The sequence below is a fragment of the Sphaerodactylus townsendi genome, linkage group LG02, assembly GCF_021028975.2.
Source record: "Sphaerodactylus townsendi isolate TG3544 linkage group LG02, MPM_Stown_v2.3, whole genome shotgun sequence".
Taxonomy (NCBI): Eukaryota; Metazoa; Chordata; class Lepidosauria; order Squamata; family Sphaerodactylidae; genus Sphaerodactylus; species Sphaerodactylus townsendi.
The window spans coordinates 91,114,479-91,258,657 of NC_059426.1; the positions used below are offsets into that span (position 1 = coordinate 91,114,479).

General features: G+C 40.7%; 1 protein-coding gene across 7 annotated transcripts; it reads left to right on the forward strand.

Annotated features, from left to right (window-relative positions):
* The first annotated feature begins 15,996 nt into the window (after positions 1–15,996).
* MICAL2 (microtubule associated monooxygenase, calponin and LIM domain containing 2) lies at positions 15,997–118,818 on the forward strand. Of its 7 annotated transcripts, none has more exons than XM_048485051.1 (27): positions 15,997–16,160; positions 40,089–40,449; positions 59,478–59,685; positions 60,874–60,990; positions 66,970–67,071; positions 69,793–69,948; positions 71,060–71,160; positions 72,230–72,487; positions 72,849–72,964; positions 80,601–80,727; positions 82,416–82,506; positions 82,612–82,759; positions 84,076–84,275; positions 85,389–85,501; positions 91,692–91,760; positions 92,600–92,749; positions 96,992–97,081; positions 99,372–99,581; positions 100,454–100,555; positions 100,904–101,032; positions 108,130–108,237; positions 108,641–108,730; positions 111,289–111,475; positions 112,860–112,948; positions 113,633–113,732; positions 116,679–116,731; positions 118,611–118,818. In XM_048485051.1, the coding sequence occupies exons 2-26, from the start codon at positions 40,150–40,152 to the stop codon at positions 116,717–116,719; spliced, it is 3,402 nt and encodes a 1,133-aa protein (XP_048341008.1). In that variant the 5' UTR covers positions 15,997–16,160; positions 40,089–40,149; the 3' UTR covers positions 116,720–116,731; positions 118,611–118,818. The 7 variants fall into 7 exon arrangements, with proteins under 7 accessions (XP_048341008.1, XP_048341009.1, XP_048341010.1 ...); XM_048485052.1 differs by having other exon boundaries at positions 100,457–100,555; XM_048485053.1 differs by lacking the exon at positions 100,904–101,032.
* Positions 118,819–144,179: the final 25,361 nt, after the last annotated feature.

The window sequence follows — 144,179 nt, forward strand, 5'->3', positions numbered from 1 at the left end:
TTTTCCCAAAGGAGTCTCAAAGCATCTTACAAACTCCTTCCCTTCCACTCCCCAAAACAGATACCTTGTGAGGTAGGTGGAGCTGAGAGAGTTCTGAGGGAACTGTGACTAGCCCAAGATCACTCAGCAGGCTTCATGTGCATGAGTGAAGAAATAAACTCAGTTCACCAGATTAGAGTCTACTGCTCATGTGGAACAGGTGAGGAATCAAATCTGGTTCTCCAAATCAAAGTCCACCTGTTCTTAACCACTCCACCATTCCGGCTTCCCATGAGATGGATTGACTAAATCAAGAAAACCATAGCCCTCAGTTTGCAAGACCTGATCAGGGTTGTTAGTGATAAAACATTTTGAAGGTAATGAATTCATAGAGTTGCCATAAACCAGAAGCAATGTAATAGCACTTAACATACACAGTAGATATAGTGAATGTATAAGAATTTAACATATCCCTAAGTCTTCCTTCCTTTACATGTATACTCAACAATGTACAGCAGAAACAATTGGCCCCTAGTTGAAAACTGTGACTACTGTGAATACATGTGAGTCTTCCCTATAGAATTGACAGCCTACTAGGAAAGAGGACATCACTTCTTTGGGAAAGACCCACACAGTTCAACTCACAACAGACTGCACTATATTGAAGTGGTTCCCATACTGTAGAGTGTGAAGAAGCTGAACTCCAATGTTGATCCAGAATAGGGATGAGTTCACATGAAGATACCATAATGTGGTATTTGAAGTCTTGGAGAGAAAACATCACTTCTCAGTTATGAGTCCAAAGGAATTTGCAGTGCTGTAGGTTATAGTGAGCCCTGATCTGAATGGTTCAGGCTAGCCTGATCTTATCAAATCTCAGAAGCTAAACAGGACTAGACCTGGTTAGGACCTGGATGGGAGACCACAAAGGAACTCCCGATGTTTCTAAGCAGACACAGCCAATGGTAAACACCTCTATTAGTTTTTTGCTTTGAAAACCCTACTGCAATGATGGCAAACCTTTTCGAGACTGAGTGCCCAAATTGCAACCCAAAACCCACTTATTTATCGCAAAGTGCCAACACGGCTATTTAACCTGAATACTGAGGTTTTAGTTTAGGAAAAACGGTTGGCTCCGAGGCGTGCGTTACTCAGGTGGGTAGTCGGTAGCTTTGCTTTGAAGCAACCGTGCAACTCTTCCAACGGGTGAATCACGACCCTAGGAGGGTTTACTCAGAAGCAAGCCCCATTGCCAGCAACTGAGCTTACTCCCAGGTAAAGGATCACACTTTAGTTCTTCGCATGAAAATCAGTGGGGTTTAACAGCACTTAACAGGGTTACCTACACTGCTTCCACAAAATTAGGTCTTAGGTTTAATGCTAATAATTGAGCCCATCGGCTCAGGCCAGCCTAGATGTGTGGGGGGTGTGTGTGACTCTGCACGTGCCCACAGAGAGGGCTCTGAGTGCCACCTCTGGCACCCGTGCCATAGGGTCACTACCACTGCCCTACTGGGTTGCCATAAGTTGTCTGTGATTTGATAGCATTTTACAGGCACACACAAGCTGTGGTGAAATGGACAAGGAGCAGCAGCAGGTTTAAATTATGGCACACCTCTACTGTGTAATTCAATTGCTATGATGCCTATTCCTGTAGAAGCTTGAGAATATATGCAGTTTACACACCTTGGGCCCATGACTTACTTCATAAATGCCTTTGTCTATCCCTTGTGCCCAGCTTGCTATAGAAAACAAAACTTTACTTTCCCCCCACAGCCAAATACATTAACTGAGAATTGCAGTGGTTATATCCATGCTTAATGCTTTCAAGGGTTTTTTTAAGCAGATTTTTTTTAAAAAAGCAGAAACAATTTCCAGTTGGAACCCAATATGAACTCTTTATAACTGCTTTTGAGATCTTTGAATAATGGTCAGTGGTATAATTCTCCCTATCTCGACTGGAAAACTTTATATTTATGAGTTTCCTTGGTAAGCATTAGTGAAAAGCTCCATAAGTTAACTCCCAGCTTATAATGTTGGTCTTGAATGCTGAAGTGACTACATGCATGTACAATACTCTGTATTAAATATAGTAATTCAGGTTCAGCTATTGAACTCACCCTAAAAGACCAAATGGAATGAAGCGCCGCTTGGAAATTCAACAGCCAGGTACAAGAGGGGATGAAGGACAACAATTGTATAAAATGATGTAAGAGACAAGAAGGAAGAGAATTCATCCAAATCAAGAAAAGATTTCAGACAACAAACTGCTTAGTGGGATAAGGCATGTAGTTCATAACCATCAATAAGAATTTAATCAAGAGTAAGCTAGCTTTGAATATTTCATCTTCCAACCACTGTGGATGCTGAATCTCTTGTAATATTCCAAACTAGAGAAATGTATAAGGATGCTCAGTTTGTAATATTATTGACCACTATGAGTAGACTCAGTTTCAATATCAAACCATATCATTATGAATATAGGATGGGTATTGAATATGATGGCTACTGCTTTTTGTAAAATTCCTCAAAAGTACCAATGAAATGCATCACATGGTACAGATTTTTAGGAATGTTCATCTTGCAGACTGGGAACCAAAAGAACATTACTTAGATTACTCAAACTCTGACTCATGAATGTTTGTACTATAACTCTTCATCACTCTTTAGCATATCACTCCATTTGAGTGACTACAACTCAAGGCATTTAGATTGGTCATTGGGATAGTGTCTCTCATTGTCTTAAAAAGGGCTTTCTCAGATCCAGAAATGCCACTTCCTTCAAAGGAGAGGTGAAATTGTCTACTTCCTCCAAACTTGGTGAATTCAGGGGAACTTTTACACAGCCAGTTTCCTTTGGGGAAGAGGGGGACTGGAAACATAATCAGGCATTGTAGTAGTCTGAATATACGCAATGTCAGCGTGATACTGGGAAGACAAACAGTTTTTCAGATTTTGCTGCAACCATGCTTAGTTATCACATCAGCACAAGATCTGCAAGGACTACAGTTCTCTTGATGTGCAAACTAAGCTGTTTTGCATGGATTGCAATAAAGTTTCAACAAGATGCTGAGCTCTTTTAAGGTTTGTGTGTGTTTGTTTTTTGCCTCACCAGCATAACATTTTAATGGGGCTTTAAACTATTTCAGGGGAACCACTTGTTCAGGGGACCCACAGCCTGCAGTTTTCCATACCATCCTCAAGGCAGAGTCTGACCTTCTCCTGGATTTCCAACTGATCTTATGACTTACAGAGATTGGTTTTCCTGAGGGAAATGGCAGCTTTAGAGAGCACCATATCCTTCACTAAGCTCCCTCCCAAAACTCTCCCCAGACATTGCCTCCCAAATCTTCAGGCATTTCCCATGTTGAGGTTGGCAACCCTATGTACATACTTGACATAATAAATCATTCAGACAAATGAAAAGTTTCTTCAATCTATATTCTCTGTGTGTGCCTCTGTGTAGAAGAAGAAACTTTTCATTTGTCTGAATGATTTATTAGTTGACATTTTATGTCTAGTTGACATTATTTTAAAGATGCTGATTCTTGCAGATAGTTGTTTTCATTGTCATCCCTGAAGACAGTTTTTACAGTTTTCAGCTGCAAGAATAAAGATTATTTTTTGCAACTACATTGCATGGGAATTTTGAAATTTTTCCTCAGCATCATCTGATCATATGTTAAGACCAGTTTCACCATTCATTTACAACTGATGAGAAACTCTAGGGATGGGGTAAAAATTGCCTTACCGTGGAGCCAGATACAAAGAGTTCTGTCTTGTCACATGATAGCATGCACCCCCACTTCAACACACACCCCAGAAGATGGCAAGTGGTAAACAGCTGTCTGCAGACTTCTCATATAAGCAGATTTTCTGAATCTTTTTTTAAAGTTACATATTTTATTTATATCTTTGTGGGTGTGAATGGCAGAAGGCATTTCTGGAGTCTCATGAAAGGCCTAATTGTTTCCTGATGTGATAACTATACAGTTACAATAGTTTTATAGCACAAGGTAGAAGTTCTTTTGGAACAAAAGTCAACAGAAAATTTCATAAATTTGAAAGTTTATGTACTTGATTGCTTGCCCTGAAATCGATTCTTCTATAATAAATCCTTCTTCTTGCTTCCATCTTGGCATCTCTTGAAGGAATAACCATAATGTTGTTTTCATGCCTCCCTTATATCTCCGAAATTCTGGGGTATGCATTTTTGTCTTGACTTACTTTCTTGACCATCCACAATCTGACCTCCACACTTTACTCTGAAAATGCTCCCGGAAAAAAAACTATTGATGTATCTTCATGCTGCCAAAACTCATTCATTTGCTACTTTTTTCATATATGTCTATCCTTACTCTTTGACTGGTGGTGGTGGAAAGTGCTATCAAGTCACAGCTGATATGGTGACCCTGTAGCGTTTTCAAGACAGTGGACATTCAGAAGCGGCTTGTCATTGCCTGACTTGATGTGAGCTGAGAGAGTTCCAAGAGAGAACAAGCAAAAAACAGGTTTCACGTGGAGGCGTGGGAAATCAAAGCCACTCAACCACTACATCACGCTGAATTATTGTTCAGTGATGGGAAACTCCTCCCTGGCTCCCCTGCCTTCCTTTGGGATTACTCATGTTTCTATTCTGGGTTCTACAGTGCACTATCTCCACATTTCTACCCATATGATACATGATGACTTTATCAGAACTTGTAATTTTCAGATGACTTCCAGCTGTGTCTTTTACTGCAGCTCTTTCCCTTTTTCATTTACTCTCACATCTCTAACTGCTGCTTTGATAAGTCACCTTGAAACCAACTCAAACTCAGTATGTTTGTTTGCTCTTCTAGCTCCTGTCCAAACTGAAATGAAGCCTAAAGATGTGAACCATGACGTTTTTCTCCCCACCTTTTATAATTTCATTTGTAATTGCCTCTGGCTAGGGAGGCTTTTTGTAGTGTTCACTCTTATTGTGTTATGTTCACTCTAACATCACATAACAGATGTTGTGATTGGCATTAGCAGAGATAGGTTTGAAAGGGGATTAAACAGATTAATAGAAGAGAGATTCATCAGTGGCTACCAGCCATGATGATGAAAGGGAACCTTTATACCCTGAGGCAGCAAACTTCTGAATATCAGTGTTGGGAGCAACATCCAGGGGTACCCTTGTCCCTGACGCTGGAGGCCCCTGAGTAGTAGAGAATATTGGTCTACAACATGATCTGGAAGTCTGACCTAGCAGGACATCTCTCATGTTCTTATGCACATTGATTGTACTAAATAATTAACAATCCAGACACATTTGCCATCTTTTAGACATGATAGAAGTAATAAAAAGGATCAAGCAGGTAGATTTTCAAGTATATTTTGCTGTTTGATATCATTACTGTGGGAGATATGGGTATCTTTGTCATATTTATAAATGTAACGTTTAAAGGAAACTCGAACAACTGTTATATACACTGGAAAATTAAAGACAGATGGAAGTTACTCTACATTAATTCTCTTTTATGTGTCACAAAAAATGTATTCCTGAACTACACTGACCTGACGGATTCCTACATGTCACAATATGCATGTGTAGAATTGCACTCTGAAGTTTAATATAAGCATTGTAAGTGACTGTTAGTCAGAAGCATTGTAAGTGTCTGATTGGGTGAATGGAGCCTGTATTGCAAGCAAGCACAAAATGAAATACTATATGATGGGTACTGCTTACATAGCAAGTAAGATAAAGAGGGTACCTAAACTTACAATTGCTGTGAGAGAGCATTAGAGTAGCTTACACCTAAATACAGACATTTGTGTTGCACCAGCATATTTTATGTTCCCCCAGTAAAGAAGATTCAACTGCAGAGAGGAAATAACAATTTTATGATAGTGACTTTCCCCAACCCACCAATCGTGGAACACCATGCCAATGATTCCCTCATGACCACAAGAGGTGGAATTAGACAACCATCATACTCTGATGTGGGTACTCCCATCTGACGTCATGCTTCTGTCATCCACATGCAAAGCACAAGAGAGGGAACAAAGGAAAAACGCACCCCATTGTAGGGTAGACTGTTGTATAACCAGTAGTAGCCCTGGAAAAACATCCTTCAAGGAACTGACAAGATACCAGTTTGCTTCTCTTCCAGCAACTGTGTTTCTTTTGCCAGGTGGACATGGACAAAAGAAGCTAAGACATTCCAACCAAATCACAGGCCATTGCAACTATGGTGGAAGCTCAAGATCCCCAAAGGTGCACATTAAGGACACGAGCCAGGAATTCAGACACTAGACAGCTACACGACAGCACACAAGTGCACATACACAGATGGAGCCAGTCAGCTCAGCTTGCTCAGTTTGATCCTGGCCTCACTGGGGCTTGGGTCGAAGCTTGGCTGCATGTTGTTGTCGAAGGCTTGGGCTGGGAATGGCTTGGTTGTTGACGGACACGACAGCGTGGCCGTGTTCTGGCCGGCATTCTCTCCTGACGTTTCGCCTGCATCTGTGGCTGGCATCTTCAGAGGATCTCTGAAGATGCCAGCCACAGATGCAGGCGAAACGTCAGGAGAGAATGCTGCTAGAACACGGCCATACAGCCCGGAAACCACACAGCACCCAAGTTTCAACTGCATGCTTTAAACCTTTAGTTTAATGTTGGACCACCAGGGTGAGCTGAAGCCAGTATCAAATGGGCCTGTGGAGTTCCCAAGCGTCACGTAGAGTTCAGGGGCAGGGGCAGGGGCAGTCCTGTTGGTTGGCATCCAATTGTGCCCCTGCACTAAACTGCATGTGGAGTTTGAAGTGTGGTACAGTTGGGGGTTGCAACCCTGCAGTGCACCGTCCTCATGACCATAGGGAGTGGCACCTGAGAACCTAGTCCCACATGTCCCCAAGCTATGCCACTGCACCAGTGTATTCACATATGACCAGAGAGAGATATTTCCCCCATTGCCTGAGACAGAGGTATCTGGCATGCAGAATCTCTGGCATCTCCAGTTAAAAGTACCAGGCAGTAGGTGATGAAAGGCATCAGCATGAGACTCTGGAGATCTTCTGCTAGTCTGAGCAGATAATACTGTCCTTGATGGACTGATGGTCTGATTCAGAATAAGGTAGCTGTCTGGGGCATACTGCCCATAGGGATATGGGGTAACCCATGTCCCTGGGTGCACGCCTTCCAGTCATGTGGGGGGCGCCAGGTGACAGCTGGGTCCCCACGCCCAACCTCTCCTGTGGCATGGCAAGCTGGCTGGTGCCCAGTGGCTCCTCCCATTCCAGGGCACTGGTCACCTGCACCAAAAAGCTGGGCCTAGCTTCACAGTGGAGAGGCCTCTCCCCCACCAAGGGATCACACTGGCACCCAAGGCCAGGCCCCACCACGCAGCTAGGAGCCCCCCCTGCAAAGGGAGTGCTCTGGGCTCCCTGCTGATGGGGAGGGCAGGAGCCAACCTGCTCCCATGGCACCCACCTGAGCCGCCTTACAGAGCCACTGCCGTAAGTGGGGCGCAGGGGGAGGGGCGCAGGGAGTGGAATGTGGAGAGCGGGATTTGACCAGTTGTTTCCCCCCCAATATGCCTCTGGCAGCTGTGTATGTGTAGTTAGTGCTTGGAAAAATTTTGCTGCAGGCATAGTTAGTATCCTAAACTAAGCTATGGCCTGAAACTGTGGTGGTGAAGCTGGAGAGGGCAACTGCTTTTTTCATTCTCCACGAGTTTTATGGGAGTGTTTCAAATTAACTGGGGTTGTTGCTAAAATAACAGTATTATAGAGCTTTACTCCCCAACTCCTTCCCCAGAACACTCCTGATGCTGCCCATCTTTATGCCAGTGCAGAAGTTGCATTGGTGTGGCGCCAGCATGCTTTTGCACCACATACCTCCAAATAGGTTAATGCGAATGTCAGCATCAGAGTTAGTTGCCATACTAACAGTAAAATCCTAATCACCTTAGAAGTGTAAAACTTTGTTTGGGATTTCACTCGTTCATTCAGTGATTGAACTATGCTGACCTAAAGTCTTGAATGTAGGTTTTCTAATTGTAGTTAAATAACATGAAAATGTAAATGTGCAAATTGTTTTAATGTTGATTTTCAAATTGATGGGGGGGGGGGAGAACACTAGAGACTACTGTTTGTTTTATGTAACTAAGCTAAGTATCCTTGGTTCTTGAGCACACAAATAGTTACTGATATGTGAAAGTGCAACAGAATACAAATATGTCTAATCTATTTCTGGGAAGAGATAATATGAAACATTCCACAGATGCTTGGGTAATTTTATCACCTGTTTCTCAGCACTGTCTCCAATGAAAGCAAGATATAGATGGTTACAACAAACAACTTTGTTTCAGTTAAAGTTACTGAAAAGAAACAACATCCTTAGATTTCATGCAGTTTACAAAACCCAAGGCCTTCAAAGCAAAATAAAGAAGAAATCAGCTGTAATGGTAACTAGCTCATGGTATGCATGAATACATTTCACAGGACCAGAAAAACAGCCCTAATTCCTCCTCAATGGTATTATATATTTCTGTATATTTTTTAAACTACATCTCCCAAAGTCTGGAAAAATGGATTAATTATGAATCAGGAACTTCTCTCTTGAAAAAATTTGCAAAGATTTTCAGAATAGCTTGAGGAAGGGAGATTTAAGAACATCAAGTAACAGTTATCTTTACAAGACTGCTGCTGACAGTTTATTTGGGTGCTTTTAACTCACTCTTCTCTATTCATCATGAACTCAAAACACCTTACAATATAATCCCCCCCCAAACCCTCCCTATTAATTCCAGAAAAAATACAAGTTACCAAGTGACAGATCTACCTGCCATTCATGGATGAATTTTGAGGGGGCGGGGGGATGAATAGGAAGCAGGTGTGAACAGCTCTGCCATTGATGGAAAGAGTCACTCCCTAGGTACTCCCTTTGCAAAGTTGTGACTTGCAAAGAGCTAAAGTCATGTGGACAAGAAGAGCTTGAAAATTGTAGCTAGGGCTTTGTTGCAATTGACTGGACCACAAAGATTCCGGGGGGGGGGGGGGGGGCTGATCTGAACTGCAAACCTATTACCATGCTATGGCCTATTTATGGCATTTAAAGAATATAATAGATTAATGTTCTTTCATGATTCATTAGATCATAAATATTGAAAATGGTCATGGAGACAAGCTGGTAGGTACTGGGCATAGAGAAATGATGCGTTTGCCTTGTAGGCATGAGGATATAGGATTTTTAATACTTTAAAATATCCTGTTAAAGACTGGAGTGCTGTTTCCTCTTTCAACTGCAGCAACTTATTGATTACTAAGTATCAGGAACACAGAAGCAATATTAACGTGTGCCAAGGAGAAATTAGTTCATATTCATTTGTCTTGATGGGCCACCTTGTGATGTTAGTCGCAGTGCAGATAGAATGCCTTATGTTTTCTCTCCTCCCTCCCTCCCTCTCTCGCACTCTTTCCTTGCCTCCTGTTTCACACATAGACCCATAAATATTATCCACACTCAACAGTGCAGTCCTAATCAAAGTTACACCTTTCTAAGTCCATCAAAGTTAATGGACTTAGACACATGTAAATCTGATCAGGATTTTAGTTTGTACATAGCATAACATAGCAAACAAGCCATGAAACAAGGACAGTGTGATTTCTATGTTCTATATTTCACCCAGTCCACTTGGATAGTAAAGATGGCGGCATTCTATACATCACCCAGTCCACCCTGCCTTGAACATTGTTGGGTGCCTTGGTCCAGTTACACTTTGTCAGGTTAACCTATCTCACAGGGCTGCTGTTTTCATAAAATGGGCAATGAAGAACCAAGTATACAATCCTGAGCTCTGTGTAGAAAGAACAGGATTTTAAAACATGTATTAGGTATGATTATGTGTTAGAAATATTTAAAAATGTATTAGTTAGATATGAGCTCTGATGTAGGGACATGCAACACTGCCAACAAATTCCCCAGTAGCCTCCGCAATGGAGGGGAAATGTTCTGGGACTGGAATGACGATCTTTGCCCTCCGGGTGCTGTAATTCCTACAGCAATCGATCTGTGCCCAGAGACTATCATTCTAAATCCATTTTGCACTCATTGTAACTTTTGTGTGTATCAGTGTAATTCAATGGACCCCATGCAAGTCCATTGGCAGTCCTGGCTCCCAGTGCATTCAATGTGCATTCCAGATTTCCCATTGTTCCCAACAGGCAATCTTATTCATTTTAGTACATTCACTCTTAATACACGGTTGTCCTTGGTTGTCAGCAGCCCCTCCCAGTGCCTTGCAGCTGTTGCTACAGATGCTGCCAACTCCTACATGCCCTGGGAGAATGCATCCCTCTCCCAAGGTAGGTTTCCAACTGCTCCTACTCAGTTGACACCCAGGCCCCCAGCAAGGGATCTGAGTCCCATGCTACAGCATCCAGGATGTGAGTCAGTTGCCTGTTTCACCTACCACTGTGCTCCCCTTCACCCTCTGAAGACTTCAAATCTGCTCACTGCCTTGTCTCCCCTCCAGCCATTGATTCTGGGCACCCACAGTCCCCTGCCCTCTCAGTGATATTCCCCAGTTTCCTTCCCCACAATTGTTAGAGGTCTCCCCTACCTAGAGTAAGCACACATTTATTTGCTTCATGCCCTGGCTATATGGATATCCTACCTTTGTCCCCAATGGGGACCCAAAGTGGCTGCCTGCTCATCCCCCCCCCCCTTCACACAGCAGCATTAAGTGAGTGAAGGGGACACAGGTCAGCCTTGGAGGTGCAGCTGGGCCCCTGCTATGTTTGGCATGTTACTTTGATGAGGAACTACAAGTATCTGTACAGCCTTCCACAACCACCCAAACTACCCAAGAGCCTCCCTCTTGGACAAGGCATCAGGCAGCCTTCAAGGGAATTGCAGATGGGGTGTTGAAGGAGTGGTGCAGGGAGGAGCATGGAACTCCTGTCATGCAGTAAAAACCAAACAAACAAGGCAAAGGCGTGGCATAGGCAAGGCTTTATTGAACGGCAAACCGTGGTGAGGTCTGATGACTCAAACTGCCACTTCCCTGGGGCCATGGGAATATGGACTGAGCCTTTCCTGGCACAGAATGTGAGGTGGACTCAAGGGTGGAACTCAGAAGGGCTAGCTAGATGCAACACTTCACTTCAAGTGGCAGTCTGGGACAGCAATCTGAGCATAATGTGTGTGCTCCAAGATGGCAGCTGAACAGGACTCGACCCCCCTCCTTGAAGGAAGCCTCCAGAGGACTGTGGTCCCAATTCCTGCTGCCTCCTGGGGCAACAACATATCATTCTCTCATCTGGTGAGTTCCAGCAGCAACAGTCAGATGGGAGCTGGACCACAGGAGCACCAAGCCATAGGACAGAACCACTCCACTCTGCAAGCAGTGGGAGCCACAATGGTGAGCCACTCCAGCACAGACAAGCCCCAGACCAGGTGAGGACATTGGCAAGTGCCAACAGAGATGGTCAGAGACAGGGAGAGGCTGACCAGCCCTTGTTGTTGAGTGGGACCAGGGGGGTGGAGTAGTTGTGGGATTCAAATAATTTAACAACCAGTTCCTGTGGTGGGATTCAAATAATTCAACAACTGGTTGTTTACAAGCACCATTTTAACAACTGGTTCTGCCAAAGTGGTGCAAATTCCACCCCTGCTGAATCCCACCCCTGGGGTGGGGTCAGGGATAGGTCCAGGAGGGAGGTGGGAAGAGACCAAGAGTGACAGGAAAGCCAGGCAGTCAGGCAAGGGAGGGACAGCCCTGAGTCCCTTGTTGGAGGGAGCTGGGGGAAGGGGCAAGGCTAGCCCTAACTGAGAAAAGTCAGAAAAGTCAGGTGTAGGGCTGAGGAGGATGCTACTGGTTGCCAATTCCTAGAGCTGGGGAACATGGCATGTCAGGAGAGACAGTCAGCAAGTGAACCTCCTCCCTCCATTCTAAGGCCCAAGCAGCCTCTGTGGAGCCAATAGAAGCGATTGAGCTGCCAGGGGATGCCACAGTGTGTGCGCATGGGGGCGGGGGGGAATGGCAGTAATCATGCTCAGAAGCCTCCCTGTTGAATCCTCACAGTCAGGAAAGCAAAACACAGAGCAGTGACACAGTGCAGCAACAACAAGTAGCTAGGAGTACCTCACTGACCACAATCATGTCTGTCCCATCCTGCCAGGGACTCCACTCTATAGTTCATGGACAGAACTCAACTGCAGCCCCCTTCCCTCAGGCACAGGATGCTGCCATCTGAACCAAGTTCATTTATTTGACATTGAAGTGCGGGGAAGGAGGTCTGGGACCCAGGCCCATGCATGGGAGCCCCTTTGGACAGAGCCTCCAGAGATGGGGTAAAGTTCTAAAATAGGACTGGTCAGCCACAGATTATGAACTTTCTTGTTCCTTTTGGGTGTTAGTGCAACCCAAGTGCTAGTTGCCCTTTCTTGCTTTTCCTGCTACCAAAATACTTTGCTTTTCACACCTTTTCACAGCAAGGAACTGAGAGAAAGTGTTCCCAGCTGTGCACCCTACCACATGAATTATGGAGTGTCATGTACCCCTTTCAACAAAAAAGAACTAAGTAACTTCATCCACCATGTGCTGGACCATCTTTGTTTTAGAATGCTCTGTTTGAGTCCTAGTGCCTACCTAGTTCTGTTAGGTGGGCACTAGGACCCAAGCGGAGCATTCTTAAACAAAGCAGGGCCAGCACTTGTAGGATGAAGTTACAATTCTATTTAGCTGTTTTTGCAGGGCTGGGGGTCCACAATTAGGTGCTAGAGAAGGAGCTTGGCTACTGCAGGGGAGGGAGGTGGTTGGTTGCACACATTGTTGGCATCCTCAGCTGCACAGACTCTTAGGAGTGTGGCCATGGCTGTGGTGGCATTTTATTTTATCACAGAGTCTGTAGTTGCTGCTGGAATTTATTTATTTATTTTATTGATATTCCACTATATCTCCAAAGACTCAAGGTGGCTCACATTAAATCATACAATGTCCTCCAGGAGAAGGCTGAAGATCTCCTGCTATTACAACTGATCTTCAGGTGACAGAGATCAGTTCACCTGGACAAAAAGGCTCTTTGGAAGGTGGAATCTATGGCATTATATCCCACTGAAGTTTCTCCCCTCCCCAAACCCTGCTCTCCTTGGGCTACACCCCCAAAATCTCCAGGTATTTCCCAACCTGGAGCTGGCAAGCCTATTCCACAACCATGCTGGCACAGGGGCCTATGTCTCAGTTGAGCAGATGGGCAGCTGTGGCAGGGCTGTGTTGGCACTCAAGAATGGCAGAGCAGCACTGGGTGCTTGTGATAGAGTAATTGGCCCTTATGCTGGTGTAACTTTGCAATATGCTAGTATAAGGATTAGTCGGCTCCCTGAGCACATTCCGCCTCTCACCCCGCCTCCTCAAGTTTGTACTGCTATTTGTTAATCCAAGTAAATATCACTTTTAAAACTCTTTACTTGTTGGCAGGCCTGTAAACTCATGAATGTATTTAGATGGCAGTATAAGCTCAAAAGTCTAGCCTACACAGTGTTTTGCCACGTTATTAAGAAATAAAAATAGGAAGACAAAACATCAAAATAACAAAATTGAGTATTTGGGATGCCGCAGTTCTAGTTGATAATTGCATCAGCAGTGAAATCTAGGAATATGACAGGAGGCAAAATTCCCCCAGGAAGAAATTGCTTGTTCAGCACTGGTTAAAACGTGTCAGACTTCAGAATCTGGATTTTAAGTTATAAATTCTGAGATTCACGTGTTTAATTTTCTTTGTAAATAAGGCACAAAAATACTGCTATGTCAAATTTGATGAGATTTTGTTGGATTCAATTGAATTCTGTTAAACACACCCCAACCAATTTGATGCTGCTGTAATTTAGTTATGATAAGACCTACTTTTAGGATTAGTTGTTATATAACAAATTAGCTCAGCTTAATGTTATCCATTTTGCTACTTTAAATGTGCATGTATTTAACTTAATTGACAAATAAATAATGCTGTGCCACACTTTCATGTACTTCTGTCAGGTTTTGTGGGACATCTTCAGAATTGCTAATAGCATAACCAGCAAAGCCCTTTCTTAATTAACTTTAGAAGGTCCACGTTAAAGCAAATCAGTTATAGCTTGCAGCAGCTTGTGATATAGAAGTTATATGTTAGTGTTCCAACCATAATGGTAAATAACCGATTCACATTTAATTATCCAAAACTAGGCAGAATTGTAAAAAACTCTATACTTAGATCATTCTTGGTGTTGTGTTTCAGGTACAACTGAAATTATAGATCATCTTATTTCATTTTGTAATCAATGGATTTTATTTTGAGATCTCTGGACTGTACTTATTCGTGAATAAATATCAACTTCTTGTTGAACCTAGTGTGATCTCTCTTTTTGTTCATACATTAATAATTCATTCTATTGCCATTTTTAATTAACATTGGTTTCTTTAAGGTATTCTTACTATGGGTGTTAATTTATTTGATCCTTGGTAAAATAAGTTTATTGTAATATTTAATCTTGTTAAATATTAAAGGAGCAGTGGCATAGTGGTTAAGAGCAGGTGCATTCTAATCTGGAGGAACCGGATTTGATTCCCCGCTCTGCCACCTGAGCTGTGGAGGCTTATCTGGGGAATTCAGATTAGCCTGTACACTCCCACACACGCCAGTTGGGTGACCTTGGGCTAGTCACACCTTTTCGGAGCTCAGCCCCACCTACCTCACAGGGTGTTTGTTGTGAGGGGGGAAGGGCAAGGAGATTGTAAGCCCTTTTGAGTCTCCTACAGGAGAGAAAGGGGGATATAAATCCAAACTCTTCTTCTTGTTGTTATAGTATTTTATTTATTGACTTTTTTCAGGACTTTTGGTTAAAGAGGCTTATTAGAAAAGAAAGTATTGAATGCACACATAAATGGAAACAAGCATTCAGTGGGACATTTCTGGATTTTAAAAAATCAGAGGTTCAACCTACATGAAGGCAATCTGAGGGGCAGTAAGCCACTACAGAGTAAGCAGAATCGGATAGAGCTGTATTTAAAACCCCTTCACAGCCTGGGCCCACATATTTGAAGGACTGTCTCTTCCTTTATGTTCTCATTGCTCAGACACTTTGGAGTGAATTCTGTGAAGAAGGGAGGGGAGACTGCCCTAAATTGAACACTGGGTCAGTAGGTCCCCTCACTGATTCTTAGGAGGTGTTGCAAAGCTTGCTTATTTGCCAAAGATTTTTTAAATAAATAATACCTAGCTAGCATTACTGTAATACTTCCAGTCCACAGCCTGTTTCACATGCAGAAAACCAAAATCCATGTACTTCCTTTTATTCAAGCCAATAATTGTCACAAAATAGTGTGTTAGTTTTCAAGTTCTCCAGAATTCCTTATATGGCGGGCTACTAAATATTTTGGAAATGACTTAGTATTTTACATGAATTTTGCTTTGGACCTACATAGCTGCTTAGAGCTTCATTCTCTTGGAGTCTTTGCACAGTCTCATAATGTAGGTCAGTAGTACAACTCCGGTATCCCGCACCTGACCGGCTTGCCTAAGGCTATTCAGAGAGTTCCTGGCAGGTCCAAAATCTGAACCGGATCCCACAAAGAGCACAGCTCTTTCTCTCAAGCATTATACCCCAGCAGCACTCGGGGGCCTTCACCTCTCGCACCAGCTCGATCTGCACCACGAAAAGTTTTCCATCTTGATTCTGTTGGGAGTACAAACTAACCCCAGATCTCACCGAAGTCAAGGTAAGGGGAGGGGTCGCTTCCAAGACGGACTCGCGGCGAACTGAAGAAATGCAGAACCGCTGACCAGAGGTCGAGTGCGTGCGATCCCATTCGCTTCCCGGGCAATGGAAGGGAGGCCGCCTCGGCAGCGTTCGCTTCTTAGCGCCCACGTGCAGTTCCGCACTGACAGGACTCCCTTCTGCCTGGGCCTGATTGGCTGACAGCGTTCCCCCAGAGCCCCGCCCAGTCCCCCAGCTCTTGGCTCAGGCCGGCAGCCAGCCAACCAGTTGCTGCCGCCAGAGCCGCTCCCGCCGCCTCGCGCAACGTCGCGCGCGGGCGGTTTCGCTGAGTCCCGAAGAGGCGGTCAAAGAGACTAGGCACAAAAGCAGCGGCGCGTCCACCCCCGCCCCCTCCCCCGGCGCCCCCCGCCCGGCTATGCGGCTGCCGCCTTCTCCAACCTGCTGAGCGGCGCCTTCGGTAAGTCCCCGCGGCTCGGGTTTGTTTTCGTGCTGCGTCCTGGGACACCCTGGCAGAGGGACGGGCGCCTGGGGACTCTTGTGTAACAAGGGCGACAACCGCGTTCCGAGGCAGCCCGGCTTGCCCAGGCGCTTCTGCCCGGGACGCTGCGTGCTCGTGGCGACGCAGGTGGTATTTGGCCGGGAGGCGCCTCTTCCCCATCCATCTCACGCAGCTGGCGGTCCTTGAAGTTTCTACCCGAATCTCTCTGAACTTTGTCTGAGTTGATGCTGCCTGGCAATGCGCGCCTGGGCTGGGGAGGTTTTGAAAATCATCAAGAGGTGATAAGAGCCGCTATTCCAAAAGCCTCATCTATGACAGAGGCGGAAATGAAGGGTGGGGGAGCGGGCATGTTTGCTGTTCATATGCACGAGAGAAAAGACAGCGCTTCTGTAATGGTTTCTCCCTCTCCCCCATTGGATCTTTCTTCAATTAGCTTACTTAAAACAGGTGGATTTCTCAGGTAGTCCTTTCCGCAGCCTGTATTTTTCTGCCTTTTTACTAGGAAATGTAAATTGTAACTGAAGATCAACAATAATTGTGCATTACAGGATCATAATAATTCTTTTCCTGTAGTTTCCAGTCCAAACAGAAAAATCTAGGAGGTGGATGATTATGAATAGAAGGGGGGGGGGGGACTATAATGTAATATTCAATCTTAATTCTTGCTCTGATACTCCGGTAAGAGCCTTCATTTATACAGCAGTCTGTTACCTTCCACCCCAATTATGTAGAGAAGCACAGAAATGTCAGTCGTTTTTGTCTCATGGGTTGTTTACCTTGGATTGTGATCCTTTTGTGCAGCCTAAAGTTAACTTACATTGTGCTAATCCTTGGAATGAAGGAACGTTTCCTTGAAATGCAGACAGTGTACTTCTTAGTGGTCTGAAAGTGATGCTGCCCTTTTTGAACTTTTACATTAATAAACTCATAAAGTTTTACTACTGCTGCTGATAGCAAAAGAGGTTGTCACTGGTGAAACTTAAAGGGAAAATGAGGTGTGGGAGATGAAGAATGTAGATAGAAAATATCTGGGTGTGGAAGGGAAGTCAGAGGTTGTTTACTGGCAGTTGTGAGCATTCTGTTCTCTTTATTATGGGTGATGGAGAGAAGCTTATATAGTATAGCAATGCAATTCTAAACAAAGTTACACCCTTCTAAGTTCACCAAAGTAAATGGATTTAGACTGGCTTAAGTCTGCTTAGAAGTGCATAGTAAACCACAGAAGCAGAAAATCCCAACAATAAAGCCTGTGCCAAGGTGTGTAGATGGGTTAACTCTTGTTCTGTATCAAGCACAGTGCATAATGTACAATTTGTAATGATTATCTAATAGATGAAATAGTGGCCTTCAAGCCTGAAGCATTTGCAATGTGGAACATGAACTCCATGTCTTATGGCATTTGCTGAAATATTCTGTTAGTCTTCTCTATCATCGTATCTCTTTGCCACAAGTGTGCTTCACATAGTGTGAAATTAAGGGAAGTGAGTGCTTGGCTAGTTTCATAAAGGGAGAGGGAATTGACGAGTTCTTCTGACCCATCTGAATTCCTGATTCTCCTGTCTTGAAAGTGTAGGGAAGTGTAATTAGTGGTAGGTTTCTTTTTATATGCTTTGTGTGAGAAATGTTGACAAAAATGTGTCATGTCACATTTTGCTTTTTGGGCATTGCTTTTGCTGTCTGACTTCAGAGCTTGTACAGGGTCCTCCCTTGCCAACTGAGCTTAAAATGGGTTGTGGTGGTGGTCAGCAGGCACATAGTTAAAATTAATGACCTTTGTCACCTATCATGATGTTTACCATCTGTAATACTGTTGAATCATTTAGAAATGTTGCTATTAGATCATTTCAATAAACTCTGGCTTTACACATCAGCACTACCCTTTACCTATACCTTTAAAGGAAGTCGCCTTTAAGATTCTAAGACAAAATGTTGCAGCAGCTGGTATTTCCCTTATACAACCTAGTTACTTAAAAAAGGATCTGTTGACAGTGTTTTCCAAATGAATAAAGTTAACGGCATACATTTGAGTAGGTGACCTTTTTCGTATAGGAAAACCTACCACCTTCTATGGCCTGAGGGGGGTGGGGGAGTGAAATGGTATGAATTCTAAAAATAAGCCTTGATTTATTTTAAAAGGTGCTGTTTGGTCCCAGAGACTTTGGTGATGGGTGGGAAATAAATAAATAAATAAATAACTTACATACATACATGCATGCATGCATGCATGCATGCATGCATGCATACATACATAAATGTATTCGCAGCACACTGCACCTCTTTTCTTCCTCAGTGTTCATAGAAAGATTTACAAAGCAAACTTTTAACCAAAACATAGGCTTATAAATATTTTGTAGGTAGAGGGGGTATGAAATGATGCTATCATGGTTCTTGTTTGAATTATTTATGGCTGCATTCTCACCTCCCAAGGGAAGCTCTAGTTGTGTTTCCTGAATTGTGGGTCGGGAATCAGGACCTGAAAGTGGGCTGTGAAACTCTGAAAGCAGGTCATGGTCTAGTCCAGGGGTAGGGAACCTGCGGCTCTCCAGATGTTCAGGAACTACAATTCCCATCAGCCCCTTTCAGCATGGCCAATTGGCCATGCTGAAAGGGGCTGATGGGAATTGTAGTTCCTGAACATCTGGAGAGCCGCAGGTTCCCTACCCCTGGTCTAGTCCTCCCCTGTCCTCTCCATTGCTGTGTTTTATATTTTGGAAACCAAGATCTGACACTTCCATGTCATATATTAATTACATATACATGTTATATGTACATGCTAATTAGATAAAACATGCTGTGATGGTTACTAGAATAAGTTTCTTAGAGTCTTGGGGTGGATGGGTTAGAGCAGGGCTCTGTAACCTGCGGCTCTCCAGATGTTCATGGACTACAAATCCCATCAGCCCAATTGGCCAGGCTGGCAGGGGCTGATGGGAATTGTAGTCCATGAACATCTGGAGAGCCGCAGGTTGCAGACCCCTGGGTTAGAGGGAGTAATAAAGAAGGGTAGAGTAGTCAAAGGCTGGCATGGAAATTTCTACATGCAATGACTGTGTATGTCAGAATGGCACTTGCGTGGGCTTCATAGTAGGGGCAGCTAAGCCTGCTGTGCAGTGTTTGTTGGTTTCACAAAAGCACCTGTTAGCCACTACAGAAAACGAGAGCCAGCATGGCATAGTGGTTAACAGCAGCAGACTGTAATCTGGGGAACTGGGTTTGATTCCCTACTCCTTCACATTAAGCCTGCTTGGGGCAGTCACAGTTCTTTCTCACAAGGTCTCTGTCACAGGAAGGGAAAGGGAAGGAATTTGTAAACTGTTCTGAAGCCTCTTATGGTTGAGAAAAGCAGGGTACAAATCTAGAGTTTTCTTCTTTTGCTAGATGAGTGCCAAGGTCATAGTTTGTCTAGGGCAAAACAAAACAACAGCAAATAATAACAAAAAGCCCCAGCTGAAACAGCAGTATGAAGATTTAACCCTGAAATTCCTAATGGTACTAAGCATGTCATTTTAGGTTGTCATCTCACAGATATTTAGTAATAAGGTTCTAAACTGATGAGATATAGTTGAAAGTAAATGCATTTATGTTAAGGACACTGGTCCTAAAAGCACACATGTAGGAGAAATAAGCCCCATTGTTTTTGATGGAATCTGTTTGAGTTTCATTAAGCTGTGGACTGAGTTTCTGTGACGGCTGACTTTCTGGTGACTTATGGAAAGCTATTTAATGTCTTAGGACTGTGTTTCCATAATGGATGCAATCCTGCCAAAGCTTGAAAGGTCTGATTGCTTTCAGTAGAGAGAAATATAACTCTGATCTATAACTCTGATTATGGCTTTTTAATTACCCCCCCCCCTTACTAAATATGCCTTATGCCATTCACCTATATAAGCTACAAAACCAACAAGTATGCTTCATACAAGTACCCTAACTGGTGGACCATGACTGGCTAGGGTTACCTTCTGTCTATATACTTAATGGCAATTATGTAAAATGGCAGTTCTTAAATGCAGTTACTAGGCAGGAAGATGGACTGGTACTTGAGATTTTGTATGTAGGATTGTATAGTTGATCTCGATGTCTGTGGCAGCATTGTCTGTGATTTTTTTTGTTCTTTGCATATTTTTTTTGTTCTTTGCATATTGCAGCTATAGCTATCATTATGCTCATGAGCCACATACATGCTGGTACAGCAAGTTAGAGACTTGAGTTGATAGTATGTAAACTCTTTACAATTGGCAGCCAGACTAATAATCACAGCCAAGAAGCAATTTGAGAATGGAATCTGAATGACGTTCTCACCACTAGAAATGGTCATATCAGGTCAGAGTTGAAACATATTCAGGGGAGCAGAAACTTTCCTGTTCCCATTTGCTATTTATTCCATACATTAAAGAAAGTAGCATGATATAAAAAAGGAATTGTGGAGGACAGAAGTGTTTCTGCTTCATTTCCTACCAGTTTTCTGTGGTTCTTGCACAAGTTCCCTAACCAGTCTGACTTGGTTCCCTTTTTTAAACATATGGAAAGTAGAACTTCGCAGTGTTTGCTTTTCGGGAGTGCAAAACTCTAATTAACATTACAAAGTTTTGTTATCTTGATAGTGGAGGCTGTAGAGGTATCCTATTGCCCTTAGAGGTAGAACCTTTTGGTAATTGCTGTGGAAAAATATATCTTTATGTCTTAAGTATAAGTAATATTTATTCAAATTTATAAAAGCATAGCTATAGGCATCTGTCACGAAACCCTGAAACACATTTGTTCTGTGCGATTAAAAACTGCACTTCCCTTTATTTTAAAGAATAAAAACTAGATTTGGCAGCAACAAAATTAGAAATTCTACAAATTCAATTTAGAACACAATTATTCCTGCTTATGTACAGTTGTAAGTGTGGAGTGATCATTTTAGATTCCAGTGGGTTCACTTCACTTTGGAACCACAAGTGCCTGATCCTAACTAATGTGTACATACCAAGCTAAGTGAGTTTGATTCTGAAATCTTTGGAGTGCGTTGGCTATTTTAATTTATAATGATGCAGTCCTTGTGAACAGTTATTCTTCTATGTTTATTTAGCTTTTTGTTGTGGTTTCATTTGTGTTGTGGTTTCATGATTGCTGTTAGCTGCCTCAGTGATCTTTAAATCAAAAGATAGGATACAAATATTCTAAGGAAACACACACACCCCCCATCAAGACTTAGGAAGAAGACTATAATGGGCCAGGTGTCCATATAGGCATACACTTCACTTTAGAAATGAAGATCAGAATGTGAGGCGGTGACATTGTGGCAGAATGTCTGCTGAATTAGGCTGTTAAGGTTCTTGAAAAGTGTAGGGATAGCCTAAACTTTTGTGACCCCACTTTTGGTCACAAATTGGAACTAGGCACCCAAGTTGCCCAAAAACTCTTCTACAAGGTATTCTCAGTAACTATAATTAGAGGCTGGTTTTGGATGTCTAATCTTGTGAATGATGGGTTCTTAATTTAAATAATATTTTTACAACTCTTCATTGGAACACCTAAGTTCTCCTCTTGCCTCCCCCCCATAAGAATGAATATTGCCACTGTGTAGGGAAAATGCATGAGTGTTGTATAAGTTTTGTCACAACTTATGTGCCTCACAAATAATAATGAACACCCACTTTTATACATAATGGTGTTTCTGCAGGGAAAATATTTTGTTTGTTGCAGCTGAGATCAGCTTTTTTCCTAGCATCTAACTTCTGTTTATCTTGCTGTTTGAAAGTATAATTTATGCGTAAATGCAGGTGTGCAATATTATGTAACAATTGAAAACTTTAACTATGGGGTGCTGTGTGGTTTCTGGGCTGTATGGCCGTGTTCTAGAACACAGCCGTACAGCCCGGAAACCACACAGCACCCCAGTGATTCCAGCCTTGAAAGCCTTCGACAACTTTTAACTCTGTTAAAATATTAAAATATTTTAATTAAAATATTAAAATATTAAATTTCAACCATTTCACTGGTGAACTTAACAATGAGTGTTGATAGAAACTAAGGGGAATGCTGAGCTAGACCATAGGGCTGTGAAGTGAACATGACAGTTTTTAAAAATCAAGTTATAGATATGCATTTGAAAGAAAAGCAAATTCCTGCATTGAAAACCCTATGGCGTTTTCTGGATTTATTGTCTGAAAATAACCCACCTTCAGACACCTTAAACCTGCAGGTTATAGTTTGGCTGTGCTGGTGTAATGTGTACAGGTGCTTTGGTTAGTTGACTTTGGTCAAATCCCCACTGAGAAATTAAGCCGGATACATCCCGGTTCCAAAAGGAACAGCACCTTTTTCATCATGGTTTCTCCCTCTCCACTGCAGCATGTATCTAGTGAAGACCTCAATGTCTGTTGTGGTTTCAAACAAAATAACACTCCTCACAAACACGTGATCTGCTCGGCGGGTCTGTTCTGACTTGTTGCGTTTGTCTGTTGTGTTGTGTTGGGACAGAACCTTTTTTTAAACCTTTTTTTTTGCATGCAGCTACGTAAATGCCTAGGCAGAATTTCCCCACCTCTGCATTTGAGCAGGTTTCTTCTGATGGGCTATTGTGTTGGAGCGGGAACACTACTCCACCCCGATTGAAAATTCATCTTATTCGTTTTCTCGTTTTAACATTCTAACGTAGCCATGCATAAACAATTTATCAAAATCATTGTCCCGTAGCTTCGTATTTACGTTTATTTGTAGCCACGCCCAGCGCACACACACACAAAAAGGCTGCTGCAGTCTGATTGGCTGGAAGGTTCAGAGGGCGGGAACAGTAAGCCACGTCTGTCCTCTGTTTCTCCCCACCGAACTGGCTTCAGAGCGTGATTGAAAAAAAGGTGCACTTCAATGCAGGTTTGGAAAAAAAACCGTGATAAGGGGGGGAGTCTGTGCCAGAACTGGGATGAAGCTGTGTTCGGCACTTAAGCCGTGGGGAGTCCTTGCCCAAACTGTGATTTTTGCCATGAGTATCACAGGATAATTTGCCTGAGGGGAATTTTGAGAACTTGTTGTGTGTCAAATATGATCATTTCTGGAAAAGATAATGTTTATGAGCCTCTTCTGAAACTGGTTGGGGTTTTTTTTACGAGGGGTGGTGGTTGGGAGGGCTCCCAACATAATATTTGATAATCCATTCAAGTCTACGTTTTCTTAATGAAAGCATCCTTTTTTTTGGAGTCATTGCAAATGTTATATTTTGACTACAGACTCCTAACCCCCCCCCCCAACTTTGCATAATGTTTAGTCATGATTGTTTAAGCAGTCAGCTACTAAGCCCTTGAAAACTGTTAAATTAGAACAGTATAAAAGCAGGTGATGGAAAACACTTCTGTTGTTCCCTTAGAAATATCTATATAGGTTGGATGAAACTCTTCATTGGCATATAACCAATTGAGACACCTTGATAATCCTGATTAATGTCTGAGCAGGTCCATCTGTTAGGAGAGCAATGTGTTCCCTCAGCACCAACATGACTGTTCCCACTGTGCATGTACATAAGGCAGAACAGATGTGTAAGGATAGGGATAAGAGGAAGATACATAGCAGCGACAGATGACTAAACAGTCTTGATTGGCTGATGAACTCATCCCCTTAATCTTTATCCTTCAATATTATGCTAAGTATCCTTGAGATCCATAGATCTGCAGTGTAAGATGTGTGGAAGGAAGCAAAGAAGTATTCCCAGTTGTTCTTTGCCAGGACTTTCTGCTTATCTTTGCTAATTGCTGTGGACTGAGTTCATACAAACAATCGCTAGATGTATCTGTAAGCCTTGTTTGGTGGCAAAATCCAGACAGGACTGGATTTTTCCAAAGAAAGAGAAATGAATGACTCCACCCCCACCCCCAGTTTTGAAGAGCTGTGTGCTATGGTGGCTGACACCCAGTCTGAAGATCACAGATTCTTGAGACTGTGGTTCCTTATACTTTTTTTTTTGGTTAAAACATTATATGCACTACAACTGTGCTTTGAAGGAGGAGACAGACCAGGCAGAAGGGGAAAGGGCCTATCTAAGTTTTTTCAGCAAGAGTAAAAACAATTTGGGCTAGTGGTTTTCTGTGGGAAAATGGATTGTTGGTATAAGGTTAAATAATTCCTGTTCTTTGTGTCAGACTTTCCTTTCAAATTATGTTAAATAAAAAAGTGTGGGTGGTAGAAAAAATTGTGGTGGTGCGGGTGGAAAGTGCCGTCAAGTCACAGCTGACTTAGGGTGACTCTGTACAGTTTTCAAGACAGGAGATGATCAGAAGTGGTTTGCCATTGCTTGCCTCCATGTAGGCTGAGAGAGTTCTGAGAGAACTATAACTGGCCCAAGGTCAACCAGCAGGTTTCATGTGAAAAAGTGTGAATCTGGTTCTTCAGGTTAGACTCTGCCACTTGTAACCATTACATCACATGGCTCTCCAAAAACAATTGTGGGCTTGTATAATTCTGCCTTCAACACAAGCAACAATAGTATAGGTGTATTTTTAAAGGAAAAAATGCAAGGCCTCAGGGCCCTGCTCAATTTAACTTTTGGGTTTTAAATGCTAAGGTAAATTTAAAACGTTTTCTGGAGGTAGGGAAGCAGGTGGTTAAGTAAAACCATCTTTCCAAAAATACCATCCACAATCTTGAATCTTGTAATGATGGGCTCTGTATTTTCGGAGAAAAGGAAATGGGAACCCAGAGGTCACTAAAGAATTACAAGGTAGCTTTTTAAATTTATCCAGACATGGCCATGATGATTCTTCTATGGCCTGTTTGTTGTGCGAACATCTGATTTAGCAGAATTTCTAATACTGATTTATTTCATAACCTGTGAACAAACTTGCATGGTATGGACATATGAATTTAAATACTATATATAGTTTGCCTGATTACTTCTGTACTTCATTGCCTCTGTGCTGATATAATTGCGAACATCCAACAAAAAATCTTGTCCCTGGAGGCAGAGATATAGCTCCAAGGGGACGGTGGCGGGGGGAGGGGTGCGCGACGCGCTGGATGCGCACCCCTGTGGGGTTTGGTGGGGGTGTGATATGGCAGGACAGGGACATTCTGGGGTGGGACGGGGTGGAGGATGCACCAGTGCTCCGGGTGCTTTCTCCCTTGCTATGCCTTTGCCTGGAGGCTTAAGGGGACATTATTTATTTCCATGTCAATTCCCTCTGCCAATTTCCGCACATTAAGCTTCTATTAAAGGGACAGGTCATTTTTCTCCAGGTCTTTTAGCAGCCCTATGTCCCACCTATCTTATTTCTGCTACAGTGCCTAAAGCACAATTCATTTCATTGAACTTGTTCTAAACAGCATTTTAAGGGTTGGGCTTCCTGTCTCCTAAGACTAATTGTCTCAATAATTTTACAAAAGGGTGTTCCAAAAGATACTAGAGAAGATGCTAAAGATGGCATGGAGGCTTTGAACCTTCTGTACTAAAAATGGTGTAACATGGAGGACTCAATTAATGTTAACCTGTTTAATATGAAGGATGGGTATGCTGCAGGAGGTGAGGGAAGAATTTGATGTTGTGTGGTGTGGGGTAGTTGGGCAAGGGACTGGTTTTATCACCTAAACAAGGGACAGGATAAGAGATGGCTAAATTTTCATTCTCTGTGACCAGCTTCCAGGAAAGGATGGGCTGTACAGAAAAGAAGGCTCTCTTTACATAAAGTTTTTATCATTTGGAAACAGATTAGTTGCTAGTTCTGTGAGCACTGGAGCATTGGGATCTTCTGAGGAAGCTTGTGTTACACCAAGATGTACATTGTAATTGTTGGCAGGCTCTCCAAATGGATCTAGAAGCACAGTGCTCTATAGTCAGATGGGAAAATTCTGCTATAATTCATAGAGTTGGAAGAGACCCCAAGAGCTATCAAGTCCAACCCCCTGCAATGTAGGAACTCACAATCAAAGCACTCCTGACAGATTTACTTGTATTTTCTCTCTTCGTTGTAGTAGAAAATGGGATTTTCATGTTGGAAGTTTTGCTTAGCTATTATCTGAGACTTACGGAATAGAGAAAACTCAAGCCATATGTGCATAGCTATTTGCTTTTGCATGACCAGTGAGTGTTAAGGATTAGCTTCAGACATTCCAAACAAGTTAAAACTACTCATTCTTCACTTGTGAACAATAAGAAAACACACAAATGAAGTTAACATTATTTGCTTTCCTTGAATTCTTTTTAAGTCATATTGGTTACTTGGTCTAGCGGGAAGGGGCAAACCATTGCTAGATGAGCTTAAAGATATTTTTAGGAGCTGTTTCAACTGAGTTCCTGGGTTTATTCTTTTTAAGGTTATAGCTGTGTAAAAATATGTGCTTTGATGGATTTAGGGTAACTATCAAAACCTCCTCCAGGCTTGTAGAGACTCTTCCATAGAATGGGTTTTGAGAAAACTTTCTATCAGGACTACTCCCTAGTGAGCTTGGCTGAATCATAAGTAGTAGGCTAGGTAGGGCTGAAAGGCTAAACAGCTGGTTATTCTGAATAGAGACAACATTCCTTGACATCTATTAAATATGTTAGAACAAGGTGGGACAGTTGCTAAGTTCTCAGAGGCCGATATGTTCAAATCATTAAGCAGCTATCATTTGGATTATTAATGCGTCTTAATCACTTTTCTTTTTCTTATGAGAGAAACCAAGCTCACTGTTTAAAAGCTCCTTTAGTAACTGCGAGAACTGGATGCAATCATTTTGTGGGTCAAAAATAGCCTGCCTGTCACACCTGGCTTAAAGACTTACATTGCTGGAGATGGGACTGGCAGTATTACACACAGATAAAAGAAACTGAAACTTTGGTATTACTGAAGCCCAGGGTATGTTTCTCCAAAGAGATGTATTGGAAGAAAATTGCCATAAATATACTGACTTCTGCGGTCTATGACATGTGATCTCTTGACTTCAGGAGATAATGAAGTCTCCTATCATGACCACCAGTCCTTCACCAGTTGTGCAGCAAATAATTTATATTGATTTAATATTACTTTTGGACTTGTTAAAGACTCTATTTTAGTCTGCCCACACTGAAGGATGATTATATTTTCTACCTTGATCTTCAAAGTATCTGTGTATTTTGTAAAACCAGCTTCTTAACTGGAGGAGCAAGTATAGCTCAGCTATTTCAAGCATGGCAGAAATGTTTATTCAAAATTCATTATCATTTCAAAGCATAGCATGACATGAGATAAAATAAAATTTGTGGTTCTATTTAGACAGTCTATTTTTAGTTCTATGTTGTAATGGACTCTTAAATTTATGTATGTGTTCAAACAAAATTAAAATAATACTTTAATTTGCTGAGAGCAGCAAATTTCTATTTTGTGTGATGTCAATATATCTAATTCTCAATATGGCTAGATCTGTGGATACTTAAATCTGGAGACTGGAGCCATGAATACACAAGATAGAAAATCTGAAAAAAAGCTCAACATTTGCAGAAAAATATCATATTTAAAAAACATTTTGAGGAAGACATTTGAAGTTCACCTGTAACGTTAAGAAATGAATGTCCTTCTGCTGTTGCAGCCACAACAGTGTTGCCAGCCTTCAAGCCTTATTTTTTGTCAGTAAAAAGTAGAAAGTGGAGGCAGAGCCCTTTCTGGGGGTGTTTGGCTTTTGAGGAAGGATTCCTCAAGGCAAGGCCTCCCAGCAGCCACCAGATGAATTGCTGCTGCTAGGCTTGCATGACTTGCCCAGGTCTAGCTGCTTGCTGCTGTTCAACAATGCAAATCAATGGTGTAGTGGTTGTAGTTTAATAGGATCTGGGCGAGACAAGATTGAATTTGCACTTTGCTGCTGAAGGTCACTGAGTAACTTTAGGCTGCAGCATGTGGCTAGCCAACCTACTACATAGAATAATTGTGAAGATAAACTGGAAGAGAGGAGAATAATGTAAGTTACTTTAGGTTCCAATTGTGGAGAAAGATGGGACATAAATGTAATAAATAAATATCAGTATATTCAAAGATGTGGGACAGATGACAGGTACGGTATATTGATCAGTAGGCTGGAAGGACAGAAGGGAACAGAGAGGTGAAAATATGGGGGTTACCAGAGGAGGGAAAGAGAAATAGCATAGGGAGGGGGATATGGGGAAACCCCCTGCAAGTTCTTGTGGCTTCCCCACTGGGCAGTAGGCCCATAATATTCCTGGGCAGAAAGGGGAGACACTATGGTGCTGTTAGGGAAGGGAAATGGAGAGACTTAGAGATGCTGCATGTTTTATAATAATTAAGAGTAAGACCATTGTTTACTATTCTCCCAGTTGTAGAAACCACCCAGCTGTGGTTTGAGAAACGTGCTATCACATGTTTTCTCACTTGTTTTCTCATGATTTAGCCAGTGGAGGGCTCTATCTGATAGACATTATTAGTCGACATCCCATAGTCTGTGGGGTGTCACAGGGGGTGATCCTCTCCCCAGTACTTTTTGACATCTACATGCACCCCCTGGCAAGGTTGGGCCGGAGTTTTGGGCTTCGGTGTCATCAGTATGCAGATGATACACAGCTCGTGTTCACGATTGAGGGCCACCCGTCTTCAGCCCCTGAGGCTCTTCAGCATTGTTTGGATGCTGTTGCTGGTTGGTTGAGAGCAAGTCGGCTGAAGTTAAATCCTACAAAGATGGAAGTTCTGTGGCTGGGTCGAGGGAGTGTCCGGTGTCCTTTGGCCTTCCTACGCTGCATGGTGAGGCTTTATGGTTAGCCTCATCCGCCAAAATCCTAGGGGTGATTCTGGATCCACCATTATCACTGGAGGCCCAGGTCATTCGAATAGCTCAGACGGCTTTTTACCATCTGTGGCAGGCACAGCAATTGGCCCCATATCTCTCCCATCCTGATCTGGCCTCTGTGATTCATGCAATGGACACCTCCAGGTTAGACTACTGTAACTCACTCTATGCGGGCTTGCCTTTAGCCATGATCCGGAAACTGAAACTCGTACAGAATGCGGCAGCCAGGCTTCTTATGGGAACATCGAGCAGGGACCGGATTACGCCGGTCCTATACCATCTACACTGGCTGCCGATCGAGTACTGTTTCATGTTTAAAGTATTGGTCTTGACCTTCAAAGCCATTCGCGGCTTTGGACCTGCATACCTGTGGGTGTGCCTCTCCCCATATCGCTCCGTTCTTCGGAGGAGGACCTATTGGTGATCCCAGGCCCTAAAGCAATCAGGCTGGCCTCTACAAGGGCCAGGGCTTTTACAGCCCTGGCCCCCACCTGGTGGAACAGGCTTCCAAGAGACATCAGGGCCCTGTGGGACCTGCAGAGTTTCCACAGGGCCTGTAAGACGTACCTGTTTCGCCAGGCATTTGGCCAGCCTGGTTAAGAACATCGCTACCGTTCCATCTGGCCTCCCGTGGGCACAAGGGTGGGGAGGAGGGAGAGATATGACGCCATCAAATGCTATATGGTTCCTGGTTTTATTAAGTGATATTTAGTTCTCTTATACTGTGTTTTAAAGCTGTATTTTATATTATGGTTGTTCACCGCCCTGAGCCACTTGGGGGAGGGTCATCAGTCAGTCAGTCAGTCAGTCAGTCAGTCAGTCAGTCAGTCAAATTCAAAGTTACTGGTCAAATCTGTAGAAATTTGCCCATATGAAAGCCTAAACTTTGCATATGTAACCTCAGCTTGTGGGTTCTGTGGGGCAGAACTTGGAATGAGTTTGCAACAACAAATTTTAAAAACAAAATGCTTTACTTTCTTAACATATTAACATCAATCATCAACATTTAACATCACATTTCAAGGTCCTGTTCAGGTTGCATTTTCAAGTCCTTATATTTACAGTCTACTGATACTGCCAAGTCCAATTCTTCTTTGCAGGTGGGTTGGCTCCTGAAGACTCCAAGGGCTTGATGAACAGGATTCGACATGATGAAGGTTTCCAGGAGAATTCTCACCCATTACAACCACAAAAAGAAACCAAGGTCCGAGTCTGGTAGCCTTGTCTCCAAACTATGAGCTCTGCAGCCTTCTGCTGCTTTGAGTCTCCACCCCTTTCTGGGTCAACCCATTCTGAGCATGGGGGTTACACATACACTGAAAAATATATTCACATGTAAAGGCATATAAAAACTCTATCTAGTCAGATATTCTTGGGGAAGATTTATGTAGAAAATAAGAGGCATCCACTAGCACTTTCTAAGATTAATTTAAAATTGGCCTGGAGACACTCCTTTATTATTGTAAGACTCCATGGAAGATGGATGTAATGGGGAGGGGAGATCTCCCTGGGTTATAATACTTATGATTTTTCAGTTGCCAACAGATATAATTGTCTCAAATAGAACAGTGTTGTTCAACTAGCTAAAGCCCTTGTCATTGGACAATGTGTGTGTGCCATGAAGTTGCTTCTGAATCATGGTGACCCTACAAATCAGAGTCCTCCAAAATGTCCTGTCATTACAGCCTTGTTCAGGTCTTGTTATCTGAAGGCCGTGGCTTTCTTTATATAGTCAGTCCACCTTATGTTGGGTCTTCCTCTTTTCCTGCTGATTTCCACTTTTCCCAGCATTGTAATCTTTTCCAGTCACTTTAGTCTTCTCATAAATGTGACCAAAGTACAACAGCCTCAGTTTAGTCATTTTAGCTTCTAGGGAGAATTCAGGTTTGATTTGATTTAGAACCCACTTATTTGTCTTTTTGGCAGTCTGTGAAATCTGTAACATTCTCCTCCACCACCACATTTCAAATGAATCTACTTCCTTTTTGTCGGCTTTCTTCATGTCCAACTATCAGTATAACTTGACCAATTTTAAGGTAAACTGGATAAGTGTAGAATCCAAGAGTTTGGGGAGGTGTAAATTGAACAAGGTGGATCACAGTCTCATGACACATTTTTAGTCCAGCTACCTGTCACTGCCTTTTTACATGAGCAAAATTGTAAGGACAGACAAGGTGTAGAACATTAGAATAGGACGTAGAAAAGCTGATGCCTGTGCAGGCAAGGCCACTGATTGCGAGAATCAAACTCTGCAGTATTTAATTGTTGTGGGTTTTCTGGGCTTTGTGGCCGTGGTCTGGTAGATCTTGTTCCTAATATTTCACCTACATCTGTGGCTGGCATCTTCAGAGTATTTGCAGTATTCAGAGTATCTGCAATATTTACTTTTCTATTTTCAAGGGTCAGCAGCAAGGTGGAAAGTTTCAATATTACCGCCTCTATTTCCAGATGCAACAGAGGACAGAATAAAATGCTTAAATCTGTTTTGACAGCCAATTTTTAATCCAGCAGGTTTTTTTGATGTAGCACACTTGATAGCTTGAACATGACAGATGTTGTTTCAGATTAATTTCCCCAGTAACATGATGCAAGTTTGGACAGTGGATTGTGTACACTACAAGAGAAAAAAGTGAGTAGATATGTCTAATTTATCAGGATTTTTATAAACATGTACAAGTAGCTAATGGTGCAGTTGTTAAAAGGGTCAGAAGCTTTTATACAATAGCAATCTTTTTAGTAGACAAAATAGCCTCTTTTGTTATTCTATTAGTTTGCAACATCCTATGGAAGACTGACATTTTTAAAGGGAGATTTGAATTTCTCTCCTTTAATGGCATGGTCAGAATTTCAAAGGGAACAATAAGGGACTGCAATAAGAGCAGGCAGTGAAACTTTTAGTGAGAATGTTTTGGTATTTTGGATAGGGCAAACCTGTTGAAATCATTTCCAGAAGGCGGAGTCTACTTTTGCTTAGCCATTTAATTAGAGTGGCATTTTTGAAAGGCAGCATTTGTGCCAGTGGAATTAATACACATCTTGCTGTATGTGTCTGTTCAGTGGTGTAGCGTAAACCTACAAGTATGTAAAATATATGTAATAGATAGTATTAAGTATTCCATACTCAATATTCATGTATGTCAGACATACCAGGATGCAGGACCCTGGCTCATGAGCTTATTAGCTCCTGTAATCTAGAAGCATGCTTTTACTATTTCAGTCAGTGTTTTGCTAAATATTTTTCTTGTAACACTGTAAATTGTACTTATTTAGAATGATAAAACCTAATGTTAGCAAAGTAAATGCAAGGAAGCAGGAAAATTTGAAAACATTGCATAGTGTCCAAAGGTTGTTCTATGCAACATTTTTACTAAATTACAACTTCCTTTTACTAAATTGCTGCATCATTTTACAGTCTTAATTTAGAAAAATTTGCACAAGCCTCTTCTGTAAAACAAGCTATTTCTTTTTATTTAGATTTTCCAACCTCCAGGTGGGGCTTGGAGATTTCCCAGTATTACACCCAATGCAGGGTGGAGTTGTAGACTGTCCTGTGTGAAGCTGGTATCTTGATGCAATAATGTTAACCATCCAAGTGTCCATTTGGGCATGATGTTCATTCCATTATGTTTGCTTGGCATACTGCACTTACATAGCCATTAATTATCTGACACATCTTGTCCAGTTGCATACTCATTGGTTGCACTAATCTACTCTATTTCCAAGGGGAGAAAATGTTGACACACTCAACTTCCTTGATAGCTTGTCAAAACAGCTCTTACAAAAAAAAGAGGCTTAGCCATTATGCAGGTTGTAATTAGACAGTGACCTGGTTTAGATAGCAACCTTGTCTCTGAGGCATTCTCATTTGCTAGTTCATTAGGTCCAGCCTTTTAACCTGCCATAACTCGTGTTTGGCATGCAGCAGTGAAGGCTGTGTCAGCATAGACAAAGGTGAACAGCATTAGGACATTCTGTAGGAGTTGTTCTGAAGCTTCACATGATGTTTACAGGATTTATTCTCCTCATTTATCTGAGAGTTATCCTGCTCTGTATTCTAAATGGTGGTAAGTTTACTGTGCTGCATAGAAACATGGTGGAAAGAATGAGAAAAGAGTTTTGTGTTCCTTCTATCTGCCCGGGAATGTCAAATTCCTGTTTTACAGATTCACAAAAACTTGTCTAAAACCTGCTATTTTGTGTATGTTCATGTGAACCAGGTTTCAATTTATCAACAGTTTTTAAAATTGGGTTGGGTATCCATCTGGGTATCCATCATGGACTTGCTGGTTTATCAGAGTTTGCTGCTGACAGATGTGTTGCACAACCAGCTGTTACTTAGTTTAGGTTTTATTTGTGCATAGTATTAACACAGTTTGGACAAACCTGGAAGCATCAAGTAAATCTGGTTCAGAAAAGAGTTAAAGCATGTTAAGGCCTTGAAGTCAGCAGCTGATGTGAAGGGGGTCCTTTAGTACCCTTTTCTTCTTGACAGCTGCACTGGTTGCCCAACTGCTAAAGGCATAGAATCTGTCAAGAAAATAGCAGCTCTAAATCATCATACAAAATTAACTAAGGATGGAAAAAGTGATGACAACTCACTTCGAGCCACACATTCTGTCCTGGTGTTCCAGTCCCCCACACGTCCCCCCCCCCCGCAAAGAACAAGTAGCGCCTGATGGGGCAGAAACGCCAAAGCGCTCTCCTTCCTGGCTTGGCACTATCCCTCACAGTAACATGCCAACCCTCCTCCCCCCCAGCCTAAAACCAAGCCAGGCCTGGCAGGGCAGTGGTGGCAAGCCACCCTTCCACCCAGCCTGGCACGAACCCTCCCAGTCCCTTGCCAACCCCTTCCCCGCCCCAGACACCCAAACTGGGTCCAGCAGGGCAGTAGTGGGAAACCACCCTCCAGCCTGGCCCAGCACCAGCCTCCCCATTCCCTCCCTCCAAACATCAAGCTGGACCCAGCAGGGCAGCAGGGGCAAGTTGCCCTTCCACCTGGCCTGGCACCAGCCTCCCCATTCCCCCTCATTGTTGGGTTTTTTCTTTGCAAAGTGATATACTTAGCAGAATTAGGAGAACAAGAAGCTGAGATGCATGAGTTGCAAAATCCAACTAAGGAAGTTTATATGTAAATAGGAAAGAAAATTTTGAAAAAAATGCTAATTAGCCATATTACATTAACACGACATTTTTCTTCATCCGTTCCTTGGCAGGAACAGAACAGAAAAGGGGAACATGGATTTATTTTTAACCACTTAGGACATGTGACCTGTTGCATATAAGCAATGGAGATTTAACTTACAAATAGCTCATCAACAGCTCAACCCATCACAATGTGACATCAGCAAGTAGTTTACATAAAAACAATATTTATCTCCTTTAGGACTGTGGTGACATACACTTGTAATACACTTGACAACACTCATCCCTCCCCAAAACACAAAGCCAGGTCCAGCAGAGCAGCAAGGGCAAGCTGCTTTCCTGCTTGGCTTCTCCATTCCCTCTTTCCTCACCCCAAACATCAAGCCAAGCCCAGTGGGTCAGTGGGAAAAAGTCGCCTTCCCACCTGGCCTTGAGCCAGCCTCTCCATTCCCCCTCCCACTTCTCCCCACCTGAAACACCAAGCCGGACCCAGCAGGGCAGTGGCAGAAAGTCATCAGCCTCCCCTTTCCCACCCCAAACATCAAGCTGAGCTCAATGAGGCAGTGGGGGCAAAGTCACCCTCCTGCCTGACCCCGCATCTTCCTCCCCATTCCTCCTCCCACATCCCACATCCCCTGCCCCAAACACCATGCTGGGCCTGACAGTGTAGCGGGGCAAAGTTCATTCATTCATTCATTCATTCATTCATTCATTCATTCATTCATTCATTCATTCATTCATTCATTCGACTTAATAAACCGTTCTCCCCCGGAGGGCTTAGAGCGGTGTACAGATCAGAAAATAACAAAAAACAAATAAAAAATAAAAAATATAGGCTAACCCAGAGGAAGTCATGATAATTAGAACTCTGCTTTTATTAGAGGTGGGGAAGATGCACAGAGCTTCGGAGTGCTCTCTCACTTCCCCGGCCTTGCTTCTGTCCAGCTCCTGCCTTCACCTCCCCTGGTCCACCAAAGCCAGCTGCTGCCCTGGACCCCGAGTTGCCCTCCTGCCTGGCCTGCCACCAGTATCCCCATTCCCCCTCCAGCCCTCCCCCACACCAACACCAAGGCGGGGCAGTGGGGGCATCTGGCTTGGCACCAGCCTCTCCATTTCCCTGTTCGCCTTCCCACCTTCACAGAACAGCCTACAATGCTTCTTCTCAGGAATCAGGAAACATTAAATCTTCTGTGGTGATCTTGTGTGTCCTGGGACCAACATTTCTTTGAGATTGCCTCTCTTTATATCTCTTGTCCAATTTATATTGCTTTTGTAATGTTAGGAATTCATAAAGAACAACTTGGCTGGTGGACAAACAGCAAAGCAGTATAGCAAAATACAACTGAAACTTCAAATACTTTCTGATAGGTAGCCTATCTCAAAGAAGAATAGAATTTAAGTGGTGGAAAAAACCTCTGCCTAAAGGAAGAAGGTAGCAAGATGTGCAGTTGTAATCTGAGAGTCAATAATAACAGTAGGTGAATGCAAATCACTAATTTAAAAAAATGAAATGTAGTTAAGAAGCCAGCACGGATGCAGGTTTTTCAGTTTTCAGTTGAATTACCTTCCTGCTCACTGACTCAGATTCTGACATCTTTCCTCTTCCCATGTAGATGTTTACCTTGAAAGACAGTCTTTTTCAAATACAGTACCGACTTGCGGATCTTGTTCTTTGGGTATATTTTGTTCAGCAATCTGTACTCTATTCTCCTTAATAGTTGAGAGACCCAAAACAGCTAAGAGTGGTGTCTTCCTAACAGGGCTGGAATGTTGTGGCTTCTATGTTGATGGTGCAGCTGCAGATAAAGCCCAGTAGCAATAGGCTTCTGTTTGGCAATTTTCCCCACAGTTTCCCTGTCCCAAGCCCTCAGAAGTGGTCACCTCCTCCTTTGAGCCACCAGGACTTTTGCAATTTAAAAAATCAGCACTCAAATATTATTATATTACTATTCCATTGTAACAAGAAGTGTAACAGATTCTCTTAATTCTTAGCTTTCATTAAAAAAATTCTCTAGTCCATTTATGAAGACACACCGATTTCCTTACATCTTTCCAAGGGAAGAATCCAGAGACTTAATTTTTAATAAAAGCTGAGACTTCATAGATGCTACTATACCATTGGTGCAGTGTTATGGCAATATTCTAGTGTTGATTTTTTAGAAATAAAAAAGCCCTATGCCATGGGGACAGAGTCTGGGGAGCCAGAAAATCCAGATTTCCCCACCCACATGACAGCCATGAAGGCTTTATTGCAGTCTTTCCCAAAGCTCTGGAGCAAAGCAGGTTTGAGAAAGATCAGGGAACATTTGGGTACTGTTCTCCCCCCCCCCCCCACCCTGAGGTTCATAAATATACCACAATGCTGTGGGGGAACAGGAAAAAAACACTTCTGCAGGGAAGAAATTGACAACTGCATTAGTTTGCACTTCAATTGCGTTGTGCTCAGAGTATATCTGGATTGACTCTTTCTAGATTCATGTCAAATGAGAACTAATATTGGTGCACCTTCAAGAGAAGCTTTTTTAGCTATTATATGGCTTGGGGTGAATCCTAAGCGGAAGTCTTGTAACCGAGCTTTACCATCTCTCTCATTTCACAGTAGCTCACTGTGTTTGCCGATATCTTTGTTTTGCAGGTTGGTTGTTACTAATTCAAAGATTTTTAGAGTGAAATATGGAATAAGTTGAGCTGAATAGTCCAGGATAGCCCAATGTGGTCAGGTCTTGGAAGCTAAGTAAGATTGGCCCTGGTTAGTGTTTGAATGGGAGAGCACTAGAAAGAAGAAGAGTTGGTCTTCTTTTCTCCACCAAAAGGAGTCTCATATCGGCTTGCAATCACCTTTCCTCCCCTCCCCCATCAGCAGTCACCTTGTGAGGTAGGTGGGGCTGACAGAATTCTGAGAAAACTGTGACTTCCCCAAGGCTTCATGTGGGAAGTGGAGAATCGAACTTGGTTCTCCAGATTAGAATCTACTGCTCTTAATCACTACACCACACTGGCACTACATAGAGGCAGGCAGTAGCAAACTACTTATGAACATATCTTGCCTTGAAAACCTTATAAATAAATGATGTAAGTAAATGAACAAATTCTGCTCTACATCACAGGAATCATTAGGAGAGTTTACCCACTGCCTTCTTAATTTTCCAGAAGTCTACTACATTGTCAGGCTTTGTTACCCATAATAAAATGCTACGGAATGGAATGGCCCAGTGAGGAACCCTCCACCAATGGGGGAGCACAACTCACAAAGTGAGTCCTGCTTCTCCATTGGTGGTGGACATTCCATCCCTTTCCCAGAGGGGGCCACAGAAGCCCTCCTGCCTCTTCCCAACAACCAGCCTGGCCCGTTCTGACTCATCTAAGGATTTGCCAAGCTTTGGCACAAGCTGTTCCCACCCTCCCTGCTGAACCTTGTCAACACGCTACACTCGGCCCACAGATCAGCTACTATGAGGGCCACACAAGTTTTCTTGCCTTCCCCCCACCCCAACAAACACCCTGGCCTGCAGATAATCTGATCCGCAGGCTGCACAAGCCCTCCCATCTCCCCCACCCCTACAAACAGCTTGGCCCATGGATCAGATGATCTGTGGGCCACACAACCTCTCCCATCTCCCCCAACCATCCCAATTCTACTCTTCTCCCACTCAAGCCTCATCTTCTAACCTTCCCCACCCCCTTGCCACTCTCCCCCATCTCAATACTCACCTTCCAATCCTCTCCCCACCCAAGCCACATCTTCCAACCCCCTCCCCTAGCCACACCTTCCAACCCTCTCTCCATCCCAGCCACATCTTCCAACCCTCCCCCACCCCAGCCACAACATCCAATCCTCCCCCACCCCATCCTCACCCCTAACCGCACCTTCCAACCCTCTTCCACCCAAGCCTCACATTTCAACCCTCCCCCCACCCAAGCCTCACATTTCAACCCTACCCCTACCCCAAGTCTCACCTTGCCCTTTCCCCCAGCAAAGCCACTCCTCATCCTGTACTCACCTTACCACTCACCCCAAGCCACACCTCTCCAACCTCTCCCATTTCCAAGCTACAGACCCAGAATCAGGTAAGAGGCATGGGAGTTTAGTCAAGGGCCCACTACACCCCCAGCAAAGCCCATTGCAGGGGGAGACACTTCCTCTTCCACCCTTTGCTAAGGCCCATTGCATCTCCCTCACAATGGGCTTTTCTGCTTGTCTTAAAATAAGTTTGCAGTGTTGGGCCTACCATTTTAACAGAATGGGTGGTGAAATATCTCTCATGTGTAGGCATTCGGAAGTAAAATATCAATTCCTTAAACACATACAGAGATTTGCATCTGGCTTAGGTTCTACCTATGTTTGTTCTGATGTTTTAAAGTGACTTCAATAAAAATTATCCTACAGAAATGTGCATGTCCCAGGAGACACTTAAAATCTGTTTTAAATAGGTGGTGCTTGAGACAAATTTTATGGTAATATCCTCAAAGTACCATTATATGAAACCTTTTTTTGTCTGTGTGCCAGAAAAGTCTCTTCTGTGTTACTGTCAACCTGATTTATAGTAGCATGTCATCTGTAAACTTGATGTTAAATGACAGACTTTGTGAAACATAAGTCGTTGACCTTTGATACACTAAAGAAAATACATAAGCTGTGAGTAAATGCCTGTCTGGTATGACTCAAACTGTACTTTGCCCTTGTTTGAACAGTATTCTAAGTTATTAAACTGAGTTCAAGTGCTGAGCTTTCATACAGCACTAATTGGATTGGAGAAAAACAAAGCAGTGATATGATTGTAATTACTGCTTTGTTGATATGTGATTTTAAAGTTTGTATTTTTATGATGTTTCTTGATGGCATCTTAGCTTCTTTGTATATTAGATGATTTTTAGGTTTCTGATATATCAGTGTGTGGGAAGGAGAGACAATCATCAGGAACGGAAAATTTACTTTCTTACTTGAATGTGTTTTCCCTTTAATATGAAACCTCTAAGGCCATCTTATATATTTAACAAAAATTATTGGGAAAAATAATGGCACAACTTCATATCAGCCACAATTTAAATCCTAGCTAGCGGTGGGTGATGCAAGGATCTAATGCTGGTATGGTCATTTGCAAGTTTTAAAGGACATGGCACAGTGTGGCTAGATGTCACAATCACCCCCCCCCATTCATAAGCCCCCATGAAAGCCTACCCACATACTGTGTGTAGGTGGGAGACCTGTCACCAGAGGTGTACCGACCTTGGAACATGGGGATACCCATGTCCCCGGGCGCATGCCTTTCTGTCACGTGGGGCGCACCATAGGCAGGCTGCGCACCCCCCCCCCTCCCGGCCTCCCTGCAGGCCAGCCGGCTTCTGCAGGAGCCGGCCTCCAGGGATGTGTGGGCGGAGCTCAGTATGCTCTTCTCCCAAAGGTGACGAGTATTGAATGTCACTAGGAGTTGGGGTGATGGGAGGGCTTGTAGGGTTAATGGGTGTGTGCTGCTGGGTCCTGGACCTCAGCAGCTGCCCCACCTTGGAGGATACTGATACTGGCCATATTTACTGGGAAATTTGGCATATATTTTGTGGAATCTGTTTGGGCGACTGATATAATATTGACAGTCCTAATCTGAATGATTTTTATTCCTTTCTTTTGGTTCAAGTAGAGATCTACAAGATGACAAATAAAATGTTAAAATATCAATAATGTGGTTCATCTACATATTCAAATCCACATTTTTGATAAGAAGAGTAAAACAGTATTAGGACTGGGAAGGGTTTACACTCCTCATAATAGTCTTGCAACATTAGCTGTATTATGGAGAACCAAACTGATACTCCAGCCCCCATGATCTTGTTTAACTTCAGTTGGTTCAGTGGGTCTTGTGTAATGTACTTCTGAGGACTTCAGCTGTATTGCATCCAGTATTCATGTGTTTTCACCCTTGCTATGTGATTTGCATTCAACTGGCTTCTTAATATATCGTCAATAAGCTTTTGAATTTTATTGTCCTGCCATGGTACTAACTTGACTTATTTGGTTTCTTCCAGATGCAACATGTTTGAGAAAACTTGATGATAGTATCTTTCAAATGAAACACCATCTAAGAGTATGCCTTTAGAATATTCCGCTCTTTATTCTTGGAAGATGGGAGAAAAAGATGATGACAAATGTAGTCAAGCTGGCCATTTATTTGAAAACTTTGTGCAAGCCTCAACCTGCAAAGGTACCATTCAGGCTTTTAATATCCTCATTCGTCAACTTGAGCTGGATCCTTTGGACAACAGGAGCTTTTATACAAAACTTAAATCAAAAGTGACTAGTTGGAAGGCCAAAGCTTTATGGAACAAAATAGATAAAAGAGCAAATCATAAGGAATATAAGCGTGGAAAATCTTGTATAGGCACTAAGGTAAGGCAAAAGGATTCTGATGCATTACTTTGAAATTTAGATCCTTGTTTCTTTTCTTTCCTAAAATAACAACCTGTATGAGTTGTCTTCTTGTATGACTAATAGGTGCATTCATTGATAAGGAAGTAAATGCAGCATTCATTGAACTTAGCTACTTGAACAAATATATCTAGTGACTAAAGAATTAGCTGCTATACACTGCTAACATACTACATATAGTGTAATGAGTTGTCAACCTGTTCTTTGAGAGATAGCATGGAGTAGTGCTTAAGACTCTAAACTGGAGAACTAGACTTGTTTCCCTGCTTCCTCAAATGAGTAGCATGCTCTAATTTTGAGAACCAACTTTGATTCCCCACTCCTTTACATGAAGCCTTCTGGATGACCTTGGGCCAGCCACGTTCTCTCAGAGTTCTCTCAGCCCCACCTACCTCACAAGGTGCTTGTTTTTTTTGGGGGGGGGAAGGGAAGGCAATGTTAAGCCACTTTGAGAGTGCCTATGGTAGAGCAAAAGGGGCATAAAAACCAAATGTTCTTCTTAGTTATCGTACTTTTCTCCTGGTTTTTTCCCCAATGGGGACCGAAAGAAACTTATTTTTTTTAAAAAAGACTTCCAAACCAGTTTTATATAAAACAATTAAAAAAAATAACAGGACATCCTTGGCTGACATCTATTAGAATTCCATGGTCAAGGCCACAAACTTTAATCAAGGGGTCCTCAGTCTTTTTGAGTATGCAGTCACCTTTAGAATTCTGACACAGGGTTGTTAGCACAACCACAAAATGGCTACCAAAGGAGATTATGCAGAACTCTTATCCTAAGATTTCCTAATTTAAAGAAGAAGCTCTGCTCAACAGGATTCCCTATAAAATCAGCATTTTGTTTAAAGCTATTTTCTGGCATACACACAGCTTGACCTTATTCATACAGTGAATATCTTTGTGCTGTGGTGGAAGCTGCTGCCAAAACAGTTTTTTTTTTTAAAAAAAACTGCATGGCTAGTCAGAAATCCTACTAAACAAAAGTGTTGGTTGGCCCTGCCCACTTTCTCAAAACACTTGGGCAACAGGAAATGTTTCATTGGATACTTGGTGTCCATGGGGACCATATTGGGGACACCTGGCGTAATATGTAAACTCTTAGCTTTTGACTCCTATCTACATTATAAATGCTTACAGCAGGAGAGGGGAGAAAAACTTGCTGTGCTTGGATGTTTCCAGTGGGCAGCCATTCTCACGTAATTCCCTTTCCTGCTGAAAGGACCCCTGGTTTATTAATTCTTCATTTTCTCTCTCCCCCCCCCACACACCCCTTGTGAATGCTTATCAGAAATCCACTTAGCACTTCCTAGTATTTATTCAAACAGTAATCCATATATATTTAATAATGAATGTTGCGTGACTCACTCTTCCATGATCAGAAACTTATTTGTATTTTTGTATGGACTCAGGTATTTTAATGTTTACAGTATGGAGAAAGCTGTAACCATTTGATTTTGAAATGTTAAATTTCATACAATGTGTCAATGTGCCTATTATTCCTCATCACCCTTTTTGTAAAGTTTATCAACATTTTATTTAGAATCATTAAAATGAAATCAAAGGCAGGAAAGGAATGAGTGTAAACAAATATTTTTGATTTGTCAGAAGCCCAAGCAGCTGTGCAGTTCCCATGGTCAGACTGAACAGGAAATGATTGGTGCCTAAAACAAAACTGGTAGAAGGGGAAAAGATGGTTTTTGTTTCTCATGCGAGCATAGTATTAACGATGTTAGGACAGTTTAAAACATACATATCCTAAGCTTGAACCATACATAGACTTGAAAAATAACATTTCTTAGGCTTTAAAAAAGATATTTTCTCCTCCAAGCAATGCCTCTAAGCAATGCCCTTTTGTAATTAGGAGAATGTAGTTATTACATTGTATACCTCAGAAATTCTTGACAGTGTATGTAGGGTTGATCCATTCCCTCCCATCTCTTTATCAATAAAAACCAAGGTTTATAGACAGGGTTTATGATGTATTTTATTTATTATCACTTTTGAATATCTCAAAGTTGGTTTTACTACTGTAGGTGTAAGCAATTTTTCTGTGAGAAAATACTTAGTCTGGACAATGCAAATGAAAACATTGACTCTGGACTGCAGCCTTACTGTGGCTATCTCTGGCACATTCCTTATGACTTGTTGTCTGCTGTAAAAATATAATTATGGCATATGGGTGATAGGAAACACATCTAGACAAGAACAGTCTCTACTTTGAGGTCATGCTGGTACTAGGAGGTAAAACACAAGAGATTGTTATCTGACATCCTAGTATGTGTATAGTACACAGCCAGTGCAGGAAAGGTGCTGTGCTCAAAAGGAAGAAAACTTGTGCTTTTGACAGGGAAGGATTTCAAGCTCCTGAGGATTTCAAGCTCCAGAATGCTTGTACTTTGGGGGGCAATTGGAAGAGGCACCTTTAAATAATGTGAGGACCAGTGACTGTGGGGCACACATTCAAATCCTTGAGCAGCCATGAAGTCAGATTATTTTCTTTTATTCTTAGTCAGGTTTTATATTCATTTAACCTCTCTGCTGTCCTTATTTACTTTTCCTGCCTTTTATTGTGAAGTAAAATATGGTTTACAGTCATCTTTGAAAGATTAAAACTGGATAAGATGACAACTTTAGTGCATTAAATCTAACTGAGGTTAATATGTACTTTGGTGCAGAAAATGGTTAGCCGCTGAAAATAAGACAGAATCTGTTGTGAAGCTGAAGACTGACTTATTAAATAACAAGTATGAAAATAAAATATATAAAACTACAAAGAAGGATAGTTAAGAGAAAAGTAATTCTATGCCTGTAATCTTTATATATTAGTTTATAGAGTTCAATTTCCTAAACCCATCACTAGACACCAAACTTGCTAACTTACTACCTTTTTAGGATTTCTTTTTAGATGTTTGTCAGAAGGCTGGAGATGATTCAAGTCTTATAATGTGATGAGTTTCTAAAATAACTTCTAAAATGTTTGGTGTGGTTTTAATGGTGCTTATGCTACTCTGATAATATGGTATTGTCTTTGTGGAGAGATAATAGAGACTGCTCAGGTTTTGTCTTAAATTATTTTGTGAATGGGAAGTCTGAGCAAAAACTATGAGATGGATTTATTTATTTTTCTTTATTTTATCAGACTTATACCCCACCCATCCCTGGCCACAACTGGGCTTTGGGAGACTTACAGTCCATAAAACGATACATAGAAAACATTAAAATAGAATTAAAACCAAATCAAATTCTCATCAATGACCCGAGAGACAAGATACAATCAGAAAGGAGAGGCAGGCAATAGACATATATAGCAAAATGTGCTTGCTGAAATTCAGATCAATGGTCCACTTAATAATTGATGATACATGGTAGTCCAACATATGAGCCTGAGCCTTCGGGGAGGGCGGTATACAAATATAATAAATAAATAAATAAATAAATAAATAAATAAATAAATAAATAAATAAATAAATAAATAAATAAATAAATAAATAAATAAATAAATAAATAACCAGAAGACAGACTGAACAACAAGACTTTATCCTCAAAAAAGCTCGCAATGGCCTCACAGCTAATACCTAATTCCCTATTTTTAGATCCCACTGGTAGGGATATCAATGTTGGAATTACTCTAAATAATTGCACTGGGCATGAGCTAGCTGATGCAAAAGAGGAGGCAAGGAAAAGTTTTCTTTGTCTTCTTAGTTGCCATCTCAAAGGATTTCATGAACATTCTTTAAATGTTCTTGCAGCTTTGTCATGCGTTCACTGCCACACTCGCTGAAGCTGCCTTAGCCCCCATTTCATCAGCTGTAGTTCTTCAGTATACCAAGGTGCTAGGCTGGTATGGGAATGAAGGGGGCTTTGGGGTACAATGGATTCAATGGTTTCAGAGAGCCAGGTGTTTCAGTCCTTCACCAGCTCACCAAGGGAAGTGCCAGTAGGCTTTGGATCCCGAAGGAATTTTAAAAACCAAGTGGATCCATAAATCTCCATGGGTGAGCATAAATAAGCCTGTTGCCTAAACTGGGTGCGGTGGCACAGTGACACTCACTTGGGCCTTCAGGGTTACGGCCACATCCATGCCCATCCCAAAGATCAAATCCAATGTGTGACCTTCTTGGTGTGTGGGTTCCATCTATTTATATAAAAAGCTAACAGTGTTTTTGTTAGTGGTAGTATAACTCAGTAACTGCTGGGCCAATTCCTCTGAAAATTCCCAGCCACTATAGTCAGCCAGGTGAGAGGGTTTTTAGGTGTTCACATACCTGAAATTTCACACCTGGCCCAGGTAAAACGCCTTTTTTCTGGCACTCCATGGTGAAGGACATGCAGCTGCCTGTGTGTAACTGTCACCCTTAGAATGTTCGTGCAGCTTAGAATGTTCACTCAGATGGCCAGATATGAGCAGTGAAAACAGTACATAGGCAGTAACTTGAGTGGAATTGAAACACATACACACACATACACACGAGGGAGAGGGAGAGGGAGGGGTGACATGCAAGGGAAGAGGGGGAGGGAGAGGAAAGGGACGGAGGCATGCAAGGGAAGAGAAATGAGAGAGGGGAGAGAGTGAGGGGTGGCATGCAAGGGAGGGGAGGCAAGGGGTCCAGCATCTTGATATGACCCACCCACCCTAGCGGAGGGGAAGGGAAGGGAAGGAGGGGGAGGGGTGGCATGCAAGGGAAGAGAAGTGAGGGAGGGAAGAGAGTGAGGGGCGACATGCAAGGGATGGGAGGGAGGGGCCAGGCACCCTAGATTCCCTGAATACTGCGGTTACAGTTAAGAAAACCAGGCACGCATTACTCAGGAGTAAGCTCAGTACAGCAGTACAGCAACCATGACATATTTTGAATGGCTGCATCGTGCCCCTCAGAAGCGACACCCATTGCCACCAACCAAACTTACTCCCAGGTAAAGGATCATGACTAGATGTGTTTGATGGGTGCCTTTCCATTCCCCCCCCCCAAGGAATGCAGGCGCACACATCACTGACATCGCACAGTATCAGGCTGCATGTTTGCATGAGCATGTACTGCTGGCCTCTGCAATTGATTTGCTGCTACTGTTCCTTTCCCATTTCACCACAATAAGCCTCAGCAATGCGTGGCCAGGCCCCGCTAGTACTAATTAGGAAGAGTCCCAGTGTTGCCATAGATAACACCACTTGTATGGATGTTGAAGTCTCCCAGGACAAGGAGCCTGGGATACCTCAAGGCACACTCTGACACAGCCTCTAGCAGTTTCGGCAGACTATCTGCCTGTGTTTTAGGTGGCTGGTACATCAGCAGAATCGCCACACTCTCCATGGATTTCCACACTCCATGTACGTAATTAATGCTGGCTATCACTGGGGCAGGGATTGCCCTGAAGGAAAAAGCCTCCCAGATAAGTTTCTCCACCTTTCCTTTGGCCCTTTGTCCGAATCTGGTGGAGGACTGAGAAGCATGGTGGGGTGAGCTTTTCCAGGGTGACAGTCACCCTCCCTAACCCAGGTCTTGGTCATGCATGCCAGGTCCACTTCTTGCACCACAAGAAAATCCTGTAATGTAGCAGTTTTATTATTTATGGACTTGATGTTACTCAACACCAGTGTCAGAGAGGGATATAATCTCCTGACCCTACCAAATTCATGTCTCTGGATGGAACAAAGGCCAGGAAGGGGGGGCATATCTACATTTCACGCTCATCTCAACCTATGTTCCCCCATTGCTATACTTTCCCCACCTGATAATCATTGGAATCCCCAGCCCTCTACTGGCCTCCCTAGGATAGACGTATGCTGCTAAAGTGGCATTCAATGTATTACCCTCTTATATTTCTAATCTTACAATACATGAAATACAAGTGCAACAATGCTTATAATATTACTATTCCAAGTGGACTTCCTTAAAAGGGGAGCTACACTTTTGGCTTAAAGGATTTTTTTAGCGTGCTTAAAACAGTTCACTCTCAGTTTAAATTGCATTCAAAACAGTCCACTCTCAACTTTTCAGTAAAACCAACGATATCCTGCTTTTCATATATTTGTATCAAAAACTATAGTCATAGGATATTATCCTGACATTTGCAAAGTATATTCTTCAAGAGTATGATGTTATTCTGGATGCATTGGCCGAAACCTACTGATCCCCTTCAGGAGTCCATTTAAGCATTCAGCCTTTAAGGTTGCAATGAGAAGTATTCAGTAAGGTTAAAAAAGTGCAAGCAAAAGTTCAGCAAGCAGAAGTTAGTCGTAACGTAAAGCTTTTCGACATGCCTCAGTGCTCCCGCCTCTCTCATCAATAAAAGCAATATAATAAACCAGTTCTATAAATATACATTCTCATAAAACTGTATGTATAAATAATTTTTAAAACAATTTTTAATAAACACGCAGCCATAAAATACTTTTACTCCAAAGGGTCCGTGGTATGTTAAATATATAAAGTGTACATTCATTTTCATTCTATTTTATAATAAATAATTAAATATTAATGGATACCATGCACGACATCGCATTATCCTGCTATCATTTCCTAAAAGCTGTTGTTCTCTTTAATGGATGTCATTCAAGCATGGTATGTGGTTCCATATATCTATTTCCTATGTGATTTGCTGCAGCTGCTTTTCTATCTTAGTGTTTTAAAGGGACCATTACATCCAGCTAGCACTTCATCAAAGTCCATTATAGGTAACAAGAAAAATCTAATTTTTCTATTTAGACCCTGTTTGATATGATTTTGTAGAACAGCGGGTTAATCATTTGAAATTTCTTGTTGGAGGAGAGCACTCTCTTTATATCTATATTGCTCTCAGATCGTTGACGATGGTACAAAACTACAAATTGGAAATCCTGGGCTGCATGTTGCTTCGTTAAATAAAATGCTCAACTAGGTTCTGCCTTTTTTGTTCTTGAGTTATGTGCCTGCGTGTTCTTGCATTTCGTGAGCCTACCAAGAGACGACGTCAAGCCAAGTCAGGACGATATACACTAAGGGCAAATAATCATGTGGCATCACATTCCTTTGTTCCACATGTTGAGAAATGATTTATTTCCATGTTCTGTTTGTCAAGGATCCTTAATTCTTTAGTGTTTAAATGATTGTGATCGATGGTTTGGCAGCAAAATCCCACATCGATGGTAAGTCCTTTAATTCTAGATCTAGTGTACTCGTCTATTTTTAATATCTGCTCTTATTGAAGGTTGTCTTAAGCTAGTTGCATGTCAAGTAAACCCAATTAAGGGGCTGCACGACCATCCTGGAATTTGGACGGGACAAAAGCAGCCAATGCTTTTCCACTATGTCTTTTATACCAGTGGTCTCTTTAAAATCAGTTTAATGCCCATGTTATTCTAGACTGTGTATTCCCATTGGTATTGGAGCAATTGTTGGCGTGGGGCTCATCCTATTATTTCAGGCTCTACTAGAACAGATTTTGGATAACCCTTCGAAGAGCATTTCTTTGCATTATTATTTTTTTTACTTCTTCCGCTAAATGTAGTTTCACCTGGTAGAGTCTCTGTTTGCTCCCCGACTAATTGACTATATGGTAAGTTATTTTTAGGTGTATTGGAGAGAAAGGGCATATTGGCATCTTATTTTTCATTCAATGGACTTAAGAAATGGAGTTAAAGGTGATTTGTTGACTATCATCTATAGTTACACCAAGTGTCCAAAAAAGCTAATTATCCGAGAATTTTGTTCCCCTGTAGAATTGAAGGATGTAAAGTCATTTAGCCAGTGTAGTTCCCCACATCACAATTGGGTCAGGCTGCATTTGACATGATGAATAGCAAGTTAAAAGTATATATCTGAGTAATATGAATTTTAGAAAAAATGGATTTGATTACTTGCATGATATAGTGGTTCTCAAATTGGACATGAACAAATTTAAGACTGGTTCACTTGGACCTAGGGGGTGACCCCATGCTCAGGCAGTCCCTGTTCTTAATTGAGATATAATAAATTGTCTTTGAATCTGAAATATGTGTATTCAAATATTATTTCAAATAAGGAGATCAAAAAATGTGTGGGGGGTTGTTTGAATTCTCTAGTGTCTAATTTGTTTAGAAGTATCAATCTAGCTTCTTCATTAGGTACATTAGTGTACAATATTACAAAATATGCCTTCCTATATTAAGGACACTACACACTTAATTAACAAACTGGAGGGCAGAAAATATCCAAAAGGGTCTACTCTAGTGACTATAGATGTGGTATCATTGTACACTAATGTACCTAATGAAGAAGCTAGATTGATACTTCTAAACAAATTAGACACTAGAGAATTCAAACAACCCCCCACACATTTTTTGATCTCCTTATTTGATATAATGTTGAATAGTCACTACATATTTCAGATTCAAAGAGACAATTATTATATTCAAAATCCGCCTGAGCAGCTGGGGTCACCCCTAGGTCCCAAGTGTCGCAAATTTGTTCATGTCCAATTTTGAGAACCAATATATCATGCAAGAATCAAATCCAGCATTTTTCTTCAAAATTCTATATTACTGCAGATATATAGATGACTTGCTATTCATCATCATGCAGCCCAATTGGATGATGTGGGTAGGAACTATTACACTGGCAAAATCGACTTACATCCTTCTAAATTTAAGTTCACAGGGGAACAAAATTCTCGGACTATTAGCTTTTTTGGACACTTGGATAACTATAGATGATAGTCAACAAATCACCTTTTGCTCCATTTCCCTCATAGAAGTCCATTAGAAAGAAATAAGATACTTAAATACTCTTCTTGTCATCCAATACACCTTAAAAATAATAACTTACCATATAGTCAATTAGTCAGGGCAAAGCGGAACTCTACCAGGTGAAACTACTTAATTTTAGGGAAGAAACAAAAAAAAAATAATGCAAAAAATACTCTTCAAGGGCTATATCCAAAAATCTGTTCTAAGGCGAGGAGGCCCTTTAATAGGATCAAAGGAGCCCCACGCCAACAACTGCTCCAGAATACAAAAGTAAGAATACACAGTCTAGAATAACATGGGCATTAAACTATGATTTTAAAGCCACTTTCAGTATAAAAGACATAGTGGAAAAAACATTGGCACATACTGTCCGAACTTCCAGGATGGTCATTGTCACCCCTTTTAATAGTGGAGTTTTAGACATGCAACTAGCTTTAAGACACAACAACTAATAAGAGCAGTGATAGCTAAAAAATAGACAGTACACTAGATCTAGAATTAAAGGACATTCCATAGATTTGTGGACACTGCACCATGTGTCCACAATCATTTAAACACTAAAGAAATTAAGGATCCACGCACAAACAGAACATGGAAATAAAATCATTTCTCAACATGTGGAACAAAGGAATGTGTCTACAATGATTATTTGACCCCTTGTGACTTAGGTAATGCATTCGGAATGACAACATCGATGTCTTGAGAGTTAGAATGCAAGAACACTTGAAGTAATATAAGAACAAAAAAAGAAGACTTTAACCACCCTAGTTGAGCATTTTATTTTGAAGCAACATACGGCTCCAGGATTTTAATTTGTAGTTTTGTACCATCACTTCAGCGATCTGAGAGCAATGATATAGATATAAAGAGGAGATTAACTCCTCCAACAAGAAACTAAATGGTCTTTATACCATTACTAAAAAATCATATCAAATATGAGTCTGGAAATAGACGAATTAGATTTTTCTTGATTACCTATAATGGACTTTGATGAAGTAAAGCTGGATGTATGGTCCCTTTAAAACACTAAGATAGAAAGAAGCAGCTGCAGCAAATCACAATAGGATGAATAGACATATGGAACCACATCACCATAGCTTCAAATGACATCCATTAAGAGAACAACAGCTTTTAGAATGATAAGGATAATGGCTGGAAATGTAAGTGCATGCGTATTTATTAATATTTAATTATTTATTATAAAATAAGAATGAGAATGAATGTACACATATATATTTAACATACCAATCACCGTTTAGGCTAAATATTTATTAAACATCGCATGTTATTAAAATTGTTTAAAAAATTGACACATACAGTTTTATGAGAATGTATATATATTTATAGAATTTTAATTTATGCTATATTGCTTATTGAAGACGGAGCACTGGAAGAAGGCATCGAAAAGCTTTAGTTACGCCACTAGCTTCTGCTTGTTGAACTTTTTTGTTTGCTGAATACTTCTCCGCATGTGCAACAAGGGGCTCCTTTAAATGGACTCCTGGAAGGGGGATCAGTGAGATTTCAGCCACGCATTATCCAGAATAAATAACATCATACTCTTGAAGAATATACTTTGCAAAATGTCAGGATAATATCCTATGACTACTAGTTTTTGATACAAATATATGAAAAGCAGGATTAATACGTTGGACTGTATTTTGAATGTGTGCACTAAACTGTGAGAGTGAAACTGTTTTAAGCATCGTGCCAAAAAATCCTTTACAGCTCCTTTTAAGGAAGTCCATAATTTTGGAATAGTAATATTATAGCGTTGTTGCACTTGTATTTCATGTATTGATAAGATTCTACAAGAAATATAAAGAGGGTAATACATTGAATGCCACTTTGCTTGGCAGCATACCGCAGTGTCTTGTATTATATTTTCCAGTCCGTTTTTTGACACGTTCTTTGAGACGCACGTTTCCATTCATAAATCTCCCTAGGATAGACCCTATGTTCCATTCCCTTATGGTTGGTACCTGTAGAGGAACCAGTTGGTGGGAAGGACTTAAATTTGGTAAAATGGCATATGGGAAAGAGTTAAATTCCCAACGCTCTGCACCTTGGCCTGATTCATCAAGCCTCTGAAGAGATTTTAAGACGGAAAAAGTTTTAAGATGTTTTGGTGTTTTGCTGCTTAAAGTTTCAACTGGTGTGGTTATTGTACTATTTATTATTGATTTTTTATGCTCCATGGCGCCATGCTGCCCTTGGAGCCTCGATTGGGAAGCGACAGTGATATAACCCAAAAATAAATACATAAATAAAAGGATATTTGATCACTCCTAGTTTGTTTTTATTCTCATGGTTTTTATAAGATTTGTCTCTTTTGAGTGATTCATATCCTGGACACTGGGAACTGGCAATAATTTTGTGTCTCCCACACTGTGTGTGAGTAACTTCCATGTGGTGAAAACATTCTCTGTTATAAAAATATACAAAGTGGTAAATGATGTGTGAAACTTATTGATAACTGCTGTGTGCAGTGCTTAAGTCTGTGCTGATCTCATAACACTTTTTTGTCAAGTATTGCTGTCCCATTTGTGGCATTGAGTGAACAGAAGAGTTGCCCTAGAGAAAAATAATTACATTGTTTTATATTATTTCATCGTAGTTAATGCTAATATATTAATGTATTCATATAATTGGTATAATATTTAAAAAGTGTTGAGCCAAAATCTTTAAAACAATGAGCAGGGGTCTGTGTGTTGTGGTTTGGGTTGGCATTTAATGACCATGTTTTTGTATTCTTTTCTGGATGTTTGAGTATGAGAGCAAAGAACCTCTTAATGAAGAAGTGCTAGTCTGTCTTGAACTGGGTTATTATATTTTGCTTAGATTAGGGGCATGCTGAGGAACAAGAGCTTTTTCTGTGCTATCACCAATACTTGCAGATTTAGTGTTTTAATTGAATGCCTCACCAAGACAAAATGAACAACAGTAGGGTAATATTTTTATTTGGACCAGCTAAAGTATGCCAAGTAGTGAGTAAGCTTCGATCCCCAATGTGGTGCCTGTGGGGGCCATGGGCCCAACTAAGTGTGTTTAGAAAGTGACTGGAGCCAGGTTGGGTTCCAATTGGCCTTTGGACATTTGATTGACTGTACAGATTTTTAGAGCTCATAGGTCTTCACTTCTTAAATATGATGAAATAAAAGTAAACCACAGCAGCGATATTGTGACTGGCTTGACCTTCTCTGGCAGCCATTTTGTGGCTGTGCCCACTGCACTGAATCAGAATTCCAAAGGAGTCTGCAGATTCCAACAGTTTGGTGACTCCCAAAGTGAGCATTCACATTCACTGGGGCTCTTTCAGTGACTGGACATTCTTTCATTATATATTTTTCTCATAAACGAATCAGTATGGATATGTATTTTTTCATCAAGGTAGATGAAAGGCACTTAACAGTCAATGTTTAATGGCATCTAGAAGTGGTGCTGTTGCTGACTTCTATTATTTGATACCAGGGGATTATCATTATTTGTCTCTGCATTACAGGTGACACTATTTCTGAGAGAGTGATTAGGACAAAGCTGTGGCTTTACTGTCTCTGCACTTCCTGCGAAATTGGCTTCAGATAGCATTGAATAGTAGGCTTTGTAATATCAACTCAGCTTGTCTAAAACAACACTGAGTATTAGGATGATGAAGGTGGTGTAGCTGTTCTGGGAATAAAACTGATACTAGCTGGCTGTTTTTCTTGAAAGCTGATGACACTATACTAGACCTATATTATTGCCTTTTCCATTTGGTTTTTAAGCCTTTTGATGTTAGTGTCTATCTGAGAATTTCTGTTGGTATGCCAAAAGGGGCGCCCGCATCCCCCATTGTTTCCAATGGGAGATAATAGGAGATGGGGGCTGCACTTTTGAGGGTCCATAACTTTGGACCTCCTGAACCAAACTTCACCAAACCTGGGGGGTATCATCAGGAGAGTCTCCTAAAAATAATTCTGAAATGTTGGTGCTGTTGAAGCTTAACAATTGCACCCTTGACAGCAGGCACCCTCCAAATTTCCCCAGATTCTCCTTTTAAATCCACCCCCTTTGGCATGAACTTAAAGGGATAATGTGAGGTCCCCAGTTAATCATTGAAAGTGATGTTGTTTGGGGATGGATTCCACTGGAGGTGTTTTGTGAGAGATGATGTTGATATGTGTTTGGTAAACGTTTTGCTGGGGGTGATTTGTGAGAGATTTACATGCTTAATACCCACTTGCACTGGCTTGGAGCTGTTTCTCAGGCTAATAACCTACCTCATATAGGGTTGGTGTGAGGACAAAATTAGGAAAAGAGAATTAGTGGGGAGAGAGCCACAGAGGCGTAACTAGACCAGAGTGGGTCCAGTGCACACTCTGCTTTTGCTCGCGGATGCCTCTTTAATCTCCTCACTGCACCATCGCTCCCTCTTCCACTCCACTTACATTTAGGAAAGGAGCAGGCTGGAGAAGAAGGCCGGAAGCCAGCCTAGGCAGCAGCGCCCAGCCTGTGAAAGGAACTACATTTCCCAGGAGCCCCGGAATGGAGCTCCCACCAGGCCCAGGGCTGTGCAGGCAGGCTTCCGGCCTGCTCCATTACTAAAAGTGCAGTGGCGCGAAAATGCGCCCTTAAGGGGGGAGGGCTGCCGCAGCGTAATGACCACAGACGGGGAGGATGCAAGGGCTGGGGACCTGCAGGGGAGGGGGGATTTTTCTGCCCCCACGCGACACAAGAAATGCGTGGTGTGCCTATGTATCGCAGTCCCCCCCCCCCCTTCCCCTGGTAAAGCTTCAAGCACTGGAGAGCCATATGTTTTGGCTGGGGGTGTGAGGTGTTTTGTGAGCTGTAGTGCAAAAAAATCATTGTTTGGTTGTGGAGGGGAGGTGGTCACCAGTATTGGGGCCAGCCAAACTCAGGTGTTGTCCCCGGGCTCCAGTTTGCCTAGATACGCCTCTGATAGGAGGTAATTGGATAACCTTATCTGGAGTCAAAGAATGTTGCCAGTACTGTTGCCAGTACTGGAAGTGTCAGACTTCTCTGATTAAAACCTGTCTGATCTGCACCTGAAATGCTATTTTTCACAAAACTTTCTTGTTTCTACATACTTGTCTGATGTAAGAGTTTCAGTGTTTGCTTCCAAATAGATTTTAAATATCACTGTGAACAAACCAATTGCAATGCAGATTTGTTTCTGTATTAGAAATAATAAAAAAGTATTGAGGTATTAGGGCATTCATCTGAACTCATAAGTTGTTACCCTGTGGTGCTGGGACTTTCAGGTGGATCACAGTCCCATCTGTTGGCTTATGAGTCCTAGGTATCATTTTTATTGGTTTTTGGAAGGACTTGTACTTTTATTTTTAATGCAAAGAGTGCCGTCATCCTTCTTCTTTGCATTCATACTGAGAGGAGCATAGCTGAGATCTTCAGTTGAGGTCACCCAGTGGTGGAAATGATTTCTCCATGACTCTGACCTTTGGCTTCTTCCTCACTTCACTACACCATTTTTGTTTGGCTTATGTTTCTTGTCCCTGTCTTGCTGGTTCTCCTGCCCATGGTACCAGTGAGGTAATAACTTCTGCTCCCTCTCTTCTTGACATGTGATAGTCAGATCATGTGTTTGTATTTCAGTGGATCCCAGGTCTAAAATGGCTTAAGCATTAGAACACTGGTGTATTTTCATTTGCCAATAATGTATCCCTTCTCTTCAATTTGCTGTCTATTGAGGGGTTTTTATTGCACTAGAGGAGCAGAGGAGTCCTACAGAGACCCATTGAAACTGAGCACTTCCTTATAGGAAAAAGCAAATCTTAGCTCCCAAAAGTTTGTTCTATTCAATAAAACTTTGTGTAAAGCCCATACAGTAAAAGCCATCAATTGGTTAGACTTCAAGTCTGCTTGCTCACATGAAAAAGAGAGTTGCACTCAAATGCTATTTTCCACATCTTACTCACTGCACAGAATGTGTTGCTGTTTGTAACATTTTCCCTCCACAATTAACCTTTCTCCTACCTGTCTGAAAGCTGTAAGGAAGCCTGAATAAAACTATATAGAAACTGAATAAAGCCTGAATAAAACTATATAGAAACTGCTAAGGAAACTGCTACCAGGGAAACCAGAAGCTCTGTAAAGCTGCAAACAACAGATACTACCATTTTGCTCCAGTTAGTCTCTCTCTCCACTTGGTGAAGATTTAATTCACTGCATTAATATTTTGATGCTTATACTGTGAACTAGTTGGACAGTAAATATGTGCAGCACTTGAAGTTCTGCTCTTACAGATGGGATGTCAACCAGATAGTGCCTGATCCAACAAGGTGATGTCACTTCTGATTGAGTTGAAGCAGGGCCAGTTGTCCCTTGTCCCTCTATGGGTCAGATCACTTGTCCCAAAAATGACTCATTTTGCCTGGTAGTTGATAGGTACAATATATGCTTAAAATCTGTGGTAGTCCTGTGAAACCAAGGTCAGATGGAAGGTTTGCTGAAACATTCAGGTGCCAGAGATGTTAAATCTAGTCTTGTTTGTTTTTCTCTCCAGCAAAATTGCAAGTCCAAAGAGCTTAAGGTCTATGCGCAGTTCCTAATCTGGCAAATAGCTACATTTGCATAAATGATCTCATTTATTTTGAAAGGGATTATTTATTTAAATACTTTGTGGATCAACTCTATAATGAAGTCTCAGACACTTACTAGTTGATCTACATAGATAGATTGGATTGGATTTTATAGTAATTTAAGAAAAATGTGACCTACTTTTTACTGTGAATAAAAACTGGATTCTCATGTCAACCAGCCACACTTTATTTTTAATTGTAAAAAACCCCCCACAATGCATGCTTGGTTTATGACTGAAAGGAAAGCATCAGCTGAGAATGAGCCAGTAAAAGTATACTGAATTCTTTTAATTCGTTTTTCTGAGGATATATCACTTTTGCTGAAATTGTTTATTGAGTATCAGGTTGAATGAAATAATTTCTTTTTCTGGTGACTGTACTGTTATAATATAGTATCTTTCTACCCAGAAAATATTTTGATTAAATTTATGTAAAGTATAATGTTCTTCCATAATAATCAGGCACGTTCACAATGTTTCATAACAGGCTAACATAATGTACATTTCTAAATGCATATGTTAATATTGCTTAATAACTTATACATCTGTAGCATAACATAGGAGTGTCTTGTTCTGAATAAATAAGCATCTTGTTTTCGCAATTTTGGAAAAGAAAATGTAAATCAGTATACATCCAAAGATATATTTTTCTTTGGATATTGTCTGAAAGGAAAGGTAACTCATGTATTTTTGCAAAAGTCGAATGACTGGGGAGGATCATACAACACTGTGAGTGCAGTGAGTTTGCCATGGAGTTTTTACCACCTGTCTATGATCTTCCATGTCCTCCCACATTAAAAAATGTATGACAAGAATTTAACAACCCAATTCAACCAGGGTTGGTGAACTGGAATGGTCCATTCTGGCACTGCCCTGCTCACTCCATAGGGCTTTCCCACAGTACAGAAAGCCCAAAAAAGTAAAAAAAAAAAACCCTTACTGAAGAATCCCCCAAAGGGGAGAATAGAACTATGTCATGAAAATCATGGCATATCTCCACCAGTGGCTCCACCAGTGCACAGGGACTGAAAGGCACTGGAGGTTGGCCCACTCCCTGGAACACCCCAGCAACATTGGTGCAACATTTTGCACTGGCAGGTCTGGGCAACAGAGGCAGCTTCTGCACAGTCCCCAACCACCCGGATAATGTATTTAGTCTCAAAGTGACATTTGGAATGACTTAATGACAAACCTTATGACCTCTGAACAAAAATTGTAAAAATTTTCTTTTACTCCATAGCCAAAGGTTGTAAAAGCGTGTGTGTGGGGGGGGATGGTGCCCAGAGACAAGCCTTCTCCGGGTTCCCCCCCCCCCGTGCCTGGAGGTGGGGCTTGTCCCCTTCCTGCAGTGCATGTTCTGCCCTCCCCAGAGTCTAGGGACCGTGGTAGGGAACTTCCATGGCTCAGATGTTCAGAGACTACATACTCCCATCAAGGCTCCACCACCACCAGCATGGCCAATTGGCCATGCTGACAGAGGCTGATGGGAATTGTAGTTCCTGAACATCTGGAGAGCCGCAGGTTCCCTACCCCTGGTCTAGGGAGAGCAGAAGCCACTGCCAGTCTCTGGATATGTGTTTTTATAAGCATGGCCATGCCCCCAAACCCTGCTCCTGGCCTCCATGCTTATAAAAGCACGTCTCCGGAGGGCAGAAGCCAGGCTGCAGGTAGGAGGTGGGGCCCTGATCCCCACCTGGAGACCCAAATATACTCCCCTCCCCAAAGACGGTTATTTTTCATATATATATTTTGCTCAGCTATATCAGACTGTGCATCCCTAATCTAGCCTGAGAGCCAGCATGGTGTAGCAGGGGCATATCTGCCAGAGGTACATGGGGTATCACATGTCCCAGGACTCACACTATCTAATCACATTGGGGGGCGCCGGGCCCAGGCCGTACTTGCTGGCTCTGGGCGGTAGACCTGGGTGCCTTTCCAGCACTGGGCAGTTGACCTGGGCGCCGGGGAAGGGGAGGCGGAAAATTCAGATTTTGCTCCCAGGTTCCATTTTCCTAGATATGCCTCTGACAAACACGCTGGTGGGTAGATACTGCAGCACTCCTATGCTGCTGCTGGCCCTTCAGTTCAGCAGTCTTTGATTATTTTTTTAGGGGGAAAACCCACTCCTTGATAACGAGATATTTCTAAAAGATGTACTTTTATTCAGAGTTTGTAAGCCCCTTTGAGTCTCCTTACAGGAGAGAAAGGGGGGATATAAATCCAACTCTTCTTCTTCTACAAACACAGTGGAAAGCTAGACACGTCATGCCCTTCCTCATTCCAGTTGTACTGGTTTTCTCCATCTAATATCAGAGTTGTTTTTCTACACAAGTGCTGTTTGAATAAGATTTTGAATAGTGTTTTTCTACCACTTACAAAAAACAACAACACTCAGGTCTCTTGTACATACCTATTTCATTTAATTCATTCATTCCAGCATTGTAGCCTGTCCTATATAGAAAGGATGGGATATGTGTTTGTCTGCAATGCAAGTTTGCTCCAACTGATCATTGAGGCCAGAATGAGTAGATGTGTATAACCAGACAGCATTCTACTGGCAGAATTACCTGATTCTACATGAGATGAAAGCCTCAGAATACACCCTTGTGACCATTTGCCGAGTTTGTGTTGTAGTTCTGCAGACCATTTCAAGAAGTAAGGTGCTTGGGTGCTGTTGCCAGACCCCCCAGTTAACTTTTAAAGTGAGTTACAAAAAATGCTTTGATCCTGTACTTAGGTTATTGAGAAATTCAGGAGTGCTGTCTAAAGTTGTAACACTTTTAAAGGCATGTTTTGGGTACTTGCATCAAGTCTCAGTAGAAACAGTTGTGTGATGGAAAAGTGGGAAGTAAATTCACACCAGGAGGAAAACTTACTACTGGGCACAGGGAAATTGAATTATTAACCAGCATGAGGGGCTGCTGCTAATCATTCCTCTTTTAAAAATGATTATGAGATTCTTTACTTGATGACCTGCCTTAGACCTTGGAAAAGCAAGAGTAGGTGAGGCAGAGGGTTAAAGGAACTGGCTGGTAGCTAAATGTTATAAACAACATCAATAAAATCAGTACTCCTATCACTTCAGAGTACATGCTGGTGCTCAGAACTATATTCTTCTTTATAAGACAGAAACCAAACTTCTCTGCATTCCCCATGTTGAAAATTTCAGCTCTTCATTAACATACTTGATTGATAAAGGCCAACTCAAATAGAGAAGGGTTTCAATGTTTCCCAAAGTTTATCAGGCTTGGACTTCTGACAAATCCACACTGGAAGACAATTCCATTATAGGAGATGCTGCTGCTAAGAACATCTCTCTTGGCTTCCTTGATATCTGGACCTGGCAGGATAATGTAAAAGTAAGTGTAGTCAAATCAGCCTATAATATAATCTTGTCTTGGTTTTCATAAATAGGAAAAAGAAAGTAGACCAAGAAAAGTTCCACTGAATGGTCCAGAAGTTCTTTGTCATCCATTTTAAAGCCTATTCCAAAGTCCCTATTTGTGGTGTAGTGTGTATGTCTCTTTAAGAAACTGGTATTTAAGGATACTAGGGGATGAGAGCGCATGCAGCTTTTGGAATGTGTTTTACATTGTTGGCTGAACTTGAACAAAGAGGTTGGATATAAGACTTGGAGGGCTTATTGCTAAGATATAATACTATTATAATAGCTTTTTTCTATCCCCTCAGTGCTTGATTGTTGGAGGTGGCCCCTGTGGCTTGCGGACTGCCATAGAACTTGCCTTCCTAGGAGTCAAAGTTGTTGTTGTGGAGAAGCGAGACACTTTTTCAAGAAACAATGTGCTTCATCTTTGGCCTTTTACTATTCATGACCTTCGAAGTCTGGGAGCCAAAAAGTTTTACGGAAAGTTTTGTGCAGGATCCATAGATCATATTAGTAAGTATGCCATGAGACCATGAGAAATGGCAGCAGGTTTGCTGTGCTTGTTAAAAGATACACATATTCTGCACAGATGTGAACTAAATACTTTTCTATGTCTTCCTGTCAGATATAGTTGGTGCAGTTAATTGCCAGGTAAATGCAGATAAGTTTTGGTTAATCCTGTTGAGTCTGTTAAGGATTGTCCTGGTTTACCTTGTATGGAGTATATCTGTATCAGACCATGAACACCAAATAGTCCATGCCCAGTACTTCTGCAAGAACAAGGAATTTGTCCATTGTACTGCTGCATCTCATTCACCTTGTAGTCTTTTTCTCCTTTGAGCATTTTTAGTATAATTACTGTACAAGTTTAATTCTGAAATTTTTTTCAAACTTTCACCAAGATTTAGAAGGTTCTTCTTTATTCTTATAGATAAGAAGCCTTTCAAACTGGTAGGCTTTTGACATGTATTTACTTGTAAATAATATGCTTCATATTTTGAAAGAATCTTTATCCTCCCTAAACATTTATTTTAGCTCTACTGGTAATGTGAAGGCCATTTTACATTACTTCTAATAACAATTCACAAGTGGAATTCTGCTTGTGGAACCACACCTACCTTCTGGTTCAACCCATTGTGTCCTTAAAACATTGCCCCCGGGGTTCAGATGATCTGAGAGGACACCCTCCCCCCCCTGCAATGATAGCTGTGTATAACCCAAACTACATGAAATCTTGAAAAGAGGGTGGTCATACCTTATGAATGTGATAGTTTGATCAGTGCAGTTTAGATAATAAACAATACCACCAAATTATTATTATTTAATTGTTACTGTAGTTCAGTTGGGTTTCTTTTAGCTTGAACATATTGCATCTCTGAAGGTATCTCTATGGTTTATTAATTGCATCTTTTCAGTATGTTGGTGAAACACGCTGTTGCGGGAAAAACAACCCTTTAAAGGGTTGTTTTTTAGGGCGGCCTGATGCCGCCCTGGGGGAGGGGGAGTGCAGTCAGGTCGGCGCTGCTGCGTTGCAGCAGCGCCGCCTGTGCGAACGGCGGCCTGGGGGCGGCAGCCTGGGGGCGGCCTGGGGGCAGCGTTTTTACTGCCCCCAGGCCGTCGTTTTTGGCCCATGCGGAAAGATAGAATAATGTTTACTCATGTGTAACCTAAAATAACAGCTATATTGTTTCTGTTTTATAGGTATTAGACAGCTTCAGCTCATTCTTTTCAAAGTTGCACTGATGTTGGGAGTGGAAATTCATGTGAATTTAGAATTTGTGAAAGTTCTGGAACCTCCTGAAGATCAAGAAAATCAAAGTACTACAAACATTTATTTGTGCAATTCCTGTTTAATAACCCTATCAAATTAATTTTATTTATTTAAAACAGCATTTTCCTATATGTAGACACTTCTGTCCTGTTGAGTAAAATAATTATACATTATTTTGGAAACATTTCAGCTAACCATTGAGGAGTAGTCAAAATCTGAAAAAAGTTAACTTCTGTTCTATCCTCGTGCTGACTTCCTTGGGCCATTTTTGCTGTAAAAAAACCTTTAACCATAAGCAGTGAAAAGTGGGACTGAAGTTTATTACCATTTGGGATTACTGTTTTCCAACATGAGCAACACAGCAAGTTATAGACATTTTGTTACACTTATTGGGGTAGCCAATTTGCTTCAGGTGTGAAAATCATAGTGTACATATAAAGTGCTACATATAAACTCCATAATCATTGAAATGTGAGGACTCTACCTAGGTAGATTTATTTTTTCAGCAGAACAATGTAAAATAATTACCTCATAATGGCAAGAACTGAAATATTTTCAGTGGAAGATTTCACTTGTAGTCAACTTTTGGCTTATTTAAGACAAATGTTAAAAGTTAGGCTTAAATGTTACTAGAATAACTTCATTCCCCCCCCCCCCCCCCAAAGAAGCAAATACCTAGCTTTTTGTATAATTTGGTCAAATAATTATGGCACTTACAAGAGCTATTTGAGTAGAAAGCAGTTATTAGTCACAAAACTGGACTTTTAAATTCCTTAGGGGTGTTTTTTGCCAAATAAATGTATCCTTAATAAAATATCAAACTCCCCACAAGTATTAAAATCATAATATTTCATAATTATTTGAAAAATTACATGGTATGACCTGCCAAAGTTTTTTCTACAACTACCTTTTGACTTTACAGAGATTTCAGAAAATATTTTTGCTCTAAGAGAGACAGTACAAAAATCTGCTTTATATTCTGTTGTACCAATGGTGAAGTAATACAGTAAACTTCTGTAATCTCAATTCAAGCCTAGACTATTGCAATGTGCTTGATGTAGAACTATTCTTGAAGACTTTCTGGGAAAGTTGGTGCATAATAAGGTGACTCACCTACTGGTCAGAGTTTGCTAGTAGAATCATTTAACTACCATTTTGAAACAGCTGTTTAAATTACCAGTATGCTTCTGGGTCCATTACAAGGTTCTGCTTTTCATATTTAAAGCCCTCTGAAGGACACTCTCCTATTATGAACCTGTGGCTAACCTTAGATAACTCCCAGGATTTCCTTCTGGATGAGCTGCCCATTTGGCCATACAATGGATCCACTATGTTTTGGTGATAGTTCCAGTGTTATAGAATATCTGTAAGATCCTTATCCACAATTCATGAGAAATATAAGGCTATTTGTGTTGGGTAGGAATTTTGCAATTAACTTTATAATGTGGGTGTTACCTTTAGAGAACATTGTATAGCTCCCCCCTCCCTTTAAGAACATAGAAAAGTCATGCTGGATTAGACCAAGGGCCATCATGCTGGATTAGACCAAGGGCCATCAAGCAGTCTGTTCACAGTGGCCAACCAGGTGCTTCCAAGAAGCTCACAAACAAAATGATGACAGCAGCAGCAGCAGCATCCTGCCTGTGTTCCACAGCACCTTATATGATAGGAATGCTCCTCTTATACTAGAGAGAATAGGTAAGCATCATGACTAGCATCAGTTTGAACTAGTAGCCATGGATAGCCCTATCCTCCATGAATATGTCCACTCCCCTTTTAAAGCCTTACAAATTTGCAGCCATCACCACATTCTGGGACAGGGAGTTCCACAATTAAACTAAGCATTGTGTAAAGAAACGCTTCCTTTTGTCTGTTTTGCATCTCTCACTTTTCAGTTTCAGCAGATGACCCTATGTTCTGATCTTATCTGAGAGGGAGAAAAGCTTCTTCCAGTTCACTCTTTCCACACCATGCATAATTTTTAGACCTCTATTATGTTTCCCATTACCTGCTGTTTTCTGTTAAAACAGTCCTAAGTATTTTAACAATTCCTCATAGGGATAGTTGCTCTACCCCTCTGATCATTTTGGTTGCTCTCTTCTGCATCATCTTAAGCTCTGCAATATCTTTTTTTAGATGTGGTGGCCAGAACAATACACAATATTCCAAGTATGGTTTCACCATAGATTTGCATATAGGCAGTATGATATAGGCAGTTTTACTTTTATTCCTTGTCTAATTATGGCCAGCATGGAATATTAGATCCTGTAGATCCAGTTTTTTTAAGTTGTCATGGTTTGTGAGAAAGATGGCATATAAACATTTCAATAAAAATACAACCCCCCCATTTGAGAATATACAGAACAGATGTTTTTGAACTTGTTGCTGAAAAATAGGCAGCATTGGTCATACTTTCAGAAAATATTTTTAAAATTAGAAGAAAGAGAACATAATAATCATCTGAATCATGGCTTTTAATTCTAGCATTTGCAAAAGTGATGACTCCATTACTTTGACTTTGATGTTGCAAATTACAGCTTGTATTTTTGCAGCTAAACACTATTTGTACATGATCTAAAATATTATTACATATATTTTTGGGTCTTCCGTCATACCTTTACTGTTTCCAGCACTGTTTTATTTGTTCTGCTGTTTGCTATTTCATTGTTATAACCAAACTAATAAACTAAACTGAAACTAATAAAATGAAACTAAATTATATGTAAAAAGTAGACAAATGACAAGAAAAGGCAGGTAGGCTGGCACAAGTATCTTTTGTTGGGGAAATCTAACCCTGTTAAATTATGGCATGAAAACTTGGTTTTAAAATCTCAGGGACTTTCCACATGAGAGTCGCCTTGCAGAGTAATGGGAGCAGCAGTAGCGTAGTGGCTAAGAGCAGGTGCACTCTGGTCTGGAGGAACCGGGTTTGATTCCCAGCTCTGCCGCTTGAGTTGTGGAGGCTTATCTGGGGAATTCAGATTAGCCTGTGCACTCCCACACACGCCAGCTGAGTGACCTTGGGCTAGTCACAGTTTTTCGGAGCTCTCTCAGCCCCACCCACCTCACAGGGTGTTTGTTGTGAGGGGGAAAGGGCAAGGAGATTGTAAGCCCCTTTGAGTCTCCTATATGAGAGAAAGGGGAATATAAATCCAAACTCTTCCTCTTCTTCTTCTTACTCTTCTGTACTACTTGAAAATATTGCTCTATGAATAATTTGATCTAATGCTGTACAATCCCTGGAAATCTGGCAATATTAGCTCCTAAGGGCAAGATCCTACAGAGTGTCCACTCAGAAGTGAACTCCTGGTTAGTAAACTTGCTAACTCCTGGTTGGGGAATTCCTGGAGATTTGATGGTGGATCCTGGGGAGGGAAGGACTTCAGTGGAGTATAATGCCATTGATTCTTATGTCCAAAGAAGTCATTTTCTCCAGGGGAACTGAACTCTGTAGTCTGGAAAAGATACATTTGTATAATCATCAATATATCTAATTTTTAACATGTCTTGAAAGCTAATTCATGGAGATTTTGATGATGGAGTCTGGAGAGAGTGAGATTTGAGGAAGAAGAAAGAGCTTAGCAGGACATGATGCTATGGAGTTCACCCTCCAAAGAAGTCATTTTCTCCAGAGGGAACTGATCTCTGTAGTCTGGAGATCAGTTTTAATTTCAGGACTTCTTTTTGCCCCACTTGGAGGTCAGCAACCCTATTAAAAGTAAATGACCTGTAGCTGAGTTCCTCCTGATTTCACATTTGTTGCTGTTGTCCTTTATTTTAAACTCAATTTACTATTTGTTGTATCCAAGCTGACTGTTTCATTCAGGACACTCACAAAAATAACTAATTATCACCTGAATGAATGTTATTTAGATATTTATACCCCAGTGGGTAACAAAATGACTTACATCACTATGTGATATTCCCTTTTATTTTTCACAACCACAACTCCTTTGAAGTATGTTAGGCTGAAAGGGTGTCTGGCCAAAGATCATCCAGCATAGCAGAGAGGGAATTTGATTCTGAGTCTCTGGATTTTAATATAGCCACTATACTATGCTTTAGTCTTGCAAGATAAATGCCCATCTGAGAGAGACCAGAAAATAATTCATTGTGGAGGAAGGGATAGGGAAGTCTCCACAGTGCTAACTCTCCACATGAGATAGTCAGGTGCTGTGATTGTGTTTTAAGTAACACAGATATTTTAGGAATTATCTGTGACATCTTGGTTGTCTGTAAAAGAGAGAATTAACCAACTATAAACACTCAGGATAATTCTGTTTCAATTCAAACATTGCATGAGACAAATCCCAATTATAGTCATTTATAGTTCTTTGAGGAGTGAAATCACTCTGTCAAACTGTCATGACCCCAGAGAAGCTCTTACTATTTTCTTATTAAGTCTGAATTGTCCCTATAGCTAGAACGGGTTTAGTTCCTTTTGAATAGTGTTCTAAGGGAGAGAACTGTAGTTAGACCCTGTCCCTTTAAGAAGCCCCCTAGACAGAGGCAGTCTTCCTTTTATCACCCAGTAGTGCTCCTGTTCAGTTAATTTAATCTAAGGAGCCAGTGGAGCTGGAAGGCTGCAATATCTTTTACGTATGAAAGTCTAAGGAGTATGAAAGTCTAAGGTGTGTAAAGTATAGAGCATTAAGTTAAGGTGTTACAGAAAGTAGAGTCCAGATAAAGGACACTGAAGGAACCAAGAGAAAGCACAGACAAAGTGGACTTTCTGGGAAGAAGTCAAGAAAGAATCAAAGTCTCAAGCTTCAAGTTGTTCCAGTCAAGCAAGTGCTTTATTTTAGTCAGACTCTGGGAGGAGTTAGAGTCGCAATTCGTCTATGCAATAAAGCCTCTTTTTAAAAAACTGTTACACCTTGCTTGTGAGTCTCCCACTCTGTGAGTCTCCTACTCTGTTCTAGCCGAGTACAGGGCACCTAAGACTATTTTATTTCAGGAACACAAAACAAACTATCGTATAAGCAATATTTTGGGAACACAAAACAAACTATTGTATAAGAACGATTTCCAATATTTCCTGTAGTACTCTCCACCATCCTAGGATTCACATTTTTGACAAGGTTTAGTTTTGTTTCATTTTGAGAATACCATTTCATACCCCCTGTGCAACTATTGAAATATTGAATTTTTGAAAGTTGAATATGAAAGTTGTGTAGTTAAAGATTCAGCTCCTTAAAACCTGTGGTCCTTGTTTTTGGGATACAAACCATAATCACTTACCTTAGCTCTCGACCCTAGCCTGCCTTTTCTTCATATGCTAGCTTGCATCACTATGTGATATTCCGTTCTATTTTCACAATCACAATTGTCAGCCAGTCATTTTTTGTTTTAATTTGTACATTTAGTTCCTCTGATGGAAATGTGAAAGACAAATTAGACAAAGCATTCTGTCAGGACTGCAGCATCGCAATGTTTCTATTATTTTACAAAGGTGGATGTAACTATCTTGCATAATTCCTCCATGTAGTAAAACTTCTGTTGACCAGGTTGAATAATTCTGTGATCTTGGTGAATTTATTAGTCTTTTTATTTTAAGAGTTTCAGCCACACAGACTTTATTGTCAATGGTAATGCCATTGATTATAATTCTATTTTTGCTGTCTTTCTAAATATTCTGTAACACATTTGTGTACTTTGGCTTGTTCAAGTTCTAAAGAAGAGTGTGAATGGGTTTTACCAGCTAAAATACTAGTTGTCAATTCTCAGACCTTCAGTTGTTAAAACTTTCGCATGAGAATACCTTGATTAGGCCTATTCTCAACTGTTAATGTTATTTACCACAGTATTGAATGTTATTTACCACAGTATTGACTGTGATCTTGAGTGTGACAAATGTATTAGCTACCAAGAGCAGTTTCTATACCCATGACAACCTTTAAACAAAAATGTCTCTTGATTTAATGTGCTGCTCAGACCTCATTCCTACAAAATGGAGTAATGTTTAATCCAGACTGTAATGACTACTTGTTAAGTTGTATGCTGGCTAACAGACCTGTTTGTTTCAGAAATAGGCTGGCGGGCTGAATTTCTTCCAATGGATCATCCTTTGTCAGAATGTGAATTCGATGTCATTATTGGTGCTGATGGCCGCAGAAACACTTTGGGAGGTGTGTTGTATGCATACTAAAACTAATTTGGCAGGTCACCTGACATCAAAGATTTGTTTATTGTTAGCTGTCAGAGTAAATACGTTTAAAAATTATAATCTTCAAATCATGAAGAAAATATGTTAACTTATATCTTTTAAAGTTATTTCACTGCTGATTTTAGAAGGATCTTCATTGTCAAACATGATTGGTGGTGGTGGTGGAAAATACTATCAAGTCACAGCCTACTTATGGCAGCCCTACGGGTTTTCAAGACAAGAGATGTTCAGAGGTGGCTTGCCAGAGGTGGCTTGCCACTGCCTGCCTCCACATAGCCACCCTGGAACCAGCAGACAAAAACCCTAGCAGGAAAGAAGAGGCCAACTTGTAGCTATCAGATGTGGGGCCAGGACCGCGTTTCTGGTCCTACACAGCTGAATTAGTTTTAAGAAAAACTTAGTTAGAAATAAAAGCAAAAGACATCTGACATTAGAAACAAACAGACAGTTTTTACTTAGCAGAATATAGATAAGATTACTGAAGGTGACCTCTCCCGAGGGAGAGACACGCCCCAGTGCTCTCAATTGAGAGACACAGAATTTAGAATGTTACAGGAGGTTGCCCCTCCCAGGTGGCTCTCGAAAGAGACACACCCTGTAGAGGAAGAACCTTAATTTTTATAGATGCAAAGACGTCACACGGTCCATCCCCTTACTCACGTATTAACCCATACTCCTTTCACGTGCTACAAGCATGTATGGTCAAACCTGATTGGACAGAATCTGTCTCCTGGTCACATGAAGACAGCCTGTATTCTAAGTCAAACGCTGCATGCTGTTAGCTTATGCCCTCTACCCATATGCAAAGGACAGCCATAAAGCTAGCTTGTTGTCTTCAAGAAAAATCCGTTTTGCTAAGTTTCTCCCAGAGAGAGAACTATCACCTTCAAGCAATGCAGGCTTGAATCTACATACTTTTAGATCATAAAACTTCCCTTTCCCAGCATGAAATGTTAAAACATAATTCTAACAGATTTTACATACACTGATTCTAACAACAATTATACCTTTGATTCTAAGACAATAGAATTATGATCAAATACAAGTAAATGTGAATCACTCATTATCATTTCTGTGTTATTTTACTATATAGAAAAACACTTTGTAATTTAACTAATCACATTCATTTCTAACCCAAAAACCAAAGTTATAAAATGCATTTGTCTTCTGTCACGTAGTAGCCTGTAGTTACAAGATCCCAAAGATGCTATCTTGCTTGCCTGCATAGTCACTGACAAGCTGGTGACATTCCTTTGACCTGCTGCAAAAATGCAGGCTTTTGGTCACTTACACAGAAGCTCCCATTTTGATTCTTAGCTTCTTTGGTTCATTTGGATTTTCCATATTTCTTGATTAAATACAAATTTTTATACACATTCTGGCCTGTCTCCACACAGAAGTCAGGTCCCAGCAGATTGTGGATCATCTGACTTGTGATCGTCTGCTGAGGAAATGTGCCTAAGCAAAAATAATAATAATAATGGGGGAGGGGGTGTCAGGAGCTGACTCCCATCTGATTATTGGGATCACCAAAGAGTCATGTTCTTCTAATCTTCCATCCTGGAAATAACTGTGGCCCAGTTTGGCCGAGTTGCCACAAATTTATCAGGAGAGAGGGTGATCAGATGGCCAGCTCATTCCCATTCTCTATTTCCCAATGGGAATGGAAAATGTCCACTTGGGACACAGCTAAAATAAAACAAACTGACTCCTTCTCCCTCCCCACTTGCCATTAGGAGTTCAGAAGCCAGCAGTTTATCTCCAACTTCACTGTGCAACAGTTTTTCTAAAGCGGGATGGATGGAACAGAAGCCTCTTAGATGTGAGATGACTTCTGCCCCCACTCCCGCCAACTTTTCCTGGGCCCTAGCACAAGGCTAGGTTGCAGGGGAATACCAGGATATCAGAACTGGACTGGTATTTGGACCCTCAAGCAGCTTTAAATCAGTTTAAGAACACTGGTTCTGGTGGGTTTTCCGGGCTGTGTGGCCATGGTCTGGTGGATCTTGTTCCTAACGTTTCGCCTGCATCTGTGGCTGGCATCTTCAGAGGTGTATCACAGAGGGAAGTCTGTTACACACTGTGTCCCCTTTAAGTTTAAGTTAAGTTTAAGAACAGCTGCTACAAACTGGATTGGTAGCTGTTTTAGTTACTTAATGCAAGGTGAACATATTCTGGCTAAGCTCATTAACTGATTTTGACTGTCCAAGAAGATATGTTTGACTGCTGAACAGGTTCATTGTGAAATTTGTGGTATCCTTACTCCATTTCAGTGTCTCACTATGGAACAAAGAGCAGAGATTTCTACTCTGGTCTATCAATCTGTCTTCACCCTCACATCTATCCAAAAGCCATAAAGTAAGCAAAAGGGGTGAACTTGTGGGAAGCAGCACAGGAGAGTTTAAACAGGCCCCTGTTTAAACAAACCCCTCATATTATCAGTGCTTCCTTCTTTTCTTTGCACAGATGCATAAAGTTGGATGTATGACATACTCCAGTTTTCTCTTTAGGCAGCATGGTAAGGTTTGGTAATCGAAGACAGAAGAAAAGTCAGTAGGCATGGGCTTCAACTGGAAACCTTTTAAGCAAATGTTGTCTGAAGTTGCCAGCTAAAAATTTAATCTTTAAATGCATCAAGAAAAAACTTTTATGGTGATTCCTGGGGTGCTTTTTTCTGTGCAAGGCTTTAGGAGGAAAGAATTCCGTGGGAAACTGGCTATTGCTATTACTGCCAACTTTATAAACAGAAATACAACTGCGGAAGCTAAGGTGGAAGAGATCAGTGGAGTTGCTTTCATCTTTAATCAAAAATTCTTCCAAGATCTGAAAGAAGAAACAGGTGGGTTACTTGTTCTCCTTTTAAGCAGGGCAAAGCACAGCATAAATCCCTGCACTTAACCCTGTAATAGCTACTTGTAAGGTACCAGTTAAGTGATGGCAAAGTGATGGCTTCAAACAGGTAGAAAGGTAGAGTTAATCTCATTCAGCTGTGCATTTAGCATAGATGTTTGCACTGTGAATTATTTTTTAAACTTCTAAAAATATTTTCATCTGATTTTCTTTTCTTTTTTTACTCCTACAGTGATCTTTTATTAGTTTGCTTTATCCTGCTGTCAGTCAAACTATGGAAACAGTTCACATTGCATGATTTTAAACCAAGCTGGTTTATTTTTAATACCTCTTTGTCTATGCTATGGATTTCGAGCCAAGGTTTATACTATGCTATGGGAATAGTGTTTTTTAAAATTACTGTAAATATGAAATGTGAAGAAAAACAAGACATAGAATCAATATTTATAAATATAGAGGATTTTTAAAAATTTCCCCGTGTGTCCATTAAATTAAAGGAAAGAAGATATATCAAATATGTCTTAACTTGAACCGTAAATATTTATAGAGTTTCTATTATAAAAGAAAAATAGTCAAATCTCACCATTTCAAATGAATGGACTGAACCATTTTGAATGCAAAAAAACAAAGCAAAACAAAAAAACCCCACAGTTTGAGTCTGTTAATATATGCTTTCACTGCAATGAAAGCTCACTAAGTAGAATTTCTACAGTACCAGTACAGATTTTCATTTTATGGCTACCGGTATTAGTTCACAAAACTTGTTTTATAAACCAAATTTTATAAACCAAATGTCTACTCCCATGTCTTTAATCTTTTATTTCTTTTGACTGGTATTGATAAGGGAATCTGATTCTCTGGAGTTTTATTCTTTCTGTTCTTAAAGTTGGGAGGTTGTAGGTATTATCTAAATCTGGGGATTAATTTTTCAGCATTTAATAATTTAGGGCTTTTTTTTGCTCATATATTTGTCACGTAGGTGCTTGAATTTCTGAACAGGAACAGTATAGGACATTTGGCCAACTGATGAGAGAATTATTTACATTGACAAGAGTTTCTGTGAATCTCACCTCCCTCAAATGCTTTTCTTTCCTCCCTAGGAATTGATTTGGAGAATATTGTCTACTACAAGGACAACACTCACTATTTTGTGATGACTGCAAAAAAACAGAGTCTTCTTGAAAAGGGAGTGATTATTAATGTATGTACCTGCACTTGTGAAAATGTTTTATCTTTCTTCTGCAGAATGTGTAAAGGCAATGACATATTTAACCGCTATATAAAAATTTTATTTTGGTGTCATATTTCTTTTATACAGCCCCTATTGGCTTGAAAGAGCAAAATCCCTGGGTGCTTTTGGACCAATCAACTATTTTTAGACTAACCTATCTCACAGGGCTGTTGTGCAGATAAAAAGGAGAGGAGACTAATGTAAGCTTCTTTAGTTCCTACTGTGGAGAAAGGTGGAATATAAATGAAGTAAATACATAATTAATGTAGCTGAAGATGGGAAGTAGACAAAAGCTAGGTGAGCGAATGTCTGAGAAGGGGAGAATGAGGCAGGGCAAAGGGAGAGAATATGGAGATTGCTAGGAGGTGGAAAGAGGAAATCGTGTAGGGAAGGGGGATGAAGGGGAAAATGAGGTGCCACTCTAAAAGTAATTGAAGGTTCCCTTGCCCAGTGGCCACACAACTATGTGTGCCACAGTTTTCCTAGGCATAGGGGTGGGAGAGAGAAAGCTGAAGACAGAGAGCATATAAAAGTATGTTGGCTGCTAGCTGGGAAGGATATAGGGTTGCCAATTTCAGGTTACAAAATACCTGGAGATTTGGGATATAGAGCCTGGGGAGGGTGGAGTTTGAGGAATGGAGGGACCTAGAGATATAACACCATAGAATCCACCCTCCAAAGCAGCCATTTCTTTCATGGGAACCATGATTACCAACCTCCTGGTGAGGGCTGGAGATCACCTGCAATTATATCTGCTGTCTGGATGACAGAGATCAATTCCTTTGAAGAAAATGACTCCTTTGAAGAGTTGACTCTATGGCACAATACCCTATTGAGGCTGCTTCCCTTCCCAAACCTTGCCCTTCCAAGGTAGCACCCCCAAATCTCCAGTAATGTCACAAGACAGAGCAGAACCTGCAGCAACTTGTAACCCCAAGCTGGATTGTTTCCTGTGTAGAATGATATAGTTTAGTTTTGAGTAAGAATCATGGAAAGATATGTGGATCATTTTTATAACACATTTTGCTTACCCATTTAGGATTACATTGATACTGAAATGCTTCTGTGTGTGGAAAATGTAAACCAAGATAATCTGCTGTCCTATGCAAGAGAAGCTGCTGATTTTGCCACTGATTACCAACTGCCTGCCTTGGATTTTGCAATTAATCATTACGGACAACCAGATGTGGCGATGTTTGATTTTACTTCCATGTATGCCTCTGAAAATGCTGCATTAATACGAGAGAGGCACAGACATCAACTGCTGGTTGCTCTTGTTGGAGACAGTTTACTAGAGGTAATGTGTGCATTTGTCTTTTCTACAACATAAATGAGCAATTTAAGGATTTTTAACCATCATTGTATTCAAAACTAATCTCTGCAACCATGAGGACTGGAAAATTGTGACTTAATTCAAAGTTAGGAACATTACTATCTGAGGTTGATGGACAGTGTGAAAAAGTGCTGGATGTTGAACATCATTTGACTAAAAACAGGGCTGTTAATAGCTGTGTAATTCATATAACCAACAAAATGAGAAATATAATATGTAATATCTGGTATATGAGACAGGTATCTGCAGTTGTGAAAGAAGGGAGCAAACTTCTTTAATAGTAATGGTATTAAATATCTAAAATGTAAACATTACTACTTAACAGCCATTCTGGCCAATGGGTACTGGCTGTGCAAGAGGGTTCCTGGCTGCATTTGACACGGCGTGGATGGTGAGAAGTTGGGCACAAGGAAAGCTCCCACTTGACATCCTTGCAGAAAGGTAGGCCTCCTACCCCTTCTTGACTTCAAATAAAATATCTCAAACCATACTCTTCCTGAGCCAAAATCCCTCTATCTGTTTTGGTCACCATCTTAACTATGCAAGATAGACATAGCAAGTCTGGACCTATGATTTTTATATTGCTTGAAAGCCAGTCTGCTTAATGACTTCAGAGAAAGTTTGGATGTCCTCAAAGTATCCATAGGAGTTTCTTATCACAAATGTTAGAACTACATATTAGTGAAAATATCCACTGGTAAGTGGTGCAGGTGGGATCCCTGGAAAGACAGAATTTTATCTTTATGCTAATCATAAAACCACTTCAAGCTATAAAAATTCCATACTTCTATGCAGGAGAGAATGGCCAATTATACACAAGGTGTTTGTTGTGTGGCAGAGGTGAATGTTCACCGCAACAAGATTTCTTGTACGGACATATTTCCACTAGACATGCTTTCACTTTCCACTCTCTCTATGGCAAGCAAATTCACTTATAGCACAACTTTAATTTTGCTTCACTGCGAGAGTGGGACAGATCTGCCAGTGGGTATAGCTTTGCCCCGATCTCTTCCCTCTTCCCACAGCAAGCCCACCTAGTCTTACTCCCCCACTCCTTGGCATTAAGAACATAAGAACATAAGAACAAGCCAGCTGGATCAGACCAGAGTCCATCTAGTCCAGCTCTCTGCTACTCGCAGTGGCCCACCAGGTGCCTTTGGAAGCTCACATGTAGGATGTGAACGCAATGGCCTTCTGCGGCTGTTGCTCCCGATCACCTGGTCTGTTAAGGCATTTGCAATCTCAGATCAAAGAGGATCAAGATTAGTAGCCATAAATCGACTTCTCCTCCATAAATCTGTCCAAGCCCCTTTTAAAGCTATCCAGGTTAGTGGCCATCACCACCTCCTGTGGCAGCATATTCCAAACATCAATCACACGTTGCGTGAAGAAGTGTTTCCTTTTATTAGTCCTAATTCTTCCCCCCAGCATTTTCAATGAATGCCCCCTGGTTCTAGTATTGTGAGAAAGAGAGAAAAATTTCTCTCTGTCAACATTTTCTACCCCATGCATAATTTTGTAGACTTCAATCATATCCCCCCTCAGCCGCCTCCTCTCCAAACTAAAGAGTCCCAAACGCTGCAGCCTCTCCTCATAGGGAAGGTGCTCCAGTCCCTCAATCATCCTTGTTGCCCTTCTCTCGCACTTCTCTTTTTTTTCTATCTCCTCAATATCGCTTTTTTTTTGAGATGCGGCGACCTCAGAACTGGACACGAGTATACTCCAAGTCGCGGTGCAGCATCTCCTTTTTCTGCTTATATATAAGGGCACTTGAGCAATCTTTGCAGCCTTTTATTATCAATTCCTTTTCTAACGATCCCCAGCACAGAGTTTGCCTTTTTCACAGCTGCCATGCATTGAGTTGACATTCCCATGGAACCTATCAACTAAGACTTAAATCCACTTTCCTGGTCTGTGACTGATAGCACTGACCTCTGTGTAGCGTGTATATGTATGAAGTTTGGATTTTTTGCCCCTATGTGCATCACTTTACATTTTGCTACCATTGAACTGCATTTGCCATTTCCTAGCCTGCTCTGCCCCTGAATTTATCAAGGTCCGCTGGAGCTCTTAGCAATCCTTTGTGGTTTCTCCACCACCCTACATACATTTGGTATGCATCACGCGTGACAAACTTGGCCACCACGCTACCCACCCCTACTTCCAGGTCATTTATGAATAGGTTAAAGAGCACTGGTCCCAAAACGGATCCTTGGGGTGACACCTTCACTCCCGACATCTCTCCATTGTGAGAACTTCCCATTTACACCCACTCTTTGTTTCCTGTTTCTCAACCAGTTTTTAATCCATAGGAGGACTTCCCCTCTTATTCCTTTCCATTGCTGAGTTTTTCTCAACAGTCTCTGGTGAGGGAACTTTTGTCAAAAGCCTTTTGGAAATCCAAGTAGACAATGTCCACTGGTTCACCCCTGTCCACATGCCTGTTTACACCCTCAAAGAACTCTAGTAAGTTTGTAAGACAGATTTGCCTCTGCAAAAGTTTTCATGCTGACTCCTTCTCAGCAGGTCTTGCTTTTCTACATGTTTTATAATTTTATCTTTAATGATAGATTCTACTAATTTGCCAGGAACAGATGTCAAACTGACTGGCCTTGTAATTTCGGGTCCCCTAGATCCTTTCTTCTAAAGATTGGGTGTGACATTGGCCATCTTCCAGTCTTCAAGGGATGGAGCCTGAGGATTTCAGGGATAAGTTGGGGCATATTAAAGTGAGAAGATCAGCCAATTTCATGCTTGAGCTCTTTAAGAACTCTTAGATTGCTTGAATGCAATCTGGAGCCAGGGGATTTGGTAACATTTAGTTTATCAATGACCAAGCTGCCAGAACTTCTTCCCTTGTCTTACCACTATCTTCGCTAGTTCCTCGGATTAGCACTCCCTAAGAAGCTTGGTTCAGAGTGCAGGAATGTTCCTGCGCCTCCTCTTAGGTGAAGATAGATGCAAAAGAATTCATTCAGCTTCTCCTGCGAAATCTCCCTGCCATCTTTTAGCACACCCTTTGTTCCTTTGTCAATCTAACGGGCCTACCGCTTTCCCTTTGCTGGCTTCCTGCTTTTGATGTACTTGAAGAACTGTTTGTTGCTGGTCTTGATGTTCGCAGCCATGCGTTCCTCATAATCCTTTTTTTGCCTCTCCCTTACAGCTAACTTGCTTCTCTTTTGCGCCACCATTTGGCTGTTCCCTCTCATATTCTTCATCAGCCAAACTGGACTTCCATTTTTCTTAAAAGACATTTTCTTTTTTCTGATAATTTCCTCAACCTCTCTTATTGTTAACCATGGTGGCTTTCTTTTGGACTGGGTGCTGCTGCTTTTCTAACCTGTGGAACACATTCCAGCTGAGCTTTTATTACTGTGTTTTTTAAATAACCTCCAAGCACATCCTGGACAAAGTTTTGACTCTCTTGATTTTCTCCTTTCAGCTTCCTGCGCGACCTATCCCCTCTCTATCTTTGAGAAATTTCCCTTTCTGAAGGCGTAGATGTAACTTCACACTGAAGTAGTTGCCCACTTGTTCACATGCTGAGATACTGAATCTGACAGCATTGTGGTCGCTGTTCCCTATCGGCTCAACAACACTGACTTCCTGCACCAGGTCCTAGGTCCCACATAGAATTAGATCTAGGATCACCTCCCCTGGTTGGTTCCACAACCATCTGCTCTAAGCCACAGTCATTTAGCATATCCAGGAATGCTCGCTCCTTACTATGACCTGAACATGCATTTTTCCAGTTTATATGGGGATAGTTAAAATCACCCATTACCACTACATTTTTGTTTTTGTTGGCCTCTCTAATTTCTTTTTCCATCTCAGAATCCTCTTGTGCACTTTGGTCAGGGGGACAATAATATTTGCTTTGTATACATTGCTTTGTATGCTTCCCCCTCACCCTCCTCCGTGTTGCCAACTACTTCTTGCTTCTTGTCCTGCCATATAATTTCTGTTGGCCATAGCCTCCCTGCTCCTGCATTTCTTTAGATCTTTAAAAATAAATAAATAATCATATTGATAGCTTGATAAATCAATACTAATACTAAAAAATGTCAAAATAATAAGAGTAGTCAATCAATCCAAACACCTGATTTGCCCCTGCGTTTACAAACTGTGACATCTTCAGCCTTGTAGTTTTATATACAAGCAATCAGTGATTCCAGACCACACTGGGAAAGTCCATTGGCCTTGATGCTTGGGTTTACAGTACTTCAGGAGATGGATGATTGTGAATCTGGGGATCTTAGCAAATGGTAGTACACTTTGTTCTTTTGTGGTTTTGCAGTCTGCATGCAGCCATTAGTCCCTGCCCCATTTCTTGCCATAAAAAAACAATCAGACAGTGTACAGACAGTGTACAGATGCTGTATTCAGGACTTTGCTTTAATATTTATTTATTTATTACTTTAGATTTCTTAGACTGCCTCATTCCCGAAGGGCTTTAGGCGGTTCACAATAACAGTATACAGTAATAAATACTTAAAACACATCTAAAATCCATAAAATTAAGTAAGCAGCAAAACAATTCCAACAATTTATGTCAATCTGTCGATCTATATCAATCTATTGATAAGATTAAAGATAAAAATTAAAGATTATATTAAAAATTATAGCTCATATGAATGATAGGGAACCAATGAAATATGGCTACCTCCTCCCCGACGCAAGCAAAAAAGCCAGCTGATGGGTAATGCCTGCCCCCCTGCAAACAGGGCATTGGTTAATAATACCAAACATTCCCCCAAACAAAGACTCTATGGCCAATTCTCTTTGAAGTCATGGGAATTTTGCTGTGCATAATCAGCCAATGTAATATTTTCTGATAATCCCTGTCTTTGTACAGCTTGTGTGAACTATTGAAATTGTGAGAACAGGTAGTGAGCTCAGAAGTCATTGGAGCTCAGGATTTAGGGGTCCCCTGCAGACAGAGTAGTGATTTCTCCTGAGACTTTCTGAAGCATTCCCTTTTCTATTGAGGATTTGCTGGTTGATTTGGAGAACAAGGACATGGCCGCTATGGTCCCATTAAGTGCTCTTGTACTCTTGCATCTGATGATGATAGCCATGTAGGGTTTTTTTACTCTGTGCAAGAGCTACTGAGAATGTGCATGTATACAGAGTATATTTCTGGGTGTTCTCTTACACTTTCTTACAAATTGCAAGTATGCATAAAACCCTTTGTGTCGAACTTTTTATGAGAGAAAAAGGGGGGGACCATTTTGCATTCAAGGTTGTCTTCCTTTTTGGGTACATACTGTGTTACACTGATGCTTGGCTGCCTCATTGTCAAACTTCAGAGTTTATGAATGTTAGAAAGAAGGGGAGTAAGGCAGTAAATAGGTAATTGGCAGGGATATTAATCAATGAACAAAGTTACCATCAAACAAAATTATACTGATTAGTCTGTTTTCCTCATTCTGTGCAGACTCACTGGATTGGGGAAAGATTTGCTTCTTTATAAACAATAGTTCCTGTTTGCACAGACCATTCTGTTCTCTGGTGCTGCATCTGCTAATACGGGGCCAAGGTTTTGCTTGAACACCCTAGAAAATAAGCAATTCTCCAGACTTGGGGTGAGGTAGTCAACACTAGGTGGTAGTGGTAGTCAACACTTGTAGTCGTCAACACTAGGGCTGTTCATCTGACTAAAGCTGACCGAAAATAAACCTGAAAAGGCCATATTGGGGGTTGGGGGGGTATTTTTGGCTGCAAAACAGATGCCACTTGAACCTCAGATGTGGGGGAGGCACAGAGCTGAATGTTTCTGGATCAAGTTTGAAAAACCTAAAACATTTCAAAAAAGCCAAAAAAGTTGGGGGAAATTCCTATACTAGTGTGTGTGTATGGGGTCGGGGGGTAGCTTTGTTTGACTTTTTCAAAAGTTGCTGTGTCGTACAAACTCAAAAAATCCAGAAAAATGGTGCACATTCTTAGCCAACACTCTCAGTGGCAGTGATTCCATGTATATATTTGATTCCATATACTTGGCAGCAAATACTAGTCTTCCCCTTCCTCTCCCTGACCTCAAAGCCTTTATTTCAGTGTGTGTGCACTTTAATGAGAATGAAGCAGTCCAAAATATGTGGCTCTATTTGGTTAAAATAAAGAAAAATATTGGAAATAAAGTTCACATCCATAACATACCAGGATGATGCATTGGTTAATGACTGTGAGTTGTATCCTGGTTTGATCTTCTTTCCTTGCCTTCACACCACATTCCTACTAATTATAATTAACCAATGGCTTTTTATTATTTATTTCAAAGGTCTGTGTGCCTTTCCCATAGCCAAATGACACACTGATGAAGATACATTTGTATATTATCATCAATAAATCTAATTTTTAACATGGTTCCAAAGTAGGGCTGCCAGCTTTTGGCTGGGAAATGCCTGGAGATTTTGATGGTAGAACCTGGGGAGAGTGGGATTTGAGGAGGAAGAGAGAAAGCAGGGCATGATGCAATAGAGTTTACCCTCCAAAACAGCCATTGTCCTTCAGGGGAACTGATTATCAGTTAAAATTCTGGGAAATATCCATGCCCTAACTGGAAATTGGTCACCATACCCAAGAGACTGGGCTCATGGACTGAAACGACTGGGCTACCTACAAACCTCTGAAAACAGGGGTGTGGGTAAGGGGGGGCTCATGAGTTCAACCCCCCATTACATCTTCACATATTTCTTAAAGGTGCAATTCTCCAAAGATTGCTTAAAGGGAAAAGGACTTCAAAATGAGTTTCAGTGCTTTCCCCTTTAAGCAATCTTTGGGGAATTCAAACGGACCCAAATTTTTCGGATTTGCCCAAAAATTTGGGCATATCCGAATTTGTTACGTGTCTTATTTGGGCATACAGATAATGTTATGCCCAAATAAATCCGAATCTGAATTTCACCGAATTTTTACAGCATTTACCAACCCTAGTAGCAAGTTAATTAAAATCCACTTTACAGTAACCTTCTAAATGCAACAGAAAAGAGAACAAAGAGCCCCCCCTTTAAAGAAAGCCTTTGAAGGCAGAAAGAGGATGGGCAGAGATGCAGTCAGTTCTTTTCAGCTGCTTGATAAGAGCTTTGATTTCCTTAGAAAGTTCAGGCACAGCTTTGGGAAATCTGATGCAAAATTATTTTGGCTTAAATTTCATAAGAGTTTGGAGCGATTCCCTCCAGCTTGGGGGTGGGGGCGGAGCTTGGGGAGGCATGGCCACACGCCAGGGGCTGGGGTCCGCTCCCTGACCCCACCCCATAAAATTTTTATACCTACGTCACTGTCTGAAAACCTCTAGGTTTGCAACAAAATCTGAAATCTAAAAGAAATAAAAAGAATGGGGTGTTAAGCCCCCAAAATGATTGAACCAACACTTTAAAGAAACATATGCCCCTGAGTGGCTGTTACTAAGCAACCAGAACAGCATCATCAGCCTTCAAGCCGTGATTTCTGTCAGAAAAAAAAGCAAGGGAAAGGTAAGGCCCTTTCCGGAGCTGTTCCGGCATTTATAATTTTTAACTGTAATTATAAAATTATCATTTTTGGAAAAGCTGTGAGGCCTCTTAAAGTTCTCATAGTTTATAGTCTCAGCATTTCTTAATCCTGCCTTTGTCCCTCCCAGGGAGAAGGATACAGCTGTTGATTTATTTGGGGATAGTATTGCCTATGGTAGTGTGGAAAGTCTGAACTTCCAGAAAGGTCATAGAAGGGCTGAGAAAGCACATGTTTGTGGATGACAAAAATGCAATATAGTTGCAAATGGAAAGACAAACTGACTAATGATGACTGGTAACTCTGTCAACTGCTGTCTTGTGGTTAGAGAGGAGTTTGTCCTTGTGTGAAGGGAAAATCAAAACCAGATAATTTCCAAAGAGGTAACCTCATTTTTTCCTAGCTGTTTTCCTGCCTCAGTGAGACATACTTGTGTCTGTATCTGTTGTTTTTCCCACCCCAAACATTTATCATTCTCAGACAATATATTCAGTTGCCCAACATCTAAATATAGCCAGGAACACAACAGGTAAAAAATTAAAATAAACCTGTATGCCTCTTGAAAACAACCCCTCCTTTTTCCTTTTAGAGAAAGCATTTATAGACTTTTACCTCAGACAACACCAGAAAATCTCACTAAGAATTTTGACCAGTACACCATTGATCCTGCAACACGTTACCCAAACTTGAATTCAAGCTGTGTTCGACCTCTTCAGGTAAGCAAGAATGTGCAGAATTGGGAATTATAAAATACACACTAAGTGATATGAAAAAGATGCATTGGCTTATAGAAGTTCTTGTATCCAAATTACTGTGTTGTATTCCCAGGAAACAAATGTCTAAATATCTATTACCGGTCTTTTGTTATAAATAAATCACAGTTTAAAATATGTAGACTCCCCATTAAAAGCCCTAGCAAATAAAATGGCCTTGCAATATCTCCTAAAAACTTCTAGAAACAGGGCCCTAGATCACCTCTTCAGAGAGCCCATTCCACAGAATGAAAGCTATTAATAGAAAAAGCAAGGTCTCTAATTGATTTTAGGTGAGTTGCTGAAGATCATAGTGGGCACATGGGGTTCATGTACATAAGGTCATAACCAGCCCCATGAATTGAACTCAGAAAGCAACAGGCAGATCAAGTAGATGTTTTAGACTAGGTGAAACATATTCTTGTCAGCTAGTCCTTTACAATAATCAGGCTGCCTCATTTGGAATGAGTTGCAGTTCCTGGGTCATCTTCGAGGGCAGCCCAGTGTAGAATGTTTTAAGTAATCTAGCTATGATGTTCCAAGATAGTGGATTATATCATGGCCAGAATGGGTAAGAGTTTCATCCAGAGGGGAGGGGGTAATTCCACCAATGGGAGTAGTGTGCGGCTGTGTGCGGATATGTCCTTCCCAGGGCACTTATCCCATCAGAGGGGCAGTTCTGCCAGTATGCAGCTACTGCAGCCCTCCCCGGCACTGGGATGCGACACTGGACACGGCATAAGCGTTCCAAGCACCCCTGCCGCCGCTGGTGTAGCAGAGGCGGGCTGGGGGTGGGGCCAGGGGAGGACCCAACATTAGTCAGCTTCCTCCCAACCATTCGCCACATTACCCCAGCGGATGGGGCCTTGGACTTAATCCACCAAAGAATGTGGTGTGAGTCTATTAAGCCCAATGGGGGCTTCTCGGCAGCAAGGAGGCCTTTTCACTTTTCCAGCACTGCTTTCCTGCACTGCTGGGAAGTCTCTATGGGAGCTGTGGGACATGACAGCTGCAGCTGCCTGCCTGGCCCCTTGGTTGGGGGTGTAAGAAAGTAGCAAATTCACTCTTCACCTCCTATACACCAAACTATTTTTCAAGCAGCAAGGCTGGCTCTTAATCTGCAAATGCCAGCTCCACTGCATCCTCAAGTGGGGCCAGTCCCTCTAGAACATCAGCCTTTCTAACCAACATTACCTCTTTCTTATATGGATTTGGCTTCAGCTTGTTCTGCCTTAGCTGCTTGGGTGCAGTCTCAAAGTACTGTTTTAGACCTGAAATGGATGTGTCTGGAAACTTTAATGATGAAATATGGAGCTGAGTGTTATCTACACATTGAGGGCATTAAACCCCAAAGCTCTGAGCAAACTGATCCAGCAACCTCAGTTGAAGAGGATGACTAACAGAATAAAGCCCTAAGGCAGTACGTAGGGGAAATGCCAGCATGTTGATTCTTTTTGTGAATGATGAAAACTGGAGACTACTACGGAAAATGCAGTTAATATCCCTGTCTTGGGTGGTTTCGGGTATTTCCTTGGGCTGCATTATCATGGGGCAATGTATTAATAATTTAGAGACATGAGAATTCAGGTTTGAATACTGAAAGTTGGTCAGCTGCACTGATTACTATTGCATTGCGTACCTTTTTTCTTTAGGTGAAGCACTTATATATTACAAATGAGCTACAGCAGTGTCCTCTTGAAAGAGCGAGCTCCATTAGAAGATCAGTTGGTTTTTCCAGACATGGTATGAAATATGTTCTGTTTGGTGTAATTTTTGTATTTTATAAAGGGGTGGAAGCTTAGAGTTTATAGAACTGGTGGCTAAACTTTGTTTAATTTATAATTTCAGAATCTGACATTAGACCAAACAAACTTTTAACCTGGTGTCAGAAACAGACAGAAGGATATAGGAATGTTAGTGTCACAGATCTCTCTACTTCATGGAGAAGTGGCCTTGCTTTGTGTGCAATTATGCATCGCTTCAAACCTGACCTCATGTAAGTTTTCATATGTGTGTAATGCTTTCTAATTGTAGGCTTTGCCAGGTTGATCGTAAAAATATAGACTTGGGCAAGGCCAGTCAAAACAGAAGATGGGTTTGTTTCTCTTTTTAACATCTGCTCTGCAACTCTATGCATGTTTTTGCTCAGTTTTTCCCCCTTAGATGTCCTTGGCCCAGAACTGAAAATGTAAGGTATACAGTTTCAAAGACTATTTGAGATTTTAGTGGCATGGTTTTTGTATACTTTAGTAGAAGTCCAAGTTGTTTGGCAGTTTTCTTTTTTAAGAAGGAAATTGCTATATGGCCTGGAAAATATACATGGGAAGTGCATGTTCGTAGGAAAATACTATTATAGCACTAAGATTTCTCTTCCAGAAGCATTCAATGTAATATCAAACTTCTAGAATATTTGTATTGCAGTTTCTGGAATTAGAGTTCCGTCCTACCAATGTGGTATTTGCTTCTATTTAACAGTGCACAGGCTTTCATTTTGAGATTGCTGCAATCAAAGCAACCTATCCTACTTGTATTGTCGAAGGCTTTCATGGCCAGATTCAACCAGCCAGATATCCCTTAAGCCAAGGATCACTAGAAGGTTCCCCTCCAATGAGTGTCTTGTAGGGCAATATAGGGAGATGCAGTCCCATAGATATGCAGGTCCAGAGGCAAGAAGTGAGCCGGCCACTAGAGCACCCAGTCCTGCCTTCCCCAGCTGGGGAGGGAAGAACTGAGAGCCCCTGCAGCCCCAGTGGCTGGCTCAGCTTCTCACCTCCAGCCAGAGGCAAGAAGCTGAGCCGGCCACTGGAGCGCCCAGTCCTGTCTTCCCCAGCTGTAGAAAGATGGACTGAGAGCCCCTGCAGCCCTGGCGGCTGGCTCAGCTTCTTGCCTCTGGTCTTCCCCAGCTCGGGAGGGAAGGACTGGGAGCCCCTGTAGCCCCGGCAGCTGGCTCAACTTCTTAAAGCTGAGCCAGCTGCTGGGGCTTCCAGTCCTGCCTTCCCCGGCAGGGAGGTGGGGAAGGGGCTCTGATGGGCGGAGGGGGAGCACAGAGGGGGAGGGTGCCCGGAGCAAGTGTTGTGTCTGGGCACCATTCCCCCCCAATATGCCTCTGCCTGTGACCCCGATCACTGATTTGTCACTGACATTTCCTGAACAAAACTTTCTAGAAAATTACAACAGCTTTTCTGAGGTTTATTTAAAACTATGTTTCAAAAGGAGGAAAACAAATTGAGTGGGAAGTTTCCAGAAGTGCTGGAAAGGAGCTCTTCTTCATTTATATGGTTTGCTTCTATTGTTGTTTCTTTTAATCCCCAGTGACTTTGATTCTCTGAATGAAGAAGATGCTATCAAAAATAACCAGTTGGCATTTGACACTGCTGAACGCGAGTTTGGAATTCCTCCCATCACTACTGGGAAAGAGATAGTGTCTGCTGGAGAACCTGATAAACTTACTATGGTTATGTACCTCTCAAAATTCTATGAACTATTTAGGGGAACACCTTTGAGAACAGTTGGTAAGCCATTCTAGGTTGTTTTGGCTTGTAGGAGAAGTTGGATTATTATTTTTTACGGCCTTCCTGATTTGCTGCTGTAGTTGAGTCAAAGTTTTTCTTGCAGTGCCAATGTAATGTCTTTGGAATGCTTAATTGTATTTAGCTGTGCACTGTATCTACCTCAGCATTTAAAAGGAAATGGGGGGAATATTTAATGTTATGTGTTATGTTTCCTTACATATGTATAGAGAACAAGATGAAATGGCAATTATATAGTTGTTGATCATTTTGTACTTAGGCTAACACAAAGGAAAATACAAACTGACACAAAAACGGACTTATGTAGACAGCATATATACATATATTTCTAACGGTGCTCAGTCTTAGACTTTGGCAAAAGCCCAAAGAAAGGGAACTTCATATTTCTAGAGCAGCTGTCAAGAATAACCAGTGGTTTATTGTTGTTATAGAAGTGCATTCCTCTTCATGTCTGTTCAGGAGTTAGTCTCAGCATTTAGCGGGGTTTACTCCCAAGTTCATATGCTTATCGAATCACAGCCAAGGGTGCATAGATTAGTTATCTAATGGGTTCTCCTTTGGTCAGGGTTATTGAGAGAACAGCAGCAGACCAATTCCAGGTCTTTTTGGTCTCCTTTGGATCCTTTTCAGTCTTGTTTCAGGCCAGGCTGTGGGATGGAAATGGCTCTGGTAGCCTTAGCTAATTATTTCCATCTGAAGGTAGACAAAGGCCATGCTTTTTTGTTGCTTCTACTGGGTTTATCTACTGCTTTTGATACAGAAGACCACACTATCTTGTTGAATAATTCTGAGAAAGAAGTAGGTATCAGAGAATGTGCTTTCAATTAGTTTAAATGGTTTTTCATGGACTGGACTCAAAGGGTTGCTGTTGGAGATCAGTGATCACTTCTCCTGCAAGGTTCCACAGGGTGCAGTCTTATCCAACTCACTATTCAACCTCTGTGTAGAGGTTTTAGGAGCAATCATATGTAGCTTTTGAATTACATGTCATATGCTGACAGCACCCACTCTGTATCTCTCTATCCAAATCTCCTAGTGATGCTTTAGTTGTTGAATCAGTGCCCTGCTGCAATGATTTATTGTGTGTTTGAACAGATGCTGCTGACAAACAGAATGGAGAAAAAAGTGATCTTTGTTCAGCAAAATCATCAAAGTTCATCTCTAATAATTACAACAATCTAACATTTCCAAGGAAGAGAATACCTAAAGTAAGAAACTTGCTTATTCTTTAACAGAGTTTAAGGGAGAATTGTAAGGGGAAAACTGTTGTTTTTGTAGTGGTGTTTTGAAATCTCAGACTCACTAGATGATTATTTAAATGATTTCTTGTGATTCAAAACACTGAGATGTGCAGTACTTAATAAAATTTGACAGTGGCTTAAATCCAAAGAAGGCACATTCATACTGTAATTTTCCATTCCATGTTGTTCTCAAGGATCCTTGACCTCAGAAGCAGCTTTTCAGGGAAGCTAAGAAAAATCCATACATGGTTTGTTAGATTCATTACAGTATAGTAGATTTTAACAATTAAAAGAGGACTCAGCAACAGGTTACAAAATCACTATGCAAATTAATGTAGGCTAGTCTTTCATTGGCTATTATCTATGAGAGCTAAAAATGGAGGTATTATGTCTCAGTATATAAGATACTGATATTGAACAGAGGCTGTTGTCTCCATTATCCCTTGCTGTGAACTGTCTTGAGGCTTTGATGGCCAGTGCAAAAGTAGATCAGTATTTACAAAAACGTCTTGCTTGTCCAGTGACTAGTAATAACTTCTCCAAAGTTACAAGAGGGAGAGGAACTTTCAGAGAATGTAACGTAAGTTGCCTCTAATACTTGCAGTATTTCAACAATGAATTTCTTGGTTTAAGTAGCAGGTAGAGGAAGAAATCAGAGAATGAATGTATGCTTGCATTTACACATAAAGCTAAATGAGCATGAGAGTCAATAGATCTGAACAGCATCCATCCCATTAGATCAGGAAGATGAACAAGTGTGGGGGTAGTGATAGTTAAAATATCATTTGTGAACTCACTATCAAATTATTGTAACTAATAATTTAATAAGGTCCTAACAATCTGATTCCCAGCTCTGGGATTCCCCCTTTGAGTCTCCTGCAGGAAAGGGGGGATATAAATCCAAACTCTTCTTCTTCTTCTTCTTCTTCTATCTACAAGGCAGTTTACAAAAGTACAACACACTGTTTTAATATTTATATACAGTCTTTAAGAGTTTTGTTTTACTTTTTAGGTTCCAGTCTTCTCTAAAAACAGTTTTATTGAATTTTGAAGTAACAAAACATACTTTGAAGTAACAAAACCACTTAGTATTAGTAGTGCAAAATAGAGCTTTAAATTCTGACCCCATTTACATTTTACATACATGTTTGTTTTTTAACACTAGTAGTGGCTATTGTGGCTGTTTTGATATTACTGACATATGTTTTAGCCATTCCCAAACATTTAGCTCTAGCTCTGCATACATGTAACCGGTTTTTGGGGGGTTAACTTTGAAACTTCCTGAAGATACCTTTATTGGTGGGGGAAAAAATCTGTAACTGTGTTTTGACTTGTTTGGGTATATATTTGTGTTGAAAATGATTTTACACTTTAATTAATTTAATTAATTTGATCGGTGTTCAGATTTCATTACTTACTGTGTAATAAAATATTCCAGAAGGTAGTTCCAGATTCAGTGAATCATAAAAATCAAAACTATGGTAGAATAAATATATGTTAAATAGGTCACAGTCTAGCAGAAAAGATGAAAAAATGTGTCTGGCCATCACTGGAAGTGAGCATATAAAAACAGTGAAATAATATTGAGCAAACCCCTCCTAACACAAAGTATAAGATCATTACACATTCCTATGTTGCCTATTCTATAAATAACATCTTCAAATCATATGAATGCACAGCTACCAACCAGTAATCTGATGCCCTTTTTAGGAAGCATTTCTTCACTGAGCTGAACAAACAAAACAGAGCTGGCACATATATCCGACAGAAGTCAGACTGTCAAAAATCAAACTGACCAAAAAAACCCTTTAACCCTTCCTAGAGCAAGACTGTTAAATTGTTTAACAATGTTAGATTGTTAAAAAATATTAGAGAGTTTCAGGTGTCACTTGTAACTTTAGTTTACAGTATGAATATCAGCTCTGAGGTGCTCTTATTAGGTCTTGAACAGATTGTTACAATGCTGAGTACTTCATAAACCAGAATACTAGATGCAACAAAGGCATGCACTACAGTAGCCAGATCTTTTCTTCCAAAAAAATTCCCCAAAACTGACTAACCAGTCAAAGCTTGTAAAAGGCCATTCTGGTCCCAACTACTCCCTGCTTATTCAGCAGCAGGCCTGTGGCCAAGAGTACCCCCAAACCACAGACCTTCCTCCCTTCAAAGGGGGTGCAACCCCATCTGGAATGGCTGCCACATTAAATATTGGCTCAGACTTTCCATTCACCAGTAGCACTTCTGGGATTAAGCTTCAGTTTATAGGCCATATACACTCAAAAATTGCCTCCAAACACTGGTTCAAGGTTTCTACAACCTCCCTGGAATTGGCCAGAAGTACAGGATATAATTAAGTATCATCTACATATTGATGACAAATGTTTGGACAACCTCACCCAGCAGTTTCATGCAAATGTAGCAAAGCATAGGGGCAAAACACAAACTTGTAAGACCCCATTGGCCAAAGAGCTGAGCAGCAGCAGCACCTTCTGAAAAACGAAGGACCAGAATGACCAACAAAATGGTGCCTCCTAGTATCAGCCTGGAAAGGCGGTCCATAAAAGGGTACCATCATACCATGGTAACAAAAGTCACTGAGAAGTCCAGGAAAATCAATAGTGTTGGGCTCCCTCTGTCCATATCTCCAGCACAGGAAATGGAAAAGGTGACTGCAGTGACCCTACACTTTCTGACACAGTGAGGAAATTTCTTCTCCAAAAGATAATCAGTCTGTCTTCTCAGACTGAGAAACTCTTACTTTTGTCAGTACAGCATGTGAGTGATGTTATTAAGGTATACAAATCTTGTTCCACCCTTAAATTAAAATATATTTATTCAATAAATTAAACTTATTCCTCTCAGTCTCATGCCTCTTCCCTGAAAACTGTGGAGTGTCATTTAATTTCCACACTATATTCCTTGTCAGAAAGATTTGGCATCAGAGGCCTTTGAACAGTTAAAAATAAATTACAAAAATTTACTAAAATCAACTAAGTTGTTTGGCATTGTCACAAAGAGTAAATAAGTAAGATTCAACATCAAGTCCAACACAACCTGTTGCTAAAGATGTTCTGAGTGTCCCTCTTATGTCAGTAATATGCATCCGGAACTGAGGATTCTTGCACTGTAAATTAAGTGGGTTTAGAGCATACTTCATAAAGTCATGAAAACATATTTCATGGTCAAAATTCAAATGCAATGCATTATGATTTGTATTTGGACCGGGAGGACATTTATTTGCCAAAAATTACCGTTGTGTAATATTTTGGATTGTTGCATTCTGTTGTTCTGTGAGCAGGAAATGTCCAAACTCCAGCTGAACATATTGTGCCACCACAGTGTTTAGTTTCGCTGGGAAGAGTAATGCTTATAAAGGATATGATACTATGTTAGTGAGAGCTGGTGCTTGGAAGACCTAACTTTTAGCATACCGTCATCTGTTTCTTTTGAGATCAGCCCAGAAGTCAGGGTTGGGTAATTCCTGTTCCCTCTGTGATGAGTTATTATAAGCAGTGAAATATAAAAGGGAGGCCAGTTTCTTTGTTCTTGGTCTAGGTTTTGGTTGCTGGCACGGCATACTGCAGAGCCGTAATCTGTGGTTGATCTTGATACCTAAATGGAAGAAGCACATAAGTTGATATCTTCCAGGGGAAAAGGATGAAATACTCTTTAAAGAAAAAATGTCTTCCAGTTATGGTAAACTGAATCAGAGCCCCAAATGAGTTATTAATGGCTGTGCTAATGTTTAAATCACTAATTGATAGATCAGATAATTTTTCATATTCCTTTCTCGTTAATTTAAACCTGTTGATTTATGTTGGCCCTAATATTTAGTGGTTCTGAACTATATGACTGTACTTAAAATAATCTGTACTTGAAGAGTTGTTTGCCACAGTACTTTATGGAATCAGGAATTTAAGGCAACACTTTCCCAGATGTCATACCATGTTTTCCCAAAAATAAGATAGGGTCTTATATTAATTTTTGCTCCAAAAGTTGTTTTAGGGTTTATTTTCAGGGGATGTCTTATTTTTTTCCATGATTTTGCGCCCCCCACGTGACCAGATGAGCTGCGCTAGGGAATCTGTAACTAGGGCTTATTTTTGGAGTAGGGCTTATATTTCAAGCATCCTCCAAAAATTCTTATTTTCGGGGTAAGTCTTATTTTTGGGGAAACAGGAACCTTTTTGAAAGCTGAAAAGTCAAGATTTCCTAAAGCATTAATCATTAATTATTTTGAAAATATTCATTTTTTTAATGATCTTTGCTCAGTTTTGAATTCTCTGAATGGCCATGGACAGTTGATTTGCTACCTGAGCAGGGGATAAGGAGGTCAAGATTGCAGAATCTCAAGACACAGACAACAAATTAGGTGGAATAAAATTTGGCCATAGCCTGTTTATTGGTGTGCTGGCTAAAGGAAGCAGAGGCGCTGCATAGAGGATGAATCCGGCACTAGGCAGCCCGTCTGCTGTCCCCCAGTGACCACTGGCAGCATGTCTGTTGTCCCTCAGTAATAACCTTGCCCCAAGCTCAATGCTGGAGAAAACAGCAACACCCATAGCGGCAAGATAGTGAGAGCCATCTGGGCACTAGCCTCTGGATGAACTCCCCTTGCTGCCAAGGAGCACGAGCCACCAGCATGTGGGCATGTGGTCCACAGGCTTGCTCTATCCCTCCAAACCTCTTATGGAGGCCCCCACCAAAAGGGGTGACCTGGCATGCAGACTCTTCCTCCCCTGAATAGATCAGTCCCCATGCGCAACCCACCAAAGAGCCCCACCTCGGTTCCGCCAAAGCTTCCTAATCCAATAGCCAGTTGCACAATGCAGATCTGATGCTTTTCAGCCAGAGGTCCATACCCCATTCTGATAGATGGATGATTTCATTCCAATACAGAGCTGGAATGCAAAATGAAGTGTCTGGGTAGGTGACACACCTGCTTCCCAGTAATTGCACAAATTGTGTCCCAGACTCACAGGACCTGCATCCACTTTTTCCAGGGCCTATGCCCAATGCTCCAATGCTGCTCCAATAACTTTGATCAGAAAATGGTCATTCCGCAACCAGCTAATCATGAACTCCAAGTACAATACCATATGACAAGCCAGCAGCATGCTGTTTTCTGCAGGCAGATCGTTCTCTCCCAGCTGAATGATCAAGGTGTGGGGTAGTCCAACCCTCACAACCCCTCCATCCAGCATTTATAGCATTTATCCCAGAACATCCCTCTCTGTCCCATCCAAAACACAGTCATGCGGCTGGCTAGGCCGAGGTCACTACCCCAGCTGGAAGACAATGCATACTTGGCTGCCCAGTGGACAATGCTGTGACTGACAATCCAGATAGTCCTGCAATGGCCTAAAAGGACTGAGATATGAGGAACATCAGCTTTTGAGCCACGGGTGAACATATCCCTTGTATGCTGGGAAGCACCAGTTCTCAGTGGCACAGATCTGTTCCTCGGGCAAACCTAGGTATGGCCCTGATCCAGAAGGACTGGGGGCTGAACTCGAATGTTGGTAGCCCCAGGTGACCCAAACAAGTCCAAAGGATGCTGGTGAATTGGAGGCATGATAGGGACTGCCATCAGAGTGTATAAGGAAGGAGCTCTGGATCAGTGGCTGAACTGAAAGATAGTCAGCTGTGTCTCTGAATGGATAGCACAATCTAAAGGGAGAAGCCCTGAGGACCACCCTGGTCTTGGGCTGGCAGAGTCAGATGTGCACCTCAGGACCACCCACCCATAGGCCTGTCAGCATGAGTGCCCTTTCACTACAGTTGTCCCAGACACCAATTCACTGCAGCAAAAAGCTCCAAAGAAGGTCAAGGAAAAGGTCACCAGGTATAGCTTTAACTCAAACTAGGAGGAGCAGATGCCAGGCAGCTAATGTCAACAGTGACTGAAAGTGTTTTTCAGTTCTACAGAAGCTTTGAGTGGGAATTGTTTATAGGGTTGGTTAGTTATGGCATTTAAGCACCAACTTTACCACAGTCCATTCTAAAAAAGAATTTCAACTCCTGTTCTTCTTTAAACTGATAAGTTGGCTAAGGATAGTATGTCTTCATTGTAGCTGCTCTGTTAATATGTACAGAATTCTGGATGCACATGCAATTGTGGATGAAATATGCATTTACTTGATTACATTGTTTCTAGGCTGAAAGAAATGCAGACGAAAATGAAATGAATAAAAAGAGGCGTAAAAGTCTCATCAATTTTGAAGAGGTTGGTACTGAATTTATTCTTGTGAGGCTTCTCCTTCCCTCCGCGCATACAAAAGGGAGAGATTAATGTGAGAATCCACATTCAGGCTCTTGACCAATCAACTGTGCAAACATTCCTGTGTACTTATGCATGTAGCCTTCTTCCTTGCAAAATAGTTTAATTTATGTTTAATTGAAAATAAAACTTTAAGTGGCAAAAAAAAATTATTTTGGTTCAAGACAATTTTTCCTAAAAACTAAAACAGCACTCAGTTCTCGCAACTCTTTTGGATTATCTGCTGTTCCTGTTTTTGGGCCATTCATAGACAGTGTTTCTCCAAGTCACGCTGGTTCTTTCTCTGAAAGGAGACCAATACATTCATAAAATATGAATAATGAATTCTGCATTTAAACAGAAACATTCTTTAAATTTTTGTTGATTGCATTGTTGATTGTGTCTGGGAATTATGCATATATATTTTTTACTAACTTATTGTTTTCTATTCCCCCCTGAAAATGCTTTAGGCCCCATGTGTTTAATTTCAAACATATTCAGTTCATTCAGTTTCAGAGACATAAAATCCTATTTATGTTTCTAATTTGGTTTTACTAACCTATGTTCAATGGTCTTTCTGACTCCAGGAATATATTGAACAATAACTAAAATAAACAGTAGAAATAAGAGGTGATTCCATGGAAGTGCTGGCACAGCCTTTATGCTGCATGGTCTAGCTTTAAAATATACAAAAATAGCTGGTGTTGATTTACTAGTCAGGATGCCCTGAGAAAATGTCCCAAGTCCTGCATTTTGCTTAGAATATAAACTTTTTGTCATCCCCCCCTCCCTCTTGTGGGTTGAAGTCTTCAAGTTTTTTGAACCAGAGAATAAATCCAGAGAACCAACTTGGGGATGCGAAAGAAATAGTTAATCGAAACAAAGTGAAGTCCATGGCATCTCAGCTCTTAGCCAAGTTTGAGGAAAACGCTCCCAGTGTGTCACTACGGAGGCAGGTAAGTTAAAAAAAAACCCCTACAAAATTTACTTTTGGATTGACATGTAAATCAGGGTGTCTGGAAACCCAATGCCAAAAATGTTTCCATTGAAAACTGCTAGTTGAGTTTCTCAGAATACTTTGCATATGTTATATCTGCATGGCTTTTAGATGCTCCAAATGCACATGTATATCAGCATGTACATGTACATCAGCAATATGTATTGAGTCATACAAAGAATAGCTCTTGTGTCAAGGACATTCTGTGAAAGTTACCATGTGCATATCAAATTGTTGGATGGGGGCCAGAAGGCTGTTGTTATTGCAACATGCAGGTGAGAAGAAGTACAGTTTACTGTTTCTGTTGTACTTATTGTGTATTATTTCACTCCAAGGAAGATGTTTGAGTCTATAAGGTGCAGACTTGATCATTTCCCCCCAAGTGAAATGTATTCCCTCTCGAAATGCTACAAAGTGTGAGATGCTTATGCTCCCTTCCATGTTGCTTGAAACATTTGCAAAGTCTGATAAGCTGCTGTTAACCTGGCTTTGTATCTGACATGGTTTAATAGCATAACTTTATAGTAGTTTGTGACTATCATACTAGTTACTGTGGTAAATTCAATTCATTATAAGTCAATAAAAGTTCTGCTACATGATTTCATGGCTGCTAACAGTAAGCTTTTCCTAGGCAATTTCATTCCAATGCAGTTGTGAAAGAACTATTTCTGTAATCCAGCACAGTCTGACTGACTTGCTGTTTGGTTGCAGCCCCTTAAGGCTCCTGGGAGCAGACCTAAGTGAAAACTGTGCCCCTCACAAATGACCTGGCTGTTGAATGCTCATCCATTCAGTCAGGTTCTGCACACTGCTCCCACAAGCCACCATCAAAGAGGCCCCTTTTTCTCTTTTTCACTTTCAAGCCCCTGGCCACAAAAGAGCCCCAGGTGAGTCACTTCATATAAATTCAACTTGATGACCCTTGTGGTCTCTTCCAACTCTATGATGCTATAATTATGTAGGGTTTAATCATGCATAGTGAATACATGGAGAGTCAGCATGGTTTAGTGGTTATGGTGCTGGACTAGAAACCCAGGCTCTAATTCCCAGGTTCTAATCCCCACTTTGCCATGGAAACTAGCTGGGTGACCTTGAGCCAGTCACACACTCTCAGCCCTGACCCTGGCAAGAATTTGGATGGAAGACCTTCAAGGAATAGCAGGGTTGTAATGTGAAGGTATGCAATAGCAAACCACCTCCCAAGGTCTCTTGCCTTGAAACCCCTACGGGGTCACAATAAGTCAGCTGTTACTTGATAGTCAAAAAAAGTGAATTCATGTGACAAATACAACAAAATTAGGACTTATATGGATCTTTTAAAGGAAGGATCCAGTAGCTAATAGCATCCTGTTTGTGAGATTTTATAATTATAGTTTTATTTTCTAGTGCAGTCAATTACAAAACAACTCATTAACATACATTAATATACCATTTTTAACTGCTCATTGACATTTATCAATGTTAGATCTCTGTGTGGGAGAAATATTGCTTATGAAACACTACCCTTTTTAAAAAAAATTAAAAAATATTACTCATGAGAAAAAATAGAAAATACTTTATAGTATTTTAAATACTATATTTAGTATTTTAACTAAAACTGTCTGTAGACAAATTAGTTTATTACAACAGCATCTATAGTTGTTTTCTTGGGAGCTGTGGCTATCAGGTGTATTTAGCATCAAATTATGGCTTTGTTGCAAGATCTTAGGACAATTTCTTTCTTTTTTTCAAAATGTGTGTGTGTGTGTGTGTGTGTGTGTGTGTGTGTGTGTGTGTGTGTGTCGCTGTGAACGTAAACCTGAGAACACCAGTGTCTTTAGGTGTCATGACAATGTGTATATTTCTGGTTGTGACTCAAGAAAACTCCTGTACAAGCAGAGGGTAAGGCTTTTAAGGGCTCTGGCATAGTTTTTGCTTCTGTTCTCCAACACTGGCATGTATCATGAGAAACAGTCTTTGAAGACCTGAGAAAGGAGGCATCATCAGGTCAATCTTAAAAGGTGTCTTTAGCATTATAAGTTGTACTAGAAGTTCTCAGTTTGTAGATGTTTGGTGGTCTTGCATTGAATGTAAAATAAATTAAGAGTGTTTTCAAGCAGTGGAAACATACTAGATGTAGTCAGTATGTACAAACTGCTGTTATTGCTCTCATATAGCCCTACTGCCACACAGGGGTTATAATGTGTAAGCTACACTCCTTCCTGGCATGTAGTGAGATCAGTTTACTTGGTAAGCAGCTTTTTAAACATTACAGGTCCCTGAGGAAGCGGGATCAGTGTGGAAGCCTCAGCATTTCATTTGGCTCAAGGTCAGGTTGCCCATTCAGCAGTCTGGATCTGTTTAAGCCCTTGTTAACTTTAAGGGACACTGCTGTGTGAAGTCTGGGCTACATACTAAATTTTTATTATCCAGTTATTTTTGGTGAACTTTAACTCACCTGCAAATAAAGGCTGCAGTGCTTTCTAGCTTATAAAAATCTTTAATAGCCCACCTATGCATGTAAGTATTATGCATGTATACATGTAAGTAATAGAAGTTCTTCTGAGTTGCACAGTGATGATTCGTGCTTATTGCAGGTAATTAAGCTAGAAAGAATTCAAGAAGCGAACTCTTCTCAAAAACTGACAATCTTTTTCAGGCTCCTTAAATATTTCAAATTGTTTTTTCAAAAACTCCTGGCACCTGGATTTGGAATAATAGAACTGTGGTTTTATGCACTGTAGTTGACTCTAGTGATGGTTGGCGCCACTTAGCTCAGGAAACGGCTTCCTACTTTGACTTAGCTGACTTGTCTAGACTACTTTACTGCCCTTTACATGGGTCTGCCTTTAGAGATTGCTTGGGAACTCCACTTAGTATTATGGTCCATCTACTCTTGGGCGCTAAGCAGAATCTTTGTACCATCATCGTCATCATCGTCATCCTCATCATCCTCATCATCCTCATCATCATCATCATCATCATCATCATCATCATCATCATCATCATCATCATCATCATCAATCAAATTATTATCATTAATAATAATAATAATTTGGGGTGAGATTTTTATCCCACTCACCCCCACTGCAGCAGGTTCATAGCAGGTCACAACAATATCAATAGTACACTAAAACATATAAAACATATAAAGATGGCATTTGGTCCAATCAAGGATGAAATGGCTTGGAAAATTCACAACCCTATATCCTAAAACAAATTCTCTATAACTAAACAAAGGAAAGGAAAGAAATAAAGTAGGATTACTGATCAGTTGCTAGGTTCAATTCAAGATTCTAGCTGTTACATTCAAAGCCCTTAAGGCATTGGACCTCGCATATCTGTAGCATGGCTTTTCCTCTGCTGTGACTGCTTCTCTTATCGGAGTGAGGCTTTTTGAAGGTACCACCTTGCACACAGATAAAATTGGCAACCCCCTCATCACAGGTTTCCTCTGTGGTGGCTCCTACATTATGGAATGGTCTTCCTGAAGGTATTAGGAAGCCTGAATGCCTCTACGTTTCACATCTTTGTAAAACAGAATGGTTCAGGAGTGTATTCTTGTAGAGGCAGAAAGGATGCAATGTAACTGATTAGCTCACCAGCTGACTGACCTGCTGTTTGGTGGCAACCCCTTAAGGCTCCTGCTTAGGGATGTTTTTCCTGTATTGATTGTCTTTTTACATTGTTTGCATTGTTGTGTTTTTCCCTTGTTCTGCAATCTCAGACCAACTGCAGTATTTTGTTTTACTAGGAATATTTGCTTTGTTTTACTGGGAATGTTTGCTTTTTACTGGGAATATTTGCTTTGTTTTACTAGGAATATGAGGTTCAAATTTTAAAATTTTCTTACTGGTAGACTGATATTTTTTGCAGTCCATTTACTGAAAAGTTTTTCTTAATCATACATAATTCGCTTTGAGTCCCAGTGAGAAAATTGGTCTATAAATTAAAATAATAACTATCATTGTATTATTGCAGAATAAGTTGCTGCTTAATTTATAGCATTTTTGTATTCAAAATGTTAGCATTTTTAAGGTAAAATATACAAAATTCAATTAAATTGTAAACTCCAGATCAGTTATCTAGAAGGTCTGGCAAAACACCTTTTGAAAATGTTTCTTCCTATTTTCTGACCAATAATACTGTGTGATATTGTTCTACTCTTTATAAAATATCCCTCCTTCTGCTTTGGACTCCTCAAACTATGTTTCTGTTTAAGGAGCTAGTAGATAAACCAGCTTCTGACCCTGCTGTAAATCCTCGCTTTGCTAAACCAACGTGTAGCCCTCCATCTCCACCAAAAAGGCAGGTACGAATTCATGAGAGAATATCCTCTTACAAAGTACATTGTGATCTTTTTTATTGTGAAGCATGATGGCTGATACAGCTGATAAATATCTTGTTTCAGCAGATGTTGAAATGATGATTAAAATACCATACACTCATGTTAGCATGCTGGCATGTGACTGATTTGATCTCTGTTGTACCTCTCTTGTTGCTCTTGTTACCTGGATGCTTGACTGGACCCTGTAGGTGTTCAATATTTATTCCCCAGGTTTCCTTACCATTTAGTATTCCATGCTAAAAGGCTTATTTAGATTTGACCCTTATATAATAGCATTTAAAAAGTAAAGTGTTTTAGTACACAAATCTGTAAGAAATTCCAAACAAATTAATTCAGTGCTTGGGTTGCAATAGCTGTAAATTGTATTTTGGGAAAGCAACGATGTAATGAGAACTTTGTGGTCCAAGGGCAGCTTTTAATATGGTTGGCTGACTTGAAAGCCAGTAAAACGTCTTCTTAGAGTGCATCTTTTTGGGAAATGCCCAGTAGGAGACAAGGGTCTCCAGTTTTTTTCTAAATCTGTTAAGCAGAGTTCTGTGGTTATAGTTGCCTGTGTAGCTTCTCGTGTATTTCACCTCCTCACATTGGATTGCCCCCTGAAGAGGGAGAAGGAGCTTGGGGATGCGGAAAGCCAACACAGACAACCACCTTGTGAGGAATAAAATTTGCCCCAAGCCTGTGTGTTGGTATGCTGGCTGAAGAAAGCAGAGGTGCAGCATAGGGGACAGATCTGGCACCGGGCAGCACGTCTGCTGTCCACCAGTGACCACTGAGCAGCACATCTACTGTCCCCCAGTAATAACCTTCCCCCAGCCCGATACATGGGGTGGAAACAAACACCCAGAGCAGCAAGATAGTGGGAGTAATCTGGGTGCTGGCCTCTGGATGAACTCCCCTTGCTGCCTGAGGGAACAAGCCACCTGCAGCCCCCACCTGAGCATGCAGTGCACATGCTCGCTACCCCCCATCAGGCCTCTTATGGAGGCCCCCACCAAAAGGGAAGGCCTGGCATGCAGGCTCTTCCTCCCCTAAACAGATCAGTCCCCATGCGCAACCTGCTAGGTTGTGACGGATGAATGTAAACAACAACAAAGCCCAACAAAAAATAGGGCAACACTAAAGGTCAAAAAAATGAGGGTGGGTGGGTGAGAGAAATTGTCATAGCTCGATTGGAAGAGAGGCATGGGAAGGCCCGGACTGCTCTTATAAGACCACGATCCCGCCCCCTCCATCTACATCATTTACTCGCACCAGCAGCAGAATGACCCCGCCTGCTGGGTCAGACATCGGTGCCAAGCCTGCCCCTCTCCCTGCCCACTCCCAGGCAGCAATGGTGGCCAAGGTAATTCTCAGCTGCACTTTCTCCTGTTGTCTTGACATGCCAAATAAACCAAGATAGTCAGCTGGAAAATGTGAGCTTAACTGTCCCCCTTCTACAAGAGAAAAGGTGGTAAATTTGTTTGAACCATTCCAGCAGTAATTACAGTTGTGCTTATGATCCTGTACAGTGGGAATCTCTTTGACTCTTGGAATGGGAGAGGAATCCATAGTAATCTTGTCCTAAGGCAAGTTACCCTTTGGAATCTAACGTATTTCTAATGGAGTTCAATTTTTCTTGAAAATATCCAGATGGAAATACCATAATTGGAGTATTTATATTTAAATAAATAAGTACAGTCTGTTGTATATTTATTACAGGGGTATATATACAGCATGACCTATACTATGTGAAAAGCCTCTTCTTTTCATGAAGATACCCAACATATTGAGGCTGCCAATAAAATATAACAATAATAAGTTTTTGTGGTCAAAGCATTTTCATATGTTAGCTCAACAGTCCTTTCTACATCTCTGAGGTAGATCTCTATTAGAACATCTGCATCGTAGATGGGGGAGGGGAGGAAGAAGTTGGATTAAAAGGCTGTCTTACGGCTACTTAAGGTATGATAGTTGTGGTGAGATTCTAATCAGTGATTTACTGATTCTTAGCTCATTAGCTATAATATAGGCCGCTGGACTCCTAAGTTGTGAGTATTTGCATGCTGTTATTTTATAAGCTCCGCTATCTACATGAGTTGTATACAGTACTGCATATTACCTTCTTGAAGTTCTTTAAAATCTGTAAAGAGAAGTAGTCACTGAAGTGCCTGTGTATATAGGGGCACTCTGATAATGGCTTATTCCAGCCTGTTTCAATGTAGAATGTGCTTTGATGGAATAGAAAACATTTTTTCTCATGTTAAGTGTTTCCCAGTTTCAGGCAGTAGCTAGGGCTGAACATACCATCAGGGATCCCACACAATCTTTGTCTGGAGCTGGGCCAGTGCCTAGGCATTCGAGATATATAGAACAAACTGCTTTGAAGTCCAGCCTTTCTGACTCCCTTGCATCTTCCTGTCCCGCTGCATTTGCACTGTCTGGTGTGCTTCAACGCCTTCAACATGTGGAGGAAAAATTTAATCAGGTGACAATCTTTTCCTCTATTTCCTTTCCTCTTTCTCTCTCTGTTTTTTAGGGGTATATTCAAATTGCCAAAACTATCCCAAAGTGGGTCTGTTCACTATGTAGCATATTTTGGCTGTCACACTTCCTATCTTGTCATCTATTTGTCCATTTTTGTAGGGCGAAAACCAATGTGATGTGTAGAATAATAAGGTTGGTTTGGATGTTTTCTCACTGTTTTGAACTCAAACTATCTCCAGGGTTGAGTTCCAGGTGAGAAAAAGTAGCTACTTGAAAATTAGCTAATTGAAAATTAGTTGTGAAAATTACTAATTATTTTTAGAAAACCACAACTGATTGTATTAATTGTATGATATTGTTAAAGCTGTAAAATTACTCTTGAAATGCACTTGTGGCATTGAGATATACATGCCCTATCCTCAGAGATGTTTTGTTAGTTTTTAAATGTTGCCTGAAGGAAGAATGAACACGCAAACATAAAACTGTTTAAACATTTCAAAAAATCTTGTGGGTAGCCTGTCTGAAACCTGGGAAGGGGATAAGACCGTTGGCCAATCCAATATTGACTTCATAGAATGTGTATCTGTTTTGTATGCTGCATAGCTAGAAGGGAATTAAGATTATGCTGCAAACAAAGACCCAGCTATGACTTCTAATTAAATATTACATCTGGCTTCACTCATACATTTACAGAATACTCCTGGATGAAAGTTGCCAACTCCTACTTTCCCTATTAGTGTTGGTTTCCTATGCTGATTTTCTGTTCACTAATTAGAGAACTCTTCACTATACTGAATTTCTGAACTGTACTGTATCTACCTTTCTTCAATAACTGAATTTTTTCTGTGTCCTTTCTCTTACTTATTGCTGCAGAAGAAAGCTCAATCCATAGCAAATAGAGAGTTTCATAAAAAGAACATTAAAGAAAAAGCAGCTCATCTTGCATCCATGTTTGGATATGTCGACATCCCCAAGGTGAATACTGTGTTTGCTGTGCAGATGCAGAAAAATAAATAGGGGGAAATGTTGCTATCCATTTTCATCTCAAATAATAAAAGTGCTTATTCATGACTAATAAGTATTTCATTAATATTTGAATAGAAAATTGAGGGGCCAGTTGGAAGTTAGGCCTCAACCTGGCATAAGAGTTATCCAGGCTTTAGCTGACTGAAATCAGAGGGCTGAAGTCCACTTTAGCTCTCAGGGTTGTGGCCTTTATCCTTTTTTCAGGAACTGAAGTGCATGATTGTGCAGTGCCATTGCTTTAACACTCATTAATCTGACAATCATCTGGGATAATTTTCCTCTTTCTGCTCTGTACAGAATAAACTTCCTACTAAAGGTCTCTCCCATTCTCAGCCCCCACCTCCCTCTTGCCTTTCATCTCATGACTCAACTGCTTCCTCTTCATCATCTATTGACTCAGGTTCCCCAGCTGTTCATTCTAAAAAGGTATTCCGTTAACAGATTCCATGTCAAATTCAGATTGTCACTAAAAAACCCCAACCTAACTGCACCTGGTTGACTTTGACTCTTAAGGCTTAACTCTGCATGGAAAATGCATGTGGGTTTATAATGCACGTTTCTCAAAAAAGTGAACTTGTTAATTTGCGTGATAGCCAAAATAGAAGTGAAAATGATTTGTGAGCAACACAGAGCTATTACCATTTCCTTCTTCTGAAATAGCATCAGAACTATAACTCTTTCCATTTTTATAAATCACATTAAAGAAGCTGATAATTTATCTCACTATGGGCGTTTCAGCACAATTATACCGGGTTACAATCGGTATCTTACAATCCAGGTCTATTTTATCCCGGTTTCTCCCTTTGCATGGATGCCCATTTCTGTGAAGTTGAGTTAAGACCAGGAGGAAATACTCCAATTTCTTTCAGATGAGCCTGACTTTTTTTGTTTTTACAACATAGATGCAGCACACATGCTCGAACATCCCTGGTGTGCTGCATTCTGATTGGCTCTTCCCCCCCTTCAAAGGCAATGCTTCTGATTGATGGATCCACAGCAAATGCAGGAAAACCAAGCAGGACACACACACACACCTTTTCTCTAGCTTTGGAAAGGAGCCAGTGCAGCGAGCAACATGGCAAGCATGTTGTGCTGTACTTTTGACCAATACTCGGCTGAGCACTATGTCTCATCCATATTTAAAGGTGTGCAGGAAACCACAGCATCACACACACACACACACACACACACACACACACACCCATACCCATATACCAAATAACATTTGACTGGTCTTTGGGGCTGTTACAGAATGAGAGCCCTGCCCCACCCCTCCCCTTCCCTCCCAGGATCCCATTGGGAACATGAGCCAGGACCTGCAGGACTGGGCTGGCTGCAAATCCTTTTGTGTAAATGATGGCTCTTCAAAGCATACTTGAAAAAAACTGGAATATATATTAATTAAGAGCTCTGGTAAATGAGAACACTAGCTGCAGAGCCTGAGATAAATCTTTAGTTATTTGAAGTAAAAGTACAATGCCCTTAGACTTGCAGCTAAGTCTGTATCATTTGTATAGGCTTCTTACATGCTTTTTGTAAATATATAACTCCTTGTGAAAAACTGCCAGAATTGCTTCCTTCAGCTTTCTTTTTCAGATACAGAAAGGGCCAAGTCATCTAGTGCTGTAATATAGTCAGTTTGCGTCAGTTTCTGTCTGTTGGTGGTAGTAACAATTGTGTCTTCTAACACAGTAACCTCCTCATCAGATGAGTAAATATAATACAGTACAGGACTTGTTTCACAGGGCTTATCTTAATGCCCTTGCAGTCTCTTTTTCTGGTTTAGGATGGAAATATGAAAATGTTTTCAAGAATAGCCATTAGAGAGCAAGGAACCCTTCAGTTGTGAAGCAATTTCATGAAGGCATCAAAGCTCAGAAATGAAGCCGTGAGAATAAGACTTTCTGCTGAAGAGTAAATGTCTAAGTCCTAAATCCTGTTGTGGCATGCATTCAGCTATTTTCCCATTTTTCTTCTGCTTTTTATACTATTTGTGCAAATTTGATGGGTCATGAAACCATTGTGATATTCTTGCCAAAAATGATTGAGAATGGAGCACAGAATGAAGGAGGAAAATAACACCTTGATGATGAGTGATTTTGTGTTCAGAGATGTTCTGAACTATGTGAAGACAGGAGAGATGGCAACGGTATAAATTACATTGCCAGAACACCGTCAGAAAGTTTAGAAGCGGACAATGGGTCTTAGAAATTCTGAGGAATTAGCCTATTTTATAGGAAGAGAAGAGTAATAAGATACTAGTGTTGCCCACAGTGAATGAAAATCAAAGGGAGAGTTCTCCGTGTTTGTGACAAAACTTGAAGCAGTGTTAGCATGCTATTATTTTAATAACAGTAACTTAAATTTTTGCTCCCATCCAATGGTGGAAAAGTCAAATAACAGGGCTAAAAAATCCTAATGCAGCTTCATATCCAAAAACAAACAAACAAACAAAAGTCATGCCTTCAGGTAGTGGGATTTATTTGTGTATTATGTTGCCCTGACTCTTAAACCAATGGTCCATTCTGCCCTCTTAATGGGCGAGCACATTTCCAGAAAGGGCTGCTCGATCCCTTCCCCCCGCAGAGTCACTCTGCCATCGGGCAAGTCCTCTACAAAGCATTTTTGGGCAGCAAAACTCAACACGCCTACAAAATGGCCGCTGCTAATACGGGGAAGTACAGTTTGGCACTGGAAATCCAAACACGCCAAAAACAAAAGGGGAAGAAAAAATTTCACCACAGAAAAATCACGTAACCAAGGAAGTTGACAAGAAATCCTGATCACAGGATAAATACAAGTGGGATAGGAAATATTAAATTAACAAAGCTTTAATACGATGATGATGATGATGATGATGATGATGATGATGATGATGATGATGATGATGATGATGATGATGATGATGATGATGATGATGATAAACCCAAGATAAATCAACCATCAAAACCAAAGTGGAAAATTAGACTGGAACAGAAGATCAGAAAGCTAAGATCAGATGCCAGTAGCCTGAAAAATATGAAAGAACAAGGATTAAAGAATGGCAAGATCATGACAGAATTAATTAGAAGGTACTGGCTAGACACTAGAACAATTGAAGAAGCACTGGAGATCACCAAACAACAAATAACAGCCACAGCAAGAAAAATTGAAATATATGAAGCAAGAAACATCCAGTACAGACAAAATCAGCAATTTTGTTCAGACCAAAAGCATTTCTACCAAAGCCTCAACACAAAAATCAATGTTGAAAGCAAAAAAAACAGAGAAAAATGCAACACTTCAGTTTTGGAAAGATCTGTGGGAAAATGAGAAAGATTACAACAGGAAGACGCAGTGGATAAAAGATTTTGAGAAAGATGTTGGCCAAAAACAAATGCAAGAGCTGGAAATCACAACTGATATGATAACAAATCGAAGCAAGAAAGTGAAAAATTGGACTGCACCAGGACATGATCAATTGCATGGCTTCTGGCTCAAATACCTAACCAGTTTGCACCCAGCAATGGCCAAGCAGTTCAATGAAGCCATTCAAAATGATGAAATCGATCAATGGCTAACAACTGGGAAGACATTATTGATTCAGAAAGATCCAGCCAAAGGAGCAACACCTGGAAACTACAGGGCAATAACATGTTTACCCACGATGCTCAAACTGCTCACTGGCATAATAGCAGATAACATCCCATGGACTACTTTGCCCAGAGCAAAATAGCATCCTGCCAGTGGAGCACAAAAGGGAACAAAAAGAAGGAGCAGGGGTACAAAAGATCAAGCTCCTGATGAGATAAAATGATGATGGAGAACTGCAAGAATTGAAGAACGAATTTGCATATGGTCTGGATCGATTACAAGAAGGCATTTGACTCACTGCCTCATAGTTGGATCATGAAATGCTTGGAAATATTTGGCATCAGCAAAAACATTCGAGTGTTCACTGAAAAAGCGATGAGACAGTGAAAAACTGAACTGACTGTCGAAAATGAAAACTTTGGAACAGCAGTCAACAATTAAGCGAGGAATTTTCCAAGGTGATTCACTATCACCTTTACTGTTTATCATTGCCATGATCCCACTAACAGTAATTTTAAAGAAAACAAAGTTGGGCTATCAAATGGCCAAAGATTCAGAAAAAATCTCACATTTGCTGTACATGGATGATTTGAGGCTGTATGGGAAATCAGACACAGAAATCCAGTCACTGGTAAACACAGTCCGAATATTCAGCACAGACATTTCGATTGAGTTTGGCCTGGTAAAGTGCGCTACTGTGGCAATAAAGAGGGGCAAGATCACCGAGAGTGATGGGATTGAATTGCCTGATGGCCAACTCATCAAGTGCAACCAAGAAGCAGCTTATAAATACCTGGGCATTTTGCAGCTGGATAACATCAAGCACGGGCAAATGAAGACTGTTGTCAGCAGAAAGTACACCCAGAGGGTCAGGAAAATTTTGAAATCTAAGTTAAACGGTGAGAATACTATCAAGGCCATCAACACCTGGTCCATACCCATCATCAGGTACACTGTGGGAATCATCAACTGGACACAGGCTGAGTTGGAAGCATTGGATAGAAAAACTTGGAAGCTTATGACAATGCACCATGCCTTACACCCACGCAGTGATACTGATAGATTATACCTTCCCCAGAGATCTGGAGGCAGGGGCTTACTTCAAGAACAGCAAACAGTGGAAGAGGAGAAGCATGCACTGGCCGATTATGTGAAGGAAAGTCAAGAACAGGCATTGATTGAAGTGAAGAACAGACATTTGCTGCAAACCCAGAAAACCAAACAAGAATACAGAAAAAATGCGATTAAAATGAGGACTGAAAACTGGCACAACAAAGCACTGCACGGCCAATTTCTGGAGAAAATCCAAAGCACAAAGGTGGATAGCGATTTAAAGACCTGGCTGTGGTTTAACAAACTGGAACTCTGAAAAAAGGAAAACTGAATCCCTAGGGATTTTAGCCGTAGCGCAAGCCGCTAAAGCCATTAGAACAAATTCAATCAAGGCCAAAATCGAAAAATTTTCAGATGATGCAAAATGCAGATTGTGCAAAGAAGCTGATGAAACTGTAGATCATGTCTTCAGCTGCTTCAAAAAGGTTGTCCAGACTGAGTACAAACAGAGACACAACTTAGTGGCCAAGATGATCCACTGGAATTTATGCAAGAATTACAACATAAGAACAGCTAAGAACTGGTGGAAACATTGTCTAGAGAAAGTAATGGAAAATGAGAAGGTCAAGATCTTGTGGGACTTTCAAATCCAAATGGACAACGTGTTGAAACACAATACACCAGACATCACCGTGATCGAGGATAAGAAAGTGACCATCATTGACATAGCAGTCCCCGGTGACAGCAGGGTCATTGAAAAAGAACACAAGAAGGTCACTAGATACCTCGATTTGAAAATCGAGCTTCTGTGTCTATGGCACAAACCAGCTGAGGTCATCCCAGTGGTAATCGGCATGCTGGGCGCCATCCCCAAAACACTAGGGCAGCACTTGAAACATCTTCAAATTGACAAAATTAACATCTGTCAAATTTAGAAGGCAGCCCTGCTGGGATCCGCACGAATACTACGCTGATACATTACAACTTCCTAGGCCTCTGGGTGAGGCTCGAATTGTAATGAAGGCCAACAACCAGCTAAAGATCTGGCAGCTGTGAAATCTACAATAATAAATGTCATTAAAACAACACTAGTTTCTCTCACAAGGCCTTCCCTCAGTGGTACAAATTATTAAAATACACTTTTTAAAGTAAAATTGTTCAAAAGATGTTTCTGACCTAAAACACACACCCAAGAATAAAGCCAGTTCATTAATTGGATAAGTCCCACTTCATTATTGGAATAAATTAGGACCATCAAAAAAATCATTTTTGGACATGGTCCAAATATCTCTGTAAGCAAAGTCAGAAAGAGTTGTGTGTATATACAAATTCTGGAAGCTAAATACCATCGCAGATGCCACCAACAAGAGCAGACACATTAACCTCTGTCCATGCTGTGAAGTTTGCATCTTAGGGAGTCTCTCGGCTTACTTGTTTTTCTGGTAGTGGTTTTTCCAGAGTGGGAATTAACTGCCAACCACAAGCCCCACCAGGCAAGGGTCTTGACTACTTTCCTGAAACTTGGGGCCAGTGCCATATTGGGAACAGTGCTTGGAAGAGCCTGAGGCCGAATCCCCACTGCTGATTAATCCCAGAATACTCACCTGAAATATCCAGGTTTCACGAAGAACTCCCCACAGCTGAACTGCAGAACACAGATTCTTCAAGGTTCTGGCCCTTATCCCATGTTTTTCCCAAACCCACTTGAATGTAAACCTTTTAGAAAAACATGTCTCCAATCCAGATCAATGGGGAGGTTTTGGGGTCTAATGTGGTTTCAAATTTCCCACCGTAAGGAGTGATGCAAATGCCTTCCAGCCAATCAGAGCGATGATGGGCTGTGTCGCGATCTTGGCGCTGCAATCCACTTTTTGTTTAGTTTCCTTCTCAGCCATGGCTAAAGTCCTATCATCATTGTAACATGAGCCGCGAGATAACATTACCTGAAGCATTTAAACGCGGTGTGCATGAAAAGAACCGGTGACTACCGCTTCAACTTTAGCACAGTTTTTTTGCACAAAAACCCAAGTTCCCAAACCAACACGGCATAACAGCCAATCAGGGCGAGGAAGGAAGAGTCACTGAGCAGATCGCGTGTTGGATTGCGTGGTAGTGAGGATTGCTGCACTGTTTGAAAGCGTATTTGAGATGGATGTCCTTATCACACACGTGTTGTGGTGGGGAGGATGAAACCTTGCTGAAAAGGTGCCATTTCTTTTGAAACCTGGTTGTATCTGTATTTATTTTTCAGTGGGAATTCAGCTACAGTCAAAGAGCTTATGTGGCTCCTGAGCCACATTTATCCCAAGGGAATGTAGTACAATATACCATAGTCACCAGATGCTTAATTTCCAGAAAGAGGCACCTGAAAAACAGTGAATGAATTCAAGCAACATGTCCAAATGATTCATGAAACAGGCCAATTTAGAAGTAATTAGTGTACTAGTGTCTTTTGTGCTAATACCATACTCTGACAGCAACATGCTGTATAATTTAGGGGTGAAAATAGTGACTGCTGAACAGCTATGGGAGTAGAAATGTCTGTGAATAGTGAACATTCCCATTTCCTTCCTGCTCTTCTCTGAAATCATACAAGATGACATTTATTTTTGCAAGTCTTCTTTAAGAGGGGTATGTAGGGCTGTACTACGTCTACAGTTTTAGAACATAGTTTATTTGACTTCAGAGCAATGGTCGAAGCATGGAGACTTGGGCTTTTCAATGCATGAAATAGCACAGTACTCATCTAGATATGCTTGTGTTTTTCTGACTTATTGCTTTGGCACATGGTGTGTTCTGGTATCTTTTTCTTCGCTCATGTTCTCATTCTTTCCATTATGCACTTCTTCCCCCCCCCCACCCCCACCCCTCTCTCCTGCTCTTTCTTTGCTGGTCAGATGACTGTAGGGAAGGTTTCGAGTGGAATAGGTGCTGTGGCAGAAGTTCTTGTCAATCTGTACATGAACGATCACAGACCCAAACCTCTGCCTGTCTGTTTGCAAATGGTAAGGCTTAATCCACAATTAATGGAATAAGCACACTAAATTTAAGAGCAGCCTGTTGTTCTTCTGTTGTAGTTTTTAAGATGTCAGAGATTAAGAGTTTGTATCTTCAGTTTTTAACTCTCTGTGTGATTTAGGTTGTGTTTAAAACACTCATAAAGATAAGTATATTTTTTTAAAATCAGCTTGTAGTGCTGGGTAAATGGGGACTACTGTGCAGAACAAAAAGGAATGAGCAGCTCTAAGCATGTTTAAGCCCTTTAGACAATGTGTGAAGGATATTCCTGAATACTAGCCAGTATGCATATACTTTGCAGTGCCAGCTTATTCCAAGCTGTGAAAAATTATTGAACATTTCATTGGAATTAAATCTTTTTTAATACTGTTAACATTGTGTTGACTTCAGAACCAACCGGCGGATGAAGCTGATGCTGTTTCTTTTCCTGATTCTTCTTCTACTTCTCAAGTTTTTCCTTCCATTGCACAGAGCTGTCAGGTATTAAACCAAAAGAAGAAGGATGCTGATCACACATGGCAAGGAATTTTGTTCTGAGTTCTTGATTAGAATTGCTAAATAGTGTGAACTCTATTACAGTGAACAGATCAGTTATGGAAAATAATGTGCACTACAGAATTACATAAAATGACAACCTATTATGGGTCTCTGTACACAGTATGCCAAATGTGAGTTGAATCTCATTTCATGTCTTAAGAGCAGTGATTATGGGGCCAAATCACATGGGGCACAGAAAAAAGGGCTTTGGCCTTCCCTCCATTTCATGCTAGGCTATTTTCACCAAGAAAAAAAATGGCCATGGATGGCAGTTTATCTTGCTCCTCTGGTCTGCCCAGGACATATGGGGAGACATATGGAGTATGAAACACACATGAAACACACACCCCTAGTGGCTTTTTATGAATAAAGCAGTGCAGGGTATAAGGGAGGGTTGGTTGAAGCCCCTCCCACTGCCATGCTGTGCTCATGCTCATACACATTGTTTTTAAGGTAAGTTGGGTCAGGAATTTCCTAATTTCACATATTGTTTAAGGGGAGCCTATAACTAAAATGAAATGTTATTCATTCATTTAGATACACATACCCCGCATTTGTCTCCATGGGGACCCAAAGCAGCTTACATAATGCTCCCTTCCTACATTTTTTTGTCACAACAACAGTCTTGTAGAGTAGACTAGTCTGACAGAGTGACTGGCTCTAAGTAAACCCAGCAAGCTTCCGTGGGATATGTCATGCTCATTATGCTGGTATAGCCAAAATATGTTGTAGTTCTCTACTGACTGACATTTTTTAAAAAGAATACTTGTTCCACATCACAGCCATTAGGAGTTTCTAACATATTTTAAAATACATCAACAAAGTTGATTTTTTTTAAAAAAATGATAAAAATAGTACCAGCAAACCAAGATCACAATTACTGCATTACTGACCTTTAGAATATTTGTTGGATACACTGTTACAGATCCCTTTGTATACTCTGCAATTTTAACAGTCTATTAATTATTTAATACATACATTCATGTTAGCTTAATTTTGTGTTCATGTATTTTATATGTATGGATTTTAGCATATACTTTTAATCATAACGTTTGAAGCAACCAGTATGATTTCTGGAATAAATCTCAATATTGATAAAGCTGCTGTTGCTTTGGACAGCTCCTTCTTGGATATAATTTTGCTACATTCTATCATTGTATGTCTTGGAGAAATGTTTCTTTCACTTCCATATTTTTCTTCTCTGTCTGCTTAGGTTGTGCTTTAATGGATCATAGATCTACTGTGTTCATGAAAAGGAAACGTGTGTTGTCTCTAAGCTTTTTACAGTGTGCCTTTTTGTAGTTATTGAAAATGTCTTTTACTTGTACAGATGTAAATAAGCTTGAATGGTTGAGTGTGTGGTAAGATTGACAGAACCTAATGTGTGCTTACATATTAGAAGGTAAACTTTGGCGTAGTTTATATGAAATCATGTATTAAACCACAGTGTAAGGGTACTACTCACACTGGATAAATTCCAGACCTGTTAAAATCAGTAGGATAGTTTTTCTAAAGGCAGTAGGCTCTTTTTCTAAACTAAGAGTGAAAAAAAATAGTAGATGTTGAAGGTTCCAAATCTAGTGAACCTTAATAAGCAGTTGGTTCCACATTGGGATATACCAAGAATACTCTGTAATAGCTACTGACCTGAGCAAAATTTTAACTATCAGAAAATTATCTCTATATAAATCTTAGGGCAAAAAGATAAATATGGAAGAAGCCACGCCCTCAAATATCCTAGGCCTAAACTTTGAAGGGCTTTAGAAATAAGAATTTGCCTGAAAACAAAGTGGTTGAGTTCATAGAAGTCTGGTGTAATATCAGAAAACAGTCTACCTTCTACATTCTGGACCATCTTCCAAACATTCAAGGGCTGACCTTCATGTACAGCAACTTACAGCAGAAAAGTGGGCATGATTAGGAATTTCACTACAGTGGCCAGATCTTTCTTTTATTTATGATTCATAAAGCAAAATGTTTCAAAAAGCAATTATATCAGTTTTTTCTGCTGTGTGGTACTATTTTGCTATGGATGGTAAGGGCCTTTTTTGTTCTTGTTTGCATCCCTATGAAGTCAGCCAGGCTGAGAGAAGGATCAGAAGCCTGAGTTTTGTAGTTGTCCAGCATCTAAACCCACTACATTACTCATGGTGTTGCACTCTTATGAATCTTTTAAAATATCAAATGTAGTCTGCTTGCCATATATTGAGGTGTTCAAGAGGCTTTCTTTAGCAATTCAATCATTCACTGAAAGGATGATTCAGTCATGCCCCTGGTAAACAGCTCTTAGGGGCTTTTTTTGCGAAGGCCTGTATTATATTAGCATGCAGCATGGTACAGCGCTGTGCTGATTTCTTATGTAACCCTATTATTGCAATGACTGGTCTAGGCATGGCCACCATGTAAGTATATTGCTTTTTAAAGAGCATAGGAGTATTTAGTCAAGCAGCTGTATATGCTGTTGTTTAAGAATATCATATATGTGCAAATTTTATTTACAGAGTTCTCTGAAGAAAGAATTTCCCCAATCAATGGGTGGGAGTGACATCTGCTGTTTCTGCAAGAAAAGGGTATATGTCATGGAGCGACTGAGTGCTGAAGGCCACTTTTTCCATAGGGAATGTTTCAAGTGTACCGCATGTTCTTCTACTCTCCGTCTAGCAATGTATACTTTTGATGCAGAGGAAGGTAATGAAGAAATTTACATTTAGAAATATTTTATAGCTGTCAGTATGGGTCATCATGTTTTGATCATTTAGATAGTTAGAACTCACTATATTGTAGAACTCATTCCCATCTGTACGTTGTTCTAATTAACATGTAATAGCAGTTCTGTCTTGAAATTGGGAGACCAAAACATCCAGCATTTTAGAAATAAAAGGATTTGGGTACAAGACTATTTCTTCCAGAATAGTTCCACTGAAGTCAAGTGGGAAAAGTACAACTTTAAATTACAAACTTTCAAAAATAAATACTTAAACATTGAATAATTGTTTTAATTCTATGTATCCACATACATATGTTCATACTTCACCTAGACTCACTGCTTGTTTTTCATGGTGAATTACTGTGAACTACTTTCCTTCATTGTGCATAAAATACACTGTGTGAAGTGTACTCCCCACCCCCATAGTTGCTATCCAACCTGATTTTTCTTTCCTTCAGACAATCCCAAAAATGTTTGGGAGGGGAATTGCATGAACCATGAACTGTTTCACCATGAACTATTTGCATGAACTGTTTCACCATGAAAACTGGTAGCTCTGGGAACTGTAAGAGCTAAGAGAAAAATTTCAGAGTACTTCAATATGGCAACTTATCCTGTGTGTTTCATGTAGTATGAATATACCCAACTTTGAAATTCAGCAGGTTTAAGTTGCTGTTCCTGGTGAATTGTTTCAGGAAATAATGACATTGGGGTGAAGGTAATGAGTGCAGTTGCAACATAGGACCAAGCTAAGCAAGACACTGGAAGTCCAGAGTGAGGATATCTTGTGTGACTTTAAGGATATTTTTAAATTCATCAAAGCATCAGTGGTGAAGGGAAGGAGAACAGGGTCCTGAAAATAGCACAACAGAATAGATGTTTAATAATTTTCCTGATTTAATGAATGTCCTGCACTCGAAACAATGATTAGCCTCACGGAGGAAACATCCCAATACCTGTATTTCTTTGGCAACGTTTCCTCCTCTCTTGTGAACTAAAATAGCTTGATATGTAGTGGTGGGTTTAACTTTTAAAAATGTTGCAGGATGAGAAACAAAACCTTCTCTGCAACATAGTCTCAGTTGAATCTGACCGCTCTGCTTTAATCTTAACAAAAGAAGACCCTAGTCTTGTACATTCTGCATCATGTCCATTTAGGCTGTTAGTAGTCACACAAGAAGATGGAAGAAACATAGCAAAGTACACTTTAAAAGTGTATTATTGAAGAATGCATTTGTTGGCATCCGTGTGCACAGTATCTTTTGTATTCCACCATTGTATTTTCAAGAGCCATTTTTCCCCAGGTAGTTATAATTTGATTCCATTTTGAAAAAAGTGAAGAGTGTGATTGCTCTTGTTTTTCAGATAAATTTTATTGCAAGATTCACTTTGCACAATATAAAACAAATAACAAGCACAAAAAGAGGAGAGCTATGTTAAAGACACATGAAAAGGTATGTATGGAATTATAAAACATAAATTTCATTGATATGCAAAAGCTGAAGAGCTTGGAAAAGGTTGAGTAAATATTTATGCCAACTTATTGTAATAGGTAGGCATAAATCCTTTTGACATGAATACTACTGAATTCAAAGAATGATATGACTAGCCCCCAGTCCGAAGGAAATGCAAATGTATTTGCCTAGAGAATGCATATCTGCATCTATACTGTGTCTCATGAAAAGATGTTAGTAGATTGCACATTCTTCCGTCACAGAACTCAACATGCCAGGCCTCCTTTGTTGTAGAATGTGCCTGAAATTCCACCATAGCAAGTATAAAATGGTATAACACTACACTACAGCCTCCTCACTTGGCTGAGATAGGGTGGGAGTGGGGGCGGGCTTTTCTTCAACCAGTGGAGAGAAGAAGCCAGACAGCCCAACAAAGTGTACCCTAGGTGCAGGGGTGGAGAAAAAGTGTTTGAGGCTTCTCTTTGCTCTGCCAGATCTTTGGTGCTGGACAGAGACAGTGGCTGGGCAGTAAAGTCTGATGATGTTGAGCTATGATAAAGTGACAGAAAATAGCATGGATACAGCCACTCTATTTCCCGTTGTCTTTTAACAATCTTTTTAAGGTATGTCCTTAGACTTGAAATTACGGTGCTAAGTATGATATTTGAATATTTCCCTTTAAAGGCGCAAGTGGAATCATGGAGGGAAGAGGAACCCATGTCTGCAGAAACCACCACAGAATGTACTTTTGCTGCCAAAAGCAGCCCAGAGGCCCAACCACCAGGTATCCTGACTTCATTCTTTAGGAAAACTCTGAGCTGGCCTCTTAGGGTGACAAGGGATCTGCTTGACCTTCCAAGACGCCTCTCTAACTGGATGCATGGTTTTCTGCACTCTACTGGTCTTCATTTCAGGGACAATGCATACAACTATTCCTACTTGTATGAACTCCTAAGCTTTAGTGTGCCATTCCTGTGTGCACTTCAAGAGTTACTTGGCCATATTTACCAAGATGTGGAACTATCATGTGAAAATGTACTTGACATGGTGAAAAAATTCTTTAGGATTTGAATTTTTTTCTGGAGCTCTGTTGTGCCTTTCAGTTTTCCAAAACAATCAGCCTTCTGATTATACTTGCACATTACAATTCAGTATGTGCTTTTAAATGAGTCTAAAATTCCATTTGATAAATATGATAGATATATTTTAGACTTTTGTTATATGAAGGTCAGTGTCCAGATACATTTCTAGACTGTAGAGCCGACATTTCTAGACTGTAGAGCCGACATGAAGGATTAGTTTTATAGTTTTTCGTCATTTTATTTCCCATTACAATAAGATTTTTATATTTGTTTGTTTACAATCTTATATTAGACTGTGAAAGAAAGCTCTTTCATACATTTCCAAGTTAGCAGAAAGACTGGTTTTTGAAACCTGAATATGGCACATTCTTTATTTTTCCCTTCCTCCTTTGCTTTACCTATGCTATGGGGCTACAAAATATGTTTACTTGTGTAACTTTTTTTAAAACAATGAAAAGTATTTCAAGTAATAATTTTTTTGATTTTCCTTTGGGATATCCTTTGTAAACACAGAGGCCTATATTGTCATATTAATGAATAAAATCAAAGAGCAAATCTTAGTTGAGTTGACAGTTACTTAAAGCAGGTAGATTACGGTAATATTTATTAAATAGCCTATATTTATTTTCCTAAATTATCAATTATACTAGTAGAATTCATATACCTGACTGCATATTTCTACTTCTATGATAACTTTTAAAATCCTGTGATTAACCTTCACTCAGATCAGCTCCTTTTGTAAATTTTATACTGAAATAATTAATATATTAAATTAATTCAGACAGAGACATGTAACATGAAAGATTTTGAAACAGACTTGATAGTTTACTTATGAGATAAGTTTAGGCACTGGTGAAATTGTAGAGCCTGTGACAGGTAATAACTAATTTTGGGTACTGACACCTGCTTGGATTTTTCTGTAGAAAGTGTAATATTGTACATGGTGTTGTTAAAAGGCATATCTGACTTTAATCAGAAGTATGTGAAATCATAGCATTTAGGGGTTATTTTGGTTTTGGTTTTTTGGAAGCCTGGTAAGGATTTCCAGGAGGTTAATGAGATATTCCTAAACAGAAAGCAGTTCAGTAGTTGTCACTCATGAGTGATTTTTAGCCAGTATTAAAGAATTCTTGATAATTGGAGGTACTGTACATTTCATTGTATCCAAATATGAGTTCTTATTTCAGTAATTTTAAAGAGATGGTACAGAAAGAAATGAGGAGGAGTATACACATATTGCAGCATTGTTGTTGTTTCTCCATGCAGAGGGTAGCATGGTGAACTTGCACACAGTGGGGCATTCTGATGAACAGCCCCCTTGTGCCACTTGACAAGCTGTTATTTCAGGTCATAACTTTCAGAAGCACACAAGGCAGGAGAGCTGCTGTGAGAAAACCTATGAAAAACCCCACAGTCTATTTACAACTGGCTGCACACCCTTTAAGATGTTCCTAAAGTGTCACAACAGTTAATTTTTGTGAAACTATTTTGCCTTTGATGAAGAAAATAAGGGTTGGTACATGGTACGCTAGAGTTTCCTCTGGATTTTCAGTTGTATTGTGAATTTTATTTGAGTTGTGAACAAGCTAAAAACATTAGGCACTTGGGTTCCATACAACTGAGTGCATATGCCTTGGTAGATAAAAGTCCTGTGATGAAGAAGCATGTACCTCTTCAGTTTATACTTTATAGGGGTTGTCCTCAATCATTCTTTCATACATTAGGTTGTTGTTGTTAAGAATGACATATCATTCCATCTTGCACCTTAATCTTAAGCACACTTATTTGGAATGAGGCCACATACATTTCCTTGGCACTTGAAGATCTGATACTAGCTCAACACACTTACTTGAAATAAGTTATTTTTAAATGAACAGTTGCAGTGGATCTCCTAAAGGATTATATCATTATCAAGAACTTGTTTACATGCAAGACTGTTTATAGACCTAATGGGGACAACAGATTATATTTAATATTATTGTTTTTTTAATATCATCTATTTCTTCTGATTTTAAGTTAAACTTAAACATGATCTATTTCATAGTCCACTTGGCACATTTTGTTTATATACTGCATTCAGTTTTTTGCACATCAAGTAACTGCTCGGGAGGAGGGGAAGGAGACAGAATTTTGAATTCGTGACTGCACACCAAATGTTTGTGTAACCCATCCTGGTGGAAGTTTTAGAGGTTTCAAATGTGGAAGCAATGGGAAACACAAGTGCCTTGCACATCATGTTTTACCTTAGATTTAAAATGCCCAAGCCTTATCCAGATTTTTTTAAAAAATGAGGACCTTCCTCTTTCAAATTTTCAAGGATACAATTGTCCAAACAAAAATCTGGATTCTACCTGAAATTGGTAGATATCCTGTGCAAAGATATCCTGAAACAAATGGAAATATTGTTTACTTGACCCATAGCAACGTGACTGTTAAAATGCATGTAGTTTGGATAATTGAGTTTCAAATAATGTAAATTTTACTGTAACTGTTACTGAAATTTGACTTGAACTTAGCAGATATGGCGAATATCCCTTGTTCATCAATGAAGGAAGGTTGCTTTATTTTCTTCTTACTTTAATGTCAGTATGTGTCTCTTAAGCTTTTTCTTTGTATAATCTTCTTCCAATCTTTTATGTTGTCTTTAGTTCATTTCAACATTCCAGTGCTGCACCCATTCATTGACTGAAACTTTCCTGCTGTAAGATTATTGCTCGATTTACTACCATTTTCTGAGCATTGCCCTAATCTTTCTGCCAGTGTTACATGTAATTACTTTCAACATCATTTTGAGTTCTGTGTATATATGTGTGTGCCTGGCAAGCTTAAAAAAATAACACTTTGCATGGTCTTGCAGTTTACAACTCTAAATATGGCTTCTTTCTCAGAAAAGTAGTCATTTTTCTTATACTGCTGAATGTGCTTCAAGTACCTTAGATTCCTATAAATCGATGTTAGCTGAATCTTTTTCCCACTTTTACATTTGCAGTGGTTTGATGAGCCATGATTGTAATAGTCCATCTAGATCGTACTAAACTATGATCAGGAAGTAAATATTTAAAAATTAGTGATTTTTCTATTTTGGCAGTTAAAGATCTCTGGATAATAAGTTGTTAGGATTGTACGTACATTTTAATTGGACAAAAGTGACTTTTAAAAGAAAAATGAAGTATTAAATCTTTCTGATAAAATATATGATTACTTGTTTTCTAAGATCAAGATTGAACTGCAAGTGTTGAATAATTTAAGGCAATGGACAAAATTTTGCTCTGTTGAAAATGTGTATACTGGTCCTGTAATAAGTTTTGGTGTACTTGCTTTGGATACTGGTATATTGCTGTAATTTCAGCATAATATCCAACAGTGTTACATTGGTGTCGCTGTAGAAACATTCAGCCCTAAGTATTTATGTGCTTGCACCAAGTATGCTGTGATGAGGATTCAAAAGGAGCAAGAAACTCCATTTATTTTGTGCAGGAAGGAAATCTGTCTCTCTCTCCCCCACCGCCATCATTGCTTGCTGTTAGTCAGAAATAGCATATAAGGCTTGGCAAATGTGTTTCACTTGCCCTGCTCTGGTCCCAAGCTAATTTTGGCACCCAGTCCTATAAATTCCATACTAGCCTATAGAACGAAGACATAAGATTGTGATAATCAAACACTTCAGCTATGAAAATGAAGGAAATTTATTCTTTGGGCAATAGGTCTTTAACTTCTGCTACAGAAATAGTGTTTACTTCTAGGGTTCAATATAGTTAGTTTGGCAGTGACTGCCATGCCACAAACAGTAGCATTCTCATGTTTTAATCTCAAAGTGCCAAGTAGCTCCCCCTCCCCCAGACTTCAGAAGCACAGCCAATGAGCTGAACCTTAATCTGGTCCATTGGTATGTTATTGCCACCAGTATGTGCCAGGCCTTTACAGTGATTACCATCATTGAGGAGCAATGTGTTCACCATTCCTCTATGTCTGTCTTGTTCCAGAAGATGAGAGCAGTGAAATGTTTAGCCATCCATGCATTTCTTCAAAAACTACACACTTCTAGTAGTTCTACTCCAGTACACTATTTTTCCTTAAATAGAGCTTTCTTCACCTTCCACACTGGAAGGCTCATCAGTTGTGGGTCAGTCTTTTTAATATTTAAAAAGTATAATAGTTTGTACTGCTATAAAATAATCCTTTGCTCAACAATCACAATGCATTGTTGCAAAAACAGGTCTAGTTTGACTGTAGCCCTAAAAGAAGCAAACTTCTCAGAGAAATTGATTAGTTGTGCAGTTCTGTCTCAACACTGAAACTTACTTTATGCATCACTTCAGAGATCACGTTGTTAAATACTCTGTAGATTATTGAACTATTGGGAGCACTGAAGATCTCACTCAAGAAAGCAATTTGTAGCAACTTTACATTCTCAAATGTTAGTCAGATCTGGAATGAAAAAGAAGAGCTAGGAAGGATGCTTGCTTTTCTAACAGAGTGGTGTTCATGTTTGCTGTGAGTGACTAAACACTCTGCATGTTTGATCAAGATCATATTTTGTAGCAATGATCTCTGCTACACTGTGTTCATTTCTGTTGCAGATTCTTCATCTCTTAAACAATGTCAGAAAGGATTCTATCCCTCTCTCCTCAACCATTTCAATTTTGATGTTTGCTTCTTAAACTTGAGAAATGTTATTAGTTTTTTAAAAGTATATTTAAGAATGTCACAAAGAAATTTGTATTTTGCACACAGTGATGTTTAACTTTCTCATTTGGCTGTAAACAAATAAATGTAGTTCTCTGTCAACATTGCATCCTCTCTTCCTTTTAAGCCAGAAACTGAATTCTAAAGAAACACAGTTCCAGAATTTCCTATTGGTTGGTTTCTCATGAGACATTAATTATATTTACTTTTTCTTAACCTATTACTCATTCATTTTAAAATGTTGCTACATAGTAACATTTTAGAACATTGCTGACAAAAGGTATAAGGGTTGGACACAGTCTTTCCCAAACAGAATGTTAGCATAACACATTTTTGTTTTTCACCTTAACTTGAAGTTGCTTTCATTATATTCTGCATTGTGAAAATAATTAGGGCACTTATCCGAACACTTACCACTGAAGTTTTTTTTCATAAATACACCTTTAAAAAGAAAAAAAAATCTATACAGAATATTTTTAGCACTTGGGCATCAATCTAAATAAGTTGACATTGGTTGTATTCTGGGGTATATTTCTATCCCAAACCAAATTCCAACATATTGTGGTGTAGAAAAAGGATCCATCATGATTTGTTTATGTGTGTGGTAGCAGAAGACATTGTTTTCATGCTCCTGGTGTTTAGATATGGTGAAACGCACTTTCACATTAAACAAAAATAGTTTTATTAATAGAAAAAGTTGTAAATTAAGTAATTAGTCTGGAATGTTCTTCTTCCCCAGGAACATCTCTTTCTGAGATGAGGTAGATGTTTTCCAGATTTACCAAAGTGGCTATATCAGAACGTTGTTGTCTGGGGAAGGAGGTGGGGGGTGAAGAGAACTTTTTAAAACTCCAAGCACAAAAGTCAAAATCATATTTCTGGGGTTGTTTTGCAGCATCATGTGAGTGTCTGTCACACTGTCAGCATTGGGTAGGGATGGCACGCACCCTTTTTGAGGCCTCAGCAGGCCTCAGACTAGTAAGGGGAAGGACATTAACAGCAGTCTAAGTCTTCCTCCTTTCTACTGCTTTCCCATGTAGTTGATTACCTAGCAGGAGGTCTAACCTGTCCTCCCAGACCTGAATCCCCACCCTCATGTCCCTCCCTGCTTTCCCTGAGTGTTGCCCTACCACCCTGGGTTGACTGACAGGAGTTATTGTCAACTGGGCATGAGTCGCCCAAACTGGTCTCCAGCCTTGGCATCCACCTACTTTAAATGGCTGCTCTGCCTCTCCCCAGTGGCTGTTCTTTCCTTGCCAAACCCTGCTGAATTGGGTGTGCCACTGGATCCGGAAAGGCCCAGCTTTGAATGGGTCTACTATCTGGAGGGTGGACTGTCTTCTGTGTTAACTGACAAGGATGTGTCCAAACCCTGCTGCAGACAGGCCATTGTCAGGTGGCCGCTCCAGCGGGGCCCACTGATTTTCACTTCTGGTAAGTACAGGGGTGCTGAAGCTACTCCCTGACAGGCAGCAACCTGTCTGTGTACAGAAAGAAAACTTTAAGTGACTGTACTTTTGAAATATTGTGTGGGTGACAATGTCATAAGATAACATTTTAGATCAACTTTTCTGTGCATTCTGCCCCAAAACGTACCTGATTAGGAATTTACTCAGAACCATGAAATTTGGGTGTCATTTAAATTGATAGAAATGTTTTCAGAGACATGCCTGGCTTGAGAACCTGTTTTTCCTTGATGATAGGTAAACATATAACATTTAAGCATGAAGGAACTTCATACTGCATAATGTAAAAACTGGAAGGCTGGAGTGTACAATGACAGTTTATTACATATTTATTAAGTATAGTCAAACAAACTAGTGTTGTGGGCACCATCCCACAGATGCAGATGTCAGTGAAAATGTGCTGAACCAGGAGTTTCGCAGAAATATTGAGTTCATATCTTGAATGTCTAATGATCAATATATTCAATATGTACCTCAAAATCATTTAATAATGCTGCAACATTTGAAGGTTCACTTTCTCCAGTTCCTGCTGTTCCTCTTTTCCTTGCAAAGTTTTTATTGGCTGTGGAAGAGTAATGGTGACTTCCCTCTCTTCAGCTTTCCTGGAGACAACATATGGGTACAAGGCAAAGAGGAAGAAATCAGGCTTGGCCTGAAAATATAACCTTAGTCATAAGAATATAGGTAGATCCTGGTGAGCTGACCAGCATCCTGTCTCACACAATGGCTATCCAAACACCATGGAGGGCAAGCTGGGCTTTGAGGCTGAGGTCCTCCCCTGCTACTACTTGCTATTCAGAGGTTTGCTGCAACCTGGATATGGAGACTTATTTCAGTAATCATGGCTAGCAGCCATTCCTTGACTATTCCTCCATGAATCTGCCTAACCTCATTTTAAAACTATGTATGCTTGTGGTCATCACTCTACTGGAAGTGAATTCTAGTTTCAGTACTCATTGAGTAAAGAATCATTTCATTTTGTCTGTCCTGAACCTATTTCCCAACAAAGTAAAGTTCTAGTATTATGAGGGGGAGAGAGAGAAAAGTCCCTACATCTCTTACCCATGCATGATTTTATAAACCTCTGTTATGTCTCCACAAAGCTGTCTTTTTTTTCTAGACTGGAAAGGCCCAGCCTCTCCAGCCTTTCCTCATATCAAAGATGTTCAAAAATCATCTTGGTTGCCTTCCTTTATACTTCTGCCTGTTCTGCTATGTGCTTTTTGAGTCCAGTAGCACCTTGAAGACCAACCAGATCTTTGAGAGTCAAAGATTCATTACCGATATATCAGATACAATCTCATTCACTACTGCATGATTTTAGTGACTCTTGTGAGCTTAAAGAAATGATAGTTTATGGTGTGCTTTCCCTGAACTCATCTCTCTCTCTCTGATATGATAATTTCTTGGAGAGAAGGAGGTTGGAGAGAAGGAGGTTGATGGGTGAGTGGATTTTTATCTCTAAAGTGATCCAGGAAGAGAGGTGTAGGGTTGTGTTTAAAGGAAGTACCTAGTATGTTGGGCTCTGAACTAGTCTCATGCCCCTTTTCCTTTTCACAGGTATTTATAATTTATGCTGCTAAAACAGTGTTATACTAATGGATTCTGTAATGTTTCCTCATAACTGCTATCAATGAAGCTACCATAAATCAAGTCCAAACTTCTCATATTAGAATCAATTATGCTAGAACAAGATGTAGTTTCTCAATATCTGGATAACTTTAGTTAAACTTAATTAATAAATTATGTGTTTGTATGGCTAGACCACATGGTAGAATAGAAGATATCTATTGTTTGCCTTGGATTCTTTTCCAAAACTGTTCACTTCCCCCACCTCTCCCTTCTCTGTGGAAAACTTTGAATCTCTACTTTAAACTTTTTATTTCAGAAGTGCACCAAAGTGACTTCTCCCTTTGAATAGCTGACAGGTAACTGGCTCAGCTGCATACTATATATCATTTATTTATTTTTCTTCTGGCTTCAAGTTGCTCATGTGTTGTTTCCAAATGCTTCTAACTGAAATTTTCTTAACACATAATTTTCTTAAACAATAAGCTTTTTCCTCACTTTGACGTTATCCAAGCACTTCCTTCTTTCAACCATGTTCTCTTCTGTAGGTCCCAGGTTTTTCTTCTTCCTTCATAGCCTCTCTCCAAAACGTTTGATTTTGGAATTGTACCTACCACACTATTTTGTTGTTGGTGTTGTTGCTTAGGTTTGAATATTATTCTTTAATACTTTGGTAAAACACTGCATCTTTTAATAATAAATTGTATAGGGTTTCTTTATCTTTATTGTAGGTCTCCACAAATTTCAGATGTTTCTTATTTGTTTGAAACAAGCAAGGATAAGTGCAAAGTTTCACATCTGGGTAGCAAAAATTATAAACATGCATACACTTCTCAGTAGCACTGGATGTGAACAAGATTTTGGGGTACGGATGGACTGTAAACTGAATATGAGCAGTTAGTGTGATCCAGTAGAAAAAAAGGCTAATGTGGCCTTGGGGTGTGTCAGGCCACACATGACTTCACTTCAAAAAGGATGTGAATAGAATGGAAGGCTGATTGGGGCCTGGAGACCAAACCCTACAAGGAAATACTGAAGGAACTGGGAATCTTTGGTCTAGCAAAGGAGAAATGGAAGAGGAGTATGATTGTTCTCTTTAAGTGTTTGAAAGGCTGTCACTTAGAGGAGGACAGGGAACTGTTCCTGTTGGTTGCAGGGGATGGGATTTGCAATAATGAGTTTTAATTATGGGCATTCAGGTACTGGCTGTACATTAGCAAATGTACAGTGAAATATATGTATAGTGAAAATAGTTCAGTAATGGAATCAGTTGCCTGGAGAGGTGGTGGGCTCCCCTCACAGGCAATCTTCAAGCAGTGACAGGATAAACACTTGTTAGGGATGCTTTAGGATTATCCTGCAGAGTACAGGGAGCTGTACTAGATGGCCTAAATGACCCCTTCCAACTTTATGATTTTATGGAAGATATTTATCTAAAATATTTGAATCCAGTTTTGTCTGTCAGATTGGATCCTATATCTGCTGCTTCCTGCATTGCTAATGTAAGTGGTACACAAAAGATTTCTTTTGCTGTAGGGTTGGGTCTGAAAACTGCCAAGCGCACTTTCCACTGGTGAACATATTATTTAGCAAGTCTTATGAGCTAAAGAATTTTGCACCATGTAGCAAGTTGTTCTCAAAACAGACTACCATGGGAATGCTAATTAATTCCCTCCCTTATGAGGACAAGGGAGGCAGCATTTGCTAGCAACCCATGAAAGGGAGCCAGTGGCCATTGGGACTGGGAATCATCCCTGAGGGAGGTACCCACATTGAGTGGAGGCAGTGGCAAACTACTATATAAAATTGTTGAAGGCTTTCATGGCCGGATTCAACTGGTTGTTGTGGGTTTTCCAGGCTGTGTGCCCGTGGTCTGGTAGATCTTGTTCCTAACGTTTCGCCTGCATCTGTGGCTGGCATCTTCAAAGGCGGACACAGCGTATAACAGACTTCTGTCTGTGATACACCTCTGAAGATGCCAGCCACAGATGCATGTGAAACGTTAGGAACAAGATCTACCAGACCACAGCCACACAGCCGGGAAAACCCACCACCAGTACTATAAGAAATGTGTTTTTTTTAATTTGGTGTGACATTTGTTTTAGCAATAGGAAAAGATTAGTAGAACACAGAAGCTGAAGTGTCGTCTGGGCCTTCCCTTGAGATCTCTGTTTAATGACATCCATTTACTAGGATATAAGCCTTTTAATTTTTATTTAATACAACTACTTAGAATGTGTGTAGCAATAACCGTAATCTTCAAGATATGCTTCTATAAAATACATGATCAGCAGTCATGTATTCCTGTGGGTACAAAGTCCAGATATAGCTTGTGGCTAGCTCCAGAGAATGAGGCATGATATGTTGTTACATCTCAACAGAAGCATACACTTGTCAGGTTTTATTGCTAAATAGAAGTGGTCCTTCAGACCACTGGGGATGCTCAGTATCAGCAATTGAAAAGCTTTCCCTTTCCTCACAGCTGGAATCAGATTTCCCTATAATTAAAAAGTGGATAAAATAAGTTGGGAGAAGGGAGGGACCAGAAATGGCATCATTATTAAGACTCTGGCCTCTTTTCCCCTGCGTTAGTTCAGCCATTTTTAAATTATGGCTTGTTTTTACAGTTTGGTTTATTATTGATAATTTTTATGTTTCTTTAATGATTTAATTGTACTGTTTTTACTTCGTAAACTCTAAAGCACATCTCTTGAGAGCATATAGATAGATAGATAGATAGATAGATAGATAGATAGATAGATAGATAGATAGATAGATAGATAGATAGATAGATAGATAGATAGATAGATAGATAGATAGATAGATAGATAGATAGATAGATAGATAGATAGATAGATAGAACATTGAAATATCTAGTGCTGCCCCCTCCTCAAAAAAGTGCATGTTCAGTTTCTCCCACTGTAGGCACTGCTCTTACTTTCCAGTGCTGGTTGGACGGCGGCGGCGGGGGTGTGTGTGTGTGTGTGTGTGTGTGTGTGTGTGTGTGTGTGTGTGTGTGTGTAAGAACTACTTGCTTTTTGTACAGTACACAAGTGTTTCTAGGTGCCTCTGAATTTTAATATTATACTAGAGTGTAGAAAAGTTTGCTGTATCCATTGACTTCTCCATGCATAACTTTATTAACCTCTTACCCGCTCTAGTCATCTTTTTAAAGCCCAACACTTCAGTTTGGCTTTGTGTAGAATATTCCTCCAACCTTTGGTTTCTTGGATTGTTCTTTTCTACACATCTTTTAGAACATTGTTTTTGAGATAATATTGCCATAAATACACCTTTTTAAAGCTGGTTTATAGAAAATATTGCAACAGAAAAGACTGATCTGCATTAGTTCATTTTGGCAGCTAGAAATGTTTATTGATCTGACCAACAGAAAATACTAGCAATATATAAAATTCTTAAGTATAATGTATTGTCGAAGGCTTTCTTAAGTATATTCTATAAATACACATGCTCAAATTTTGCAGAGGAGAATGTAATCACTGTGCTTACACCAGAATCCTGCAGAAATGCATATGTCCAGATGCATACTAAGCATGTGCCAGAGAGGCATGGGCAACTGTAGTTCCTTGCTGTGTCCACCACATGAGTATGAAGAGATGCACCTCCTTTTCATGTTGTATATGTTCCTTGCATGGGACACCAGCATCAAACTATAACTGTGAATTAGGAAGGCTATGGCTTTTTATGCTGGGTCTACTTCTAATAATAGGGGGATGCAAAGCTCTTAAGGAATCAAGAACAAGTGGTTCAAAGCAGTGGCATAAGGGGGGAATGGCGCCTGTGACTCCCCACCCCCACTTACCTTAGTTCAGCTGGCTGCTCTTTGCAGTCGGCTGAACTCCAGGCTGCTCCAGGCTAATGCCAGCCCTCGTGGGGGAAGGGGTATGAGGGGCAATTTTCTGCCCATCACGTGACACCAATGACGCACACCTGGAGTGCAACCCCCCGCCCCACCACCTCATCCCACTGGTTCAAAGAACTAGAATAGCAGTTGAAATGCAAGTTGTCCCAATGTGGCATCAAGACAGATCCTACTCACTATGATGTCATTGAGGCTTGTTCTTAATAGTGTTTTCACCAGGAATTCTTCATGTCTGATGCTTGTGAACTAATAGAGAGATGCATACCATGTCTCTAATACTGTAAACACTAACTTTGGTTAAAGCTGTAGGACAGTGTTCTGTATGAAAAAGAGTATGGTGAAGGGACGGTTGTATTATCATCCAGAGACCCTTGTATAAGATTCCTAGTTTTTAGTTTCTTGCTGTAGCTAACCTTGCTGTCCTTTGGTTGAGCTGACATTTCTTAGTTCAATAATGATTTATTGTAGCTCTTCGTTTGCTTCTTTAGTAAGCACTGAATGTAATGGCCTTGAACATTACTGTACCGTAATGATTACATTGTGACTACAGGTATTAATGTACCAGACCAACACAGATTGCTCCAATGCATCTATGTAATGGCTGTCTTTTACTGAAAGCAGCAGTATATTAAATGTGCAGTTCCTGTCCTCTTCACCCCTGCTTCTAATAATAGTTTAACAAATTGTTGCTGCTAAGCACTATTTTAGTTTTCTGCTTTAACCCTTTATCTGCTTTAGGGTATTCAGAGTTGCTTTGTGACTATTCTTTGATGGGACTCTGTTTTTTCTTCCCTCACTCAAGTAGATAATGTTTCAACAAGGGAAGTGTTCTGGTCATAATGTTCTTCTCAGCCCAATTGGAGTCCTAAATAAAACAATGGCATCGTCGGCCTACAGCAATACAGAGATCCAAAATTATGACAACTTAGGCAGATATAAATTTTGACCATTCAAATGTTTTACCATGTCACTGATGTAGTAAATGAATAATAAAATAAATAATAAAGAAGCCATAATACACCCTTGCTTGACACCCTTAAGTTACCCTGGCCTTTTACAGCTACCTTTTAATACTGTATTTTCATGAAGGGCATGAATTAGAAGTAAAAGCCTATGGTCTATAGTTGACAGCTTGCTCTAGAGCCTTATCCTGGAAATGGAATCAAATTCTGCCTTTAAATCAATAAAGGCAGCATAGAAAGATACAGAGTTTTTAGACAAGTATTTTTAGTGAAGTGAATGATCCATAATAGTCCTGTCTCCTCTGAAAACCCACTTGTTCATCGGCAATCTGATTTTCTGGCTCAATCCAATTTTTAAATTTATTGAGAAGATGTTTTGCATAGAGCATACTAATAACGTTAAGTAGACTGCTTATATTTTGCCAGCAGTGACCAATAATTTAGGCCTAAGCTTGCATTAAAGACCCCACCCATTAAAACTAATGCATTTGGATGTTCCAGTAAACATTCTCCAATACAGTGATTTAAAGCTTGCCAAATTGTATTAGTTTGATGTGGAGGGAGATAAAAACATAACTAGAACACTGTTTGAACTTGATTTAAAAGAATGGCCATTGTTTGTTGCTTCAGTGTAGGTAGAACTAAACTTTCCACTCTTAAAGCAGTGGAAATAAAAATAGCCAAACCACTTTTCATTCTTCCAGCACCTAATCCCTCAGAAGCCTGAAGTTTAAATGAACAGTATCTGTCCAGGTCATAATAATATCATAAATAAAAATAACTTCTGGAGTGCAGGGTATTGTCCTTCAGTGGATTGTTTCTTTCCTCCGGGGCCAGAGTCAGCAAGTGTGGAGCGGGGATCAAGCCTCCCAGAAGTGCCCGCTTTACTGCGGTGTACCCCAGGGGGCATTATTATCCCCACTGTTATTTAACATCTATATGCACCCCCTTGCTCAGCTGGTTCTGAGTTTTGGGCTGATCTGTCATCAGTATGCCGATGACACTCAGCACATTCTGCTGATGGAGGGGGGAGTGGTTGTCGCCCCTGCAGCTCTACAGCACTGTTTGGAGGCGGTTGCTGGTTGGTTGCAGCACAGCAGGTTAAAACTGAATCCATCGAAGACGGAGATTCTCTGGCTTGGCCATGAGGGGGTGGTTGGGAACTTCCAGCCACCGGTGTGGGAGGGAGTCACATTGGCGCCAACCTCCTCTGTTTGTAGCCTGGGGGTCCACCTGGATTCGTCTCTTTCAATGGAGACCCAGGTGGCCCTTACAACCCGGGCTGCTTTTTTCCATCTTCGTCAGGCCCGGCGGTTGGCTCCCTTCCTCTCCCAAGCAGACCTAGCCACTGTTATCCATGCAACAGTCACCTCCAAGTTAAACTATTGTAACTCACTCCCCTGCGGTTGATTCGGAAGTTAAAACTGGTCCAAAATGCAGCGGCCCATCTACTTACAGGGGGCGCCTTTCGAGAGCATATCCAGCCTCTGCTGCGCTGGCTGCATTGGCTCCCAGTTGAGTTCCGAATCATCTTCAAGGTGTGGGTGTTGACCTTTAAGGCCTTATGTGGCCTGGGACCCTCGTACCTCTGGGACCGTATTACCCCATATGTCCCTACTCGGCCTCTACGCTCAACAGAGGCCAATTTGCTGGTGGTCCCCGGCCCCTCAGTGATGCAGTTGGCCTCCATGTGGGCCAGGGCCTTTATAGCTCTGGCCCTGGCCTGGTGGAACACTCTTCCTCCAGCTGTTTGGGCCCTGTGGGATTTGGGTGAATTCCGCAGGGCCTGTAAGACTGAGTTGTTCCACTGGGCCTTTGGAGTGGCCAGCCGCTGAGTGGTCCCCCTTTCTGGTCCTGCTCTTTTTACATCGGGGTCCCTCTTTATTTATGGGACCCACCGTTTCCCTTTTGGGAAGGTTTTAAATTTGGGTTTCGCTGGGCGCCTTTACTTTAATCTACTGTATTACCGCTGTTTTTAAAGGGTTTTAGTTGCTTACTGAATGGATAGTGTTTATGCTACTATAATTTCCTTGTTAAATTTTCTGTTGTATACCGCCCAGAGCCCTCCGGGGATAGGGTGGTATAGAAAACAATGAATGAATGAATGAATGAATGAATGAATGAATGAATGAATGAATGAATGAATGAATGAATGAATGAATAAATAAATAAATAAATAAATAAATAAATAATTGTCTGGACTTCTGGACAGATAATGAAACCAGCCTGCAATATTCCAAGAGATGATTAAAAGTCTTGGGTAACCAATGTATAAGCAGGTCTTTACATCGTCAGGCCATAAAATCTGGAAATGGAATCTGCATGTTGTTATTGCCCAAGTGTCTTCTTGACAACTCCATCCATATTCATACAGAGGTCAGAAACTTGAATCAGTTCCTACCCAAGTTCAGTACCTTGGGTATGAGTCAAAGTAAGTGTATCAGAATTCTGAAGTATGTCTAATGTGGAGCAGCCTCCTGTAGAAGATGAAACCCCAAAAGGACCATCCAAACTTCTCATTTCACAGTCAGGCCCATTACTGGAATCCATCAGATTTATTTAAAGTACTGAGTCCTGACATCCGTCCGAAAAAGGCTGATTATTCAAATCACCACTTACAGGGTTTCTGTAGTCATGTATCTCTTTAAAGTTTCTGCTGTATAAATTAAGAACATAAGAACATAAGAACAAGCCAGCTGGATCAGACCAAAGTCCATCTAGTCCAGCTCTCTGCTACTCGCAGTGGCCCACTAGGTGCCTTTGGGAGCTCACATGCAGAATGTGAACGCAATGGCTTTCTGCGGCTGTTGCTCCCGATCACCTGGTCTGTTAAGGCATTTGCAATCTCAGATCAAAGAGGATCAAGATTGGTAGCCATAAATCGACTTCTCCTCCATAAATCTGTCCAAGCCCCTTTTAAAGCTATCCAGGTTAGTGGCCATCACCACCTCCTGTGGCAGCATATTCCAAACACCAATCACACGTTGCGTGAAGAAGTGTTTCCTTTTATTAGACCTAATTCTTCCCCCCAGCATTTTCAATGAATGCCCCCTGGTTCTAGTATTGTGAGAAAGAGAGAAAATTTTCTCTCTGTCAACATTTTCTACCCCATGCATAATTTTGTAGACTTCAATCATATCCCCCCTCAGCCGCCTCCTCTCCAAACTAAAGAGTCCCAAACGCTGCAGCCTCTCCTCAAAGGGAGGTGCTCCAGTCCCTCAATCATCCTTGTTGCCCTTCTCTGCACTTTTTCTATCTCCTCAATATCCTTTTTGAGATGCGGCGACCAGAACTGGACACAGTACTCCAAGTGCGGTCGCACCACTGCTTTATATAAGGGCATGACAATCTTTGCAGTTTTATTCTCAATTCCTTTTCTAATGATCCCCAGCATAGAGTTTGCCTTTTTCACAGCTGCCATGCATTGAGTTGACATTCCCATGGAACTATCAATTAAGATGCCTAAATCCCTTTCCTGGTCTGTGACTGATAGCACTGACCCCTGTAGCGTGTATGTGAAGTTTGGATTTTTTGCCCCAATGTGCATCACTTTACATTTTGCTACATTGAACTGCATTTGCCATTTCTGAGCCCACTCACCTAATTTATCAAGGTCCGCTTGGAGCTCTTCGCAATCCTTTGTGGTTCTCACCACCCTACATAATTTGGTATCAACTGCAAACTTGGCCACCACGCTACCCACCCCTACTTCCAGGTCATTTATGAATAGGTTAAAGAGCACTGGTTCCAAAACGGATCCTTGGGGGACACCACTCCTGACATCTCTCCATTGTGAGAACTTCCCATTTACACCCACTCTTTGTTTCCTGTTTCTCAACCAGTTTTTAATCCATAGGAGGACTTCCCCTCTTATTCCTTCATTGCTGAGTTTTCTCAACAGTCTCTGGTGAGGAACTTTGTCAAAAGCCTTTTGGAAATCCAAGTAGACAATGTCCACCGGTTCACCCCTATCCACATGCCTGTTTACACCCTCAAAGAATTCTAGTAAGTTTGTAAGACAGGATTTGCCTCTGCAAAAGCCATGCTGACTCTTTCTCAGCAGGTCTTGCTTTTCTACATGTTTTATAATTTTATCTTTAATGATAGATTCTACTAATTTACCAGGAACAGATGTCAAACTGACTGGCCTGTAATTTCCCGGGTCCCCCCTAGATCCTTTCTTAAAGATTGGTGTGACATTGGCCATCTTCCAGTCTTCAGGGATGGAGCCTGATTTCAGGGATAAGTTGCATATTAACTTAGATATGGATTTCCCTATAGCTTCCAGTTGAATTATTTGTGTAAGGCTGCCAATTAATATCTAAACTGAGGCACTTTGCACTATTTTGTGTAGCACTCTTTGGATATTTTTTATCACACGGCCAACCATGCAAGGATCCATTCCCATGATCTAACAGAGACTGTGATGACTAGTAGAGCTGGTAGCTGAATTTTTCCATCTTCTGAATTTTTAACTAATTTATTAATGAACTAATAGAGTCCAAACGTTTTGGTTTGTTATTTAGCTTCTACTATTGATGCCTAATAAAGGTCTGATAGGATTAGATTACACTGTGATGACTCTTTCTGTTGCTCCCCCCAGACGGGTGTCTAGGTATTGCCCTAAAAGTGATAACCCCCCCCTGCAAACACCCTAAGTGGAGAAATATAAAAGGATGTGAGAAACCTCTTCAGACAAAATAGCATTAAAGGTATTGTAGGTTGTTTAAAAACTAATAACACTATCCAGTGGTGCTCCGTCCTCAGAAGACTCTCAAACATGCAGTCTTGTACATTATTTATGAATTACTGGGTCACAAACAAATAGAATAATCCTGATTCAAACGTTTTTGTTCATTGATGAAAAATATCAGCAATGTACAGAATAAACACACTATTAATAAAACATTAATGAATTAGAGAGGATGAGCAGTGGGTCCTCCCTCAGTTAAGGTCCATAAGGAGAGATTGTGCAGCTGTTTGCTCCAGATGCTTTAAATTTGGAGTGCTGAGCTAGTATTAGATGGCCTATACCTCATACACACTCAATAGAAGAATTATTTAAAGCACTTTGGCCTTTGAAGTGAAGGCAAAGCCAGTTACTGATCTGTTGCCAATTAGTAGTATGACCAATGAGTTCATCCTCCAAAAACTGATGGAGAAACTGTAGGCTTTCTCACAAACAGGGCATTTTAGTAAATAATGAAGTCCTTTGTTAGCCTGAAATCTTTTAAATAACATATATCAAAAAATAGTTCTGCATCTTAATAAATAGTTCACATACTTAAAAATTACAAATGACTTGTTAGAGAAGCTCCCACTACAACGGGAAATGGTTGACTGGAAGCCATAGTCAGATTATCAACCACCAAGCAATTCAATATAAGAACTAAATACTGAGTTGAGGTTTCTAGCAGCCCAAGTGGCTAAACACTGGGGTTTCAGTGTAACCAGTTCTGGAAACACGTCACACTGGGAGAAGCTTTTATCACAAGATGGTGTCAATTGTGGAACTAACCACCATTTCTAGCTCTACAGAAATCCCTTGAATTGCAGAGGAAGAACATCCTGTTGTGTAAAAGAAAGTGTAACATTTATTTTGGCCTTTGAATTACCTGAAATGATTTCAGCTGGGACAAACACCTAAGTGTCCATTGCATGAGTGATTTGACTATGCTCCATCACAAACATGGCTTAGCATCAAGATTTAAAGTGTTCCAGCTGCCGGATTTCATGATGGCATTTAAAAAAAACCCCAAAGTTGCAGATAATGCTAACCCTCCCTTGGCAATTCTTATAGATTAAACTTTGAATGAACTAATTGTGCAGAGGAGCCAGATTTCAGAGTATCTTCTTACCAGTTTTCCACATATGCACCTGCATAAACATATCTAAAGTTACAAACCACAAGTGCTCCTTCTGAATCACAGTAAGGAAATTGGATGCTTCTTTCTCTAACTAGCTGGGACCTGCTTCACATATGAAAAGGGCAACTAGGTGTGATGCTAGCAGGGTGTAACTCTGTCTTCCAGCTAATCAAAAGGGAGGCAGTTTTCATAGCTCTTCCCTGTTCGACAGGCTGATGCTGGACACTTGAATGCCTATCATCAGACAGCAAACCTTGTTCCTTCAAACTCATTTGAACAAAATGGCTGGAGCAGCATTTTAAAAAAATGTTTTCTCCCAGCTGAGTTTCATTTTTAAAAGTTCTTTTTAATGGTTTGCTTCTTATTTTAAGACTGTTTCATGCATATAATTTAGGTTGTAAAATGTTGGTTTATGCTATTTTTATGCTCCAGCAAGTTTTTAAGGCTTGCTTTTATGGTTGGTTTCATGACTTGCTGATACAGATAATTCTTATATTGTTGCTTTTCTCATTTTATTGTGTTATTTTAATTTTGTGAGCTACTTTCAATACATAACTCTTTTCCAAATGAATAATAAATTCAAGCCCCTCTCAAGAAGAAAATACCTAAAAGTCACCTTAGGAAGGCAAACCTTCCTTTCTATCCCCTACTCTGCTTTACAAACTCTGCTTTAAATTCTTCCCTCCATAGGGATTCGGCTGTGGACCCAAATCTGCACATTGATCCATTGCCGTCAGATTTTGCTCCAAAAGAAAGTTTTTTGACTGGTACTTGGCTATGGCTAGATCTTTCTGATGTCATGAAAGTCTTACCAAGTAACTGTGCATAGACACAATTTAAAGGCAGTTGCTTTGAAGTGTCAAAGAGTAATGCTAGTGGTATCTTCAGATGCATACACTGTATAAAACTTCCAAATTCTGCTTTGAAAAATCAGTAGAATATGCCATTAAAAACCAGGCATGTCTCAAAAAGGTTTTGCTCCACAGTTGCTCTTCCTTGGGTGAAGTGAAAACTACAGTTCCATTAAAAGTTCAGTTGTTAAATGTACCATCTATAATTCTCCAGCTGTTGCTTCTCTTTACATAGTACAATTGATTACTTCTTTTCCAGGGAAGGTGGTACTGTTTTAGTCATGTACAGATGTTTTCTGGGTTATCACTTAGATTATCATTGCAAGCTTTTCAGAAGAATAGGAACTAGAGGAAAGTTAAGTGTGGCTAATGGATTAGTAAAATGATTTGCTATCTGTTCAACATCTGTGGTTGACAATCTACTCTTATAAGCCATCACTAAGAAGGGATGTTGGGCACTGGTAGCATGTACATTATTAGACTCTTATCCTTCTAATAAGGCTTTAATTGTTAACTTTCTTAGTTTCCAGGCACCTGAAAATGTTAAATGGTTAGAAGGACTATTAAGCAAATTGATTAGTTCCTTTCACTAAGCTATTGTGAAATAAGGTATAGTATTACTGGACTAGTACATTTGACATGTTAGTTCTGATTGGATGGTGCTGTGAAGAGTGGATATTTTTTGAATAAGCCATCTGGTAAATGGCAAATGAACCAACCATGATTAAATAACAGCTTTTGGCTTGTGAAGTTCCATTCAAGGATTAGTGCCTTATAACTTCACAGAATGTCTGCATCCTCCTGGGTAAACAACAATTCTGACGAGAATTTAGTATGAGCTCTTATCCATCCTGTAATGTTCTTGAGCCCAAGGAACCAGGAAATGAAAGGGAACTCATGAGATCCCCACTGGACACACAACGTTGTAACCATACACAAACAGAAACAAGCTTCAGTTTTTACTGTGCTGGGTATATTGTCAGTTGATACCAGCAGACAGATCCAAGCTACCAACAAATCCTAACCAACTATTTGAATGAAATGTCAGGATATTGAAAATTGCAAGGTGGTCATATGCTGGTCTAGAATGACTGGAATGTAACAGTCAGCAGAATTGTAAAGGTCGGAGCCTCTCTGTCTGGGTCTGCAGTGATTGGCATGTAACAGTCAGCAGAATTGTAAAGGTCGGAGCCTCTCTGTCTGGGTCTGCAGTGATTGGCATGTAACAGTCAGCAGAAGTGAAAAGGTCACAGGCCAGGATGATTAGATCATCTAGGTAATGATTTGCTGGACAAAACTATATAAGAAGACTGCATACCCAATTCAGTACCTCTCCTTCACCTTCAGGTTCGGGCTCAGATTGTTGTCAGAGTAGAGAGTGGATAGTTATTGTTATTTTGTTCCTTTGAGAAACAAGAGATAAAGTATTCCTGTTGGAACGAAATCTACTGTCTGAGTGTTTCTTTTTTCTGCGCTGCAAGCAGTTACCTCCGTTCTAGCAAGGGTGAGTTGGCACCTAGTCCTTCCGCTGTGCACTAGGGCCAACAATTTGGTTGCGGGCCCAGTATCCCAAATCCACTGAAGCTAGAGAGTGTCGAGGCAGTGTGACACGATGACATTCACCATGTGCAGTTCGGGCCTTTGAACGGCTGGACTGCAGGAACTACTCAGCATGGAGTGTGAAAATGCAGAGCTTTCTCATACGTGAAGATTTATGTATTGCAACGAGACCCCACCAACCCAGGCACTGCAGCAGAGCAGAGGGCAGATGCCAGAGCCAAGGCCCATAATGTTGGCTGTGGAAAACTCCCAGCTCATCTATATCTACGGGCTGCTGAGAAGGCTTGACTGCTGGAAGGTGTTGAAGGACCTGTACCAGACGCAGACTGCTGGTTCCAAGGTACCTTTGACCAGACGCTTATACAATTTGAAGCTGAAAGGAGGTGAAAATGTGGCCAACCATGTCCAACAGCCGCGCATTAACTATTCGGCTTCGAGCTGGAAGACAGAGGTACGATCTTCACTGAACAGCATAGGGCCTATATTGTACTATCTTCCCTAGATGACAGCTGGGACAATTTTGTCTATAGTATGCAGAGCATAAAGGAAGATGATTTGACTCTAGACTATGTGACTGCAGGCTTCTGGGAGCTCCAGAAACAAAGAGAGTTTTGCCTTGGAAGCCACAGCCAGAGAGAAGCCTGCTGTTTCCAGAGGCAAAAGTGAAAACCCAGCTTTCCCCTGAACTGTCCAAGGTCATATGCAGTTCGGCGCGTTTCCGCTAGGCTCTACTAATCATCTTCTCTCCGGTGAATGCCCACAGAAGGGGAGAAGAAGGGCCAGCTAAAGGACAACGGGAAGAGGAAAGAAGGAGCACTCACTTGACGGCATTGCTGAGAACCGGCGTCCAGAGAAACCAACCCATCTGGCTCTTGACCTCTGCCTCGCTCAGAGCATGTCAGAATGCTCATCACCTATTGACTGAGGAGTCCAAGGCAAGTGTGAAGCATGTCAGCTTGGCCGATGGATCACCAGCTGCTGTTACGCATTCTGCAAGGAACTGCCTACATACCATGCCTAGGTAAAAAAGTTGCAAAATGTGTTGTGTGTTCCTGGACTGATTTTTGTTTGTTGAGCTATCCCAAGTTTAGCTGAACAAGGGTACAAAACTATATTCGATAGACAGGGTTGTACAGTATGGCAGAGAATGACATAGAGTGTGCAAAAGGCACACCTACACAAAATGTATGTTATGACTGATAAAGGCAAAATGAAAAATGTAATGAATGTTTCAAGTCTAGCTAATAAGCCTATGCATGATGATTGTGTGCACTACCTGCACAGAGTCCGAGGACACTGAAGTGTTGCCACCATCAAGCAGTGGGCAAAAGTATGTGATCTGAGTGCAAAGCCTTTCAAAGCATTCCTAGACTGTGCAGTCTGTAGTAAGTTAAGGTGAAATCCTATCCAATCCCCAAAAGAGCTACAGACAAATGGAAAGACCATTTGAACTAGTCCATGCAGACTTAGCTGGTCCCTTTCCAATCAAGGGGGGTGCACGATATATATTTCTGCTGATTGATGATTATAGCAGATATTCTTACTGCTTGCTGTTGAAATCTAAGGATGAAGCCTTTACAAGGTTTAAGGAATGGGTCCTAATGATTGAAACGAGGTTCCCTCACAAGGTGGCTTTGCCTGCAATCTGACAGAGGCGTGTGGAGTTCATGGGGAACAAATTCCAAACATGGCTGACAATAAGAAAGGTATTAGCCACAGGAGAACAAACTGCTCAGCCCGGGCTGAAAATGGCGGGTTGGAGAGAGAGACTAGGCATTCTTCAAAACAACGCGGGATTGCATGATAAATGATGCCAAGGTTCCACTTCCATTTCTGGGAGAGGCTGGTCTTAGCTGCCACACATGTATTAAAATACAGGTTGTGGAGTTCAAGTATCAATGAAACAATTCATTTTTCAGGAATGTTTGGCAAAAAAGCGCCTTCCTGAAACACCTTTGTAGAATATTTGGGAAGTTTCTTTGCTAACGTCCCTCATTCCCAGACAGCAACGAAAAAAGGACAAAAGAAATGGCAGAGACTGCTTTGTAGGATATGCGAGAATACCAAAGGCTATAGATTTTCATTGGGTCATGGAAGAATTGCTATCTCACGAGTGCCAACTTTGAAAAGCATACAGGTTGGGAAACATGTGCATCAAAAACTCTGAAGTGCCTTACCACCAGTAAGCCATGACACAGTACCTAGTGATTAGCACACAACCCCACTCCCTGTTCAAGGTCACACATCTGCTCCTCGGAAATCTTTAAGCAACAAATAACAGAACAGTGATAGTGATCAGGAAGGAAGCCAGGGAGAGGAGGGGCTGAGCAAACTGGAGAAATAGCTTATACCACGCAGATCAGAAAGAGCAAATAAAGGCATACCACCAAAAGGCTTTATGGTACAAGAAGTGAGAGTGTGCCAATTAGGGACAGAACCACAAGGTTTCCATGATATAAGTTGAAATGTCCAATTGAGGAACAGGAAAATGGAATCAGGCTATGGACAATGAGTTTGAATCCTTGGTGAACTTAAAAGTGTTTAACATTGTTGATAAACCTACTGATATAGACTCTTGCAAATATAAAGCAAGATTAGTCGACAAGGCTTCTCCTCAAACAAAGTTTGACAGTTACGATCAGACTTATGCACCCACTGCAAAGGCAGAATCCATGAGATTAGTGATTGCTCTGGCTGAGCAAAGAGACTTTAAAATGAGGCACTTTGATTTTGAAACAGCTTATTTAAATGCAGATTTGCAAGAGACCATATACATGAAGCAAGCACCAGGTTATGAGCATGAACAAGTTGATAAAGTTTATAAGCTCAACAAAGCTTTGTACCGGGCTGCTCAGTCAGCCAGATGTTGGAACAGGTGCATACACAAAGCATTATGAAATGAAATTTGACCAAAGTGTGGCCGATGCCTGTATATATACCAGAGGTACTGGTGATGAATGTATCATTTGATGATTTATGTTGATGATCTCTGTGTGGTTGCAAAAACAGACAACCAAATCAAACAACTTTACACTGAGTTGAGTAAACACTTTAAGCTGAAATACTTGTGGTATCTAAAGCAATGCACGGGTATTCAAGTCAGTAAATCCGACGTCGGGCATGTGTTTCTGACACAAAAAACAAAGATAGAGGGTGTCATACAAAAAAAGCTGGTCTGCAAGATAAAGTGGCACAAACCCCAATGGTGGCTGATTTTTGTAAGCAAGATAACAGCAAAGCATTTGAAAGGCAAGACCTATATCGTTCCTCTAATTGGCAGCCTGCTGCACATTGCTAACTGGACAAGACCAGACATAGCTTTTTCTGTAGGTTTATTAAGCAGAACAGTTGCAAAACCTACTGAGAAAGACTGACTGGCAGGGGCTAAAAAATATAATTCGCTACTTGAAGGAATCCGCTAACTATGGTTTACACCTCTTTCTAACCAAAACAACAAGGACTTAGTGGTGTATGTGCGACAGCTCATTTGCAGAGGACTCAGGATGCAAGTCAGTGAGTGGTTATTATGCATGCAATATGGCAGCCATCCGACGGTTGGAGATCTCGAAACAAACAACGGTTGCCACTTCAACTGCTGAGGCAGAGTATGCTCTTAATGAGGCATGCAAATGAGCTACAATGGGTCATGCAGCTGCTGCTAAAAGACCTTGGGTGAGAAATGTGAACAACCTATAACAGTTTTGAAGACTCACAGACATGTATAGCCATGGCAGAGAGAACTAAAACCTCAAAAGCCCATTAAACATGTAGCTGTGGAAATTCCAAAATGTAACAACAACTGATACAGTCAAATATGATTAAGTTGCAGTACTGTGAATCATCTGCAAACATAGCCTACATCTTAACAAAGCCATTACCAATACAAAAAACATAATGACTTGGTGTTTGGTTTGGGTTTAGCAGATGTATTAATTTGGCAAGGACTCTGCACAAAGTGAGGAAATAAGTAACTCTGTGTACTGACTATGTACTAACTATGTAATGAGTGTAAATAATGAATGACTTTTGTTTGTAATTATTTCGTTTGTAAATATTATGTAGTGAGGCAACATTCATACCGGATATGCGAAGAGCTGTCAGGACATTCAAAATTGCAAGGTGGTCATATGCTGGTCTAGAATGACTGAAATGTAACAGTCAGCAGAATTGTAAAGGTCGGAGCCTCTGTCTGGGTCTGCAGTGATTGGCATGTAACAGTCAGCAGAATTGTAAAGGTCGGAGCCCTCTCTGTCTGGTCTGCAGTGATTGGCATGTAACAGTCAAAGCAGAAGTGAAAAGGTCACAGCCAGGATGATTAGATCATCTAGGTAATGATTTGCTGGACAAAACTATATACAGGGCATCTGCATACCCAGTAATCTCCTTCACCTTCAGGTTCGGGCTCAGATTGTTGTCAGAGTAGAGAGTGGATAGTTATTGTTATTTTTGTTCCTTTGAGAAACAAGAGATAAAGTATTCCTGTTGGAACTAAATCTACTGTCTGAGTGTTTCTTTTTCTTATACTGCAAGCAGTTACCTCCTGTTCTAGCAAGGGTGAGTTGGCACCTAGTCCTTCCGCTGTGCACTAGGCCAACATGAAAATGTTTCAGTATAGATCAGGGGTAGGGAACCTGCGGCTCTCCAGATGTTCAGGAACTACAATTCCCATCAGTCCCTACCACCATGGCCAATTGGCCATGCTGACAGAGGCTGATGGGAATTGTAGTTCCTGAACATCTGGAGAGCCGCAGGTTCCCTACCCCTGGTATAGATAATAAAATGTTGTCTCTATTTCTGCCAAAACCAGTGTGGAAAATGTTTGAATCCTTCATTTATCTTTCACAGTTGATTGTCCTTCAAGTTGCTCAAGGTAACATTAATAGCCAGCACAGTGTAATGGTTACAGTACCAGACAAGGATCTGGAAGCTTGCAGGGTGACCTTGGCTCTGTCACATACTAGCATACTTCACAGGGTTGTTGTGGGGATAAAATAAAGAGGGTGTAAGCTGCTTTGCATCTCCACTGGGAAGAAAGGTGGGATATCAATATATAACATTATTTATTTAGAAATAACATTTATATTGCACCCTTCCTTCAAAGAGCTCAGAGCAGTATGCAAGAATCTCTCCTCCATTTTATTCTCACAACCACCCTGCATGAATAACTAGATTGAGAGAGAATGACTGGCTCATGGTTACGTAGAGAGTTTCTTTGCAGAGTTAGAATTTGCACACAGGTTTCCCCAGTCCTCGTCTGATTCTATCATTACTATTCCACACTGACTTTCATTTTATCACATTTAATCTTCATAATAATCCTGCCAAGTAAATTAGGCTGAGAAATAGTGATTGAACTGAGATTATTGGCAAACCGCAGCTCTTGCCTCTCTTTCAGACTTGCCTCTCTTTCAGACTTAAGATTGAGGGCAAAACTACATATTAGAACATATACAAGCCCACCAGGAGGGTTCATGTACACTGCAGCTGTGAGTTCCAACCGTGAGTTCCATTTAAAAGTGCTACAGTGTCCCAGCTTGAATTGGAAGGAGCAGAAATGATATCACAGGGTACTATTTTTATTATTGGGAAGCTGCATGTGCAAGTATTCACCATACATGGAGCCTCTCAATAGGGCAATAACTCTCCTCCTGATGCCATTTCAGCTGAGGAAAATGGCATGGGACGGATTGCCACTGGGAACTTGCAGCTGTGATATTGCTGCTAGTCCCAGTGGAGTTCTCGTGTATGTTGTAATGTGTAGACTAGCCCCGTGGCTTCTGTTGTTCTAAAACACACACCCACATTTCTGCTTTATATATGAACAGGCCAACCACATGAACAAAAATACAGTTACTATGTAACATTGATTTCCTGACTCACTTCAGCAATCAGATTTTTGAAATTGTCTTGCTATTTGATAACCTTTGCATTAACCAGGGTAATCCACCAACCACAATTATGCATCCTTCCTTCTTTTTTATTGGTGATTCTATGTAAATTCAGTATTTTGCAGTTCTAAAGTAGCCTAGGTTGCTTTCACATAGTGATCTTTCCTCACATAATAAGGAAGGAAGCCCCACATTAAAGTGGAACATCCACATGATGCTGTGTTCATTCTGAGCATGATTTGTGGCATCCCCAGTGCTTTTCTCTTTAAACCAGTCTAGAAATAAACCTGTTCTACATGAAAGAAGAACCTCCATGATGGATGAGGAGGAAGAGTCTGACAGACTGGATCAGTGGTGGCGAACCTATGGTAGTCCAGATGTTCATGGACTACAATTCCCATCAGCCCCTGCCAGCATGGCCAATTGGCTGATGGGAATTGTAGTCCATGAACATCTGGAGTGCCATAGGTTCACCACCACGGCTCTAGATGCTTCCTCAGTAACAACCATGGAAAGTGGGTGGACCTAAACCTTTTAAAATGGCATTAGTCAGTTTTTTGCTGCACATTATCCCCTTCCCTCAAGTAGATCAAAGCTCCCCACCCCTGCTTTCCCTGCCAACTAGGATGTACTATTATAGCATGGCTTGAAAGGAAAGGGGAGGTTTCCAGGCTTTGGGAATGCAGATGAAATCACTATCATGTCTGTCTGCATTTTTGCATGGCCTGACAAGGAACGAGGAGGGCAGGAAATTGGCATAGTTCAGAAATGGTCTGGGTGTGGATAACATCCTGTCCCCATTTCCATGCTTCAGAGGTACAGTTTTGTACTCCTGTGAGGGTGCCCTTTGGGAGGTCAATTCACGCAATTCAAACATGTTCCAGCAAAGTAAAATATTTCTTTATCCAGCCTTGTAACAAAACACAGTGTATGTTTCTGCCTGTTCTTCTTTGATTCAATCCAGACATGGGCACCTTTCCCTATGATTGATTATTAGTGGATGCACTACTGCTCCCTTCAGTCTGTTAAGTGAGCAAACAAAGTTTGTGTATTAGCAACATGAAAAAATTGGACTCTAACAAGCCACCTTAGAAATACTTTGCTTTGGTTACCAATGTAACAAAAGTGTGGAGAAGTTATGTTTTATGTCAGCAGTAAACTACAATTGTTTTTGACCCTGAAGCATATTTTTGTACACATGATTACTCCATTATTCACAATCTAACATGGAAGGACCAATTTTAGCAGCACATACACTGTATATCGTTAATGGTTTTAAAATCTACACATTATTGGAAAAGACTAGCTGTGACAGATTGCAGAGAAAAGTGTATTTTAATAAGTGCAGATCTGTCGTAATCCATTATTGTTTACACTCAGAGTGAAGCATAGAGGCCTGGGAACAGGAAAGCCACCTGATTGGCTGAGGCAATCCTGCACTCTGATTGGTCACAGAAGACTTGATGTTATTGAGAGGGAGGAGTTATCTGAGAGGGTTTTGGAGTTTAAAGTTCTTGGAAAAAACTACCTGAAAGGGTTTTGGAGTTTAAAGTTCTTGAAGTGAACAGCTGTCTGCCTTTGCTGTGCTTAGCACATAACTTCCCTGTGGAAAGTAGTTTAGTCAGTGAACTAAATCTATCTGATTCTATTGTGGACAGCCCTGTGATCTGTGGCTAAACCAAATACACAGGCCGATTATGTACAACATGTTTGCTGCATGATGAGGATGAATGTCAATTGCAACAAGATTTCCTGTATGGATGTATTTTTTCAAGCTGCACTTTCACTTTTAATTCTGTCCATGGCAAGAAGACAACTTCTAGCATGAATTTAATTTTGCTTCACTATCAGAGTGGGGAAATTTGCCAGTCAGCAGAGCTTTGTTCTCCACCCCACCTCCCCTGTTGTGCTTCTACCCTCCCAATGATCAGGAGGGCTTTCAAAACTTTATTTCAGACAAGCCTCTGTCTTCTCTTCTTTTGCTGTATCAGCAGCTGGGGGGGGGGAGAATATCAGCTCTAGTGTTGAAACTCCCCCATGTGATGAGATCTGTGCCTTTAAAGCTGCTGATGGGCAAAATTAAGAGAACCAGAAAGACCAAAGCCCATTTCATTCTTCAGCAAGCAGCTGCAGGGTAGGCACTGGGCTGCCTCTTCATGTGCAAACAGAGAGATACGAGGAGAGCCCTCTGCAAGCCCAGTGCACAGAGAACAACCTTGAGGTCAGTATTCCATGTGTAATGGGCAACAGACTAGAAGAACTGGAGGTTAGGTTGCTGAGGAACCCAGGCTGAGGGGCATATATAAACTAGGGAGAGATATATCTTCTAGAAAGAGGGAAGAAGAATCTTAAATACTGATTAGTTTGTATTTTTTAGTGATTTTTTGTATTTTTTTTTACTGATTAGTTTGGGGTATTGGATTTTGCTTTGAGTTTCCTTTTATGTTTATTTTGGGGTATCTATCTGTGAGGGCTGAGTGAGGATACTGAAGTTAATGTACCAAGCCTGAGAGCACCCTATGAGTGTGAGAAGAAATCCATTAGCCAGAGTAACATCTGAAGTATAAAGAATGTAACATTTAGGAAACATCTTAATTACCATCTAAGTGTACCGAAACTGACCAAACATATTCAAGTCTGTGCTTCAGAACAAATACTTCTTATCTGACACTCTTTTTGTAAATATATATTTATTCTGCCTTATCAACTTCTTTCTCTAAGTTGTTCATCTCCCACTCTCATCTTCTCTCTTGATAAATAAATCTTTCATTCTGATTAAGTTATTTCTGACTCAGCATTATTATTTGGTGTGCCTTATAAAAGGGGTTTGCCAAGAAAGGTTTTTAAATTATGGGCTTCCTTCTCCTTCTGGGGGTATAACAAAGCTGAGGGAAGGTGCTTCTTATCACCAAATCAGAAGCAGATCAGTTCCTGTGGTGGAAAAGACAGGAAAAATCTGACAAGCATGGAGAGTGAGTGGTTTCCCTGTCTTGGTTGATTTGAGGAAGGTGTGGGGGTCTGTTGCACTAGCTGAGGCTGAAAGTGTAACCTTCTTCAGACTGTAATCAGATGATATTCCTCCTTTGTCTGAAGGAATGTATTTACCAAGGGACACATTCAAGAAGCAAAAGACTTCCTGTTAAGTGTATAAAGACAGAAGAGCAGAAATGGGGCAGAGTGGTCCTTCTTGAAACCTTTTCTTAGACATGTGGATGGCTTCCCAGCTACAGATGCAGAATCCCTTCACTTCTGTAAAGGTTCCCCCATTCAGCTGTTTGGTTTCCTCAGCATTCCATTCCCCACACACCACATTCCCAGCTGCATCCTGCTATGTCACGGTAGTCTTATCATCAGCTCATGCAGCTTTAAGCAAGGGTATGCCTGCAGGCTGATCTTTCCTATTTTTTTTTATAAGGG

Excerpts from the sequence above, each read along its gene's own strand:
- MICAL2 (XM_048485049.1), top strand. The coding sequence starts at position 40,150 with ATGCCTTTAGAATATTCCGCTCTTTATTCTTGGAAGATGGGAGAAAAA. Across the intron at positions 72,488-72,848 it reads TTGGAGACAGTTTACTAGAG|CCATTCTGGCCAATGGGTAC; the intron begins GTAATGTGTGCA and ends ACTACTTAACAG. Across the intron at positions 92,750-96,991 it reads GTGTGTCACTACGGAGGCAG|GAGCTAGTAGATAAACCAGC; the intron begins GTAAGTTAAAAA and ends TTTCTGTTTAAG.